This window comes from Drosophila elegans, unplaced genomic scaffold, assembly GCF_018152505.1.
Source record: "Drosophila elegans isolate 14027-0461.03 unplaced genomic scaffold, ASM1815250v1 contig_397, whole genome shotgun sequence".
NCBI lineage: Eukaryota > Metazoa > Arthropoda > Insecta > Diptera > Drosophilidae > Drosophila > Drosophila elegans.
Window position 1 is genome coordinate 1,246,511 of NW_024545782.1, and position 144,179 is coordinate 1,390,689.

A 144,179-nucleotide genomic window follows, 5' to 3' on the forward strand; every position below is an offset into this window, starting at 1 on the left:
GCAACAGTTATTAGAGCCCTAATCTTGCGTCCGTAATATTGCTTTTTAATTTAAGGTTTAATACATGTGTCGTTAGTCTCCCTAAGCAGAAGATTCCATAAATAAAATGTAAATGTCAAAAAAAAAAAATAAATAAAACGCTTCCAATATACATAGTTGTAGTATTTTTAAAAAGTTTAAAAATACCTCCAACAGAAACTGAATGGTGAAAAAGTAATGTAATTTTGCCTTTTGGTTATTTGTTATTTTAAAGAAATCACATAACTTTCAACATACCAATCAAATTCACCCATATGCTTTCACTAATGTTTGAGTTGGGTTGCAGCCAGGGCTGCTGGACGTTCTAGCGCATGTCAGTGATTAGAGTTAGGGACTTGCAGTTATGGAGGCACTAGCAAAGCAGGCCGGACTCTTCCTTGTGCACATAAGGATGCACTCCAGTCTGCTCGAAGTTTTGTAGCAGGTGGTTGTGGGACGCCGGGCAAGGTAGGTCTTTAAGTCGACAGGCGGCAAATTCAGATTCAAAACAGGTTCAGGGAGCAGTTGCAGTATTGTAGTAGGTACCGCTGCTGGCACTGAGCCTGACAGTTCTCCAGCATGTACTTCTGGCCTTCCAGAGTCTAAAAGTGCTCACCGTTCTGCTCATAGTCCAATACAACACGCCGAAACAGCAATGACAGTCTTAACGTGCTTTGGTCGAAGTAGTAATATACCGCTCAATTTTTCGATATATGTATACTCTTGCGAAAAATATTTTAGTTTTAGTCAGAAGTTTTCAAAGTTTTTATGAAGACAGTTCTGACCTTATAATATAAAGATTCTTATTCTTAATCAGGATTATCAGCCGAATCGATCTAGATGACCGTCTGTCTGTTTCCACGCAAACTAGTCTCTCCGTTTAAAAGCTTTTTGGATGAAACTTTTTCAAAAGTCTTCTTTCTATTACAAGGTTATTACTTTACAGTTTTTCAGTTTATTTGGTTATTTTTCGAGATATAGTACTAATTCAAAAACATGGCTTAAACTTTTTTAAAATTGTGAGAAGACTGTTAAACGAATCCACTGCTTTCGTATGACAAACTTTGGTCGCTTAGATACTTGTATGTATATCTGCCTTTAACTGGTCTGAACTTTATTCAGCACTTATATGGCTGAGGCCATTAATATCTTTTATAATGCATTGAACTTCGTCTTCCAAAAGTGTTTTCCGTTTTTCTACCCGCCTAACTCCAATAAACCGCCATGTCACGTCTAAGAAATGTTAAGTCCAGATTTTATAATAAATGTAAAGCATATCGTTCGCAAGCCGCTTTTTCTAGATACTTTAGTGCTCTGTCAAATTTAAGCGTGCTTAACGTCCAGTGTTATCATGGCTATTTAAATCGTTGTTGGATCCATTTTTACAAGATCCAAAACAGTTATTTTAATTTTGTTAATACTAAGCGTAAATCAACCTTTTACCCAGCATAATGATAGAGTTATCGTTTGAAAATTCCACGGCAAACACTGATCACGTAATAGCCGATTTTTTTGCAAAGTTTTTCCAAACGACATATTCAGATTTGGCCTGTACACAACAATCATATTCATATGCCATGTCCAAGTCCATCTTAATATTTGGTCCGAATTTAGTAGAAAACTCCATTCTCTGTGATTTGCAAAGGGTTAAGTCAGTCTACTCACCTGACCGGGTCCTGACCGTGTACCAGGCTGTGTGCTTAGATACTGCGCAGAGACCCTGTGCAAACTTCAACATAAAATTATTACCCTATTCCTATTCCCCTTCATAAAAAGGAAAGTAAATCAAATACAAGCAATTATAGAGGTATTTCCAAGTTGTCTCTTTCCCTAAGCTTTGAAAACAATATTACCCTCCACTTGCAACATCTTTGTAGGTCGATGATATCCGGGTGCCAGGTCACGCAGGTCTACGACGACTAACCTATTGGAACTAACGTCTTTCGTTATAAATGGCTTCAGAAATAACCATCAGACAGACGTTGTTTACACTGATTTTAGTTAAGCGTTTGATTCTGTAAATCACTCTCTTTTAGTACGGAAGTTCGACTTATTAGGGGTTTCAAATGATTTTCTGAAATGGACTTTAAGTTATCTTAGTGGTAGGACACAACGAGTCCCCTTAAAAGGCTCTGTCTCTAAAATGATTTACGTAACTTCAGGCGTCCCACAAGGCAGTCACCTCGGCCCACTTCTGCACCCAGAAAAAAGTAGAACGAATAATTTTAGCACGAACGTTCTTGAAAATCGCCCGAATAATTCTTAAAATTTTTAGAACGAACGTGTACAGAATAAGTACGAGCCATACTTGATAATAATATTTTAAAATGTTTTTTTTTAATACATAGAGAAACCGATATTTTTCGCTTTATCCCTGCTTTTAGTGTTTGTAAATAATATCAGAATTATTAAAAACAGTAAACTCTATTAAAAACTATTAATTTAACAAAAAAAACAAGAACTATTAATTTAAAAGAAGAATGTTTCGTTCTTAAAATGATTGGCCTAGGGGGAAAGTGTCTTGGAACTTCAAACATTGGGTAAGCTATTAAGAACCCGAGCTCAAATCCCAGACTAAGTTATCAATTTTTTTTTTTTTGGTTTTTATGTTGTTTTTTCAAACGTTCTGCTTTTGTTTAAATTTTTATCTAGTTGACCTCAAAAGTATAGCAAATAAAAGCTATTTGATTGCAAACAAATTGCTTCGAATTCTTATACGGGCATAGTACACAGTAAATTGTGATGCCAGTGTGGCGCAACCGGCAAATGCGTCTACGAATCTAAAGGCCTCGGTTCGAATTCCGGTTGGGTCGACTTGCAGTAAAATAAATAGGGTTTGCTTTTCTGTTTCCTTTACATATGAATTTATCATTCTAATTTCATATAGAGTCAAAGAGAAAAGAAAAAAAAAGAAAGAGACATAAAAAGACATTTTTTAAAAAAATTTAAGTTAAGAAACTTTCATACTTGCATTTAGAATTTTTCGTACTCAAATTAATATCTTTCGCTCTTTCTTCAAGCACTTTTGAGTACTTGGACTGATGACGTTCATTCTCACATGTAGAACTTCGGGATTGAATAATTCGTTCTTGAATAAAGCCTTTCGTTCTTTTTTTTTTTTTTTTTTTTTTATTAACTTTGCTTTATTTATTTATTGAATCTTCTCTTAGCTTTGAGACTAACAATAAGTTTTCGAATCTTAAAAGTTAAACATTAACTAACAGTGGACTGTAATTTTGATTGCGCGTCCCTCAAGTTGGTCGCTGGGTAGGTAAGTCATTGCGACGAAGACGGGATTGGTTGCACAACCTTGTTAGACCTCTTGCAAGGTGCTTCGGGTGCAAAGATAGCTTGGTGAGGTACTTATCCTTTTGTTCTTCGATAACTGCTTTGACTGGTGGGATGTTCAAGTCACGATGTATGTTTTCGTTGCGAACGTACCACGGTGCCCCGGTCTCTGGATTATGTCGATGTTGCTATTGCTAGCATTCCCCCATAACTGGGAGCCGTACGTCCATATAGGCTTTAGTACTGAGTTGTACAGCAGGACTTTGTAGTCTAAGCTAAGGGAAGATCGAGCGTTGATGAGCCAGTGTAGGCTACTGGCTTTCAACTTTAAGTGTGTTCTTTTGGCTTCAATATGCCGGCGCCATGTGAGTCTTCTGTCGAGATGTACTCCTAGATACGTTACTTCGTTTGATTGCGGAAGCAGGGTGTTATTTAATGTGAGGGGTGGGCAGTTTTGCCTATTCAGGGTGAAGGTAACGTGCTTGCTTTTTTGTTCATTTACTTTAATTCTCCAATCAGATAGCCATTTTTCAACGTCGGCCAAGTGAAGAGCTAGTTGCGCAGTTGCTTGTATTGGACATTTTGAACGACTGAGTATAGCTGTATCATCAGCGAAAGTAGATGTTGTCAGTCGACTGCTTGTCGGGATGTCTGCTTTGTAGAGGACATATAATGTTGGCCCGAGCACGCTACCTTGGGGGACTCCAGCCAAAATAGAAAAATCGTCAGATATGGCAGTGTTACATCTCACAGCAAATTTTCTGTCGTGTAGATAAGACTCTAAAAGTTTGTGAGTGTTGCTGGGAAGCATTGTCTTGATCTTGTACATTAGGCCTTCTAGCCAAACTCTATCAAGCGCTTGAGAGTAGAGGTGGAGAACTATCGATGGCACTATCGCCACTATCGATGGTTTAGCACTATCGAGCCACCATCGATGGCAGCAGACACCTTCGATAGTGGCCCATCCACTATCGATGGTGCCATCGATAGTGCGCTTCTTACAAGTGCCGAGTTATAAATTGCATATAATTGAGTATATTACTTTTTTCCAGGTGAATCAAACTGATTTCCCTGCCATTGGGAGCCTTTTCGCCAAATATCTTTGCATTCCGGCTACGTCCGTGGAGTCTGAAAGAACATTCAGCAAGGCGGGCCAAATAATATCGGAGAGGCGAACCCGACTCAAAGAAAAAAATGTTAACATTCTTTTGTTTTTAAATCGCAACTCTTGGCTGAAATAAAGCATATTTTATTGTATTCGTTTCATTCTTTTTTTTTTAAATCGTAACTTAGTTAAAATAAAGCATAATATTTTTATATTTGCTTAATCAAATTTTTTTTGTTGGGCTACACTATCGAGCCACTATCGATGGCACTATCGACACTATCGATGGTTTAAAATAAAATATCGTCGACCATCGATGGCGCTCACTATCGATAGTTCTCCACCTCTACTTGAGAGACGTCTAGAAATATGGCGGTGCAGTACTCACGTTTTTCGAACGCGTTTCGAATTTCTGATGTTATTCGGTTGACCTGCTCAATCGTTCCGTGTTTTTCTCGAAATCCGAATTGGTGTGATGGAATTCCATTCTGGATTCGTAGATATGTGTTTATCCGAGTCAATATGCATTTTTCAAAGAGTTTAGATAAGCATGATAGTAGGCTTATAGGTCTGTACGATGTGGGGATTGTGGGGTCTTTTCCTGGCTTCGAAATCATTATAATAATTGACTTTTTCCATCTTTTTGGAAAGTGGCCATGTTTAGCGATGGCATTGAAGAGATGTGTAATGGTGCGAACGGCACAATATGGAAGCTCCGTGATCATTTTAGGGGTAATGAGGTCGCAGCCTGGAGATTTTTTCGGGTTCATATGATTTTTGATGATGCTAACGATTTCCAATGGGCGAAACTCGATTGGCTCATGGTGAAGCTGGGTGTCATATGCAAAAGTCGGCAGAGTGAATGCATTGGTGGCAGGATTTGGTTGAAAGACATTTTTAAGGTGGTCGGCGAATGTGCTGGCTCTATCTTTATCGCTGCGCGCCCAGCCGCCTGAGGGGTTTCTAATAGGCATCACGGTTTCTTTCGGTGAGCTAAGAGATGGGTGGGCTCTCCATAGTGAGTGTTTTGAGCAAGTTGATGACAGTTGCTCTATATAACGGCGCTGGGCATATGATTCTTCTTGTTTTAGAGCTTTAGTTAGTTGCCGTGAGGCGTATTTCAAGTTCTGCCTAGCAGATGGCGATCTATAGAATTGCCACTCCCGACGTAAGCGCCGCTTTTCTAGGACAATCTGTTCGATTTGTAGATTTGTCTTCTTTTGCTTGCATTGGATATTTGAGGTTTGGGGTGTGGAAACTTGAGCCGCAGTGACGAGTACGGACTCCAGTGTAGTTACAAAGCAGTCTATGTCAGCTTCGTCGTTGAGGCGAGGACATAGCTCAATATGTGAGCTAATATATTTTCTAAACTTGAGCCAGTTGATTTTTTGTGAGGTCAGGTTAAACTGGTGTTCTAATGTTCCTGGTTGTTGGAGAAGATGAAATAAGACCGGCGAGTGATCAGATGAAAGATCCGAAAGGCATTCGGCGCTTATAAGATTTTTGGGAATATTTTTGGTTATCGCGAAGTCAATAAGATCGGGTAGTTTCTTTGGGTCTGTCGGCCAGTATGTTGGTCTACCAGAAGAGACATAGTCAAGCTTGTTGTTGGATTTTATGATTGCATTGTAAAGCTGCTTCCCTTTTGGAGTCACGAGGCGAGATCTCCAGTGTGTGTGTTTGGCATTGTAGTCTCCTGCTGCTATAAAATGGTCACCTAATGTGTTGAAGAACTGCAAAAACTCATATTCGGTTATATTGAAACGAGGGGGGCAGTATACGGCGGTTAGAGTTAGTTGGTTGCCGGTAATCAGTTGTATGCTTATAGATGTGGCCTGTAGATAGTTTTTAGCAGTTTTGTTATAATAGTGGTGCTTAATACGACTTCTGATTAGAATGCCAGTCCCACCATGTGCTTTACCGTCCGGATGATTTGTTCCATAGAATGAGTAGCCTCTTATTTGAAAATTGTATCTGTTTGTAAGCTGTGTTTCTGAAAGTAGCATTACATCGATGTGATTGTCGAGTAGAAATTGAGTTAACTCAAGTTTGTGCTGTGAGACGCCGTTAGCGTTCCACGTAGAAATTCGTAGGGACGTCATTATTTTGATTGTTGTGAGACCAGCATTTGAATCAGAAGATTTTGGTTTCGCATTAAATCTTGCATAGTTGTGCGCATAAACGACATAAACTCCATTAGGCTTTGTTGCAGGCTAACTATCATTGCTTCAAAGTTGCTTTGTGTCTGCTCCGTTGGTTGACGTTGTTGAGTCATACACACACTGGGCGTAGTGTGCAGTATGACTTTGTATGGCCATATTCTTGGCAGTTCGTACATTGTACCGGCCCATTGCGCTTATGTGGTTGCTCTACTGTGATTCTACGGTGGAGAAGGAACTGAAGTTTGTATATGGGGTGCACTTCGTTTCTATTAAGGGGCTTAGTTTCCGATTCGAGCTCTATCTTGAAGAGTGGTTGCGGTTTCCTATCCCTGTTCAAGATATTGAAGACTGTCTTAGTGTTAAAAGCTTTGTCTTGTAGTGCATTTTTTACTTCTTCAGGTGTTACATCGGATTCAATTCCTTTAAGTACAACTTGCAGACCCTTGCTGCTTTTAAGTTGGTACGTGTAGAAGTTCTTTTTCTTGTCATTAAGATATTTAGACAACACTCGGTAATTGTCTTCGTTCTTCGTTTGATCTTTTGTTTCGTGTATGCTGCCCTTCACAAGGGGAATTATATGGAAGTTATCTTTTCCAATAAGCTCAATTATTTTGTTAACAAGTGCATTGCAGCTTTTCTCCCGGATGTATATTGGGGGGGGCTTCGGTTTCTTCTTCTCAGCTTCGGTAGCTTCGTCAACCTCTTCGTCAGTAGCGTCTTCCAAAATTTTAAATCTGTTTGTATTAATGGGCGTTTCAGTCTCAGCTGAATTATAATTGGCACGGGTTATTTTTCGCTTAGAATTTAGGGGGCTCAGCTTTCTTTTGATTTGGATGTAGCGATCCATACCAGTCTGCACAGCCGGCCTTTTATTTTCATTGCTTATTGTGTATTCTTCGGGCAGCGCAGCGAACGCCGTTTTTGTGTTGGATACGGGTTTGTTTATCGATGGCGAAGTTGCTGATGATGATATTAACGGTTGGTCGATACCGTTGCTGCTGTTGTTGTTGTTGTTGTTGTTGTTACCGTTGCAGTGGTTAAAGACACTGCTGTGCTACTTATTGTTGATAAGCGTAGGTCAGTGCATACATGCATTGGAGTACACTCGGCACTTTTTGGCTTTAGAGACATCGATGGTAGCGCGGGAGAACAAGACCGCGCTCTCTCGCTCGTTACGTTCAAGAGGTCAGTCGAACTGGGGGTGATTGACCGCGTATTGTCTGGGTTTGCATAATTTTCGGTTGCAGTAAACGAGAAATATGCATTATTTCTGATCGATGAGAGCCGTCACTCGTCTCGCGCTGACGTTGCATGCGGATATCGTTTTGACTCATTGTCTTCACTTTAATTATAGTCTGCGTATATTAATTATTTAATTAATTAATATGTGTGTTTGCGATTACATCGCAAGAAGCGTCTTTTCGCGTTGTAGTAAGTTGGTTAGAAACCAATCTACCTATTGGTGCCCGAGGGTCTTTGCGGAATTTGATTATTTTCGATTTGCACTTTTCCAATTATCACTTTTTGAAAGCTTGCACAAACTAAGCACGGTCCGACAACACGTCCGATCGCGGCGACAGTCTGTGTTTTTTTTTTTTTTTTTTTTTTCGTTCTTGAATTAAAAAAATTCGAATTTACCCTAGTTTTGACATCGTTCGATCTTGAATTGACATCGAAATTCTTGATTTTTTCTATGAGTGTGTTTACCTTATTTTTTAACGATCTACCTTTTGTTTTGACAAAGTCGCTTGTCCTCATGTACGCAGATGTCGTTAAGTTATGTCTGCAACATAGCGGTATTTCCCTCAGTTCAGATTTACAAACGGACCTTAATGCTTTTCAAACCTGGCGCTCTGTAAATCTATTCGACTTAAATAACACCAAATGCAAAGTAAGAACATTTTATTAGGTCAACCCGCAATATGCAACGAATACGTTAGGTGGCTGTGAGTTGAATAAAATTAGACGTATTGATGACCTTGGCGACCGTTTGGACCCAAAACTTATGTTTTCTGATCATATTACTTCAATGGTAAATAAAGCCTGGGGAGTGCCTTTATTGGGATGCAACCTTATCTTACCATCTGACCCTAGCAGACTTCTTCTAATTAATTTACCAATTTTAGCTAATCGTAGAACGATGCTTGGTATAGTTTTTATTCGTAAGTTTATTCACGGAGTTACTGGGTCGCCTACATTTCTCTGTGCCTATTAGAACTACCAGGAATATAGATTCCTCTTATTTTAAACCATTGTCGATCAAACCTTCATGAACCTTCTAGCGTACTATTTAATGACTACAACAAACATTATTTCTACTAACGACTCTTTACCGATTTTGAAAGCATTAATCTTATTTTACTTATCACGAGTAGTATAGTTCTATATATGTAGTATGTTTCGTACGTATTTTGAATTAGACCGCCCGCCCATTCCTTTATTGTTCTCATTCTTTCACCTCACGCGATCTCGTTTTGAACACTCCTGGGGCTCGCGCGTAACAAGCCACGTGTTTGTACTGACCATAGTGCACCAACGCCCAACAAATCGGACAACGATATCGTATAGCTGCCATAGGAACACCCGAAAAATTAATCGGAAAAATAGACATAGCTTTATTGTTTTTGACATAAGCAAATGCAATTTTTTAACTTTGGAAATTAATCGGAAAATCGACATAGTCTTATTGTTTTTAAACATAGACAAATTAGAATATTTAACTTTGGAAATAGCTGCAAAGGGTATATAAACTTCGGATTGCCCAAGTTAAAGGATATAAAACTATAAAAATAATAAAATATCCGTTTTACCCTGCAATGATCTACTACCCACCAAGAAGCCTTTTGATCCTGGATTATCCGGAGGATGATGTGCTTCTTGCAGTAAAAGTTTCAGAAGCAGCCGTTTGTTATTGGTTGTCCCTGTACCTCTTCGCTGATTCAGCTCGTTGAATGCCAGACAACGTAGGTATATGAGTCGAAAAATCTTACAGCAATTACAAGGTGCTGTCACAGTCACCGAGAACTTCGTCACATCTCTAGGACATCTCAGTATCAATTTGCGTAAAATCTCTCTCGAATACTTTGAATTTATCAAAACTTAAACAGTCGTTGGAGGGTAAAACACGATCAAAAAGGGTCTCTGTAGTTGAATATATCTTTCTGTTTTCAGGCAGTCGAGAACAGTTTAGTCGGTTCTTGTTGGAAATGATGACCACTGGAAAGGAGATATAATGAATGGCTATAGTTGGCTTAAGCCGCTTTTTTTAATAATAAATAGCTAACGTTTAAAGGCGATGAACCACCGCAGGAATTGAGCAGGACCGTCCAAGCACCTTTACTGCTTGATATTAAACTGTTTGACGTGAAAGCGCTTCGACTCTCCCTCCGTGCGCCAACTGGCAAGACTTGCTTGTTTTTTCCGTTTGGACGCGAAAACATTTTATGGTTAGTTCTATGCAGTAAAGGTGGTAAAACAATCGATAGCACTTTCGATACTACCGATGGTCGAACAACTTAGCAAACATTGATAGATAGGGCAAACCATCTTTATTATCGCTCTATAAAAAAAATGTTATGGTATATTTGCAGAATATTTGGAAAATATGGCGGTATATTTCTAAGAGCTTGGCGGAATTTTAACTTTCAGGTCACACTGCATTTCCAAATAGTTGTACAAGAATCAAGTTAGGCTAAGAAGACACAAGAAACGTAGTGCGATAGTGGGCTTGTCTTTCAAAGCGTTATATGACAATAATCAAAACTATCGATACTGCACACAGCACACTGGTTGGGTTTGTATGGAGCCGCGGCCATGAATATTTCCCGTTGAGATATCGTTATGAAATTTTCTTCAAAAATCGGCTACATCGGAGGACTCTATCTTATCCCATAGTACCTTTGTATGGCTTATATGGCGATGGTGCGCAAAGATACTTACAGTGCTAAAATTTTTAGCATCCAAGATATGTATATTGATATTATCTTCAGTATAAATTTTTGAAAGTGTTACTCCTCTCCCCCTCTCCACAAGCTTTTCGAAATGTAAAGAAATAAGGTTCTCTAGTTCTTTCAATGTATTTAAATCATAAAAAACAAAATCAAGGTTTTAATTTCAGTACAAAAAACAACAAAAAAACAAAATTTAACAAATATCTTCAAATAAATCATATGTAGAGAAAAAACAATCTTGGTTTGTTTTCATTTCTTTATTTCTTTGTTGTTCGACTTTTAAGAGCTCTTCAATTGACAGCGACTGAGCTCTAAAGTGCTCGATTACTATCGCACCATGAATTAAAAATTTATGCACTGTTGGTGGAAGATAGGACCATGGATATATTTTTATCAACTTCTTAGCAGTATCCAACGCATAGCTTTAAAATTTTGTAGCATTAATGGAGTATACTGATGCTAAGGCTTGCAATATCGTTGTGCATCAAGATATTACTTCTTCATCAATGCCTGTAATATCAGATGCCACACTCGTATTACCAAAAAATGTCCTGGCTGTATTTCCATCGTTGGAAGTTCCTCTGCCTCCGTCTCTTGGCTTATCCACAATTATTCCCATTTTATTGCGAAACTCCGCGAGGACTCGCTCTTTTCTTTGCTGTACATTAAACTTTTTTTCTGCTGATCTTTTTTGCCACATTTTTTACTTTACTTTTTACTTTTACTTTATATTAAATTTTTTTTAGAGACATTTTTCCAAAACGTTCATTTCGGTGGGTTTCGCACCGCAAATAAAGCATTTCATAGACGACGTGTTGCTTAACGCGATGCACACTTTACCATCCACCATAGTAAGGTGCAGGTCATGATTTATTAATAATTTTTTATCGGGAATTTGAAATTCGGTTGGCATTAAGATGTGTATTTTTTTGTTGAAGTAGACTTCTTCTTCAACGGATAGTATGGCTGTTTCCTTTTTAAATTGAAGTCTGATTGGCCTACAATAGCGTGTAGATTTTGGAGTTACTTTCAGTTATTAGCTGAAGTGGGACGTACGATGTTAAAAATAGACTTCTATCATCGTCATTACAGTTAAAAAACTTTTGCTTGTATTCACTGTGCCCAGTACTGCCATCAAATCCCTATTTTCCAATTAATTTTAATGTGTCCTCTGTGTCATCAAGGCAATTTTCAATTACATTTTTTTGGAGCTGCAAAATACTTAAAGCTATGTTGTCTAGTAGACTCTGCAGCTCGACTTCTGCATATTTTTCAGCTATTGTTATGTCTTTCGGATATCTTGAATTCTTAAATTTTAGACTAAAAAGCTTTTTATCTGCAACATAAAATTAAAAACTGAGTTCATGTGTTTTAAAGAGCGGCAGAGAGAAAAACCACTGACTGAAAAGAACAAGCGGATGTGCTGCTCGCTTTCAGATTGTAGTGTCAACAATGCAGTTCGCGGGATGGAAAAAAAAATCTATTTAAATCTTGTTTTATGATAACATAAGTTCGATTCCCATCGATTTTTGATTTGTTAATATTTTGATCGAAAAACCTAATTTATTTTTTTACAAAATTTCTCAAACTAAAGCGTTTAAAAAAGTAAATAGTGTTTTCAATAGCGTTTCAAAATAAATAGAGGTTTAGCGGGCGCCATCTGCGGAACTGCATTGACAAACCTACAAGCAAAGAGCGAGCAGCACCCCAAACACCTATAACAGCGGCCCTATGTATGTATTGCTGTGACTGAGAGACGGCAGAGCACGACACGAGGAGTATGAAACCGCTGTCGGCACACACATTGACAAGTTTTCCCGTGTCCTATAGACCAATCTGGCTGCTGGACACCATAGAAAATGTCAAGGAGCAGTAGATCGGGCTGGAAACAGTTTTCTATTTACATTTTGAATTGCGATTCAAATTTAAGAAAACTTAGTATTAAACTTAATATTTTGCAGCTTAACGTTGTAAAATGGAAAGAAACGATTGCGATTTAAAGAGTTATGTCGGAAGTTGTCGGAGTTGCACTTGGGTACGACTGGATTGAACGCGAAATTAACACAGAGATTACTGACCAACTTCGGAATAAGCACGAGGGTGAGTCAGAGACGAATGATAATAGTGAAGATGGTGAATCAATGGTGTCCGCAGACTGGCATATAGGAATGGGATTCGAACGGCAGGGAAGATAGTGGCTTACTTTGAAAGATGTAAACCAATTGTTATGAGAGTTAGAAGATTGCGCAGCTACAGTTGATTGGAACCAATTACGGGTTTTTGTGTATGCAAAACAATTGCTGAGTGGAGCAGCGAAGATGTTGGTGCGCAACCAGAGGAACGTTAAGGACTGGAAAAGCTTGAAGTTGGCCTTGCTAGAGGACTTCGGTGTAAAACTGTCCTCAGCAGAAGTCCATCGCAGGTAGGAAAAACGACAGCTGCATAAGGGTAAATCCTTGCACGAATTCTTGTACGCGCTGATGGAGATTTCAAACCCATTCATTTGGAAGAAAAAAGCATAATCGAATATTTCGTAGAGGGAGTCCCGGACGCCAGGTCCAACAAGGCCATGTTGTTAAAGCTACGAATTAACAAATGTCTCGTGGTTCATCCAAGGAAACAAGTATGGCTCGCAGGGCGTCAATGTTGTGAGCGACATGAACGAAGAAACGGTTAGAAAGTGTGTTCATAAAACTAGGTGTTGGAGTTGGTAGTTTGATGGGTCGACAGAGAGTCTTAACAGGAATTGGTGCAAGTTAGGTTGTAACGTTTGTCAGTTTTATTAAAAAGGTCAAGATTGACATGTCGGTCGAGTTTCATGTTATTCCTGTTGAGGACATGAAGTTTGGGGGTTGAATTGATCGGGGTTCGGAGGACCGTATGGCAGATTCTGGGGTTGAATTGATCGGAGAAGGTGAAGGACCGTATAAAACAAGTACAGGTTTGGAGTTCATGAAGCCATTCGGTGTAAATCCCAAGTCAGGAGGGCCGATTGTGGGATGCGGTAGTGGTGTAACAAGGACAACCAGAAGTGGTCTCGCAGTCTGATTCATTATATATCTCTTTCTGTTCTCGATAGTATTAAGAAGTTATCGATACCCAGGTGCAACCTAAGAAAAGAGTGGCAGCGAGTTGACACTACACACTCGTCGCCAGAATCATGTACAGAACAGTAAAGAGAAGCACGCGTATATTTTGTTAAGTTTAAGCAAGCCCGTCGAATGTTCATTACAGGCAATTATTAAATATTATATCAAAGTCAGCATATGTATGTAAAACAAGCAATAAAATTGAAAGAAAATGTTATTTACGTTTTCGTAAATTTTCAAATACTTGAAAAATTACTTATGTACTCAATTTGAGTTTTTTCGTTCTTAAAATGTTTACTTAAACTGAGTAAATTCAACTTAAACTGAGAATTTTTGATCTTGGATTTTTTTGGGTATAAAAATTCTGCGATTGATTAATTTTCTCTGTGTGGGAGTCACCCTGGACACTCGGCAATCCTTCCACAAGACGGCAAGCGAGAAAACCAGTGCGCTAAGCAAATCCTACTGAATGCAAGAGGACCGATACTAAGACTTATGCGAGTAGTCACTTCGAAATCGAAAAAAATCAAACAGTCGAAACACATTAACTTACCTGACTGCTTCTTCCGACGTATGCCGCTGCTCCGACATACGCTGATAGCTGAAAGCAACAGCATAACGGCAAGCAATAAAAAAAAAGCTGCTTTCCGATTTGTTTCGCTTTTTGTTTTTTGTATTTGCTTCGACTGCGACTTCTACTCTTCTAGGAACAGAAGCAGGAGCAAAATCATTTGACATTAAACTGCAGTTTTTTAAACACTGATTTTATTAAACCACAAATTCAGATATTTATTACGGGGCTCTTCATAAAATAGGTTAAACACGTTTTAAGTAAAGAGTTGTATTCTTAAAAGCTAATAAATAAATAAAATGTTATGCATTTCTGTGAGATTGAATTCACAGTCTTTTGCGATTTTTTCTTGGCCTTACAAATTTTTTCCAGTATTTTAGCATCACGCAGTGTAAATAGATCTTAAAAGCACGTTATATATAAGATTTATATATATAAGATTTTATGGTTTAAGAGCTGAATTTCTTGTTTGAAGAAAGGAATCGTCATTAATTTAAGAAAGAAATTTTCTTTAAATGAAGGCGACTCGCCTTAGGCGAAAATTCAAAGGCGATTTTATTAGATTTTAATAAGAAATTTATATGAGAGTACCATAACATACCGAGTATAAACAACTACTAACTAAATAAAATAGGGAATATTTGTGAGTACTATTAAGTGATACATTTCATTTTTCGTAAGGTTTTGTAGACTATTGTCACTAATTTAGTACCCGGTTATTATCAGAATATTACTATTTTTAATTATTACCACTTTTTAATAGCGACTCATATTTTTACTTTTGGTGTACGTAAATTAAGAGTCAGTCACTGAATCGGAAAGACTGATCAATTCTTTCATTGAGGGCAAAAATTCAAGGATATTTATTTAAAAACCACAAAAGCTTACTTCCGCAAGATAATAATAATATACTTTAATTTTTAGGAAAAAATTACTTATGTTTCATGAATTTTTCTAACATGGATATTTATAAAATAGAGTGAGCTTTTTCACTAGCACTGTTGGCCCAAGACGGCGATCAAAAAGTCAGGTATTAAACTAACAAAAATAGAAACAAATTGCCCGAATTAACAAAATATAAGTACTTCGCAGTTTATTGGCAACTTGTTTATGTTTATGAGTTAATTTCAAATGCTTATGTGGAATGCAAAGGCGGCAAGCCAAATGCTTGTCGTTTGCATGCAATACGAAAGTGTATTGTTTTACAAGTAAATTTTTCCAAGTAGTAATTTCACGGTTGCCATGTATTGATTAATTTTTGTAATCCCAATTAATTTAAGAAAAAGACTATTATTAAGTTTAATTGATTTTCGGTTTATTTAACTGGAGCGGCTGTAGTTACCGCTTCCAGCTCTCAGGAGTCTCTTCTGTTTTATAAATTTACTAAGAAGCTAAAGAGCTCTGAGTCTCGTTTATTCTTAAATATAAAGCTATGCTGACTCGTAATACAGTTATGCTGGCACTTGCACTTTCTGTGTGCGGCCCAATCATAGCGATCGTATTTCGGCCACTTGGGTTTATGACCAGGACTTTGAATTATGTAAATACTGCAACAAAGTGTTACAGTGTGTTCCCTTTTAGTACTCTTGGTACAGTGGGTGCTCGATACATGTGCATACTACAAAGGAGAGTACTTGAAAAACTAAAACTAGAGAACGTCGGATAGGCGATAGGCTGCAGCAGCCCAAAGTCACAGCCCAGGTAGAGCTGTTATGCTACGCTCCTTTTCTCACTATCCAAAAGCTCAGCTGATAAGTCCTTAGCTGAACAAACGAGGTCACTGTAATTTAAGATTTCAATAAACACGCTCGGTTTTTATGAACTGGAAAATATAACTATCAATGAGATAAAATTTTCTTTTATACTCCGAAACTTAATTTGCGAGAGTTTAAAAAAAAAGAACAAATAAAAACAATTTTAATAAAACTTAAATACATTTCAAAATTAAGTTCGAAATTACTGGGCTGTAATTTTAAGTTAAGTGACTAGTTTTTAGTTTGGTGTCTTACTAAATATTGTTAAAATTTTATGAAAATATTAGAGCCACAGCTGCAATAGGAACGATTGCTTAATTTATCGAAAAACCGCTTTGAACATAACATATTTGTTTTTGACTGAAAGAATGTATAAATTTCGCCTTGAAGAAGTTTTTCTTTCTCATTTGGGTATCGTCGATTTTCTCGAAAGTGGTTTTGTCCTATAAGACCAAGCGGTGATCCGATTGGCTTAAACGAAATCGATTGTTTTACCAACCCTATTATGTAGATATTATCGTAATTATTTTTTTTAACATGTTTTTAATTCATGTTCATAAAACGCTTCCAATATAGTTCTGGTACCCTGAAAAGTACAAAGAACATAAACTCGATGAGACTAATAATAGAGCATCCCAAGCAAAGCTGAAAAATTCCTCCAAAAGAAACTGAAAAGTTAAAGGGTAACGTACTTTAGACTTTTAGACATTTTAAGGAAATCACATAACTTCTAACATACCAATCAGGTCCACCCAGGTGTAAATTAAGTTTGTTTTGTAGATTAGCATGGAGGGTTTCTTGAAGAACACGTTAAGCCACATGCTTTCGCTAATGTTTGAGTTGGGTTTCAGCCAGGGCTGCTGGACGTCCTTGCGCAAATCAGTAATCAGGGTCAGGGACTTGCAGTTATACAGGCATTCGCAAAGCAGGCCGGACTCTTCCCTGTGCACATAAGAATGCTCTCCAGGCTGCTCGAAGTTTTGTAGCAGACGGCTGTGGGACGCCAGGCACGGTAGGTCTTTCAGTTGACAGGCGGCAAATTCAGATGGTGGATAAAACAGGTCCAGGGAGCAGTTGCAGTATTGTAGTAGGTACCGCTGCTGGCACTGAGCCTGACAGTTCTCCAGCATGTACTTCTGGCCTTCCAGAGTCTGAAAGTGCTCGCTGTCCTGCTCATAGTCCATTACACAACGCCGCCACCGGGACGGCAGTCTTAATGTGCTTTCGTCATAGTAGTGATATACCGCTGTAACGGCAACATTGGTGCGGGTGTGAGGCACCAGATCGATTGGGAACCCGAACCACACCGAGGCCTCCACCACTGTCAACTGTGAAATTACGATTTTCTTTAGGGGCTAAAAGCGCAGGCAACTTTTAATATTTGTGATTTAATATATTGTGATTTCGATATATGTATACTCTTGCAGAAAATATTTCAGTTTTAGTCAAAAGTCTCCAAAGTTTTTATTGAGACAGTTCCAACCTAATTATAAATAGGTTCCTAATCAGGATAATCAGCCAAATCTACCTAGGCAGTCCGTCTATCCGTTTCTACGCGAAATTGTCTCTTTTGTAAAGCTATTTGGATGAAACTTAAAGAAATGTGTGTATTGCAGGTAGATTTTAAGAAGTACTGCGAAGGGTCGACTTATTCTCAAATCTACCACAGAATCGATGGCAACATTAATTGAAAAATATCCATTACTTCTCACTATTCCCCGAAATATACAACAGAAAATAAAAGAAAGTGATTCAGACCCTATTAAATATATATATGTAATAAATCAGGACCAATTGCGGAGTCGATCTAGCCAAATATGTCAGCCTGTCTGTATGAAACTCGACTAGGCTATTGTTCCTGATAAAGATTGTTTACACATTATGGGTTCTTTTTTCGTTTTTGAATCACCTGGAATATAGTAATTTTATACAATTTTGTAACTTGTTTTAAACTTAAAAGAACATGACTACTATAACTAAAAGTTGCCATAGGAACGACCAGTATATGAATATATTTAGTTGATATAGTCAGTATATTCATGATACATTTTTGGGATAGCAGTATAAAAACTTCGGCTTCCCTTTTTTTTATATCTTCGCAGAGAGTGTTACAATTTCAATATAGATAAAAAGATATTTCTGACCTTAAAAATTATCTATATGGCACTTATTTTAAAAGAGAGTATTAATCTAAATTCCCCTTTGCTGTTTTCGACTCCACAAAGTATACAATAGGTACATCCAAAAAAAAACTGAAAGCTTAGAATAAATAAAAGTGTCTTGAAAATGAACTACAGGCAGTATTAAAGTATAAATTAGAGTCCTCCCTGACTCTACTTGAATGAGCAAACAAGTACATTTTTATACCCTTGCAGAGGGTATTATAATTTCAGTCAGAAGTTTGCAACGCAGTGAAGGAGACATCTCCGACCCTATAGAGTATATATATATTCTTGATCAGCATCACTAGTAGAGTCGATCTAGCCATGTCCGTCTGTCCGTCCGTCTGTTCGTCCGTCTGTCCGTCTGTCCGTCTGTCAGTCTGTCCGTCTGTCCGTCCGTTTATATGCAAACTAGTCTCTCAGTTTTAAAGCTATCTGCATGAAACTTTCCCAAAAGTTGTCTTTCTATTGCAGGTAATATATAAGTCGGAACGAGCCGGATCGGACGACTATAGCATATAGCTCCCATAGGAACAATCGGAAAAATAAATGAAAAAAATTATAACTTTGCTGTTTTTTAATTTTTTTTGGTAGTTCTTCGACGTTTAGTAATGGTTAAATATTTCCGATTTACGGTTTAAATTTAATCAAAATCGGACGACTATAGCATATAGCTCCCATAGGAACAATCGGAAAAATAAATGAAAAAAATTATAACTTTTCTGTTTTTTAATTTTTTTTCAGTTCTTCGACATATAGCAATTATTAAATATTTCAGAATTATGGTTTAGATTTTATCAAAATCGGACGTCTATATCATATAGCTCCCATAGAAATAATAAAAATATATAAAATAACTATCAAATAATTGAGCTGCTAATCATCATAGCTTCAATGTTTTTAAACATATACGCAGTAAATCATAATTTTAATGTTTTCAAACATGTTAAATTCTTGCAATAGCTGCAAGGGTATATGAACTTCGGCTTGCCGAAGTTTGCTTTCTTTCTTGTTTAAAATAGAGATAGAGTTCGAGTCTACTCACTTACAAGTTGCTAGCATTTTCAAGTCAAGTAAGTGAGTGATTCCTACTTGTTAAAGGAATTATTAAAAGTGCTTTCAGCAACTTCCTCGGAAATTTTAAAGCTTTGCCAAAAATATTATGATAATCTTGTGTAGGGCTTAACCCTTAAAATCGCGAAAAATGGATTCGCGCGCTCTTAATAACGTATGAAATAGTCAATATTGCTTCGGTACCGCAACTAGGCGACTTTCCAAAACTTGCGGTCTATCGTGGACATTTCTGGTGGAGAACACTAAAAATCGACTCTGTAGAAATTTTTTCCCGCTACATTAAGGCTCTACCTCCAGTGAATTTGCGGTCCATCGAGGGATATTTTCTTCACGATTATTGGTGTTAATCCCTTTAGAAATATAAATATAAACATTAATGTTCTGGAAACTGAAAGTGCTCAGTTGACTTATAAGACATAGTGTCTACTTTTCGAATTCCAAGTAATGGGAGTAACTTGAAATAACTCGTAAGTGGTACAACTCGGACTCAATTGTTTCAAGTAATAGAGTGTTGTTTGACTTAAAATTCGATGGCTTACTCGACTTGAATTTTTTTTCAAGTTGAAGTGAGTGAACATTTTAGTAAACTTATAAGTTCTCACTTAGAAGTTCACTTGTGCAGGTCTCTTGTATAAGTAGTAAGTCAATACTAATAAAATAATATAACCCCTATACTTTTTAGTTTTATTTCTATACCAAAGAGTCTAAAACTGTAGTCTAAGGCCATATTTTTTAGCCTCATAAGTTTTTTTTAACACTCATTTAATACTCATCTTATTGACAATTGTTATATAACCAATAGTTTAAAATTTATGTTACAATAGTTTATTTTCTGTTTTTCAGCATCTACTAATGAGCAATCTTTCCATGTCCGTCTGCCTGTTTCGCTTCGTTTAAAAGCTATTTGGATGCAACTTTTTTGAAAAGTCTTCTTTTTCACTATTTTTTAGTTCAGATGGGTATTTTTCTACTATTTTAAAAGTATGGTTTAAATTTGATTAAAATCGGACAATGATACTATATATCTGTTGTTTTTAAACATATACAAACAAGTATATATATTTAATTTTGGAAATAGCTGCAAAGGGAATATAAACATCGAATTGCCGAAGTTAAAGGCTTTTAAAAAGATCAGTTTGAACCTGCAAAGATCTACTACCCACCAAAAAGCCCTTTGATCCAGGATTATCCGGTGCATGATGAGCTTCTTGAAGTAACAGCCTCAGAAGCAGCCCCGTGTTAATGCCAGTTTCTGTACCCCTTCGCTGCTCTAGCTCGTTGAATGCCAGACAATACCCAAGGGGTAGGCGTCGGGGACGAAAAAGCTTACAGCAGTTTCGAGGCGCTGTCTGCCAGACACAGTCAGCGAGGATTTCGTCACATCTCCAGGACATCTCAGTAACAATTTGTGTGAAGTTCAAGTGGTTGAGATCGTCCAGGGGTTCTCCATGCAAGGAATCGAATACGTTGAATTTATCAAAACTTAAACCGTCGTAGGCGGTAAGAATTCGATCAAAAAGTCTTTCCTGGGGCTTTGTAATGTTATATCTCTTTCTGATTTCAGGCAGTCGAGACCAGTTAAGTCGGTTCTTGTTGCAGATGATAACAACTGGAAAGGAGATATGAAGAATGGAGGCATGCGAATGGGCTACAATTGTCATAAACTGCTTGTTTTGGTAACGCTCCGCGAGCAAATAGCTAACGTAGAGTAGTACACTGCAGGCGCAGATCATAGCTATGGACCACAGAATCCTATAAAAAACAATAAAATGATTCAGAGCTTAGTCTTAATCAGTAAGTCTCACCGCATACGTTTCCGCATCCTCGGCAAAAGGAGCAAATACAATCCGTGTATGTGTGATCTGGTTATGTAGGAGTTGAGCAGGACCGTCCAACCGGTTTCATTGCTTGATTTTAAATTGTTTAACTTTAAAGCGCTCCGGCTCTCCCTCCGTGCACCAACTGGCACAACTCGCTTGACTTTACCATTTGAACGCGAAAACATTTTATGATTAATTCTGTGCAGCAGGAGCATAGCTTTTATAGCCAGGCTTGAGGAATTAATGGTTGTATTGGTTAATACACCGAGAAAAAATCGGCAATAGAACTCTCTTTTTTGACATGATTTGGTTTGATTAAAGATACTTTGTATGTTGCAAATATTTTGTATTTGCACCACATAAACTTGTTTTGTAAGGGAAATACTTAGTTTGCAATTTGTTGGCTGAATAACGGGTATCTAATAGTCGGGAATTGTCTCAATTTTTTGATTTTTTTTTCCTAGATAACTGTTTTTATATAAAACTTTATAAAATTTAACATAATTACTCATTTCAGTTTATCACAAGAGGCTGCAGACTTGGAGCCGATGTTTCGCGTGCAAAGGTCGACGTGAACCGCCATTTTCAATTGCGGCATGCGGCATGCGGCATGGAGATATTAAACACATATGATAATCAAAACTGGAATTTTCTGTCATATTATTATCCCACAAAAAAATTCGAGCGTGACCAAATCGATTAACCTCCCCTTAAAACTCACAATCTAGCTAACATCTATTATTTTCTTTTTTTTTGGCTTTACAAAATTTTTCCAGTATTTTCTACAAAAGGGCCTTGTATGATACCGAATATATAAAACGATATTTATATTAAAATAACATTGAGAATGTAAGTGAGTATTATTAAGATATACTTATCATTTTCAGGGATTTGTTTAACTATTGACAATAATTTAGTAACCGAATTTTATCACTTATTAATAGCGACTCACATGTTTTCTTTTGGTGTACGTAAATAAACAGTCATTAATTGAATCGGAAAGACTAATCAATTCTATCATTGGGGGCAACTTCAACCAGAGGATATTTATTTAAAAAGACTAATTTCAGCATGCCGTTAAAAATATTCCCTAAATTTTATGAAAAAATTGTTTATATTCAAGAGTTTCTTAAATATGGATATTTATTGAACAGCAACGAGGTCACGCTAATTTTAGATTGTCATAAACTCGCTCTGCTTTTATGAACTTGACAATTGGGGCTGGCAACATAACATTTTGATTGCTGTTTTGGCTAAAATTTTGTGTTTCGATAAGATACAAATTTTTATTTATACTCCGGAATTTTATTTGTAATAGTTTTTATATAGAGGCATACATAAAAAAACTATTAATAAAAATAAATGTTGTATTGTATTAAGCATTTTGATGACTAAAAACTTTGATACATTACAAAATTAAGTTTGAAATTACTGGGCTGTAATTTTAATAACAAATACTGTTGAAACAGCTGCCATAGAAACGGTTGCTTAATGTATCGAAAAACAAAAACCGCTTTGAACATAACATGTTTGATTTGGCTGAAAGGGTGTATAAATTTCGCCTTGACGAAGTTTTTCTTTCTTATTTGGGTGTTGCTCAGGGGATTCTCTGGCCGCGTACCCACAACCTTTCTTGATTCTAATCCATTGTGAGTAATTTTTAATCACTGTGTGCAAATCAATTGCGATTGATTGCATTCAATTGAATTGCTTGATTGATGCTAGTCAGCTTTATAACTTAAGGGTAAGTTTCCGTTCAGCCAAAAAAAAAAACTGTTTATTTTTATACCCTTGCAGAGGGTATTATAATTTCAGTCAGAAGTTTGCAACGCAGTGAAGGAGACGTTTCCGACCCTATAAAGTATATATATTCTTGATCAGCATCACTAGTAGAGTCGATCTAGCCATGTCCGTCTGTCCGTCCGTCTGTCCGTCTGTCCGTCCGTCTGTCCGTCTGTCCGTCTGTCCGTCCGTTTATATGCAAACTAGTCTCTCAGTTTTAAAGCTATCTGCTTGAAACTTTCCCAAAAGTTGTCTTTCTATTGCAGGTAGTATATAAGTCGGAACGAGCCGGATCGGACGACTATAGCATATAGCTCCTATAGGAACAATCGGAAAAATAAATAGAAAAAAATTATAACTTTGCTGTTTTTTAATTTTTTGTTTAGTTCTTTGACATATAGTAATGGTAAAATATTTCTGATTTACGGTTTAAATTTCATCAAAATCGGACGACTATAGCATATAGCTCCCATAGGAACAATCCGAAAAATAAATGAAAAAAAATTATAACTTTTCTGTTTTTTAATTTTTTGTTTAGTTCTTCGAGATATAGTAATAGTTAAGTATTTCAGAATTAAGTTTTAAATTTCATCAAAATCGGACGACTATAGCATATAGCTCCCATAGGAACAATCGGAAAAATAAATGAAAAAAATTATAACTTTTCTGTTTTTTAATTTTTTGTTTAGTTCTTCGACGTATAGCAATGTTTAATTATTTCAGAATTATGGTTTAAATTTTATCAAAATCGAACGTCTATATCATATAGCTCCCATAGAAATAATAAAAATATATAAAATAACTATCTAATAATTGAGCTGCAAATCATCATAGTTTCAATGTTTTTCAGCATATACTCACGTAAATCATAATTTAAATATTTTCAAAAGTATTTAATTCATGCAATAGCTGCAAGGGTATATGAACTTCGGCTTGCCGAAGTTTGCTTTCTTTCTTGTTTATGTTTAATTTTTATTTATGATATTGAGACGCTTTCGGATACAGGATTAAAAGGTCCTGTAAAATTACTTACCTACTACTTACTCTGCTTTACACAAATTTAAAATCGATTTTCTCGAAACCACTAACTTCCAATAGAACCTAGCAGTGATCAGTGATCTAGTTGGCTTAAACGAAAGCGAATTAAATTAAAAAGTTTCTTTTAACCTATACTCGAAAACACCAAAAAATCAAGAAAGGAAGCAAACTTCTGCAAGCCGAAGTTCATATTCCTTGCAGCTATTGCAAAAATTAAATATTCTTGAAATCATTAAAATTATGGTTTACTTGCACATATGTTTAAAAACATTGAAGCTATGATGATTTGCAGATCAATTAATCGATAGTTCCTATTGCTTATATTTCAGAAAAATTTCTTAAAATGTAAGGCGAAAGAAAACAATTATTATTTTCTTCATTTAAGAAAAAAAAGAGTAGCGTAAAAATTTCAATTAATTTATTACCCATCATACCCTCTTTATCTATTTTACTTTCGGTTATAGGGGTATAGTAATCAATTTTTTCATGTGACGCATTTCGTTGCAACCTCTTTAAACTCTCCGTCATTAGAATGAAAGGAAAACAAAATTTCGATAAACTTTAATGGAAGAGAAAACAAAATTACTTTTTTTTGTCCGACCAAGGCGACCCAACATTGATTCGAGCCGAGGATCTTTGGATTCGAAGCCCCATAAGCAGGTTGCGCCAATCAATTCGACACTAGTATACGGGCACAAATTAAAAGGAAAATGTTTACAATCAAATAGCTTTATTTAACAAGTCTCTTAAAATCAGCTCCGTAAAAATTTAAAATAAAAAGAGAAAATAAATTGGTAATCTTGTCATAGATTTGAGCCCGGAACTTTAATAAATACGCAATGTTTGATGTTTCAAAACATTTACCCCCTAGACTATCCTTTAAGAAAATTAACTTCCTAATTAAAAAGAGTGAAAGCGATATTTCTTGTAAAAATGAAAAATTATAGAGAATGATTAGAAAAAAAAGTATATATAAAAGTATTTTCTAAAAATTCTTTTTTTAGAAAACTTTCTTTTAATAAAATATATTTGTTATTAGATATAGAAAAAAAATGTTTATATTTTAGAAAAATATTATTTTAGTGTATCTGACACATTTTCTTTAATTTCCGATTAAAAAAGTCGTGCTACTTTACTTGCTCCTTTAATTGAATCTGCTTTTGGAATCTTTTTAAATTGTGGAACATTGTTAATATTTGGGAATTCCCCCTTCAGCTGGTTATCAGCCGCAAATCACGTTAAATCTTTTGGGAATAAGCAATCGATTTACTTGACCTTTTGTTGACAGTTTGGCTAATAGGGGGCAACACGTCAACCGCGTTTTGTGACACTTAAAGGCGTAAACGGCCCCTAGTTACCATTGCATTTCAGCACGCACACGTTTGAAGTGGTATAAAATCGTGGCCTGTTTTCCGTCCAGGCTCAGTGACTCCTATGCCGACATGACACTCGCTTACTTTAATCCGCCAAAGCCACAGCCATCGCTTCCCAGTAGCCTTGCACAGTCCGCTTGGCAGTTGGCTATGCGATTCGGCAAACGCACTACCATACATGGACTAGATCGGCTTCTCAGTGCCAGAGCAAGTAGGTGGGAGCGCTTAGTCTGGCTTTGCACCTTTGTAATGGCGTTCTTGGGGGCGGTTTACGTGTGCCTGATACTCTCGGCCCGCTACAACGCTGCCCACTTTCAGACGGTGGTGGACAGCACTCGGTACCCGGTGTACCGCATACCCTTTCCGGTGATTACGATCTGCAACCGCAACCGCCTCAACTGGCATCGTCTGTCTCAGGCGAAGTCAAGGTTCATGTCGAACGTCAGCGACATTGTGCAACTGTCCCTCTTTGAACGAATCGTTGGCACCTACGACGATGCCTACTTTGGCCACTTTCAGTCCTTTGAACGGTTGCGCAACCAACCAACGGAGCTGCTAAACTACATCAATTTTAGTCAAGTGGTGGATTTTATGACCTGGCGGTGCGATGAATTGTTCACAGACTGCCTGTGGCGGCACTACGCATACAACTGCTGCGATATCTTTTCGAAGCGGCGCAGCAAGAACGGACTGTGCTGGGCGTTCAACTCCGTAGAGACGGACGAGGGGAGGAGAATGCAGCTCATCGATCCCATGTGGCCTTGGCGCACAGGATCGGCGGGACCCATGAGCGCACTATCAGTGAGGGTCGTTCTTCATGCCTCTAAGTACTGGCCAGGAAAAAACGATAAGGACTCATTGAAGGGCATCGATGTCATGGTAACCGAGCCGTTTGTGTGGCACAGCAATCCATTTTACATTCCCGCTAATACGGAAACGACCCTGGAGATCGAGCCCGTCATCTACTTCTATGATAATGATACACGGGGAGTTCGCTCCGACCAGCGCCAGTGTGTGTTCGATGTGAGTTAAAGGCAACTGTTACTTGATCAAGTCAGTCTCTATAAGCAGTTATTTTTTCCCTTTTTTCGAATACTCAAAGGATGAGCGCCACAGCAAAGACTTCAAGTCCCTGCAGGGCTACGTATACATGATTGAGAATTGCCAAGCCGAGTGCCATCAGGAGTACCTTGTCCGTTACTGTAATTGCACAATGGACTTGCTTTTTCCACCGGGTGAGCACGTTTCGCTGACAACTATACAGATTTTCCGACCATTTCTATATTTGATATTTCTGTCTAGGCCAATATCGGTCGTGCCGGGCGCAGGATTTGCTTTGCTTGGCGGAGCACAACCGTAAGTACAAACCGGATGTTATCCTCCAAGCCCCTTCTTCTGACCCAGAGTCTTCACCCAAAGACCTGCTTCTTTACTCCCACCAGCCTGGTGAAAAGGACTTTGTGCGCAACCACTTCGAGGGTATGTCCTGCATGTGCTTTCGCAACTGCTACTCTCTCAACTACATCAACGATGTCCGCCCCGCATTTTTACCACCGGACGTTTATGCTAATTCCTCATATGTGGATTTGGATGTGCATTACCGCTTCGAGACCCTCATGGTATATCGCACAAGCCTTGTCTTTGGCTGGGTAGACTTAATGGGTTAGTATACCAAACAAAAATTTTTATTGTTTTAGTCCAATAGAAAGTACATTTCTTAATTCTAAAAGCACTAACTGATAACCTAGCCCTAATCTTCAAAGTCATGTTGTGGTTTTGACTTTTGTTCACAAATTCTTATTCCTAGTCAATGAATTTGTTCATGTGCACCGTTTTTAAAAGACGGTTTTCAAAAGTATAAGCTAATAATGTAAAAAGAAATTAAGTCATTTGGATCAATATGATATAATTTGATATGCAAATTCTAGTTATGCCTGCGCAGTGCAAGCTTATTGCAAAAGTTTGCTCGATCTTAGCTTATAGTTTTGGCACAGCCAAATTTCTAGTGTATTTTTAATTTGAAATAGGTTAGCGGCGTAATGGATACTGAGTTGGGAAACTCGGCTTTAGCTTTTCTTTTTATACCCTTGCAGAGGGTATTATAGTTTCAGTCAGAAGTTTGCAACGCAGTGAAGGAGACATCTCCGATTCTATAAAGTATATACATTCTTGATCAGCATCACTAGGCGAGTCGATCTAGCCATGTCCGTCTGTCCGTCCGTTTATATGCAAACTAGTCTCTCAGTTTTAAAGCTATCTGCATGAAACTTTCCCAAAAGTTGTCTTTCTATTGCAGGTAGTATATAAGTCGGAACGAACCGGATCGGAGGACTATAGCATATAGCTCCCATAGGAACAATCGGAAAAATAAATGAAAAAAATTATAACTTTTCTGTTTTTTAATTTTTTGTTCAGTTCTTCGACATATAGCAATGGTTAAATATTTCAGAATTATGGTTTAGATTTTATCAAAATCGGACGTCTATATCATATAGCTCCCATAGAAATAATAAAAATATATAAAATAACTATCAAATAATTGAGCTGCAAATCATCATAGCTTCAATGTATTTAAACATATACGAAAGTAAATCATAATTTTAATGTTTTCAAAAATGTTTAATTCTTGCAATAGCTGCAAGGGTATATGAACTTCGGCTTGCCGAAGTTTGCTTTCTTTCTTGTTATTTGTGTTCTTAATTAGAGCCACTCCAAAAATTTTACAAATGTCTTGGTAGGGCCTTGGCATCTATACTAAACAGAGCTGGCAGATAAAAAACTAATGTTCTGATCGCGGGTTTCGGTACGAGAGTTCGGCGCTCATAGCAAAACTGTGTTTTTTGTAGTGCTCAGTGGTAGGCCGAGAGCGAATTTACCGAAATCAAGAAGAAGTTTTCTCAGATCGAGAACGCTTTTTATACCCTTGCAGAGTGTATTATAATTTCAGTCAGAAGTTTGCAACGCAGTGAAGGAGACGTTTCCGACCCTATAAAGTATATATATTCTTGATCAGCATCACTAGGAGAGTCGATCTAGCCATGTCCGTCTGTTCGTCCATCTGTCGGTCTGTCCGTCCGTTTCTACGCAAACTAGTCTCTCAGTTTTAAAGCTATCTGCATGAAACTTTCCCAAAAGTTGTCTTTCTATTGCAGGTAGTATATAAGTCGGATCGAGCCGAATCGGACGACTATAGCATATAGCTCCCATAGGAACAATCGGAAAAATAAATGAAAAAAAATTATAACTTTGCTGTTTTTTAATTATTTGTTTAGTTCTTCGGCATATAGTAATGGTTAATTATTTCAGAATTACGGTTTACATTTTATCAAAATCGGACGACTATATCATATAGCTCCCATGGGAAAAATCGGAGAAATAAATATAAAAAAATTATAACTTTGCTATAATTAATATAATTTGCTATTTTAAATTTTTTTTTTTATTTCTTTGACATTTAGTAATGGTAAAATATTTTAGAATTACGGTTTACATATTATAAAAATCGGGCGAGTATATAATATAGCTCCCATGGAAACAATAAAAAAATATAAGAAATAATTTTTTTTAAATGTAACTTCTCTTTTTATCATAGCCTTAATAGCCTTTTAATCTATACTTAAGTTAATCATAATTTTAATGTTTTCAAGAATATTAATATTTTAATATTAATTTTTGCAATAGCTGCAAGGGTATATGTAAGTTTGCTTCCTTTCTTGTTTAATTTTTTTTTTAGTTCTTCGAGATATAGTAATGATTAAATATTTTAGAACTAAATTTCATCAAATCGGACGACTATATCATATAGCTCCCATGATAACAATAAAAATATATCAAACATTTTTTTTGTTTAATTTAACTTTTCTATTTTGTAAATTTTTTTAAAAATTCATTTGACAGTTTAGAATTACGCTTTTAGTTTTATTAAATTCGGAAGACGATATCATATAGCTGCCCTAGGAACTATCGAATAATTAAGCTGCAAATCATCACATCTTCAACGCTTTTAAAAGTATACGCTAATAAATGATAATTTTAATGTTTTCAAGAATATTTAATTTTTCCAATAGCTGCAAGGGTATATAAATTTCGGCTTGCCGAAGTTTGCTTCCTTTCTTGTTTTTTTTAATTCCACTTCGTTAATGGCGAGTGAAATTAACATTCTCTTCAATGAAAATATTAAGACTGTCAGATGGCATCCGATCCAAATCTTTTACTACATCATCGAACATCGAAGTGGCAGCAAAATGAGGTACCTAGATGCCTTAAGTCGTGTTTCATTTCTGATTTTGGAATCCACACTGTGCCATAAGCTGCGGAAAACTTAGTCTCAAGATGAGTGTTGATTTAAATTAAAATTTTTTTTTTTTTGTATAATTTACATTGAATTTATTTCTTAGTAAGCTGTATTACATTCAAGACAAGAAAGAAAGCAAACTTCGGCAAGCCGAAGTTCATATACCCTTGCAGCTATTGCAAGAATTTAACATTTTTGAAAACATTAAAATTATGATTTACTGCGTATATGTTTAAAAACATTGAAGCTATGATGATTAGCAGCTCAATTTTTTGATAGTTATTTTATATATTTTTATTATTTCTATTATTTCTATTGGAGCTATATGATATAGACGTCCGATTTTGATAAAATCTAAACCATAATTCTGAAATATTTAACCATTGCTATATGTCGAAGAACTGAACAAAAAATTAAAAAACAGAAAAGTTATAATTTTTTTCATTTATTTTTCCGATTCTTCCTATGGGAGCTATATGCTATAATCGTCCGATTTTGATATAATTTAAACCGAAAATCGGAAATATTTAACCATTACCAAATGTCGAAGGACTAAACAAAAAATTAAAAAACAGAAAAGTTATAATTTTTTTCATTTATTTTTCCGATTGTTCCTATGGGAGCTATATGCTATAATCGTCCGATTTTGATATAATTTAAACCGTAAATCGGAAATATTTAACCATTACTAAACGTCGAAGAACTAAACAAAAAATTAAAAAACAGCAAAGTTATAATTTTTTTCATTTATTTTTCCGATTGTTCCTATGGGAGCTATATGCTATAGTCGTCCGATCCGGCTCGTTCCGACTTATATACTACCTGCAATAGAAAGACAACTTTTGGGAAAGTTTCATGCAGATAGTTTAAAAACTGAGAGACTAGTTTGCATATAAACGGACGGACAGACTGACAGACGGACAGACGGACGGACAGACGGACATGGCTAGATCGACTCTACTAGTGATGCTGATCAAGAATATATATACTTTATAGGGTCGGAGATGTCTCCTTCACTGCGTTGCAAACTTCTGACTGAAATTATAATACCCTCTGCAAGGGTATAATGACGGACGCAAGATTATAAGGGGCTCTGATATCTTTTGCTGAGCTGCACCTTGTAGTCCTGGCAGAGGGGAGAACGGGCATTTATCATCCAGTAGAGGCTATTTTTTTTTATTTTTAGTTTTAGATGTATTTTATCAGCTTCGATGTGCCTCCGCCATGTAAGACACCTGTCAAGGTGGAAGCTTGTGGAAACTGCGTATTATTCAGGAATGGTGGGGGACGCGTTTGTCTATTGAGAGTGAACGTTATATGTTTGCACTTTTGCACATTAATTTTTATGCGCAAGTCTGACAACCACTGCTCCCATACCACGAAGTGGTATTGTTGCTTGAATTGGGTATCTGGACCGAGCAATGCTCGCGGTATCGTGCGAATATCCACTGTGTATAGAATGAACAGAATTGGACTAAGGGAGCTCCCTTGAGGAACTACATCGTCTATAACGTTGTCGTCTGATAGTGTATCTCCCTGAGAAGACTCTATTGTAGAGGTACGACTTAAGTAACTTGCGAGTGTATTTAGACAAGATCGTTTTAATTTTTTCATTACACAATCAATCCAAGCCCGTTCGAAAGCCTGTGCAACGTCAAGGCTTGCCCTGCTGTATTCCCGAAACTGCTATATTTCGTATCGTATTTCTGATGTTATTCTGCTGACTAGTGGTTTCATGACTTTAAAATAAAATTGTGCGCTTTCAGAGTTGAAATTATGCGCTTCGAATAATTTTGAATGACACGAGAGTAAGCTAATTGGTCTGTACAAAGCTTTAGGCTTTACTAGGCTTCGGTATCATTGAGAAAACGGATTTTTTCCACTTTTTTAGGAAGTTTCCAAGTCTTGGGTGAGTTGAGGAGATCAATTGCTCTTTGATAACCTTAGCAACTTTGGCTGAAACATAATTATCTCCGTATCTGTTTCAGTACGAAGTGGAAGTGATTGAGATCAAGACAATCATACTTTGTTGCAAGTAAATCATCACAGTTTCGATACTGCTCTGTGGCTGTCCCAAGGCCTGCTGGATGTTTTCAAATCTCGGCTCAGCGTGCGTTGTTATAAGAGCATTGGCATAGAAGATGCCGTTGGTGGTGATTGAAGGGTTTGCTCTGCCGAAGATACTGCTGTCAGTCTCCAGCTCGACTTTGAAAAGTGGTTGTGGCCTTATATTTTTGTTCATCATATTCATCACATTTTTGGCAAGGAATTCATTATCCTGTTAAGTATCTGTGATTTTGGGGGGCCACATCGGGTACTATTTTCTTGAGGGCTTTCTTTTTCTTGAAGTTAATTCTACAGGTTCCATCAGGTTTGTTTCAGATTCCGCATAGAGCAAAAATCTGTTGTTATTAAATAAATGACTCGGATAATTCGGTGCCTTTGTTGGTACGGTTTATCTTAGGTTTATTGCTTTCCATTTTATTTTTGAGGGAAAAGCTCGCGCTTAGTTATTTCGTCTAAAGCTTTGTTTTTGGCACTGATGACATTTCTTTACATTTCTCAGTAAAAAGAACTCAAGAGGCAGTTGAGAAGTCATTTTATATACATACTTCACTTATCAAGGAAAGTAGTAGGTGTAGAAAAGGCAAAAAAACGGTTTCTTACACACAAAGCTGAGAAGCTTTTAGAAACATGAGTTAGATCAGCTTGAACTACAATTACATGTATTGGAAGTCGAAACGAAGAGTGGTTGTTGCCGCCGTAATCTGTTATAAAGGACAGATCCAGAGAGCCCGCTTTGCCTTAGATGGTTTACGTTTAGATCAGCAAATGATTGGCTGGAGTTGTACATTTAAGCTTAAAAGTATAAAACTTAAAACAGTTATTGGGTACGCGAGCGCTCGCATCGCCCAGGCAGTACAGCATTAGCTACCGACTGCAACGATTATTTTTAAAGCGATTCCCTTATTTCATATCTCACGGCTATATGTAACGCCATACAGCCAGCATTAATATACGGAGTTAATAACTGAAGTCAAATGCCAACGTAAATCGAGGACAGTCGAGTAGAGCGTTCGTATTTTTAATCGCTCCGCCAAGTTCAGGAAAAAGGGCCAGTCAAAATAAAACATAATCACAAATAATTAGTTACGCGAAAAAAAGCTTATGGGCGCTCATAAGCTTGGTTATGCCTAACATATATTAAAATTGACCACGATGTCAACGTGGAAAAATCAATTGGATGTGCCAACATACAATTAAATACAAGCGGCATCCCACCAAAACGATCGAAAAGTGCACCAAATTGGGTTCGCCGTACCCAGAAGTCTCCGAAGCCAAACGTAGGCTCCCAACCGATCGACGAATCGCATTTTTCTTTTTCTACTTTCCGAAAAGCACCAAAGAGTACGAAAAATCGGTTCCTCCCGCACCCTCGGCTTGCAGAACACACTTTGGTGCTCTCAGACGCCAATTACTCCGCAAGAAATTGCCAAAACAATGCAAGTAAGCATAAACACGTCAACTGGGTCATTATCAACCTGCACTGTTACAACGGTAAGTTCCGCCCTCACAACAACAACTGCAACAACAAGCTCGGCAAGAGCTTCGGTTTCACATTGAAGCCCACCTACAAATGCCGACTTAAGCTTATTGGTACTGTCATTACAAACTGAAAATGCATCAAACCGCCCTATGCTACAAACTGGCATGGATAGGTATGTAAATGTAAAGCGTTAGCTCAGTACGCAACCCAAAATAAACCAAAACGTTTCTAAATTGGTCAAGATCAAAAACCCTCTTAACGAAAATAAGTTCGTACTGGACAATGACGACGAAATAGAGCCCCAACAAGTACCCATACCACCAAGCCGCGTCCCATTTACTTACGTGAAAGAGTAAGCATTGATAATGTCACTGCCAAGGGCACCCTGCGCTCAGTGTGAGTTTTATGTGGAGACCTACATGCCACAGCATCCTGCAAAGCCAATAATGACGACGCAAAAGTGAGGAAATGCGGAAACTGCGGTGGTAACCATACTGCCAACTATAGAGGATGCCCGGTGTACAAGACCTTAAAAGAACTTTTGCAATTCCAGAATAAAAACAAGAAAGAAAGCAAACTTCGGCAAGCCGAAGTTCATATACCCTTGCAGCTATTGCAAGAATTTAACACTTTTGAAAACATTAAAAACATTTAAAAACATTGAAGCTATGATGATTAGCAGCTCAATTATTTGATAGTTATTTTATATATTTTTATTATTTCTATTGGAGCTATATGATATAGACGTCCGATTTTGATAAAATCTAAACCATAATTCTGAAATATTTAACCATTGCTATATGTCGAAGAACTGAACAAAAAATTAAAAAACAGAAAAGTTATAATTTTTTTCATTTATTTTTCCGATTCTTCCTATGGGAGCTATATGCTATAGTCGTCCGATTTTGATATAATTTAAACCGTAAATCGGAAATATTTAACCATTACTAAATGTCGAAGGACCTAACAAAAAATTAAAAAACAGAAAAGTTATAACTTTTTTCATTTATTTTTCCGATTGTTCCTATGGGAGCTATATGCTATAGTCGTCCGATTTTGATGGAATTTAAACCGTAAATCGGAAATATTTAACTATTACTAAACGTCGAAGAACTAAACAAAAAATTAAAATACAGCAAAATTATAATTTTTTTTCATTTATTTTTGCGATTGTTCCTATGGGAGCTATATGCTATAGTCGTCCGATCCGGCTCGTTCCGACTTATATACTACCTGCAATAGAAAGAAAAAAGTTTCATGAAGATAGCTTTAAAACTGAGAGACTAGTTTGCATATAAACGGACGGACAGACAGACAGACGGACAGACTGACGGACAGACCGACAGACGGACGGACAGACGGACATGGCTAGACTCTACTAGTGATGCTGATCAAGAATATATATACTTTATAGGGTCGGAGATGTCTCCTTTACTGCGTTGCAAACTTCTGACTGAAATTATAATACCCTCTGCAAGGGTATAATAATCGGCCTTTGATTTCTAACACAACAATTCACTACTTCGGTCGCGTGTACACGTGTTTTCTTAACGCTCCGGAAAAACAATAAGCCACTAAGTCGTAAGCGTTCGAAAAAATTTATAAACGCGAGGTTTTGCGATTCGAGATGCTCATTCGCATATCGTAAACTAAAGTTTTAGTTAATTAATTAATTAATATTACGCTCTATCAATAAATGAGTAAGAACGTGGATCAGCGCACTCAACGCCAAAACAACAAGACGAAGCCCGTGAAAAAATTCAGAGTGAGCAAGACAAACGTCGTCTCTCTTTGGCCCGAAACAATGCTTATTTCTCGTTCACAAGTAATACTCTAGAACCGAAAGTGCAAGAAAGTGCAAGTTTACTGACCGCCGAAAACCAGAGAGCTAGTTCTTGCTCTCCCGCCCTGCTTTTCACCGCACAAACAACATGGTGTGAGCAATGCAAAACTCCAACCGAGCTTCTGCCACCTAGTGCAACAACAACAGCAACTACTACGTCAACTACAACGGTCTCTGTCGCCAACAATGCAATAACGACTCCACTCTCTTCTTCTGCAGCGGTTAAAGCAACAACTCAACCAAGTGCAAAAATCGGGTCAAACTGCAAAAACAAAGCTACGGTAGAAAAAATTACAATTCCGCAAGCGGGTTCGACCATGCAGACAGGCATGAATCGCTATATTAATATTTCCAAGCGCAAGCTAACCCCCCCAAAAAAATCTGACGGCAATATGCCCAAAATAAACCGTACCAACAAAGGCCCTGAAAATCTCGGGCCATTAAATGAAAATAGATTTTTCATTCTGGGGGAGCCTGAAACAGAGTACGAAGAATTAGCCCCAAAGAAACTTAAGCCCCCAGCTATCTTTATTCGGGAGAAGATCTCCAACGTCCTAGTCAATAAAATAGTTGAGCTTGTCGGGAAGGATAACTTTCATGTTATTCCGCTTATGAAAGGGAATATAAGCGAAACCAAACTTCAAACCAAAACCGAAGATGATTTCCGAGTAGTGTCGAGGTACCTAAACAATGCCAAAAAGAATTACTACACGTACCAGCTGAAAAGTTGCAAGGGCTTTCAAGTTGTCCTCAAGGGAATAGAACCCGATGTGACCCCCTCTGAAATTATAGAGGCTTTAAAAGAAAACGGTTTTTGCGCCAAAAATGTTATAAACATTATGAACAAAAACAAGAAGCCGCAACCCCTTTTCAAAGTCGAGCTGGAGCCAGACAGCAGAACTTTGAAAAAAAACGCAGTGCACCCGATCTACAAGTTGCAGTACCTTCTGCACCGTAGGATCACAGTTGAAGAGCCGCACAAACGGAACGGGCCAGTGCAATGTACAAACTGCCAGGAATACGGACACACCAGGGCTTACTGCACCCTCAGGTCAGTTTGTGTAGCTTGTGGTAACTGCCACGGCTCCGAACCCTGCCCTGCCAACAAGGGAGACTCTCTCACTAAAAAGTGTGTAAACTGCCAAGGAAACCACACAGCAAACTACCGAGGCTGTCCAGTCTACAAGGAGATGAAAAGTCGGATGCAAAGAGCGACAACGGCACGCCAGAACATTTACATGAAATCACAAACGACACCGGAAGTTTTCTTCGCAAAAGCAGCCATTTGGCCCTTCAATTACCACCAACAGCATTTCCTACGCCAGTGCTCTAAGATCAGGCACAGCTCACATAGAGCCGAAAACTGATAACATACAGCAGGCCATGGGACAGCCACAAAGTAACATGGAAACTATGATGATAACTTTGCAACAAAATGTATGTCCTTCATGAAAACCACCATGCAAACTCTAATGCAAAACCAAAATATCTTGTTACAAATGCTTGCAGCTCAGCAGTCCTAATAAATTATGCCTAGCCTCCGAATAACTCTGTGGAACGCCAACGGTGTTTCAGGGCATAAACCTGAGATAACTCAATTTCTGAACGAAAATCACATCGACGTTATGTTGCTGGCAGAAACGCATCTCACCAGCAAATATAACTTTCAAATACGAGGATACACGTTCTACGGCACCGATCATCCAGATGGTAAAGCACATGGCGGAGCCGGCATCTTAATAAGAGACCGTATCAAACACCACTTTCACCAACGGTTTGCAAAAAATTATCTGCAAGCTACATCAATAAAATTACAGTTGGGCACCAGCAACCTTGCCATTGCCGCTGTCTACTGCCCACCCCGCTTTACAGTCTCAGAAGACCAATTCATGGACTTCTACAATTCACTTGGAGAGCGATTCATAGCAGCAGGTGACTACAACGCCAAGCACACACACTGGGGATCCCGCCTTGTTACCCCCAAAGGAAGGCAACTGTATAATGCACTCATCAAAACATGCAACAAACTGGATTACGTTTCACCAGGCAGTCCTACATACTGGCCAACAGATCCTAGAAAACTACCTGATTTAATTGATTTTGCTGTGACAAAAAATATTTCTCGCAATCTAATATCTGCAAAATCGCTTTTGGATCTATCATCGGACCACTCACCAGTGCTAATAACTCTTCTTCAAAGCCCGGAATTAATCGAGCACCCTTGCAGGCTGAGGTCGCTTCGAACCAACTGGCTGAAGTTCAAAAATTACGTAAGTTTCCACATCGAACTAAGTCCACAGCTCAACTTCAAGGAGGACATCGATTGCTATGCCAATGCACTGGAGTCTGTACTCGTCGCAGCAGCCAAAGTCTCTACACCGCAAGGGAGGGATGGGCACACACACCAACACAAAACTAACCTTGAAATCGAACAGCTTGTCTTGGAGAAAAGACGTTTGAGGCGTGCTTGGCAAACCAGCAGATTGCCATCCTCAAAACATAGTCTTAAAGAAGCTGGTCGCAGACTTACCAGGGCTCTAAGGGACGAAGAAGAAAAAGCACAACGCCAGTACATTGAGAAACTTTCACCCACCAGCACCAAGCATCCCCTGTGGAGGGCCCACCCAAATCTAAGTGCGCCGGCCGAAACAGTAATTCCCGTAAGAGACTCTTCAGGCAGCTGGGCCAGAAGCGACAAAGACAGAGCCTGTACATTTGCTTTACACCTTCGAAATGTTTTTCAGCCAAGCCCTGCAAATAATTCATTCACACTACCGTCGCCGTCAATTCGAGGTGGAACTGAGACGGCGCCAATTCTGTTCCAAACAAACGAAGTTGTAAAAGTCATCAGCGAGCAACTAAAAACAAAAAAGGCCCCAGGCGGTGATCTAATAACTCCTAAGATGCTAATTGAACTCCCAAACTGTGCAGTTGAGGTAATTTGTAAACTATTTAACGGGATTACACGACTTGGCTACTTCCCAAAAAAAATGGAAAAAGTCGGTAATCATAATGATCCCAAAGCCAGGAAAAGATCACACAATACCAGCCTCACATAGACCGATAAGTTTACTTTCGTGTCTGTCAAAACAGCTCGAAAAATGCTATGATGATAACTTTGCAACAAAATATGATGGAATTTATGTCCTTCATGAAAACCACCATGCAAACTCTAATGCAAAACCAAAATATCTTGTTACAAATGCTTGCAGCTCAGCAGTCCTAATAAATTATGCCTAGCCTCCGAATAACTCTGTGGAACGCCAACGGTGTTTCAGGGCATAAACCTGAGATAACTCAATTTCTGAACGAAAATCACATCGACGTTATGTTGCTGGCAGAAACGCATCTCACCAGCAAATATAACTTTCAAATACGAGGATACACGTTCTACGGCACCGATCATCCAGATGGTAAAGCACATGGCGGAGCCGGCATCTTAATAAGAGACCGTATCAAACACCACTTTCACCAACGGTTTGCAAAAAATTATCTGCAAGCTACATCAATAAAATTACAGTTGGGCACCAGCAACCTTGCCATTGCCGCTGTCTACTGCCCACCCCGCTTTACAGTCTCAGAAGACCAATTCATGGACTTCTACAATTCACTTGGAGAGCGATTCATAGCAGCAGGTGACTACAACGCCAAGCACACACACTGGGGATCCCGCCTTGTTACCCCCAAAGGAAGGCAACTGTATAATGCACTCATCAAAACATGCAACAAACTGGATTACGTTTCACCAGGCAGTCCTACATACTGGCCAACAGATCCTAGAAAACTACCTGATTTAATTGATTTTGCTGTGACAAAAAATATTTCTCGCAATCTAATATCTGCAAAATCGCTTTTGGATCTATCATCGGACCACTCACCAGTGCTAATAACTCTTCTTCAAAGCCCGGAATTAATCGAGCACCCTTGCAGGCTGAGGTCGCTTCGAACCAACTGGCTGAAGTTCAAAAATTACGTAAGTTTCCACATCGAACTAAGTCCACAGCTCAACTTCAAGGAGGACATCGATTGCTATGCCAATGCACTGGAGTCTGTACTCGTCGCAGCTGCCAAAGTCTCTACACCGCAAGGGAGGGATGGGCACACACACCAACACAAAACTAACCTTGAAATCGAACAGCTTGTCTTGGAGAAAAGACGTTTGAGGCGTGCTTGGCAAACCAGCAGATTGCCATCCTCAAAACATAGTCTTAAAGAAGCTGGTCGCAGACTTACCAGGGCTCTAAGGGACGAAGAAGAAAAAGCACAACGCCAGTACATTGAGAAACTTTCACCCACCAGCACCAAGCATCCCCTGTGGAGGGCCCACCCAAATCTAAGTGCGCCGGCCGAAACAGTAATTCCCGTAAGAGACTCTTCAGGCAGCTGGGCCAGAAGCGACAAAGACAGAGCCTGTACATTTGCTTTACACCTTCGAAATGTTTTTCAGCCAAGCCCTGCAAATAATTCATTCACACTACCGTCGCCGTCAATTCGAGGTGGAACTGAGACGGCGCCAATTCTGTTCCAAACAAACGAAGTTGTAAAAGTCATCAGCGAGCAACTAAAAACAAAAAAGGCCCCAGGCGGTGATCTAATAACTCCTAAGATGCTAATTGAACTCCCAAACTGTGCAGTTGAGGTAATTTGTAAACTATTTAACGGGATTACACGACTTGGCTACTTCCCAAAAAAAATGGAAAAAGTCGGTAATCATAATGATCCCAAAGCCAGGAAAAGATCACACAATACCAGCCTCATATAGACCGATAAGTTTACTTTCGTGTCTGTCAAAACAGCTCGAAAAATGCCTTTTGACACGCATAATCCCATATCTGAAAGAGCACAACATTATTCCGGCGCATCAATTTGGCTTTCGAGAAAGCCATGGAACAATAGAGCAAGTTAACAGATTAACAACAGAAATACGAACTGCATTCGAGTCTCGGGAATACTGCAGTGCGGTATTCCTTGACGTTGCGCAGGCTTTCGACCGAGTCTGGCTCGATGGCCTTATGCATAAAATCAGAACGTTACTACCGGAAAACACTCACAGGATACTTGAATCGTATCTTTACAACAGAGCCTTCGCCGTGAGATGCAACACTACAATATCCGACGATTACACGATAGAGGCTGGAGTTCCTCAAGGTAGCGCCCTTGGTCCAACTCTATTTCTCCATTACACCGCAGATATTCCCACGAACGAGCGGCTAACTACTTCTACATTCGCAGACGATACCGCGATCTTAAGTCGGTCCAAATGCCCAACTCAGGCAACAGCACAACTAGATGATCATCTCGTGGTAGTGGAGAGGTGGTTATCAGACTGGCGTATAAAAATAAATGCGCAAAAGTGTAAACACATAACGTTTTCTTTTAACAGACAAACGTGTCCCCCGCTAACTCTGAATAACACGCCACTTCCACAAGCTGACGATGTAACGTACCTTGGCGTCCACCTTGACAGAAGACTTACATGGCGGAGACATATCGAAGCTAAGAAAATTCATCTAAAACTAAAATCCAATAACCTCCATTGGCTCATAAACGCTCGCTACCCCTCTGCCTGGACTTCAAGGTTCTGCTCTACAATTCAACGCTTAAGCCAGTCTGGACTTACGGCTCCCAATTGTGGAGAAACGCGAGCAGCAGTAACATCGACATTATCCAGCGAGCACAATCAAAAATCCTGAGAACTATCACTGGGGCACCTTGGTATGTTCGGAACGACAACATCCACAGAGATCTTGGCGTTCTACCCGTAAAAGATGAAATTTCAAAACAAAAGGCGTCCTACCACACCAAGCTAACTTCTCATCCAAACCAGCTCGCCAGGGGCCTAGCCAGGGTTTCCAACCGGACCCGATTGCAACGAAATGACCTTCCAGCTCAGCAATAGTTATTAGAGCCCTTACATCCCGCGTCAGTCAACTTGACTGTCAGATATAGCTTTTTAATTTAAGATTTTATATACTTATTGTTAGTCTCATTTCAGAGAAGATTCAATAAATAAAATGCATAAATAAAAAAAAAAATCCTAACACTGCCCCAGCGGTCTCACCTGTACCCTCCATTAAGGGCACCCAGACACGCAAACGCAGGTAACACTCTTTGGTATCCAGGTATGGTTCCAATCACAACAAAATATCCAGTACCAGAAACAAATACTTCAAGAACGTCCAATGACATAGAAATACTGATTGCCTCTGTGCCACAAAGCCTCATGAACTTCTTGACATTCATGCAGACAACAATCTCTGGGCTAATGAGGAAACAAAATCCAAATACTTACCAACCTACATAATTCTATCGGTATGGACATTACGTCAATCTCAGAAACGCATCTAACAAGCAAAACCAATTTCTACACTAATAATAATATATTCTATGGCACGAATAAAGTTGGTATAAAACGTATAAAACTCAATTAGCTTCCAGCGTACAAAAGAACCTACAGGCTACAACAATAAGCATAAATACAAACTGTGGTATGACCTCACTAGCCGTTTACCGTTCTCCTCGACTTCCTGTCACCGAAAACCAATTTTTGCACTTATTTAATTCACTAGGAGACCTGTTCCTAGTATCAGGTGACTTGTAGAGCACACTCATTGGGACCTGGCTTTCTAAACACGAAGGGCAGACAACCTTGCAATAAACAACAAAGCAATGAACTGGAATTAGTCTCGCCAGTAAGACAAACTTACTGGACATCAGACCCAAATAAACAGTCAATTTAATTGATTATCACCTACAAACACAAGATTCCCGATCTGGAAAGCTCATCCTAATATAAGCCCACCGATTCCAGCTGAAACACCGTTGCGAGATCAAGATGGCTCTTGGAATACGAACTTTTTCGCAAAACACCCTTACAACGTTTTTAAGCCAACTGAAGCTGCAGACACGTTCACAATACCTGTCTATATGTCTGTTTTTAGAATCCTGGAATCCTGGAGCATCTAAAGTCAAATAAATCTCCTGTGCTTGAAAAAATCACACCCAAAATGGTAACACAACTCCCAGCTTGCGTAATAGATTACATCAGAAAACTTTTTAATGCTATAAAAAAATTGGGTCACTTTCCGCACAGTGGAAAAAAATGTATTATAATTATGATTCCGAAGTCAGGAAAAGATAAGCCTCCTCTCATGCTAATCCAAGCTCTTGTAAACACTAATTCTTCAACACATGATGCAACATTTGACAGAACGCAGCTCCTACTTCGGCAAAACTTTCACAAGTTGCTTGAATCGTACCTTTAAAGCCGAGTCTTCATAGTAAGACACAAAAGTTAACTAAAGAGGTTGACGTCCCGGAAGGAGTTGCATTGTCATAGAACTGCCTCTAACATTCTATTGCTATTGCTGACTACTAACATAGATTTGTACGGCATCAGCGAATAAATGCACTTCACATTCGGACAGGGCACTGGGTAAATCGTTTACATATGTAGATTGCGAACAACAGAGGCCCTAGTACGGATCACTGTGCAATTTCTTTTGACACATGCTTAAAATTGGAAATATTATTTCCCGCGGCTTGAAGTCTGTTGGACAAATAGGACCTAATCAACCTGACTGCAGAGATTGAAAAATTAAAAAGATTTCTTAGTTTAGTACTAAGAGTGTTCTGATTCACAGAATCGAAGGCCTTGCTATGATCTAGAAGAGTCAGGAAGATTTGCTGGCGGATATCCTCTACAATGTCATTTATGGCCGTGATACAACTTCTTCTTTTACGAAACCCTGACTTTTTATTGTGCATTAAAAAGTTGCTTTCTAGGAAACATTGTATCTGTACAGATACAAGGTTTTCAATAACTTTGGAAAGAAAAGGTGGGATGGAAATTGGTCTATAGTCATTGTTGACCTTTGAAATCGGAATTATTTTTGGTCTTTTCCATACCGTCGGAAAGGAAAAAGTAGTTAAAGAAGTGTTAAAGATGAAGGTTATATACGGCAAAATAAACGGTAATAATATTTTTAAAAACTTTGAGCTAATATTGTCTAGACCTTTAGCACTGGACTTTACTTTAAGAACACAAGCAAGGACATCACATTGACTAATGCACATAAAGCTTAAACTATTGTCACAGTGTGTTCTGGAATTCAGGTATATGTTACACGAAGCTTTAGGTACATCGATGGATGAAAACTTGGGGTTAAGTTCTTCAACATTGACAGTTTGATCAGTTTTTTGTGTTGCTTTACCTATTCTTAAGCTATTCATTTCTTTCCATTTATGTTTAATGGAGGGACAGTTTAACTGAGTGTATCTTCTTGGCTACCGTTTCTCTAGCCATCTTAAGCTGTTTATGAAAATCGTCAGTAAAGTATCGCTTCCATTTAACATAAGCCGTAACCCGCTGATAAATAATGTTTTTAATTAGATGATTAAACCACGGGTTATTCCTCGGCCTTGTGTCTTTAGTTTTAAATGGCATAAACTTCTCAAATAGGTACTTTATGTTACTTTTCAAAACATTTAATTGACAATAAACATTGTTATTACGATAAATAGTAAACCAGTCACATACATTTAATTCTAGTTCCAGAAATCGATAGTCAATATTTTTATAGTCCCTATACTTAAAAGAATGAGTTGTATAGTCTAAATTAAGGTCATAAATATTACGTTAACAGGAAAAGGTCCTATAATCACCAAGTAAATAATTTTCCTTTAAGAGGTTGCAATTGAAGTCACCTGCTAGGATAATGTCAGCTAATAAATCCGCAATGGAAGCAAGGACGAATTCGTATGGTATTATACTGTTCGTTCGACAGATGCAGTCAATCAGTGTTTTCGTATTACATATGCCAGATATTTCCACTATTAAAAATTCTATTGAACTATCATTTGAATTTTCCTACTTTATTTTACATTTAAGTTTGTTATTAACATAGATCGCGACACCACCAGCAAGTCTAGCACGCTCAGCACGATAAACATCGTAGCCATCACACATAACTGACAAGTCGCACATATCATATATCACATATCCTCATTTGACTGAATAAAAATTGACCTAAACTCATCAATTTTTTGTAATAAGCTTTGTGCATTGATATGAGCAACTTTTAATCCATTTTCGAAATTGCGAATTACCTTTATCAAGCTACCAGTTATGTTTCATTCGACATGTTGATATTTAAGGTTTATTAGTGGCGCAAGCTCAATTTTAGATTTTTAAAATGTTTTGAAAGAACAGAAAAAGAATAATAAAAATATCTTAACTAGAGATTCGAAGAGAGTGTATTCAAAGTAATTAAGAGCGAATGCAGAAAAGGTGGTCTCTCTACCCACCAAAGCGCAAGTACTAGCAGCATTTAAAGAGGTGGTGAGAGGATTGGCGTGCATCAAAGAAAGCTCTTCTATCCTCTCGATGCAGTAAACGCGCTCTTTGCCAGTGCAACGAACATGCACAAGACCGCGACAGGTAATAACAGCGGAGAGCAGTCGACGCTTGTTCTTTTTATTGCCTTTTTAAATTTTTTTTTAATTCTCTTTATAGAGCTGCGTATTTATGTATACTGCAGCGCTTGATTCGATACCCAAAAGCTGCAAGCTTAGTTGACAATTTCTCTCGCGCTTTGGTTGTGTGATAAATTCTCCCGGACGTTTCCTCTCGCACGTTTTTTCAGCTGGAGATTAAAGCACAGCTTGTGGTACAGAGCTCGTAAGTTTTCCCCGTCCACATATGGCACACAATGCATATGCTCATCGCAAGAGCGGACAGAGTTATGTACATTAGCTCTGAAAAGTGTACTGTACGTTCCAAAAATGCATGTTGAAAAGCAGGTGCTTGGTGAAGTTCGGAGTGAAGAATGCCAAGGTACTGCAAAAAGGCGAATGCATTGCACAAGAGATATGGTCACCTTAATTTCTCTGAAAGCTCAGAAAGATCCACTTACAGCTGTTTTTAGCAGCCACCTCAAACAGAGCCAAGGAGTTGTTGGAGCTGATGATCCATTTCCCACACAATCGCTGGTGGAATCAAAGTCTTCCCTAACTCTCCTTGACGACAAGTTCAGGACGATTTTCGTTTACTTCCTGCGCAGGAAGGATGAAGTGCTATCGAAATTCGAGGAGTTCAAGAGTTTGGTTGAGCGGCAAACTGATAGGAAGCTGAATGTCTTCGTAGCGACAACGGAGGACAATTCGTCAACAAAGAATTTTATGACTTTCTGAGTCACAACGGGATCGCTAGGCAGCTTACTGTAGCATACACTTCCCAGCAGAACGGAGTTGCTGAAAGGGCCTTCTCGCAGAGTCAGGATTAGCTAAATCCTTTTAAGCTGAGGCTCTTAACACAGCTTTTTACTTGCGAAATCGGTCTACAAAAAGCAATGACCGGTAAAAAGCCATATATTAACCATTTAAAGGTTTTTGATTCAATTACTGTTGCCCTGAATAAGGGTTCACTTAAAGGCAGCAAATTTCAACATAAAGGCAATGAGTATACCATGGTTGGATAACCGACAGCAGCCAAGGCCTACTGTCTTTATGATTTAACTGCAAGGATAGTGGATGAGAAACGCGAAGTCGATATCTGACGATAATAATGCCATTTTCGATCTTTTTCCGGGGACAGATATGATTGCTTCGAGCAAAACGAGGATGACAGCTCTAATGAGAGTTCCGACAAATATGGGAAATATATCTGAAAAAAGAATGTCAGAACATCAAGGGTTATGACGAAAAGGATGAGGACGAGAACATAGAGGATGAGGGTGAGGACGTATAGTGTTGGGCCAGGTCGGCCAAAGTTTATCCGGACTGGAAAACCTGGTCGCCCCAAAAATCAATTTAATATCCTAGGGTCGAATGCGTCAGAGTGACGCGAAGTCATGCAAAGAAAATATGATTCGCTTCAGGCAAACCACACCTGGCAGGTCGCAGACTTACCATGAAATCAGCGAGCGGTTGGATGAAAGTTCAATGTAAAGCGGGACAAAGATGGCCAAATAGAGAGTTTCAAGGCGCGACTGGTTGCAAAGGGATGCTCTCAGTAGTATGGTGTTAATTACCAGAAATCTTACTTCCAAGTTTGCAGACTGCAGAGTGTGCGCTTTATTACTTCAAATGTACTTCAAATGTACGCTTGTACGGCGCATTTAAACTGCGACCTCAACAAGACGGTATACATCAGGCATCCGGAGGGTTAAGCCGATTAGAGACGTCCAAAGAAGAGTTTGTTTCTCAAGAAGGCGATAAATGGTTTGAAGCAGTCAGGAAGAGCATGAAACTCAAACCTCGAAAGTGTCCTAGTTAAGCTCGGCTTCGTTGCTTGTGAGAACGAACCCTGCCTGCAAAGTGGAAAAGGTAATCTATCGCTAAGCCTTGTTAATGTAGACGACATTCTTTTAGCCTGTCAATCAAAAGAGGACCTGGTTAGGATTAAATCCATCATCTCAAAGTCCTTTGCAGGATTCCAGTTGATTTGCAACCTTATATCAATCTGCTGTGGGGGAGCTATGTGGCTTGCTCTTACAACACGCCCAGACATTTTGCAGTTTGTTTCCAAACTGGCTCAGCGAAACCAGGATCCGCTGGCATCAAGCCTGTATTAAGGTATCTCGCATCAACTCTTTCTGGGTTGCGTAGACGCGGGTTGGGTCGGTGAATTCGCTACTTGTGTTTGTGAACTTTTTTAGATGTGTAGATAAATGCACTGCCATAACGCAGTTTTGAGCACTCTTGGTGTAGAGTCAAGGAAAGAATTAAAACAAATTGGCGATCCAAAAAAAAAGTTGTTGCCTAACAGTAAGAAAATGATACGCAAGGAATCAAAAAATTGTTAGTGTATGGCGAAGCAAGCTTACCAATACTGCCGGCATCTTCCTATACGGTGTGCAATTACAATTACAAAACAAATGTGCTCATTATGAATATATGAGCGTGAGCACCACTGTTATACAGGGTCGGAAATTAATGCGACTGACTGACTGAAGCTATAATGCTCTTTGGGTATAAAAAAAAATAATAATAATATTGTAGATTCAAATTAGAAAAAGGAACAAAAAAATTTTAAAAACACTACGCCCTTCTTTAAAACCATAGTTCAAATTAGTATGTTGAGTTCAAATTGTAATAAATTATAAAAGCTTATCATGAAGGCATGTTTAGTTTTATATGGAAAGGACCATTCGATCATATTGTGAAATATTTTATTTACAGTATTTTTTCTAAAAAATAAACTTAACATTTTTATTTCAGTTAGCTTTGGTGGGATTGCCGGCTTGTTTCTTGGCTGCTCCTTAATAAGTGGCATGGAGTTGGCCTACTTTTTGTGTATTGAGGTACCGGCCTTTGCAATCGATGGCCTGCATCGGTACTGGCAGACCCGACGGCAGATGAATATGGAAACAACCGTCCCCTCTTCGAGGTTAAACATTCAACAAAATACCCCTAGTCAGATATTAGAGAACTACATATTGCAACTAAAGGCGGAGCAGGCACAACAAGAGGAGCTCAAACAGAGGGCAAACTTTCAAAATTGGCAACGATTAACATTTGCAAAAAAGTATGGTATTACAAAATGAATAATGTGAGCTAATAAAAAATATATATGCAAGAACTTATTGCTAAGCGAACAGTGGTTTAATAAAAAACTGTCCCAATAACTTAACGAACCATTCAACCCATTTTTTACATTCACAATTCACGCAGGCCTTGCCGTACGTTGACATCTTCATTGTGAAACGTTGTTAATCAAAATTGAGGTCATGCTCCCAAAGTCGCTTGCTCCTGATAAAAGAAATTTGGCGAGTCCATTAAACACAAACTCGAGTTCACCGCACTTTATCGATAACGAACTTAAAGCAATAACTAAAAAGGATCGTTTACAATAAGCAGGCTCGAGTCAGAAAATATCGGTTTTTGGTTATACCCGTTTCTCGAAGAGTAAAAGGTTTACTGTGTTTGTTGAAAAGTCTGTAACATGTAAAAGGAAGCGTGTCCTACCTATCCTACCCTATAAAGAATAAATATTCTTGATCAGGATTAATAGCCGAGTCTAACTGTCTGTCCGTAACGGCGAGATCGGGGACATAAGATGAAGATTCTACTTGTGCCTACGAAGTGCAATTTTTTTTTCAATATATGGCCAAGCCCACTCAAACGGCCACAAATGGCGAAACTCTCCAAAGTCACTCTGAGTCTCCAATGTTATTGTGCTGTGTATCAGAGTACAAGTGAAATTACTTAAAATGCGGTGCTGGTGTTACTTACTTTTTATTTTTGCTCTATTCTTATACCGCGAAGCCAAATACAAAACCCTAGAATCGGCAAGACGAATTTCACATAGAAGAATGACAATATGCTAGAAAAAGTTTGAAAAACAGTTGTTTTTGCTTATTTCCAAAAATAAGGGTTTTTTTTTGCTTACAAGGTGTAAGCGGTGGCCGGTCACAAGTCTAAAAAGTCTACCATAGCAATAGGTGCAGCTAATTTTTTACCACAGAAACAACGCAGAAAAGAAACGAGTAAAAAATACTGCATCATTTTTTGTTTTGATTTTGATTTGATTTGATTTGATTTTTTCCCGTTAAATATTCCTTTTATGTTTTTAAGCTTTATCCCGTTTTTTTCCGATACCTATAGAAATCCCCTTATATAGATATTAGCAATTTTTTAAAAACCCCTCTAATTTCAACAATAGTGTGTCGTAACAAAAACCTAATTGGTTTCTTTCTTTTAGTATTTTAACAAGGAAAGTTCGAATAGTTTTTCGTTTACTCTTCCTCTTATGATCTAATAGCCTGATTTTTTTAATTGTGCCTGATTCCATTGGCGCATTAGCATTTAGCTAATGTTACTCCGACATGTGAGTGGCACGAACAGCTGATCTGGGTGTGTTTACTTTTGAATTGTCGCAAATCAAAAGGAAATGAATTAAAAATTATGAATATGAGCAAGTTTACGGATATCTTTAGTGCTCAGCGGGTCATTCATAATCGTTCGGAGCGAATGGTTTTAATCGCATTTAATTATCGCATTTATTTCAAATGCGGCATTTAGCCCTATGGGATTCCCTTTGTAAATAAATGCGCATTAGGCTAAATGCGTTTTAATGCGCCAATGGAATCAGGCTATAAGTTCCTGATGGGCTTATGACACTACATTGTTGAGCTCAATAGTTCATTTATTTTTTTAGCTATACGATTTTATGTAAGTGCGAGCAAGACAAGCGTATGACGTTTCCAATAAGCAATAAATAAAGAAAATTGACAGAACCCGATAGTAAAATACTAGACGGAATAAGGTAAAAATAAATATCATTCGATAAAATACCACGGGGCCGTTACATCAATTTACAATATTTTGCTCATTCATTGAAGTTGACGACAAAACGGAATAAGAAAGCAAGGCTTAAATATATACAAAATATTTTGTACCATTTCAACCTTTAATAACAAAACAATAAAATTTGAATTTAACGTTAAAAAGGCAGTGTGACCGTGAACTTATTACCAAAAATATCTCAAGCAGTATCCATATAGTTGTCTCTTTCTATGAGCTTCAATGAATCCGTAAATGAATGTGGCGACCAATGAGTTTCGTACCGTATGAATAGTGATCAATTAATATTGCTTAAATTTAAATTTTGAATTGGATGGAAACAATTATATTTGGATTCGGAATATACACACGGATTTAAATTATATACACGAACGCGTGGAAATTTTAATAGGGCCCCGCCCAAGTCTGGAAACTGAATCGATATACATTGAATAATATGAAAAATAAATAATAAGGTCCGAGAAAGAGCATTTCTGAGTGAAACCGACGTTGTTAAAGCAGGCCTAGCAAATAACAGTTTACTGTTTTTCTATCTCCAAGAATAAGTCTCACCTTAGGACCCTTTGACTAAAATGTCAGAACTGAACCGTTCACATAGCTCAGTGAGCCAAACGATCTTTGCTCATTGAACAACCGATTTTTTCGTTTCAGTTCTGTTTCAGTTGCATATTGACCGTTTGACAAGATTAAAAAATAAAAAAGCCTTTTTAGTTTTTCATTGTTGTTTTCTACTAATTATTGTGATGCATGCCAAAATGTGTATGTAAGCAACATTTATATCCCGGATCATCAGAGGGTGATTTCTGCATTCTTCTATAGCGTAGATACACTTTACAAGGCCGAATACCCCGTTATTGCGAACCTGATTAACATTTATTTGATCGTCCAATACATCAATCTGACCACCGATCTTTACTTCTTAATGCAAACATTTTACAGTGACATGAAGCAATGTCGACACACTCAGAATAGATAGTATATATCCAAAAAAATTTGGATTGATACAAGTAGTGTTTCCGGTGGTCTTGGAAAATATTTTGTATAACAAAAAACCATAAAACTTGTAACTTTCATTATTTCTTAATTTTTTTTTCAAACGAGATGACAAAATTGTTGATAAGACAAGGGAAAGACCCTTTGAGCTGAGTTTTATTTTTATTGTCCAAGCGCTCTGTTCAAGTTGTTATTGAAAAACATTAAACTAGTGGTTATGTTCTGTCATTAACCTTAAAGGAGAAACGGTCAAGAGTTATGCGAGCTCTGCATTATTGTCATTGACAATACTTGTGGTGAAAATGTAGTAGAGCAGAATAAATTAGAAAAAAGTTCGATTAGCATAGTTATATAATATTTATCCGATTCTTTCCTCAGCTTTGCAACTAGAAAACCTTGTGGATAGTAATTATTACAGAAAAAGCACTTTCGGCTCATCTTTAACTAATCTAGTCTCAACCAATACAATGTATTCAATCAATGCAAGAAAACTCCTTATGAAATGTGGCATAATAAAAAGCCATGTCTCACGCTTGTATTGAGAATTTTCAACTGTATACATCCACAAGATAATTAGAAAAAGAAAGTTCGATGACACAACAAAACCTTTTTGACTTTTAAAGCGAACTGTCGTTTTTTTTTTTGTTTCAATTAAAAACCCATGGTTTAACATAAATACTATAATTACGTTCGTTTCGCGAGTGAAAACTATCTGATTAGTTATAAATACTTACAAAACTTCAAATAATCAAGAACCACAACAATAAATAGAACCGGCACAAAACCAGTTGCCTGCATTGTTCCCTAAATTCCAACCCATGCATAGGCAACCCTTTTAAAGGGGAGGAAAGTGACATATTCACATATTCCGTTATGCACCAAGAAAAAAGAATTTGCAGTGAAGGCGATCCCACGCTCAACCAATGTCTTGCAATCACTAAGTGCTCCACCCTGAGAGGCACTCTTACTCTCAAATTATTGTATACAATTAATAATCGAAGCGGGCGATTCCGCTCTCAAACTTATGTACAATTACAATTTGTAAGCAAAGGGTAGCACAAGTAAGATTTTTGTCACAAGAATATAGTCTTAAGCTGAGATCAATCAAATAAAGACATGAAACTAATTTTTCGTTTTCTTATTCCTCTTATCGTTGTCCTTAATCAATTGACAGGACATTAGTTCGACTCAATTAATAAATAATAATAAACACTTTACCATATACCCTTTTACTCTACGAGTATCGGGTATAATTATCAGGGAAAGTTGGGGGAACTTTGACTTGGTTTCTTATTGTCGGATAATTTCCGGCCGAGTGAACACCGCCAGTTGTATTTTTCCCAAGACGTTCTGGAGTAAGCTCTGTTACGGGCTAATGCTTAAATATTTCTAAATGAAAAAATTACCCTTTATTGTCAAAAGTGTGCTCCCCCAAGGAGGTCATCTGGGGCTACTACTTTTCGTTCTTTTTATTAATGATCTTCCAAAAGTAGTGTCATTTGCCTCTACTCTAATGTATGCGGACGACGTAAAAATTTGCCTATCATTCTCTGACCAAATGTCATACCTTCGCCCACAGTCGGACATTGATCAATTACAATTATGGTGTTCCAACAATTTGTTGCTTCTTAATCACACTAAATGCAAATGTATGTCCTTTTACCGGACTACAGCCCACATACACTCTTACCATCTTGGAAACTCTACTTTAGAACGTATTGCGCAAGCAACTGATCTTGGTGTCCTATTTGATAGCAAGTTATGTTTCAAAAACCATATTTCTGTCATCATTGGTAAAGCTAAGGGTGTTTTAGCCTTCATAAAACGTTGGGTCAAGGAGTTTGACGACCCGTATACAACAAAGACTCTTTACATTTCCATGGTTCGCCCCATTTTGGAATACTGCTTGGAGCCCTCAATATATTGATCAACAAAAATTAATCGAGGCAGTCCAGAAGCAGTTTTTATTATTTGCTCTCCGACAGCTGAATTGGGACCCGGTGAGGCGCCGGTGAGGCGTTTGCCACCTTACTCTTCAAGGTTAATAGTAATTGATCTAGAGTCTTTAAAACATCGTAGAATACGTAAAGGAGTAATTTTTTTGTATAAGCTTCTCATAGGTGAGGTGAATTCTGGCCTCCTCCTAAGCTATATTAACATCACTTACCAATTTGTAGATCCAACTTTGCCCTTCATGAGCCCTTTCAGGTGCTTTGTTCCAATTATAATGCAGTATACCCTGCAATATCTTTGGAAAATGCTATTTTCTTGAATCATATAATATTTAGTTAGTTTAAGTTATATTTATTGTTAGCATATATGTGTTAGTTAGCAGTTCATTGTTAACTATAAGTCAATAAATAATGTACAGAAGGTCAGATTAAAATTATACACCCTTGCAGTTATTGCAAAAATTAAATATTCTTTGAAATCTTTAATATATGTTTAAAAACATTGAAGCTATAATGATTTCCACCTCAATTATTGGATCGTTCCTATGGCGCTATATGATATCGTTTTCCGGTTTGATTAAAATTTAAAGCGTAAATCTAAACTATAAAATTATTTCTAAGTCTACAAGAATTTAAAAAAAAATTCGAAAACAAGAAAGAAGGCAAACTTCGGCAAGCCGAAGTTCATATGCCCTTGCAGCTATTGCAAAAACTAAATTTTCTTAAAAACATTAAAATTATGATTTACTTGCGTATATGTTTAAAAACGTTGATGATTAATTATTCGATTGTTCCTGTGGCAGCTATATGATATCGTTTTCCGATTTTAATAAAATTAAAAGCGTAATTCTGAACTGTCAAATTATTAATAAGTCAAAAAAAAATTTTGTAAATAATTACAAAATAGAACAGTTACATATAAAAAAAATTTTTTGTTATAAACAATAAAAATGTTTTTGATGAAATCTAAACCATTACTATATGTCGAAGTACTGAAAACAAGAAAGGGAGAAAACTTCGGCAAGCCGAAGTTCATATACCCTTGCTGCTATTGCAAAAATTAAATATTCTTGAAAACATTACAATTAAGATTTCCTTACATTGAAACTGTGATGATTTGCAGCTCAATTATTTGATAGTTCCTATGGCAGCTATATGATATCGTTTTCCCATTTTAATAAAATTAAAAGCGTAATTCTGAACTGGCAAATTATTAATTAATCAAAAAGAATTTAAAAAAAAATTACACAATAAAAAAGATAAATTAAAAAAAAAAAATTAATATTTTTATTGTTCCTATCGGAGCTTTATGTTATTGTCGTCCGATTTTAATGAAATTTCAACCGTAATTCTGAAATATTTAACCATTACTATTTGACGAAGAACAAAAAAAAAATTTAAAAACACCAAAGTTATAATTTTTTTTATTATATTTTCCTTCCTTATTTAGTTATAAGAGTGTTTTCTCATTTATCAAAAAACTGATTAAACATAATAAAAATAATTAAAGTTGTCAACTTTAACATATATTTGAGTAACACGTGTCTTTCGGTGCGCGCACGGCGATTTCCCATACAAAAGTTGAAAAAGCCGCTCAAGCAAGACGGCACACAACTTTGTTTGTTGTTGTGAACCTTTTAGTTTAAGTCGAAAGTCAAGAAATAGTTAAGTGAAAGTGATATTTTGATTTTGAAAGTATATATGAGTACTGGGTCTTAACAAGGTTAAAAAGTCGTGACGATCGCACCATCAACATACAAAATATCTGATGTCAAATTGTGCTACGAAAAATGTGTAAGCATTCGACTTAATAAATAATAAGATAACTTTTTAACGGAGCATCTTGAATCCGATCCGAAGAAAGGTGTCATTCGTAGCGTATTTTCAAGAAAGTTTTTACTGTTCTAAACAATTTGAGTAATTTTTTTTTAGTCCAAGCCTAAGAAGAAAGTTTTTACTGTTCTAAACAATTTGAGTAATTTTTTTTTAGTCCAAGCCTAAGAAGAACGTTTTTACTGTTCTAAACAATTTGAGTAATTTTTTTTTAGTCCAAGCCTAAGAGATCATCCTGAAGTTTACTTGAACCAAATAATTTTCCAAAAGTCTGCAATTCCTTTTCTCTTAGCGATACTCTTTACGATCGGATTAACACTATATAGTAGTCTCCTATGTACATGTTTTGGTTTAATTATTTTCATAATTGACATTAGGCTTAAATATGTTTTCTATTTAAATAAATGATTTTTACAATAACTTACGAATATATTATGTGATATGAGTTAGACAAATTTTTAATTTCAGTATGCGTGTTTTTAACAGGGTACTGCTAAAATAAAATTTAAAAACAACATTTTTATCATAAACAAATCGAGCGACTATACCATAATCGCTGAATAGCTTAATAGCTAAATAGCATAAAATCGAACAAAATTTATTGTTATTAAACATATGTGTAGAAGCTTTTAGCTGAAATAAAAACTTTGGTAAAGGGTGTTTACCAGTGTAACTTTTTTTTTTAAATCGATTTTTTACAATGTCAAAACAAGAAATAACGCTGAGTCCAGTTCCCCGACTATTAGACACCCTTTACTCAACAAAACAAATACCAGAAAACCATTGTTTTTTAAGTGGCGCCATCTGTCGATCTGCATTGAAAAAACTGTAGGTAAAGAGCAGCACCCCGCCCTCGCTACTGCATTTAATAGTATGCGTACGCACCGCTACTCTCCGCTGCTCTTCATGCTCGACCTCCGTTCTCCAAATACGAGGTGACGTCTTAGCCAAACATAATTGCCAATAACTTATAAACTTAAAGATTGATTTTAAAAATGTTTGTGTCTACCGATAGATATGGCCGACATACACAAAACTAATACCTTCGGTATAATATGTCTAGGAGTAACATACCTTCACGATTTGTGGGCGTTAAAGTAGGCGTGGCTCCGTTTTGAAATAAATAGAATATGCATGCGATCACTATGATATGCTTTAGCTTTTATAGTTTTGAAGATCTCAATGTTCATACAGACGAATAGCCAAACGGACATGCCTAGATCAACTCGGCTGATCAAGAGTATATACTTTATAGGGTCGGAAATGCTTCCTTCTAACTGTTACATACTTTTGAACGAATACAATATATCTTTTTACTCTATGGGTAACGAAAATAAATATCCTTTTAAAGTATTATTAATACTCTCTTTAAAAAATCCAAAAATTTGACTTTTTCGTGGTATGCTGGTACAGCCCTTCAACGAAACAAAGCTACGAAACTGCATTTAATTAGTTCCCTAACTGATTGTGGATTAATAACATTTGTGGATTAATCATCAATCGTCTAGTTGCAAACAAAATACTTCCCGACCGCAGTATAAAGGACATTTAAATTTACCTATACCATATCTCACAAACTACTTAATTTATTTAAAAAAAAAGGCTAATATTAGTAATCAACGACCAGCTTTATTTGTTCTTCAATCGCTAGGCCGCTTACGCTGCGAAAAATTCACTTCTATTAAGGCAATTAAAGAAGGTTCAGTCAGAGATGCGCCCCATGTGCCCTTTTTATTAAGATCAATTAGAAAGCAGATGCGGTATCGACAACCCCTCCTCAAAACTTTTCATAAAACGCCAACAACCGCAGTTGCACATTGAATCATGATGTCAGACTCAGCGGACAAGCCTCCATTCTACCTAACCCCGCAGTTCTTTAGGCGCGCACTGGAGCATGGCTTGCAGCAGCTCAACCTGCAGGTCCTCGGGGTGCAGCTGACGAATCTGACGCGTGGCGGAGAGAACTACTGCAGCAACATCTACCGAGCCCATATTCGGTATCGCAATGCCAATAACAGCGTCCTGGAGACATCGTTGATCGTTAAGTCCATGCCTGACGAGAAACAGGCCATTCTGGCCCGCCTTAACATTTACAACAAGGAAACCGTCTTCTACATGAATATCAAGCCGAAGTTGGAGACCCTCATGTGGATAGCACATGATGTTTCTAATCCCTGGACGTTGGCTGCCAAGTAGGTGTATTTTAATCTATAACTTTGCATTATTAAATATTTTCCTTGTGAAAGGCACTACTACTCTACTACTCAGCCGGAGCAGACCATTGTCTTCGAGGACCTGTGCTCCGAGGGCTACCAGTTGAAATGCCGCCAGTTGGGACTGGATTTCGACCACGCGTCTCTGGTAATGCGGAAGTTGGCCGAGTACCATGCCCTTACTATGGTTATGGCCGAACACGAACCGGAAACGATCGTAGACCGGTATCCTTTCGGCCTGCTGCACATGGACGCCATAAAGTCGGAGCCTTTCAAGCTGCTTTTCGGAACCCAACTTCTAAAGCTGGCCGCTCTAGTGGGTGATTGTGAGGGGTTTGGTGCGATCACCACAAAACTATACCGGTACCATGAGCACTTTACAGAACGCGTCTTAAAGGCAGTGTACCCGCTGCGTGGAAGTTATAATGTGCTCAATCACGGCGACCTTTGGGTGAACAACATATTTTTCAAGTACGATTTACATTACAAGGTGCAGCAGGTAAAACTTGTAAGTATATGTATGTATAAATATTAAAGTGACTGATATATTTTATTTTTTTATTTATAATTCCTTATTCAGATTGACTTTCAGCTTTGTTTCAACGGCAGTCTGGGCTTTGACATCAACTACTTTCTTAACACTAGCTTGGAGCTGGAGGTGTTACGTGACCGGCGGCAAGAGCTTATCGACATATACTACAATATTCTGGTGGACAACCTACAGCAGCTGCCATGGGCCAAGCCGCTGCCCAACTATGACGGCATCATGGACGAAATCCGGAAACGCGAGGCCTACGGTTTCTTTGTGGCCTTTGGCTTTTTTCCGTTGATGAGCATGATCGGAATAGATTCAGAGGACAACTCGTTGAAGAACTTCCACAACGAGACATTCGCCAGGCAGAAAGTTCAGCTCATGTTTGAAGGTAACACACGAACCCTGGAGAGCTTGAAATGCACATTAAAGCGTCTGGACGATTTAAAGCTGTTTGACTAATCACATAATACAAAGTTTGTGTTTCCAAATAAAACATACAGCCATTAATTTCCGTTTAATAAAATATTTTCATCTGTTGCTATCCCGGCAGAACCTGCGTTGTACTTGGGTTAAGGATGGCTAGCTCTCTTTTCACGGCGTTTATTCCCTAACCCTGCCCTGAAGTAGATATACCCATATAAAAACGGTATGTGAGTTATTAAATGAAAGGTATTGCATTATAGCTCACAGATATTTTTTGATTTTTGTAATACACCAATTGGTTCAAACGTTTTTGGTCAAGTTTTATTTTTCAACCTAAAAAAAAAATTGAAATAAAAATTGAAAAATCACACTTCAAATTTTTAATTAAATTAAAGCAGTACAAAGAACACTATAATGTATATATGTTATAGTTATATTGCGAACATAAAACACGAAATGGATCATGTACCTCGAAATTCGTCTTACAAATATCGAAAGCAATAGGTCGAAAGTGACGAGTAGACCTTACAGGGATGGAGAACCGTATTTGACCCAGTAGGTAGCTTGAATGTACGTGTCCAGTTATTAATTTGTGAAGGAACTTGAGGGCAGATTCAGTAGACGCAGTCTATCCACGTAAGATGGTACGTGACGATGTGTATCCCAGTTAAAACCACGTAAGGCAAACAAAAAAAACTGTTTCTGTACCGATTATATAAGGTCCTGATAATTGGTATTTTGAGGAGACCAAACAAACGAGCAGTATTCAAGAATTGGACGAACCAAGGAAATATATAAGTTTTTCGTGGTATAGGGGTCCTCAAATTCCTTAGGCCAACGTTTAATAAAGACAAGAAGCTTAAGTTGTGGTTCAATAATACTCCAAGGTCTGTTACGAAATGTTTGCGTTCAAGATCATTCGACTTATTAGAATATGAAGTGAAATAAAGCCTCTTCCGATGAAAGGACATAACGTTACATTTCGAGTTGTTTGAAAACAGCAAATTCTGGATGCACCAAGAATGCATATTGTTCAGATCGGCTTGCAAAAGTTCATGGGAATTGGAGTTCGATAACGGCAAACAAAGTTTTACGTCGGCAGCATACATCTGACGCTTTAAAGTATAGCTTACAATATTCTACAAAAATCGAATTAAATCAATACAAACAAACGTTTGACAAATAAATTATTCAAATATATTTAAGTTTTCTCATGATTTTTTAAATTGGAAATATCACTACTATTTTTTTGACCGGGCAAACTCAGTCCGCAATACAGAAAATGGTTGATTTCAATAAAAACAAGAAAGGAAACAAACTTCGGCAAGCCGAAGTTCATATACCCTTGAAGCTATTGCAAAAATTAAATACACTCATAGAAAAAATTAAGAATTTCGATGTCAATTCAAGAACGAACGATGTCAAAAGTAGGGTAAATTCGATTTTTTTTGATTGAAGAACGAAAGGCCATATTCAGAACGAATTATTCAATCCCGAAGTTCTACATTTGAGAATGAACGTCATCAGTCCAAGTACTCAAAAGTGCTTGAAGAAAGTGCGAAAGATATTAATTTGGGTACGAAAAATTCTTAAATGCAAGTATGAAAGTTTCTTAACTTAAATTTTTTTACAAAATGTTTTTTTTGTTTCTCTCTCTTTTTTTCTTTTCTCTTTGACTCCATATGAAATTAGAATGAAAGGGAATATGATAAATTGATATTTAAATGAAACAGAAAAGCAAACCCTTAATTATTTTACTGCAAGTCGACCCATCCGGGATTCGAACCGAGGCCTTTGGATTCGTAGACGCATTTGCCGGTTGCGCCACACTGGCATCTCAATTTACTGTGTACTACGCCCGTATAAGAATTCGAAGCAATTTGTTTGCAATCAAAAAGCTTATATTTGCTATACTTTTGAGGTCAACTAGATAAAAATTTAAATAAAAGCAGAACGTTTGAAAAAAACAACACAAAAACCAAAAACAAAATATAATTGATAACTTAGTCTGGGATTTGAGCTCGGGTTCTTAATAGCTTACCCAATGTTTGATGTTCCAAGACACTTACCCCCTAGGCCAATCATTTTAAGAACGAAACGTTCTTGTTTCAAATTAATAGTTCTTGTTTTTTTGTTAAATTAATAGTTTTTAATAGAGTTTACTGTTTTTAATAATTCTGATATTATTTACAAACACTATAAGCAGGGATAAAGCGAAAAATATCGTTTTCTCTATATATTAAAAAAAAACATTTTAAAATAGTATTATCAAGTATGACTCGTACTTATTCTGTACACGTTCGTTCTAAAAATTTTAAGAATTATTCGGCCGATTTTCAAGAACGTCCGTGCTAAAATTATTCGTTATACTTTTTTCTGGGTGTATTCTTGGAATCATTAAAATTATTATTTACTTGCGTATATGCTTAAAAACTTTGAAGCTATGATAATTTGCAGATGAGCTATTCCATAGTTCCTATGGAAAAAAAAATTTTAAAAAAAATTACAAAATAGAAAAATTACATTTAAAGCAAAAATGTTGTTATATATTTTTATTGTTTAATCATTACTACATGTCGAAGATCTAAAAAAAAAAAATTAAAAAACAGCAAAGTTAGAATTTTTTATTTATTTATTTCTCCGTTTGTTCATATGGGAGCTATACACCCAGAAAAAAGTAGAACGAATAATTTTAGCACGAACGTTCTTGAAAATCGCCCGAATAATTCTTAAAATTTTTAGAACGAACGTGTACAGAATAAGTACGATTCATACTTGATAATAATATTTTAAAATGTTTTTTTTAATACATAGAGAATATTTTTCGCTTTATCCCTGCTTATAGTGTTTGTAAATAATATCAGAATTATTAAAAACAGTAAACTCTATTAAAAACTATTAATTTAACAAAAAAACAAGAACTATAAATTTAAAACAAGAATGTTTCGTTCTTAAAATGATTGACCTAGGAGGTAAGTGTCTTGGAACATCAAACATTGGGGTAAGCTATTAAGAACCCGAGCTCAAATCCCAGACAAAGTTATCAATTTTTTTTTTTTTGGTTTTTATGATTTTTTTTCAAACGTTCAATTTTATTTAAATTTTTATCTAGTTGACCTCAAAAGTATAGCAAATAAAAGCTATTTGATTGCAAACAAATTGCTTCGAATTCTTATACACAGCAAATTGAGATGCCAGTGTGGCGCAACCGGCTAATGCGTCTACGAATCCAAAGGCCTCGGTTCGAATCCCGGTTGGGTCGACTTGCAGTAAAATAAATAAGGTTTGCTTTTCTGTTTCCTTTACATATCAATTTATCGTATTCTCTTTCATTCTAATTTCATATGGAGTCAAAGAGAAAAGAAAAAAAAGAGAAAGAGACAAAAAAAAACATTTTTTAAAAAAATTTAGGTTAAGAAACTATCATACTTGCATTAAGTATTTTTCGTACTCAAATTAATATCTTTCGCTCTTTCTTCAAGCACTTTTGGGTACTTGGACTGATGACGTTCGTTCTCAAATGTAGAACTTCGGGATTGAATAATTCGTTCTTGAATATAGCCTTTCGTTCTTGAATCAAAAAAATTCGAATTTACCCTACTTTTGACATCGTTCGTTCTTGAATTGACATCGAAATTCTTGATTTTTTCTATGAGTGTATGCTATAGGCGTCCAATCCGTCTTTTTTAAAAAAGTATTTCGTAAATAAAAATTGCTTCCATGTTTTTGTTTATACTGTTTTTTATTTATCGAATCTTCTCTCTTAGGGACTAACGACAAGTAGACAAATCTTAATCTAGTATATTTATTGATTTAATTACAATTGATTTTATTTTAAACGTGGCCCTACTATTATTGGTGGGTGGGGAGGTCTTTTCGGCGGTGTCGTGTATGGCTAGAGTTCCAGATTTAAGACCGCGCAAGTCTATTAGGGTGGGCCTAAAGCTTGACTGTGGCTTTCACCTTTTCGATTTCGCCTTTTACAGCTCAACATTTAAATCTTTTTGGATATTTTCATGTAACATGGTGCACCAGTTATAGTTCTCAGAATTTTTTATTGAGTTCTTTGGATTATTTCTAAGTTACTAATGCAAGCGTTTCCCCATAGTTCGCAGCCATACGTCCAAATTGGCTTAAGGACTGCATTGTACAAAAGTACTTTATACTCCGGTTTTATCGGTAAACGGGCGTTTATTATCCGACGTAGACTCTTAGCTTTAAATTTGAGTAGATTTCTTTTAGCTTCGATGTGCTTTAAATTTGAGTAGATTTCTAACCAAGTGGACTCCAAGGTATGTTACTTCAGTAGTTTGTCAAGTTTGTCTGTTTAAAGTAAAGGTGTTTGCACTTTTGCTCGTTTACTTGTATGCGCCAATCTGCAAGCCATTTTTCCAAAAGCACAAGATGAGCTGTTATGTTTTGCGTTTCTCTGGCAGGTGCCCTGCCCACTTAGACCCACTTAGAATTGCAGTATTATCCGCAATTGTTGATTTTGTTGTGAAGTTGGTTGTCGGAAGATCTGCTGTGTAAATGATGTAAGTAGCTGGAATATATGGGAGCGGGGGGTTTTTAACGGTTTTATAATCAGTTGAATTATTTCCAAATGCATACATAATATCATATGGAACCCACTCGTTTTATTTGATTTCTAAAAATTCTCGCCAAATGTTAGATCGTTATCTAATCTCAATCCCCAACCACTTTTAAGTCCTCACGACTGCTTGTGCGTGAAGGTGTGAAATTATAATTTTAATAGGTTTGATCAAAAATAGCAATTTTTAAATAAGAATCGTTAATAGCTTACCATACAAAATTTGGCATCATTCGAAAGCATTTTTCATACCTTTTTTTTGGGTGGGGGTGCATATAATTTTTGCGGTTTTCCTCTGTTTTTGGGTAGTAGTGGAGACTTATGGGGGCGGCGGTCGGGAGCGGCGGCTAGCTAAGACACCCCGAACCCGTGGTGCTTGTCTAGAATAAGCCGGATTCGCTGCTTCCGTAAGTCCCCACTACTACCGGCAATTCCGGCTAAAGCTCCAGAGGACCAACCTACAACTTCGTCTAGTGCCCTAAAACGATTGAGAGCGGAGTAGGGTAAGGAGAAACATCAGTCCAGTCAACCCAGAAAACGTCGTATTGAACAAAGAATATAACTTTTATATCCTAAATGTGGTGAACAGTGTATGTCAACCAAGGAACGTCAACATATGTTGACAGATAAGCATAAAAACGCTTCTACCAGAGAACTAAAAAATAATGTTAATATTATTTTGCTCACAGCAGCGACTACGTTTCCTGTTATATCACATCTTATTGACTGTGCTGTCAAAGATATGATAGACTTAAATAAATTTTATCAACTATGCCAAAAAACTATAATTGAGATTATAAAGCATTGTATGATAGATTATCGAGCCATAAAATTTAACTTGGGTGTATATGGTACATATGTAAAACAAAGAGATGACGGAAAGACAGTTAGCACAAAAAAACATTTTATACATTTATGAAGACATTGGAAATGAGCAGAATTCTGCAACAGAATGTTTACTCAAATTGAGCAGTTAATTCCAAGAAAAAGACTCTAGCTGGGCTATTCAAAATTTTGACTATTTTGAAACCACCATTATAAAACTCGAAATTATTCCTGCTAACGGTTACATACAGGCTCCTAAAAAAATAAGAGCCCGAAATCCGTTTATAAACGTGCAGATTACTGACGTATTTTGTTTTAAATTGTGCTAACAAACATCCTTAACATCCTTAGCAAATAAAGCCCATGAGAATGCTAGTTTCTCAACACCACAACAAAGGAAATATTTAAGAAAAACAAGAAAAAAAGCTAACTTCGGCAAGCCGAAGTTCATATACCCTTGCAGCTATCGCAAAAATTAAATATTTTTGAAAACATTAAAATTATGATTTACTTGCGTATATGTTTAAAAACATTGAAGCTATGACGATTTGCAGCTTAATTATTTGATTGTTATTTTATATATTTTTATTATTTGTATGGGAGCTATATGATATAGTCGTCCGATTTTGATGAAATTTAAACCATAATTCTTAAATATTTAACCATTGCTATATGTCGAAGAACTAAAAAAAAAATTAAAAAGCAGCAAAGTTATAATTTTTTTTAATTATTTTTCCGATTGTTCTTATGGGAGCTATATGCTATAGTCGTCCAATTTTGATGAAATTTTAATCATAATTCTGAAATATTTAACCATTGCTATATGTCGAAGAACTAAACAAAAAATTAAAAAACAGCAAAGTTATAATTTTTTTTTCAATTATTTTTCCGATTGTTCCTATGGGAGCTATATGCTATAGTCGTCCGATTTTGATGAAATTTTAACCATAATTCTGAAATATTTAACCATTGCTTTATGTCGAAGAACAAAACAAAAAATTGAAAAACAGCAAAGTTATAATTTTTTTTCAATTATTTTTCCGATTGTTCCTATGGGAGCTATATGCTATAGTCGTCCGATTTTGATGAAATTTTAACCATAATTCTGAAATATTTAACCATTGCTTTATGTCGAAGAACAAAACAAAAAATTGAAAAACAGCAAAGTTATAATTTTTTTTCAATTATTTTTCCGATTGTTCCTATGGGAGCTATATGCTATAGTCGTCCGATTTTGATGAAATTTAAACCATAATTCTGAAATATTTAACCATTGCTATATGTCGAAGAACTAAACAAAATATTAAAAAACAGAAAAGTTATAATTTTTTTCATTTATTTTTCCGATTGTTCCTATGGGAGCTATATGCTATAGTCGTCGTTCCGACTTATATACTACCTGCAATAGAAAGACAACTTTTGGGAAAGTTTCATGCAGATAGCTTTAAAACTGAGAGACTAGTTTGCATATAAACGGACGGACAGACGGACAGACGGACGGACAGACGGACGGACAGACGGACATGGCTAGATCGACTCTACTAGTGATGCTGATCAAGAATATATATACTTTATAGGGTCGGAAACGTCTCCTTCACTGCGTTGCAAACTTCTGACTGAAATTATAATACCCTCTGCAAGGGTATAAAAATGACAAAACCAAAAAATTATTAAATTAATAATAAAAACGTTGAATTTTTCGAGAATTATATTTCCAATCGACAAACTTGGTGTCCGACATTTTGAGAAAAATAATGTAGACTTCAGCATAATCATTTATGAAATTGATGAAGCTGGCGAAAAAACTGTTTGACCAACAGTTCAAACAAAAGAAAGAAGACCAAACCACATAAATATATATTGGGTATCGATAATATAGACCAAAATATGATGCACTACGCCTATATAACAAATGTGTTTACATTATGTTCGTCACAATTTTCCAAAGCCAAATCAGGAGGATACTTTTGTGAAAACTGTCTTTAGTGTTATCACGTTAAAAACACTACTCACAACAAATTTGAACGCAAAAAAGCCGTCGTTTTATTCGGAGCCTAATACTAAAACGTCGTTTAAAGGATACCACAAGAAATTATCTCCTCCGGTGGTGATAAATGGCGATAAAGGCTGTTCTGGAAAGTTACAGAACATGCTTGAATTCGCCATCCTCTTCGTCGAAAACAAAAGTGCAGAAGCATTCTGTCTGTGCAGTATCAAATACACAAATATAATCCAAGTCAAAACGACTTGTGAACATATGATGGTAAATAAAAAAAAGTATATTCCAAAATAATAAACTATTAGATTTTTTAAAATTTTTTATTTATTTAATATTTATCAATATTTCAGGTTATGATTGCATACAAAAATTTTGTACAGCTCTCAAACAAAAAACTTTGAGTCTGTACAACATATATTGGTCAACCTCCAAGAGCCCGAGTGTCAGCCCCATCGATGCTCGCGTCCAAAAAGGTATTTGAACCGCCTGTGAGATGGAAATAAATGCGAACGATCTGGATAAATGCTACAACCAATTTACTGGACAATACGTAGATTCCATTCAAGTACAAGTTAAGTGATCTATTCTTCCCAGTAGTTTTTCACAATTTATCTAAATATGATTTACATTTGTTCATTACAAAACTAAGCCCAATACCTTTTAATAAAGAACTTTATATAGAACTATATTAAATAAATATTAACAGTTCAAGTAGATATAAAATTAGATACATAGATTCAGTTAGATTTTTAAACTCAAGCTTGGAAAAACTAGCGAGATATATGGGAGAGAAAAATTTAAGCAAATGAGGAGAAAGAATGTGTTCCCGTTCTACTATATAGATAGCTCAGAGAAATTTAATGAGACTCAGCTTCCTAGCATTGATAGGTTTATCATTCTCTCAGAGTCCAGAGTAGTATAGACGATTATAATTTTGCCCCATCAATATCATGGGATGCTATGCTTAAATTTGCTAATGTACAATTATAACTAATTAGCGATGGCGATACGTACAATTGCTAAGAAAGAGCAGTACGAGGTGGGTTGACTCAATGTAGCTAATAATAAATATTTAAAAAGCTTTGATCCCATAAAACCAATAAATTTTCTAAGTTATATCGATGCAAATAATTTATATGGATGGGCTATGAGTCAGCCCTTACCGCTCTCAGGGTTTAAGTTTTTAGACAAAGAAGAAGTAGAATCTTTTGACTATAAAAATATATCTGTTGATGGTAATATAGGATATATGCTAGACGTTGATCTAGAGTACCCTTCCGATCGACATGACCTACATAACTACCTGCCTTTCTGTCAAGAAAATAAAGTTCCGCCAGGGGGTAAGCAAGGAAAGTCGATTGCTGACCTAACTGATAAAAGTGCATACATAATTCATTTAAAACAGCTTCAACTTAGCATAGAACAGGGTTTAATTGTAAAAAAAATACATAGAGTTTTGTCTTTTACTCAATAATGCTGGCTGAAGCCTTATATTGATTTGAATACAGAACAGGGAAAAATGGCTGAAAATGATTTTGAGAAAAACTTTTTTAAACTTATGAACAATGCTATTTACGGGAAGACCATGGAAAACGTGGCCAAGCACCGAAAAGTAGTAGTAGTAGTAAGCGCATCGCATAGCAGCGCATAGCTAGGCATGATTTTCATAGCGTTGAAATATTCGACTCAAATTTAGCAGCAATTGAATAAACACCATCAAAAATTATGTATGATAAACCCATATATATAGGAGTAACTGATTTAGAATTATCAAAGTGGTTAATGTTTGAATTTTATTTAAACTTTCTAATAATAAAAAGTCCTTCTACGAAAATAATATATATGGAAACAGATTCATTTATATTATCTTCTAAAGAAGATTTTTACCAAACTATAAGGACAATCCCGACCGCTTTGATACCTCTAACTATAAGCTAGAAAACCAATTCTGGCTTATAATAAAGAACCTGGAATAATGAAGGACGAACATGTCGGTAAGATTATGACTTCTTTTGCTGGGCTTAAGACTAAGGCATACTCTTTCTTAGTTAAGGGAGAAGGAAATGATATAGAATGTATTAAGAAAATTAAAAGTGTAAAAAAATCAGGTTTTAAAAAACTAAATCATGAAGAATTTATCGAATGTGTTAAACAAAAAAAACATTTTATAGAGCACAGCGAGTTTTTCGTAGTAGGTCTCACATTCCTTATACTGAAATTGTAAATAAAATTAGTATTAACTATAAGGATAGAAGAGATATATTTTAACTGATAACGTAAATACACTAGCCCACGGGCATTATAAAATATCTCATATATGTGGGAGTGAGATTGCATTATTCCCATTATTGCGTTATCTCTCTTATAAAACACCAGCCTTCGTATGACATTACGCCCTAGACAACGAGAGAAGCAGCTAAAACTAAGAAGACGAGTAGATGGTCAAAAGACGCATTCCAAAGGAAGACAAGCCGATGGAAAAGAAGACGACGATCACTACAATGAGATGTGACAACGAGGAGAAGAGTAGAGCAACATATCGAGAGGACGAGCGCCAGTTGCTGACGGGATCGAGTTGAGTAAAGACGTGCTCAAGCGAACGACGTGTGACGACAAGACGACGGTTAAATCAAACACAAAGATTTTTTACTATGTTAATTAATATTAATAATCAAACTTTTAAATAATAACCTACTTAATAAATAAAAACCCAACATTTGGGAGCTCGCCGGGACGTATCCGAGGAAAGCTGAAGGAGAAAGTGAAAAGTGTCTAAAGGTGACTATCAAGGGGACAGAAACAATCGCAAACGTTTACGTGAATTTGCTGGCTTTCAGTATGACGAAAATGACGCAATTTAAAAATCCAAATGTGTATACTACATACACGCGAAATTGAAAGAGAAAGATTTGATATCAATAAGCGCAGGTTTGGGAATTAACTACGACGTAGAAAATTTGCAGCTGCACATTTTTCGCAATCTGCAATCTGGCAAACTTCTCTTAATCAACGAAGTAACAAATCAGAGAATGAGGATACCGACGAAGAGAAGAAAAATGAAGAAGACAGCCAAAATTATTATGAAATTAGAAATGCAATTTCAACAGGAGTAAAAATACCTTCTACAGGCGAAAGGAAGAGAAAGTCGAATTCGCAACGAATCAAGGAAGTTGATATGCCGCGTTTTGCTCTAAGTTTTTGAGACATAGAAGAGTCAATTAAACATTTTGATGGGAGTGATGAAATTCCAGTTGAGGTATGGATTAACGACTTTGAAGATCAAGCCTTACTTATGGGTTGGAATGCCATAATTATATTATTATATTGAGCGAAAAGGGATTAAATTCGTGGAATGCGTTAAAGGAGTCTTTGCTAAATGAGTTCAGGCCGAGAGTAAGCAGCAAACAAATACATATGCAACTAGGAGAAAGCAAACGACGTGCAAACGAAAATGTGCAAGAATACTTTTATCGCATGAAAGATATTGCATCCCGAGGACGTCATTATAACAGGCGATTTTAATAGCGATATTTTAAGGGATTCCCACCTTGCAGAAGACATGAAATCGCTGGGGATGTTGGTTAACTTTGTGTCCCCTACGCATTTTACCAAAACCCGCAACTCGCTTTTAGACTTATTTTTTGTGTCTAATACAGACAAAGTAGCCACATATGACCAACTTATTGTCCCATCGTTCTCAAAACATGACCTCATATACTTGACTTACGCACTTGACCTACAATACCTTGACCATTCAATAGTTTTTAGGGACTTTAGAAATATCAACTATGACCTTTTGGACTCCACCTTTAATTTGTGCAATTGGAATGACATATATTCCCTTTCCGAAGTAGACGAACAAGTTAACCTTTTACAAAACAATATTTGTTATTTATATAACTGTGTCGTACCTGTTCGTAGCAAAGTTATTCTGAAAAACCATGGTTCCAAAGAAACATCAAAGACGCAATATTACAGCGTGACGGGGCGTACAATAAGTGGAGAAGGTACAGGACACCTCAAGCTTACGCAGTGTTCAAGTCATTGAGAAAAAAAGTGACCAAACTTACTGACACCGCCAAGGCAAATTTCTATTCCCATAAATTCAACAATGCATCTTCCACTGCTCAGACCTGGAAAATAATTAAAAAGCTGGGAATATGCAAAGTTAAACCAAGACTTGAACAAGACATTAATGTAAATGAACTTAATAAAAAGTTCTTAAGCTGCAAAGTACCTGAAATCACTGAAAATAAATATCTGAACCCACGATTTGTATCCGAAACTGTCTGTGATATTAGATTTAGGTTTTTGTGTGTTAATCAGTGTGATGTCCTACAAAGTATACTAAGAATTAAGAGTGACGCCACTGGGTCTGACAACATAAGCCCTAAATTCATAAAAATTCTGCTGCCAAAAATCCTGCCATACATAACCTATACCTTTAATACTGTACTGACAAAATCTACTTATCCGGACAGTTGGAAAGCGGCAAAAATAATTCCGATTCCTAAATCAAATAATGAGTACAGACCCATCTCCATTTTACCATGCCTATCAAAGGTATTTGAGAATCTCATGGCTGATCAAATTAATAAATTTATGTCCGACAATGCAATGCTTACTAATAATCAGTCTGGTTTTAGGAAAAACAGAAGCTGTACCTCAGCTATTATAAAAATTGCAGACGACATAAGGGAACAAATAGACGAAAACAATGTTACACTCTTAGTTTTACTGGACTATAGTAAGGCCTTCGATACAGTAAACCATAATGTCCTTTGTGCAAAACTACGTAATATGTTTATGTTTTCTAAAACTTCTGTCAAACTTGTGTCTTCGTACCTACAAAATCGTCGTCAATCTGTTGTACTGTCTAGCGTTTCGTCCTCATATGAAAATGTTAATCGTGGTGTACCCCAAGGGTCTGTGCTTGGTCCCTTATTGTTTACCTTATATGTTAATGACCTTCCAAATGCGTTATCTGAATGTAATGTACACTTGTATGCTGATGATGTCCAAATGTATGTGAGTCGTCCTTTAAACAGAATAAATGAATGTATAGATGTTTGTAACAGAGAACTTGAACGTGTAAATGAGTGGGCCGGCAACAATGGACTTGGGATCAACCCATCAAAATCAAAATGTCTTGTCATAAGTAAAAGAAAGATGATTTTTAACAATTTGCAGCCACTGAGTATGAATAGCACGCCACTTGAGTACGTGGATACAGCTGTAAACTTAGGTTTTACATTCAACAGAACTCTTACCTGGAATGATCATATTAAAAAGTCTGTAGGGAAAACATATGGCATAATAAGGACATTATCCGTAACTAAAAATGGCCTGCCCACCCATATACGTTTACTAATAGCTAAAACCTGCATTGTTCCAGCGCTATTTTATGGAGTAGAAGTTTTTTCAAACTGTGACACTACCAATAAGAACAGAATTAAAGTTCTATTTAATTGCATAGCCAGGTATATATTCAACCAACCACATACAGATCACGTATCCGAATTTTCGCTGAAAATATTCGATATCTCGCTAAATGAATGGATAAAGATGCGGAACTTAATTTTTCTGCAAAAAATTATTTTCCAAAAAGAACCTTTGTATCTCTTCGAAAAACTTCAATTTACATCCTCTAGAAGAGCAAACAATCTTACTTGCATAAGACCTAGATCATTGACATCCGAAAGACAATTTTTAATTAATGCTATTCGATCATGGAATCAGCTCCCAAACCATCTTAAAAATATTAGCAGTGCCACGCAATTCAAGATAAAATTATTCACACACCTTAAAAACACTATTACGTAAATTAAAGTAAAAATAGAAGGCGACTTAGGTTAGTTTTTATGAAAATTAGTTTTAAGTATAATGTAACAATTAGATATTTGCAAACTCGTAGTGACTAGCGCATTAACTTATAAGTTCCAAACTTGTAGCGTTAGGATGAAATTTTATAATATATACAAATACAAATACAAAGTAAAACACACTTTAATCTTAAAGTTTTTAATCTATACATTGACAACGGTAGGGAGTATATATCTAACGATATGCGAGAGTTCTGCGTTCAGAAAGGAATAAGTTACCACTTGACTGTACCATATACTCCACAATTAAATGGAGTTTCAGAACGAATGATCAGAACAATTACTGAAAAGGCTCCTGCCATGGTAAATGGTGCCAGACTAGATAAATCTTTTTGGGGTGAAGCGGTGTTGACGGCAACGTATTTAATAAATAGGATTCCAAGCAGAGCATTTGGAGATCGGGAAACAACGCCGTATGAAATGTGGCATAATAGAAAGCCGATTTTGAAATATTTAAAAATATTTGGTTCGACTGTTTATGTGCATAACAAGATTAGGAAACGAAAATTTGACGATAAATCGTTCAAAATTATATTTGTCGGGTACGAACCAAATGGCTTAAAGGTATGGGATATTGAAAATGAGATATTTATGGTTGCCAGAGACGTAGTTGTGGATGAGACAAATATGGTTAACTCTAGAGCTACTAAAAGGGAAATCCTGAATGATAGTAAGGATAATAATAAGAAAATTAAATTCCTGAAGGAGAGTAAGGAAAGTATGCCCCTGAATGAAAGTAAGGAAGGTGTTGATTGTAATTTCCAGAATGAGAGTATGGAATATTTTAAACAAGGTTTCCTGAATAAGAGTAAGAATAAAGTAAATGAAAATTTCCAGAATGAGAGTATGGAACATTTTAAACTAAAGATCCTGAATGAGAGTTAGGATTACGTAAATAAAAATGTTCAAAATGAGAGTTTTGAACAAGAGATCCTGAACGAAAGTAAGGATAGCGATAACAACAGTGTCCTGAATGAGAGTAAGGCAGGAAAGCAGCCTAGAAAATTTTCAACAAATGAAATTGGTAATAAAGCTAACGATATAACTAGAAGAAGCGAAAGATTGAAAAATAGACCACACATACCTTATAGTGAAGACTATCTAAGTCTAAATAATTTATAATGAATGCTCACACTGTTTTTAATGAAGTTTCTTATTCATTTGATGAAGTAGAAAGTAGAAAAGATAAGTTTTTATGGGTCAAAGCTATCAAGGTTGAACTCGTTGCTCATGAATTAAATAAGACATGGACTATTGGTAAAAGGCCTGAAAATTAGAGCATTGTAGAGTGTAAGTGGGTATTTACTTCAAATCATGATGAAACGGGAAATCCAATCGCTCCTGTTGCGAGAATTTCTAGTTTCCGTTTTATTTTATCGATTGCAAATCAATATAATTAATAATATAAACTGCTTTTCTCAATGGTACGCTGAAGGAAGAAGTATATATAAAAGTTCCTCAAGGAATTATTTGTAATCGTGAAAACGTATGCAAATTGAACAATGGGCATTTGTGGGCTCAAACAAGCAGCTAGATGCTGGTTTGAAGTTTTTGAGCAGGCATTAAAAGAATGTAGATTTAAAAATTCACCCGTTGATCGTTGCATATATGTTCAAGATAGAGGCAATATCAAGAGAAATATTTATGTCTTACTATATGTGGATGACTTAGTAATAGGAACATCAGATACAGAAGTATTAAACAATTTTATCCAATACCTAAGGACAAAATTTAGACTGACTGACTTGGGTGATATTCGTTACTTTATTGGAATGAAAATAGAAATTGGCCAAGATTAGATATCTTTAGGCCAATCCGCGTATATTAAAAAGGTTTTAAATAAGTTTAATATGGAAGACTGCAAGTCTGTAAATACTCCGTTTCCGTCTAAACTAGATTATGAAATTTAATTGGTAGTTTAATGTACATAATGCTTTGTACACGTCCTGATAAAGCTACTGCTGTGAAGTAGATATACTAATAAAAATAATATAGAACTAAGGCAATGTTTTAAAAGGGTCTTAAGGTATCTTTAAGGAAACATTGATTTGAAGTTAATTTTCAAGAAAAATATAAATTACGAACACATATTTTTTGGCTATGTCGACTCAGATTGGGGTGGAAATGAGAATGACAGAAAAAGTACATCTGGTTACCTTTTTAAAATGTTAAATTCAAATTTCATTTGTTGGAATACAAAAGACAGAATTCTGTGGCAGCTTCACCCACTGAAACAGAATACATGACATTGTTTGAAGCTGTAAGAGAAGCATTATGGCTTAAGTCCCTCTTAGAAAGCATTTACATTAAATTTGATAAGCCAATAAAGTTGTTTGAAGATACCCAGGGATGTATAAGCATAGCCAGCAATCCGTCTTGTCATAAGAGGTCAAAACATATTGGTATAAAGAATCATTTTTCCAGATTGAGTATATTCCTACAGAGAATCAGCTGACAGACGAAACCATTACCTCATGGAAGATTCTCGTTATTAAGAAGGCAATTGGGACTACATCAAGAAGAATAACCTCAACAAAAGAAGACACGATTAAATCTAATTTCGTTAAACTGAAGTACCTTTCAAAATTTTAATTTGATTTATCTTATATTTTTATTCTTAATCAATGAGGAAACCTTGAAAAACAAACAAAAATAATCTAATTAAGTTTAGTAATCGAAATTCCTTTTTTAATTTTAATTTTGTTAATCTGATGATATTATTGGGTTTTATCTGGGTTTCCCAATCCTTGCAGCAAATGCTGGGTTATACAAGTATTGTAACACTTCCCCTTATACCCACCAGTCACATTGAATGAACACCATTATATTTTGTGACATGAGTAATAATATTTCAATGTCATTTTGAGGGGCGGGTTGAACATAACAAAGCTAAGATCCCATCATTGAATTTTATATGATAGCAAAAATTATCATTTTAGAAATCCCTCAATGATCGAATTTGGGCACATTGTATTTTCTTCTTTTCTCTTCCTTCTGATCTTGACGTGTAAGTGGCGGGTTGTGTGCGTGGTAAATACAATATAAATCTTTCATAAATTAATATAAATCAAGTTTCTTATAACTAAAATGGTTAAAGGGTGAGGCAATTTAAATACTAAAATAGCTCCCATGGAAACAATCGGAAAAAAAAATATTATAACTTTTCTGTTTTTATACCCTTGCAGAGGGTATTATAATTTCAGTCAGAAGTTTGCAACGCAGTGAAGGAGACATCTCCGACCCTATAAAGTATATATATTCTTGATCAGCATCACTAGGAGAGTCGATCTAGCCATGTCCGTCTGTCCGTCTGTATGTCTGTCCGTCCGTTTCTACGCAAACTAGTCTCTCAGTTTTAAAGCTATCTGCATGAAACTTTCCCAAAAGTTATCTTTCTATTGCAGGTAGTATATAAGTCGGAACGAGCCGGATCGGACGACTATAGCATATAGCTCCCATAGGAACAATCGGAAAAATAAATAAAAAAAATTATAACTTTGCTGTTTTTTAATTTTTTTTTTTAGTTTTTCGAGATATAGTTATGGTTAAATATTTCAGAAATACGGTTTAAATTTCATCAAAATCGGACGACTATAGCATATAGCTCCCATAGGAACAATCATAAAAATAAATAAAAAAAATTATAACTTTGTTGTTTTTTTAATTTTTTATTTTAGTTCTTCGAGATATAGTTATGGTTAAATATTTCAGAAATACGGTTTAAATTTCATCAAAATCGGACGACTATAGCATATAGCTCCCATAGGAACAATCATAAAAATAAATAAAAAAAATTATAACTTTGTTGTTTTTTTAATTTTTTATTTTAGTTCTTCGAGATATAGTAATGGTTAAATATTTCAGATTTACGGTTTAAATTTCATCAAAATCGGAGCATATAGTTCCCATAGGAACAATCGTTTAGCTGCCATAGGAACTATCGAATAATTAAGCTGCAAATCATCATTGCTTCAATGTTTTTAAACATACACACAAGTAAATCATAGTTTTAACGTCTTCAAGAGTATTTAGTTTTTAAATATAGCTGCAAGGGTATATGAACTTCGGCTTGCCGAAGATTGCTTCCTTTTCTTGTTTAATTTTTTATTAGTTTTTGAGATATTGTACCGGTTTATTAATTTATTTATTATATAACTGCCATAGGAACGATCAAATATTTGAGCTGAATATTATAAAAAACCTCAATGATTGTAAACTTATAAGCATAAAAATCAAAATTTAGATGTTTTAAAGATTTATAAATTTTTTTTTTTTTAAATTTTGCAATAGCTGCAAAAGTATATAAACTTTGGCTTGGCAATAAATTTGGTATCAGAAGTTTTGTATGTTGAAATCACGATCGTGATGACTTTTATAACTTGTTAAGAGGTGTTTGCTATCAGAAGATTTTGTTTGAGTACTCCAATAGTATTAATATAATTAAATACTTAGTACTAATTTAAGCTTTACTAACAAGAAACTATCAAGAAATACTTTTTCAGATTTTCCAAAAACAAAACAACAATATCTTTATGATATCGTAAATTGAAATCGTAACTAAAAATCGTAATTAAAATTTATTCTGAAAAAATAATTTGTATCGTAGTATATCCAAATTAATAGAAAAACAGCGAAGTTATAATTTTTTCATATATTTTTCAAATTGTTCCCATGGAGAGCAACATGTATACTATAGCCAATTGAACTAAACTATCGTTACAAGAATTTTTAACTATTGGGTATGACAAATTTTTTATTATAATGAGTATTGAATTATAACCGCGAAAGTATCAAAATTAAAATATTGTGGCTTAAAAGTTACCCCTTAAACTACAATTTTAAACTCTTCGGAATAAAAATGAAACTAAAAAGTAAGAGGGTTATATTATTAACTATTATTAATTAATGTAGTTATACCCGTTACTCGTAGAGTAAAAAAGTATATTGTAATCGTTGAAAAGTATGTAACAGGTAAAGGGAAGCGTTTACGACCCTATAAAGTATATATATTCTTGAACAGGATAAATAGCCGAGTCGATCTAGTAATGGACGTCTGCCTGTCTGTGTGTATGAACACACAAAATAGAACTATTGGGAAAGTTTAAGGCAGTGAGCTTTAAAACTGAGAGAAAAGTTTGCCAGGATATGGATTGACAAACAGACGGACATGGCTAAAAGTATATATATTCTTTATGGGGTCGGCAATGATTCCTTCTGACTGATTAAAGAGTAAGTTGTCTGGCTCCCAATTGAACATTAAAATGTTCATAGCTCCGTTGTTTTAAAGATTTTTGCTTACATCTTGCTTACTTATATGATACATAGTACGTTACTTCATATAATTTTGCTTAACTTAAAATTTTTTCCGTTAACTTAAAATTTTTTAATAACGTTTTTTTCATTAAATTGGTGTTGCATACTTTTAAAAGAAAATGCATGCCCGCTAGCTGCTCTGAACTAATAAAAGTTGGCGATTATCGGCTAAGGGGGTCTTCAACTCTCAAGGCGAGACATTTAGTAGTTATTTAGATAATTAATTACGAAAGTTCTACTGCGTAGATTTAAAAAGTTTTTTTTATTATTTAAAGATGTGTTTTGACTTGTAAATTCATTTTGTAGCGTATTTACAGACACATATAAATTTAAATTGTGAAAAACAAAGATTTTTTAAACTGCGAGAGTAGAAGACTCCCTTAATAACATTTAAAAACAAATTTTTAGGACCTGCTATGTATCAAAAAGTGAAGAAATCTCATGAGCTATATTTTTAAAAAGTCAAAAATCGTTTGCGATTTTTCAAAAATTAGCAATAAACTCTAAAAATATAGAACAAACTTTATATTATAATTTCAAAACCTATGTACCAACATTAGACAAACAAAGGCACCGTGATTAGCATTCGACAATATATCTTAAACGAGATATAGCATTTGTTTGTAGACTTACTAGTTTACAAGCTATGGAAGTACAACATTTAGCCGCTTCTAGCTGATTTTCCGCAAAATAGTTTTTCAAAAATTTTTAGGCTAAATTTTATTTTTAACGACCGACCAAGCACTTAAAAATTTAAACGAGGGTTCTAATATAAGCCCTTTACATTTATTGAAACCGACAAACAAGTATTCTTTGTTTTGAAAATATTCACCACCACATTCTAACATAACACAGAACACACAACTACTAAACATTTTTTTATTTTTTATTTCACATGATAGCAAAATGTTTAGCATTGTGTTCGATGCAGAGGATGTGCTTGAGAAGGCCCTTCGAACTACTAGAGTGAAGTGCTGCTTCCCATTCGAATATTAATGGTCAGCAGCACTGGGGAAACTACTGCAGTCAGATCTACCGAGCTAACGTCTCGTTCAAACGTCCCGATCATCCGGAGCTGCACAGGGTATTTATTGTGAAGAGCGTTCCTCACCTAAAGTCAGTGGAGTTCATTGAAGATCTAGAAGTGTATCTGAAAGAGAATATCACTTACCACGAAGTCTTTCTCCGGCTAGATCTCATGATGCAGTGCAAGCGTCGCTTTGGGCCCAAGTAAGTGATAATCAAGTAATAAAAAATAAAATTGGAACAGATCGTGCTCGTTATGATGAGAGTGAGATGCTAATGAGTTAATTGTAAGTAGTGATTAAATATTCGAGTTGATTGCGATCAACAAATAAAATTTAAGGGAGGCTTAAGAGGCCTTACCAATGTAACCCCCGAAACACAAGGCACTCTTTAGAACTTTATTTTATAACTATTTCACATAATAATTAATTAAAATAGCTAATTAATAATTAAAATTTTTTACTGGATTATTGGCTGTTTGCCGATGATCAAAAAATAAATAACAAGAAATGAAGCAAACTTCGGCAAGCAGAAGTTCATATACCCTTGCAACTATTGCATAAACTAAATATTCTTGAAAACATTTAAATTATGATTAACTTGCGTATATGCTTAAAAACATTGAAGCTATGATGATTTGCAGCTCAATTATTCGAGAGTTCCTATGGCAGCTTTATGATATCGTTTTCCGATTTTGAAAAAATTAAAAGCGTAATTCTGAACTGTAACATTATTAATTAATCATAAAGAATTTCTAAAAAAAAAAAATTTCAAAATAAAAAAGTTAAATTAAAAAAAAATTTTTTTTTAAATATTTTTTTTTGTTCTAATGGGAGCTATAAGTTATAGAACTCGAAGAACTAAAAAAAATATTTAAAAACACCAAAGTTATAATAGTTTTTATTTATTTTTCCGACTGTTCCTATGGGAGCTATATGTCTTCCTATTTTTATGAAATTTAAACCGTAATTCTGAAATATTTAACCATTACTATATCTCGGAGAACTAAAAAAAATTATTTAATTATTTTTCCGATTTTTCCTATGGGAGCTTAATGCTATAGTCGCCCGATCCGTCACGTTTCGACTTATGTACTACCAGGAATAGAAAGACAACTTTTGCCAAAGTTTCATGCAACTGAGAGACTAGTTTGCGTAGAAACGGACGGACAGACGGACATGGCTAGATCGACTCTCCTAGTGATGCTGATCAAGAACATATACACTTTATAGGGTCGGAAATGTCTCCTTCATTGCTTTGCACTGTTTGCACTGGTACATAAATTTATATTTATGAATCCATTTTTATACAATCTGTTATTAATCAGCGAGTGTAGAGACGATTGTCTACCGATTAAGCCGAAGGCATACAAAAAATACCGTACGAAAAACCAATCATGGAAATCAAAATATTTCTTCACAAACAGTCTTGTATGGTTTGATCGTTTGATGCCAAACAAAGCAATTGAACTATACCAGGTGTACCAATGATCGAGTGAACCCGAAAATGTATAACTCGTTGCAGATTTCTGGTATGGATGGAGCGGGAATGTGTTGGATAAACTTCAGCACAGCCCACTAAACTCATAAAAATTACGTTTTTGTTTCAAAATTTTTTTCCCAAAATATTAACAAATTAAAAATCAAGAAAATAAGCTAACTTCTTTTATAGTCGAAACGAGCTGGATTTGAGGAATATAGCATATAGTTCCCATAGAAACAATCAAAATACAAAAATTATAACTTTTCAGTTTTTTATTTTTTTTTTAATTTTTGAGATATTGTAATGGTATATAACCTCAGAATTAAGCTTATAACTTTATGAAAATCAGAAATCGATATCATATAGCTGCCATAGGAACGATCGAATAATTTAACTGAAAATTAGCTTCAATGATTGTAAACTTATTAGCATATTAATCAAAATTTAGATGTTTTAAAAATTTAAATATTTTTTTAACTTTGCAGAAGTTGCAACAGTAAGTTAAGCTTGCCTAAAAATTTGGTATCAGAAATTTTGTATGTTGAAATTACGATTGTGACGACTTTTTTAATTCGTTAAGAGGTTAAAACATTTAATTAGATTTTATACTGTGTGTGTGTTTTCATCATATCTATCGATAAACACAACAATTTTCAAAATATAACTATTATTTTATAAGCTAATAAGTCCTCTGTCGTCCCTCTGTCGCCGTTCTGCGGACTCTCTGCCGATTTTCTGACGGTGCTCGGTCGGTGCTCGGTCGCTGTTCGGCCGCTGCTTGCGAGACACAAAACGGAAGAATTTTAAGCGGGAGTGCTGCACGCACTTAGCTTTTTTTGGTGGTTTTGCAGCTCGTCAGATTGTTCTGTGGGATTATATTTAGATTGAAATTTGTTATTATTGGAAAAGTTTTAGGCAGAGATCTTAAAAACTGAGAGACAAGTTTGCCAAGATATGGATGGACAAACAGTAGGACTTAGCTTAAAGAATTTGTATTCTTTATGGGGTCGGCAATGATTCCTTCTGACTGATTAAAGAGTAAGTTGTCTGGCTCCCAATTGAACATTAAAATCTTCAAAGCTCCGTTGATTTTAAGATATTTGCTTACATCTTGCTTGCTTATATGCATAGTACCTGACTTCATATAATTATTTATATAATTAATAGTTTTAAAATGTAATTTGTACTATCTTAAAAATATTTAATAAACAAGTTTTTCCCTTTCACTTAAACGCTTTTTTTTAATATTATTTTCACCAAATTGGTGTTGCATACTTTTAAAAGAAAATGCATGCCTGCTTGCTGCTCTAAACTAATAAAAGTTGGCGATTATCGACTAAGAGGGTCTTCTACTCTCGAGGCGAGAGACTTTAATTTTTTTAAAGCCACAAACAAATATTTTTTATTTTGAAAATATTCACCACCACATTCTGACATAACACAAAACACACAAATACTAAACAAATTTTTTATTCTGAGTGTATCGTAATTAAATAATTAACTTTAAATTGGCACATGCAAATTTGAAATAATATAATTAGCTGTCAATCGAACTAAATATATTAAAAAAAAAACAAGAAAGAAAGCAAACTTCGGCAAGCCGAAGTTCATATACCCTTGCAGCTATTGCATGAATTAAATACTTTTGAAAACATTTAAATTATGATTTACTTGAGTATATGCTGAAAAACATTGAAACTATGATGATTTGCAGCTCAATTATTAGATAGTTATTTTATATATTTTTATTATTTCTATGGGAGCTATATGCTATAGACGTCCGATTTTGATAAAATTTAAAACATAATTCTGAAATAATTAAACATTGCTATATGTCGAAGAACTAAAAAAAAAATTAAAAAACAGAAAAGTTATAATTTTTTTTCATTTATTTTTCCGATTGTTCCTATGGGAGCTATATGCTATAGTCGTCCGATTTTGATGAAATTTTAATCATAATTCTGAAATATTTAACCATTACTATATCTCGAAGAACTAAACAAAAAATTAAAAAACAGCAAAGTTATAATTTTTTTTCATTTATTTTTCCGATTGTTCCTATGGGAGCTATATGCTATAGTCGACCGATTTTGATGAAATTTAAAACGTAAATCGGAAATAGTTAACCATTACTATATGTCGAAGAACTAAACAAAAAATTAAAAAACAGCAAAGTTATAATTTTTTTTCAATTATTTTTCCGATTGTTCCTATGGGAGCTATATGCTATAGTCGTCCGATCCGGCTCGTTCCGACTTATATACTACCTGCAATAGAAAGACAACTTTTGGGAAAGTTTCATGCAGATAGCTTTAAAACTGAGAGACTAGTTTGCATATAAACGGACGGACAGACGGACAGACGGACGGACAGACGGACAGACGGACGGACAGACGGACATGGCTAGATCGACTCTACTAGTGATGCTGATCAAGAATATATATACTTTATAGGGTCGGAAACGTCTCCTTCACTGCGTTGCAAACTTCTGACTGAAATTATAATACCCTCTGCAAGGGTATAATGAGTCAAACACGCAGACTGTAGATAGCAAATACTAATACAGGAAATATACAGTTAAAGAATTACTAGCTTAAAACGCCTTAAAAGGTCGACGTCTCCGTGAGATGCGTGCTTAAATTAAATTATTAGTCAACTCGTTGTCGTCCATTAAAAAGTATATACACACATAATGTTAATAATAGTAGACAGTTGGATATCCATAGCCATATTATTATACCCTTGCAGAGGGTATTATAATTTCAGTCAGAAGTTTGCAACGCAGTGAAGGAGACGTTTCCGACCCTATAAAGTATATATATTCTTGATCAGCATCACTAGTAGAGTCGATCTAGCCATGTCCGTCTGTCCGTCTGTCCGTCCGTCTGTCCGTCCGTCTGTCCGTCTGTCCGTCTGTCCGTCTGTCCGTCCGTTTATATGCAAACTAGTCTCTCAGTTTTAAAGCTATCTGCATGAAACTTTCCCAAAAGTTGTCTTTCTATTGCAGGTAGTATATAAGTCGGAACGAGCCGGATCGGACGACTATAGCATATAGCTCCCATAGGAACAATCGGAGAAATAAATGAAAAAAATTATAACTTTTCTGTTTTTTAATTTTTTGTTTAGTTCTTCCACATATAGCAATGGTTATATATTTCAGAATTATGGTTTAAATTTCATCAAAATCGGACGACTATAGCATATAGCTCCCATAGGAACAATCGGAAAAATAAATGAAAAAAAATTATAACTTTTCTGTTTTTTAATTTTTTGTTCAGTTCTTCGACATTTAGTAATGGTTAAATATTTTCGATTTACGGTTTAAATTTCATCAAAATCGGACGACTATATCATATAGCTCCCATACAAATAATAAAAATATATAAAAGAACAATCAAATAATTAAGCTGCAAATCGTCATAGCTTCAATGTTTTTAAACATATACGCAAGTAAATCATAATTTTAATTAATTTTAATTCTTGCGATAGCTGCAAGGGTATATGAACTTCGGCTTGCCGAAGTTTGCTTTCTTTCTTGTTAAAATTAATTACGCTGCTTGAACTTAGTTAGGAAGTTTATATCCAGCACCTTGGTTACACCTATAAAACGAGCACAGTTCCCTTGATACTTTTCAGATGATAGCAAAATGTGTAGCATTGTGTTCGATGCAGAGGTGGTTTCTCCACCCAGTCACCTGAATGTGGCCTTTTTCGAGGATGTGCTTGAGACAGCCCTTCGAACTACAAGAGTGCAAGTGCTGACCATTCATATTCGAATGGGCAGCAGCACTGGGGAAAACTACTGCAGTCGGATCTACCGAGCTAACGTCTCGTTCAAACGTCCCGATCATCCGGAGCAGCACATGGTATTTATTGTGAAGAGTGTTCCTCACCTAAATTCAGTGGAATTCATTGAAGATCTAGAAGTGTATCTGAAAGAAAAGATCACTTACCACGAAGTTCTTCCCCGGCTAGAGATCATGATGCAGTGCAAGCGTCGCTTTGGACCCAAGTAAGTGACAATCAAGTAATAAAAAATAAAATGAAAAATGTCGCTCAATGACTGGTTGCGGTTTGAGGCTACATTTTGTTAATTAATTTCATTTCCCTTTTAATTATTAACCTTATAATTGTCTTTCGATGTGCTGAGCCTTAAATCTTACATTAAAATATTTTTAACGCTTACGATTATATTATATTTTTTGGTATGGATCAGAGATCTGCAACGAGTATGATTGAGACAACACGATCAGCATCCCAAAAACTTGATCAGTTCCACTCATCTCACTCCGCAGAATAATCATGCTCGTAGTCTAACTCGCAATCATTTCGAACAGATCGTGCTCGTTATGATTGAGAGTGAGATGCTAATGAAGTTAATTGTAAGTAGTGATTAAATACTCGAGTTGATTGCGATCAACAAATAAAATTTAAGGAAGGCCTAAGAGGCCTTACCAGTGTAACCCCCGAAACACATGGCACTCTTTAGAACTTTTTTCTGAAGGAAGTACTAGATAAAATGTTTTAAAACTTATTGCACATAATAATTAATTAACATAGCTAATTAATAATTAAGAATTATTTACTGGATTATTGGCTGTCTGCCGATGATCAAAAAAAAAAAAACAAGAAAGGAAGCAAACTTCGGCAAGCCAAAGTTCATATACCCTTGCAGCTATTGCAAAAACTAAATATTCTTGAAAACTTTTAAAATATGATTAACTTGCGTATATGCTTAAAAACATTTATGATTTGCAGCTCAATTATTCGATAGATACTATGGCAGCTATATGATATCGTTTTCCGATTTTAATAAAATTAAAAGCGTTATTCTGAACTGTCAAATTATTAATAAGTCAAAAAAAAATTTTAAAAAAAATTACAATATAGTTACATTTAAACAACATTTTTTTTCTATTTTTATTGTTCCAATGGGAGCTTTATGTTATAGTCGTCCGATTTTGATGAAATTTAAACCGTAATTCTGAAAAATTTAACGATTACTATATGTCGTAGAAATAAAAAAAAATTAAAAAACAGCAAAGTTTTTTTTTTTTAATTTTCCGATAGTTCGTATGGCTCATATGCTATAGTCGTTCCGACTTATATACTAACTGCAATAGAAAGACAACTTTTGGGAAAGTTTCATGCAGATAGCTTTAAAACTGAGAGACTAGTATGTGTAGAAACGGACAGACGGGCATGGCTAGATCGACTCTCCTAGAGATGCTGATCAAGAATATATATACTTTATAGGGTCGGATACGTCTCCTTCTCTGCGTTGCAAACTTCTGACTGAAATTATAATACCCTCTGCAAGGGTATAAAAATCAGTCAAATGAATCTTTAAACGCGATTATTTCGAATTTAAAAAGTCATTTTTTCACCCCAAAAAATCTTTTTTTTAAACCTACGCCATTTTGTTAATATTCAAAATTTTTATAGATCGAAGGTTATTGTACAGGGTGGGCCCAAATAACTGTCGCACTTAATTTTTGAAATAAAAAACAAACCATGAGATATTTTAAGTAACAAATATTATTTATTTAATATATATTAATATAGCTTACATTACTAAGACTTAAGTTCTAATCTTTCCCCTTTGTATTTTCGGGCGAGCTTCAAACGTTTCTTAAAACTATTGCAAGCGGCACGCACCACATCATCAGGAATTTCATTCCAAATTTTTGTCAAGTGTCGCTTAAACTTTTCCAAATTCATCTTTTTTAAATCCTTTAGTCTATCCAGCATGTAACCCCATATGCAGAAGTCTAAAGGATTTAGATCTGGTGACGATGGAGGCCACTCATCAACAGCCATGAAACATGGAATGTTATCTTTGCACCAGTGCTGAACAGTTTTGGCCTTATGAGCCGGAGCAGAGTCTTGCTGGAAGCAAAATGGCTTATTCCCGAACAGCTTTGATGCATGGGGATAAAAATGGCCCACAAGCACTTCATCCAAATAATATTTGGCATTGATTTTCACGCCTTTATCGATAAAAAGAAGGGGTAACTTACCTTTTTCAGATATGGCCCCCCAAACCATGACAGACGTTGTGTTTTGGAATCTCTCAACAGCAATTTTTTCTGTTGAAATATCCTCCATACTTGCTGCATACACCCGATCATTCTGCGGGTTCAGGCTTTTTTGCAATATGAACAACTTTTCATCAGAAAACACAGTATTGCAACCTGCGTGCCGCCGAAGTAACTGCCCACTTCTTTCCTGTCGCATTTTTTTTTGACGTTCTGTCAGACCATGAATTCTTTTTTTTTTGTAAGGTTTCAGTCCCAAGTCATCTTTTATGATGTTTCTAATTGTTTTGCGGCTCACATTCAGCTCATTGGCTAGTTTTCGAGCTGACCTCGCACAATTTCGCCTAATTCTTTCACGCACATTCTTTATTATTTTAGGGGTTCTAACACTTCTTTTCCGACCAGTTTTTTTGGCTATATCAACACTTCCAGTTGCCTTCAATCGAGCCACAGTGCGCTGAACAAATCGCCTATTCACATTGAGATTTTTTAGCAACTTCACAATTTCACTTGTTTTTTTTCCTTGCAAATGCAAGTTTTGCACTAGCTCCCGTTTTGCTTCCATCGTCGCCAAAATTCTAACTTGCACTGATCTTATCAGCAATAAACCCCGTTAGTTACGAAATAAGATAAAGAAAGAAGAAATGAAAAAACAAAAAGAATAGAAGCACTTGTTTAAGAGTGCCGAAGCTTTGAAAAAGTGCGACAGTTATTTGGGCCCACGCTGTAGATAAAATATTTTTAGCTTTAATAATTTTTTTACCGGAATCATGCCAGCAGTTGGTGTACTTTTTTTTTAGCCTCGGCAGTCCATAGTCCCGTTACTTCTCAAAATATTTGTAAAAAAAAGGTCTTAAAAAAAGTTGAAAACTTACCTTTGTATGTGCAAAAATTTCAAAACATTCTATTTACTACTTTCTTTAAAAAAAAAATCTAATTATTAACTATTTTTTTTGGATTGCACTGGTATATCCACTTAAGCTGTCTGGATGAATCTTCCCCAACAGTCGTATTTGAATTGCATGTAGTATATAATTTTCACGGGAAAGAACAAACGCCATATAATTTCAAAAAAAAATAATTTTAAAATGTATACCCTTGTCATTTTCAAGCATATTAATATATTATTTTCAGAAAAAAATCGGGAAAAGAAATAAATTGACCTAGCTTTGATGTTGTTCAGCATATACGAATTATATTGATGATTTTTAAAATTTCATGTTTTACATGTTTTATTTTGTAAAAAACATTGCTTCAAAAAAAAAAAACGGATCAAGACACGCTTTCCTTTGATTTGGAGTCACAAAATCTTCGTGCTGATAGGAATATTTTTTACATAAAATTACATTACCAAAAAAAGTTAGTCTATCCATTACATTCATTTTCTGAGAAATTGATAAGAAATATAGATTTATTTAAAAAAATACAAATTCAAAACTACATGTTAACATGACTTTTCTTTTAAATGTAATGATTTTTACTATCCCATGTTTCTTATTGTAAATTATTTAAGTACTTAAGGAGATTTTATTACTTACCATTTCACAGACTTTTCCAGTGCATCAAGCGACCGGAAAGCACCCTTGTGTTCGAAGATCTGGGCCAAATGGACTTTGTGATGGCCTCACGGGAGGTAGGTTTGGACGAGGAACACTGTCTGCTGGTCATGGAGCGCTTGGCGGAATTCCACGCCACTTCGATGGTGCTGGCAGTGCTGGTGAGTTAATCGAAATTTAGAACATAATTGAGTCCAGCCAATTCTGAATGTTTAGGATCCGCACATCTTTGACGCCTATGCCGACGGCATGCTCTCGCCAAGGGGACTCGCAAAGGACGACGGCATGCTTATGCGCTTCTTCTCGGGCAATGGCAAGGAACTGCACAACCTGGTGAGCTCGTGGCCCGGGTTCGAGCGCATCGCAGAGAAGATTGAAAAATACCTGCAAAACCAGAGGTCTAATCTGGTACGCAGCCAAGCGCCTCAGGATAATGAGGTTAAGGTTCTCAACCACGGTGACCTGTGGGTAAACAACATGCTATTTAAGTACGACACAGCACATCGGCCGCAGGACCTTATCCTCATCGACTTCCAGCTTAGTGTGTGGGGCAGTCCGGGCATCGACCTCAACTATTTCTTCTATACCAGCCTCACCCTGGACGTACTGCGTCACCGGCGGCCCCAGCTGCTGCGATGCTACCACGCTAGGCTGGCTAAAACACTGCTCAATCTTGACTTGGGGGTTCCCGTGCCCAGCTACGAGCAGATCGAACAGGAGGTTCACCGCCGCGAGGCCTATGGCTTCTTTGCCAGCTACGGCATCTTTCCAACAGTCAGCCAGGACAAGGCCCAGACCGCCGATAACAATCTGGAGAACTTCAAGAACGAAGACTTCGCCAAGCATAAAGTACGTCAGATGTTCGAGTCTCGTCGGTTAACAGAGACACTGCGCTACTCGCTGCCGCACTTCGAACGCGCCGGCGTTTTGGATTGAGTTTCGTGTATTTTAAAAAATACGTGCATTATACAAAATTTATGCACAATTTTTTTTAATTTGGATGTTAAGAAATTTAAGGTGGTTTGCTAAAAAAATAAAATATATTTGTACTTCTATTGGCCCCAACTCTGCTTTTAAGCCAAAGACAAAAATCCGATGAAAAATTGCGAGCTTTCCGCAATATTCGACAGTTTTATACATACTTACAAATGAATTAATATAAAGAATTTTATTCCCAAAAAGAAGGTTCTCTTCACGGCATTTGAATTTCCAGCACACGCCTGCAAAAACAGTCAAACCCATATGTTGTGTAGTAATCAATAATATCTTCGAAGTGACTTGTGATCAGAAGACAATTCAGTTAGTTTGCAAAGGCCGGGACTTTCAATATCTATGATTAATTTATTGAAAAAATTTTGTATCCTTGTAGGAGTTTAAAAAGGGCAAGCGCACAATTATTCCAGCCAGCGGCAAAGCAGCATACAAAAAAATACAAATGAAGATTTAATATTATAGCTAGAAAGAAATTCAAGGCTTATCAAAATAAACTAATACAAAATGACCTAAAAAGTGCTGAGCTATTTAAATTTAAGTTCTCAAAAGGAAAAATAAAAAGTTTTCTGCAAACTGGATCCAAAAAGAGAGAAATACAGATAAGGGGAGGTTTTATCTATGGACAAACACAACGACGCCGCGTCAGCCTGGACAAATTTTGGAACAGGTTATTAGAGTCCCACATGCTTCTGCGAGGTTTTGAAGCTGATTCCGAGAGTTGCTAGCGGTGAAACGCTTTCGGACTATGGATTAGAAGCAACAGTATTGGGACAGGCACAATTTTATTTTACCTAGGTGAAGTAAATGGTAGTAACAAAAGTACCTAGGTAAGGTAAAAGGTGTGCAATTTTTGCCTTACCTTGGTAAAGGTAGCAGTTCTAATTTGCTTAAGTTGACCCCTAGTCCACAGCCCCGTGCCCATCTGCAGAGTGTTGACAGGGCTGTTTCCATTAGGTTGCAGAGTGTTTCAGGGTTTTTACCTTGAATTAGAATACGTCGTCCGCATATGCGACTATCTTAAAGCTCCCTCCTTCTATAAGTTGTAGTAGACGGTCTTGACGAGTGTTGTAGCGAGAGCCGATCCCATAGTAGAGGTCACCACTCTGCTGGTAAGCATTGAGTGTATGATTCTCACCCGGGTTGGTTCAACTTCAAGCCTAGTCAGTGCTCGGATGGTTGCTTCTAGGGTGATGTTGTTGAAAGCCCCTTCTATGTCTAGAAAGGCCGCCAAGGTGTATTTCTTATGTTGGAATCCTTTTTCAATCTTGGAGACCAGTGTATGGAGTGCAGTTTCAGACGTTTTACGGGTATACTATAATTCTTATATGGGTGTTATCAGCCTTTCCAGGGTTTTGAGTAGAAATGAAGATAGACTTATTGGTCTGAAGTCTTAAGGGGATGTGTGTGACGGTTTCCCAGCTTTTGGGATGAAGATGACTTTAATGTTGTGTCACCTTTAAGGTATATTTTGCAGAAGTTGGCAGTTATAGTAGTTAGCTGTTACCCATTGCATAATAATATGAAGGGTCTTTTGCAGTTGTGCTGGGGACTTAAAGGGCATGAAAGTGCTTGTAGCCCATTTAATGCGCTCTGCGCTTAATAAAAGGTTAAAGGGGAAGCGAGTGTCTAAAAGCAGCTCTAGAGTTTCTGTTCACTGATATGTAGGTTTTTTGAGATATCCTATGATGGTGGGAGATTTAGATAGGATCTTCCTAAGCCGAGCTGATTCGGTGGTAGACTCTTTACTACTAACGAATCAGGCCCATTCTTTCCGTTTCATATTTCATTTTGGTTTATGGGTGTATTTGACCTTTCTACTGGGGCGGGCTTTTTCAAAGTTTCGCCGCAGGTGTCTTTGAGGATGTCGACTATCTTCTCTAGTTCTTCCCGGGTGTTGGGAGTGAAAGGAGGGAGAGTCTTTAGGTTAGTGGTTAGTTTTCCTAAGATTGGTTATATTCGTAGGGTTTGGACATACTATGTCAATGGTGAACTCTAAGTAACGGTGATCCGAGAAGAAGTGGTCACCACAACACTCCAGTCCCCGATTTGTTCAATCAGGGTCTCGGACGATAGGGTGATATCCACACTCCCCTTGACGATTACATCTATTGCGCCTGCCTTAGCGTGGTGGAAGTTTATTTGCAGGAGCTGCAATCACGTGGAGGTTTGGTGGTTGGCTGTTTGGCGTCTATCTCCTCTGGGACGTCCGACAGTCTGCTCTGGGTGTCGGCTAGAGTGTGCAGACATTTGAGGTTCTATGCAGTGTGTGTTGAGTAGGAGCACGTCATTCATTGTGTTCTTCTCGCTCTTTTCAGTTTTTACCACTTTCCACCCATCAGAGGGTAACTTCGGCTTGAAGCGGGTAAAAATCTTGAGTACCTCCACAGGGTCGGAGGGCTCAGCAGGGATCCACGCCCTGGTCTTTGGGACGGAATGTCAGCTGCATTGCTGACGTCTAGGTTGGCTTCGGGATAGACGTCGCCAGTCATGGCGATCACAGCCTTATACAGGTCGCCGATCTTTCGTCCTTGCAGGCGATAAGAAACATTGGTTTCTTTTTCTGAGATATATTAATCATAAGTCTAATTTGTTTTTGTTTCTGAGATACTGAGATTTATTGATAAATTTACGTGTTTTTTAACATAAAAAGTGTTTCAAACATTTCGTTTCCCTCCCGTTTTCTTTTTGGTGTAAGAACTTGACCCTCACAGCTAATTTGCGTTCAACTGAAGCCAAACTCGGCAGTACAGAACTAAACTTTAAACAAGAAAGGAAGCAAACTTCGACAAGCCGAAGTTCATTACCCTTGCAGATATTTAATATTCTGATTTACTTGCGTGTTTGTTTAAAAGCATTGAAGCTATGATGATATGCAGCTCAATTATTTGAGTTCCTATGGCAGCTATATGATAACGTTTTTCGATTTTAATAAAATTAAAAGCGTAATTCTGAACTGTGATATAATAAAAAAATCAAAAAGAAATTCTAAAAAAAATTACAAAAGAAATAAGTTAAAATTTGTAAAAAAAAATTCAAATAGTTTTATTGTTCCCATGGCATATTTATGTTATAGTCGTCCGATTTTAATGAAATTCAAACCGTGATTCTGAAATATTTAATCATTACTATACATATGTCGAAGAACTAAAAAAATAAATTTAAAAACAGCATAGTTATCATTTTTTAAATTTATTTTTCCGATTGTTCCTATGGTAGCAATATGCTATAGTCGTCCGATCCGGTTCGTTCCGATTTATATATACCCGCAATAGAAAGACAACTTTTGGAAAAGTTTCATGCAGATAGCTTCAAAACTGAGCGACTTGATTTATGTAAGAACTGAAGTTGAAGTGTAAAACTCTTCGTTGGTCAAAACATTATTCTTTCGGAAGCCAAGTTAATAATAAATGAAAACAGCTTGTTTTTTTTTGTAAGCGCCAGCTTTAAGGACTGTTCCAATTTGTGTGTAAGCCCAATAAACGTAGGTAACAAATATCCCCAGTAACAACGATTCTCACCTGCAAATGTTCAATTGCTTTTGCAAAGATTTCGGTAACATAATTCATTTCCTGAAATAATTATATTTCTGTGGGTGTAAAGCAAGGCTTATTTAAAGTCATACACAACACACTGGTCCAGTTGATATATACAAGAGATTTTCATTTTTACCATTGAAAAATGTAGAGTTGATGTTGGAAAATGGTATTTTTCCATTTTATTCTCTTTGAAAGTTCTCTGAAGTCAAAAAAGAGAGAAACATACAAGATGGCTTTTTCTTAGCTTGTTTTTCGGGTATTTGACTTTAATGTGAGAAGACGTCGGTAGTGCGTTTTACAAGTGGAGTGCAAGAAAAGGTGAGTAGTGTTTTTAAACTTTACAAATAAGTGAAATGGTGGTGGATGATAAGTTGTGATTGTAGCTAATAAGTTAAACAAGTTACTGTTTTATTATTTAAAATTTCGTAATTCTTTTAAGTTGAGTGTGTGAGTGTCTATATTGGCCGGCAAAAATGTAACAGCCTGCATTATTTTTGCCGGCCGGCATAGACACTCACACACTATAAATATTTAAGGTTTCAAGTTTAAAATCGACTTTTAAATAATCATCAACACAAGAAAACAAGCCCTAATTCCATTTTACTTTAGTATCAGCAGAAACCGCAATACGATTCAGCCAAAACAAATTTTTAGTTATAAATAAATGTATATATATATTTTAAGTTATTTTTATATCCTTGCAGAGGGTATTATAATTTCAGTCAGAAGTTTGCAGCGCAGTGAAGGAGACATTTCCGACCATATTGAGTATATATATTCTTGATCAGCATCACTAGCACAGTCGATCTAGCCATGTCCGTCTGAACGTTTCTACGCAAACTGGTCTCTCAGTATTAAAGCTATCTGCATGAAACTTTCTTTCTATTGCAGGTGGTATATAAGTCGGAACTAGCCGGATCGGACGGCTATAGCATATAGCTCCCATCGGAAAAAAAAAATTATTACTTTGCTGTTTTTCTTTTTTTTAGTTCTTCGACATATAGTATTGATTAATTATTTCAGAATTACGGTTCAAATTTCATCAAAATCGGACGACTATATATATAGAAACATTAAAAACATATAAAAAACATTTTTTAACTTTTCTATTTTGTAATTTTTATTTTTTAATTCCTTTAGACTCATTAATATTTTGCCAGTTTAGAATTACGCTTTTAATTTTATTAAAATCGGAAAACTATATCATAGCTTTAATGCTTTTAAACACACACGCAAGTAAATCATAATTTTAATGTTTTCAAGAATTTTTAGTTTTTGCAATAGCTGCAAGGGTATATGAACTTCGACTTACCGAAGTTTGCTTCCTTCCTTGTAAGAACAGATGTACATAGTTTTAAAACAAATGTACATTCTAGCAAGTGTATATTTTAATAATTTTGTTAACGTTCACGCTTCTGATGCTACATTTATTTTCAATAAAATATTAAATATACAATAATAACAATTTGTTTTTCTTTAATATCAAATATGCAACAATAAAGTTTTGATATTTAAATATGAAATTAACAACAGCATCGGTTCTACATTTAAATATCAACAAAATTTTAAATAATTTGATACTGTTCTTCTTTCGAAGATATTAAAGTGATACATCAAGCATCACGCATAAAATGATACGGAATTTCATCGGAATAATTATCATATCTTATCAATTTGTTTTCAGTGTTCATATAGTTTTATAGTTTTAATGATCCTTTACTTCTAAAATACGGCTAATGCTGTCATGAAAAGAGTTCTAAGTGGTTGCACAAGGGGCTATCAGTTAAAGGTGGCAAATGTTTTAAACTTCGTCTGCTGCAACTGTTGATCGGCTCCTATAAGTTAATCCTTTTTTTTTTGTGACAACTAAGTTAATTGCGTGAGATGCGCATCTATACTGCTTTGGCAGAATGTTTTCATCATATTTACAAATGTCAATATTTACGAGTCCTCTAAAGATCAGCTTTTTTAGCATTTACCCTGCAAATTTATCTGAATGTGGTTTAACAAAAAAAAATTGTAAGCATTTTTCGGTAGACAAGTTAACCCGTTTTTACTATTTACAATGTTGTAAGTAACAAAAAAAAATCTGTTATTAAAATTGTAAAAGATTGTAGGAGAATGACCCACCCAAGAATGTTCATAGAATTATGACCATATGTATGTATCTATGCATATAATAATCCAATTTCATTACAACTTTAAAACATTCATAGCTTGAAACAACACGATTCCCTCCAATTTGTTTTTCTCCAATGCACCTTATTATTTTAACTTGAGGAAAATAATCTTCTGGCGAAAAAATGCATGTGCATAGACTAGCACATGTGCGATCAAACATGCAATCCAATAAGCATTCATAGAACCACGGGTGTGCTGTATGGACTGGATGGTTCTACTAGTCTCAATGTTAGTAGCTCATCTACTTGCTCGTAAAATTACTGTTCTTCTTCATCCCCTCGAATACTTGCCTTTGTGTCTGCAGGAATTTTCGTATTTCCTCCTCGGTCGGTTCCTTCTCCTCCGTGATCTGCTCCATTTCCTCTTCCTGTGGTATCTCGTCCGCTTTCGTGATGTCCCATTCCAGGTTGCCGCATAGGAGTCTTGTCTACGCCTTTGCTAGGAAGTCCGTTCCCAGTAGCATCCCTTCTGTGATCTGGCTTAGAATTTGTAAATTTAGCTCGAATTTTCCCCCTCCGACTTCTGTTTCGTCCCATTTGCCATCGTTATACCCGTTAGTATTTTCCTCCATCTCCTGTTCCCTGAACGCATGATACTTGCTTATCACGCTACGTGACGCTCCCGTATCCACTATCCCTTTGCTGTCCTTTCCCCGATTCCTAATATCTGGAACCCCTCTTAGTTTAGTTTTCCTTCTGTCACTGGCATTTGCTTCTGATCCTTACTTGTCAGCGTTACTTTCTTAGGCATCTGGCGTTTTCCGACCCGGATCTACAACAGTCTGTTGTTCCGTTTCTTTCACACATCCAACAGAAGAGCCTTGGTGGTTTACCAAACGTTCTTGCCGTATGCCCGGTTCTCTTGCATAATTCTATTTTAGAAATTCCGTCAGTGTGTTGAGTCCTGACCTTTATTTTACTCCTACAGTTCTAATGTATCCGGTCTGTATACCTCATGAGTTTTCTCAAACCCGAACGGCATTGTTTTTACAAGTGCATCATACCTCCATTTTACTCAGGAATTCCAACTGGTTGGTTGTTTCCTAGTAGCGAACCAACAGCTTCGTACCCTGTCCAGCTTTTCTAGCTTCACCTTTTTTTTCATTTTGTCCTGCATCTCTGACTTTGGTGCGTTGGTCTTTGATACTTGTGTCTACTGCTTTCTGTGTTTCTACGCGAACTCCACCAATCTCCCTTCGACTGCTTTCGTGTGTTCAGCGCTCCTTGTGTATGCCAATAATATCTGTCTTAATTCCTCTGATCTCCCTTTTGCTCCCACACCGAATTCGTTTGCGTACTCTTCAAGTTCTGCCTTTGTCGCAATGTATGCCCAGCTCGACTACTCAACATTTATCTATGTCAGATGTGGTTGATGTAAGTCAATCCAACCTGGTCCCAAAGTATTAAAAATAAGAGCTTTGGAATTTGCTAATATTTAGGTAGGTATAGGGTCACGGGGCGTCTCTGGACGCGGTCGGGTGACGAAGGGCGGTTTCCTTCGTCGTCGGGCAACGGGCGCAACCTGTTTTAATTTAGAGGTTTGGTAGGTTATTAGCGGGTTTAGAGGCCACTATGGGTCTGCAGGGTTATGAAACGTTCTTCGCCCTCTGACGGTCGGCTCTGGAGGGTTGTAGATCGGCTCTGGAGTGCCGAGGATCAGCTCGGGGATCCGAGGGAGGATCGAGGATCAGTGGTCACAAAGTGACGGTTGACCATTGACAACAGGAGGTGGTACAGGAGAGTTTTCTTACTATAATGTATTTGGTCCCCAAAATGACTCTGCAGTGGACTCCCAGATAAGTGCTAGCCTCATCCAATTGCTGTTGGTCGCAAAGTGAAATCTAGTGTGGCCGCGCGTACATAATAGCAAGCCAGTGTGATTTACGATTACCTTTACTACGAAGAAGAATTGACCACAAGATGAAAGTTTCTTTAATTCATCGGAAAACTCCCCAACAGAGCACCGTTTGCCATCGCTGAAGTTGCCTCAACTCGACGAAAGTACGGTGATTATATAAAGTTTATCACTGCCGCACGGAGTGTCGTGGCTCCCTTTCAAGTGTATGAAATCAATTATCCAATGCCATTAAAGCAGTTTTAGGAGAGCTACGAAAAATGTTTTTGATTTTCTTAGAGCATATTTCAAGTTTGTTTAAAGTTTAAACCTTGAAACTATCAGATCCCGCAACTATTCGGTTTACTTTGGATACCGTATCTGTGCTGCATGAATCGTTTTTGTCATTAGGAAAAGAAGCAGAAGTTATTAACGCAACACCTACTCATTATATTTTATCCAAGGTTGATGCAGATTAAAAATGATCATACGATCGTGTTCACTTTAAAACAATATTTGGAGATCAACGCTATTTTGCGTCCCAGGGTGGTTGTATTAAATGTTCTGCTACTGAACACGTTCTTGTTCATTGTCCATCATTTGTTTTGTTAGACTGGCAAGATAAATTTAATTTCATTAAGCAATTCGAACTCTGCACAAATTGTTTGCGTACCGGCCATTTGGCGAGCAGATGTCCAAGTAGAACTGTTCATTCAGAACAACCAACTGATGTTTGCGAAGAAACTTCATCACGAGTAGGAACCCGCACATGCTGTTTCAAGGCTTTCGCGTCAAAGAATACCTTAATTCCAATGGCAATAGTCCTGGTTATGGATAAGTTTGGAATACGAGGTGGTGCGTTCCAAAGTAAACAGGACTTTTTGAATCTAGCGCTCTCTAGTGGCGCCATCTATATGTCAACTGGTGCGTAGAATCTGCTATCGTTTATCGGCTTCCAGTAAACATTTCATGACATAAAGTGAGGTTATAGCGTTTTAAGTGTCAGTATGTTTTTGTAATCGGTGCGAACAAAGAGCCAACATTAAATTTTGTTTTAAAATTGGTAAAACTTTTACCGAAACGTTTTAATTGATGAAACAAGTTTATGGCGATGATTGCCTATCCCGTAGCAGAGTGCACGAGTGGATTCAACGTTTTCAAAGTGGTCCTGAGGACATAAATGACGATGAACATGTGGGCCAACCAAAATCCGTGATTACCGAAAATTCCATCGAAACTGTGCGAATTCATAAAAAATCAGCCGAAATCATCATTGAAATTAATAAAAATAGAATTGAACATCTCCAAAACATCGATTTATCGCATTTTGACCGAACATTTGGGCTTACAAAAGATGTGTGCACGGTTTGTTCCGCACAAATTGACGTCCAAAAATTGCTCAAAATTCAACATTCGAAGGACATCATTAAAGAGGCAAAAAAAGACCCGAACTTCCTTTACAAGATTGTGACTGGTGACGAAACGTGGTGTTTTCAATATGATCCCGAAACGAATCGCCGAATGGAAGGCGCCGGACGAGCCGAAACCCAAAAAATCGCGCCTGGAGAAGTCAAAAGTTAAGACAATGCTGATTTGTTTTTATGATTCCAAGGGTATTGTCCACAAAGAATTTATTCCACCCGGCCAAAACGTTAATGCGGTATTCTACCTTGCAGTTTTGAAGCGTTTGGTGCGCCGTATTCGACGTGTTCGGCCCGAATATCGCGAAGATGGAAGTTGGCGTTTGTTGCACGATAATGCGCCGTCTTATCGATCGACGGTTGTGTCCGAGTATTTGACCGAAAATCACATTTTAACCATCAACCACTCCCCGTATTCACCTGATATGGCACCGTGCGACTTCTACCTTTTTGGAAAAATGCATATGCCGATGAAAGAAAGCGTTATGCAGACGTAGAGGCCATTCAAAAGGCTAAAACACTCGTTCGACATGCTTTTGGACCGTGCAAAACTCTGTATTGAAGCAGAAGGAGACTATTTTGAATAAATTAAATTGATTTTGCCGAAAAAACTATTTGTTCTGTCTTTTTTTTTAAGTCCTGTTTACTTTGTAACTCACCTTGTATTTCATACAGCCCGAGCTTGGCATGACTCAGGATCTAAAATAAATTGAATTTCTAAGGAGTAGGCAAAATCTCAAGTTCTAAAGTCAAAAGTACGCAATTTTTGGGCCACCCTGTAAATAATGGGACAAGTAAAACATTTATTGAACTATATTTTTTATGAATATTTTTGTTTTGGAGGACTTTTAAATAATAAGAAAGTTAGACTTTTTAAAAATCAATCGGTAGAAATTTAGGTGAAAGTAAAAATTTCAAATTTAGAAAATTTGAGCTTGATACACCGGTGGAAGAAAGCCACAAAATTTTTAATTTGTACATTTATGTAAATAAATTCATAGGGTACTTTCGAAATGAGACATGAAAATGTAGTCTTGTAAATTTTTTTGTCTTGTAAATTTTATGTCACGTTTTTTCATATTGAATTATGCAGCTAAAACCTTAAAAAATTTCTAAGCCCAGCTAGTTTAGGAAGTACTTCTGATTGTAGTAATGAGGTTCATGACAACTAACAGTTGGAAATTCTCAATTTAAAAGTAACGGATATCATACACGACACCTCTGCAAGTAGTGAAAACTAGTGAAGATCTTGAGCCTTCAACTCCCAAAATATGAGACGCAAGGTATATGTTTTTAACTCTAAATGAATAAAAGGTTTTCTAATATTTTCTAATCTTCTTCTTAATAAATACAAGGTTTTATAATATATTTTTTATTGAAATGCTTATATTTTTATCTAGAACGTACCGATTAAGAAATGTTATATTTATTTATAAGTTAACATAACTAAATTTCGGTTAGGAGTAAGATAATCGGCATCATCATAAAACTTATTTGACTTCATGGATTGCATTGAAGACTTTTTTGGGCATACTTTCAGCTAGTCAAGTAAAGAACTACTCCAAGATATCTATTGTACTTAAGGAAAATATGTTTGGCTTGGATTTTTGGGAAATATTAAAACATTTATGCTCACTAGCCTCAATTTCCCTAAACTTAAATTTTCTTTATTCGCCAACAGTACTACAAAATGAATGGACTTTGTTGCTTATAAACCAAGCTCGCGCAAAGCGACTCAAATTGATAATCATTTCCTAACTTTGATTCCGACTAAGATTACCCCATTGCTCTATGGACTAACCAAAGATTTTTTTGAACTTGATGTTAGTTTTCATAGTTGAAAATCTACAGCAAGTTTACTTTTTTTATTTAAAAAAATTCAACTTCAGTGTTGTTATAATTGCACAACATGTTTCGTATTTGTATTAAAATCACCAAGCAAAATACACAATAAAATAATCGTAAAAAACTCAACATAATCTGCGTTCGTACAAAGCTTCTTACATCGAATTTTGTTACTCCGCTCATTTCATTACTTAGATTCCGTCTTAGTTGAACCCATTGAACAGTCCAGGGACAAACTAGAGTCATTTACACTAGATATAAACTTAATGGTTACTCATTCATCGTTTGTTGAACTGCAGCAAGAAGTTCCCAAACCAAAAATACGCTTACATAGCTTAGTAAACTAAAAAACTTTACGCTTATCAGTGTGCATTTGGACCAGATTAGCTCCAGACATCGGCCGAGTAGCGCTTCTGAGCCTCCATCTTCTTGATATACTGCACGGCGTCAGCTTCGCTCATGTTACCCTTGGTGGACAGAATTTTCACTAAAATGTTTCTAACGTCTACGGCCATGTTTTTCGCATCCCTGAATAACAAGAATAGTATATGAAGTGTATGATAAAAGCAATTCAGTCATTGAAAAATTTACCCGCATATGTAGAAGTGTCCTTTGCTCTCACCAATTACGTTCCATATTAGATCTGCGTCCTGTTCAAGCAGATTCTGTACATAGATTTTCTTCGCCTGGTCACGGGAAAAAGCGGCCTTCAGGTTAAGCGTGCCCTTTGCAACCCACCCCTCTAACTCTGATTCGTAGATGTAGTCCTCGTTGCGCTTACGGCAACCGAAGTAAAGAATAGTCTCACCCACGGTCTTGCCCTCGTCGCGCAGGAACTGTCGCTCTTGAATAAAACCACGGAAAGGCGCCAGACCAGTGCCCGGTCCGACCATTATTATAGGTGTCTCCGGCTTTGTAGGCAGTCGGAACTGAGATTTGCGAATAAACACCGGCACCTTAACCTCCTCGCCGCTGTTAGGTTGCTTATTCTTCAGGTAAGTCGTGGCTACGCCCTTGTTAATGCGTCCCGTGGGTGTCTTGTAGTTCACGAGCACGGCAGTCACGTGTACGTCAGTAGGGTGCAGCTTAGCAGACGATGAAATGGAATAATATCGTGGCTGTAAGCGGGGCAGCAACTCGCAAATGTGGTCGATAGGAGGACGACAGGATTTAATGTCTTCCAGTATATGAACCACATTGCGACAGGCGTCTTGAATCCAGCTCTGGTACTTTTCCTTTCCTGTAATACGTAGGACACATGCAAAACGAAGAAATTAAAACAATCATTTAAAAATACCAGAAATTAAGTTTTGAAAGCCAGCATAGTCAAGTTATTGCATCAATATAATAATAATTACGACGGACCCTCGATTTCGTCACGCATTTTACCAAATGGACTTGATCCATCGAGGATAATACTTAAGACGACGCTCACCGCGAAAAAATTATCTAATAGATCGCTGTTTTTAATGAATCGTGTCTGTCCATATTTCTCCTGATATCAAAAACAAAGTAGTATTTTAATGAAATCTTCATTATTGGCTTAATGCATTCGGTCGCGTGTAGACGTGTTTTCTTAACGCTCCGGAAAAACAATAAGTCACTGAGTCGTAAACATTCAGAGTGAGCAAGACAAACGTCGTCTCTCTTTGGCCCGAAACAATGCTTATTTCTCGTTCACGAGTAATACTCTAGAACCGAAAGTGCAAGAAAGTGCAAGTTTACTGACCGCCGAAAACCAGAGAGCTAGTTCTTGCTCTCCCGCCCTGCTTTTCACCGCACAAACAACATGGTGTGAGCAATGCAAAACTCCAACCGAGCTTCTGCCACCTAGTGCAACAACAACAGCAACTACTACGTCAACTACAACGGTCTCTGTCGCCAACAATGCAATAACGACTCCACTCTCTTCTTCTGCAGCGGTTAAAGCAACAACACAACCAAGTGCAAAAATCGGGTCAAACGGCAAAAACAAAGCTACGGTAGGAAAAATTACAATTCCGCAAGCGGGTTCGGCCACGCAGACAGGCATGGATCGCTATATTAATATTTCCAAGCGCAAGCTAACCCCACCAAAAAAATCTGACGGCAATATGCCCAAAATAAACCGTACCAACAAATGCACGGAAAATCTCGGGCCATTAAATGAAAATAGATTTTCCATTCTGGCGGAGCCTGAAACAGAGTACGAAGAATTAGCCCCAAAGAAACTAAAGCCCCCACCTATCTTTATTCGGGAGAAGATCTCTAACGTCCTAGTAAATAAAATAGTTGAGCTTGTCGGGAAGGATAACTTTCATGTTATTCCGCTTATGAAAGGGAACATAAGCGAAACCAAACTTCAAACCAAAACCGAAGATGATTTCCGAGTAGTGTCGAGGTACCTAAACAATGCCAAAAAGAATTACTACACGTACCAGCTGAAAAGTTGCAAGGGCTTTCAAGTTGTCCTCAAGGGAATAGAACCCGATGTGACCCCCTCTGAAATTATAGAGGCTTTAAAAGAAAACGGTTTTTGCGCCAAAAATGTTATAAACATTATGAACAAAAACAAGAAGCCGCAACCCCTTTTCAAAGTCGAGCTGGAGCCAGACAGCAGAACTTTGAAAAAAAACGCAGTGCACCCGATCTACAAGTTGCAGTACCTTCTGCACCGTAGGATCACAGTTGAAGAGCCGCACAAACGGAACGGGCCAGTGCAATGTACAAACTGCCAGGAATACGGACACACCAGGGCTTACTGCACCCTCAGGTCAGTTTGTGTAGCTTGTGGTAACTGCCTCGGCTCCGAACCCTGCCCTGCCAACAATTGAGACTCTCTCACTAGAAAGTGTGTAAACTGCCAAGGAAACCACACAGCAAACTACAGAGGCTGTCCAGTCTACAAGGAGATGAAAAGTCGGATGCAAAGAGCGACAACGGCACGCCAGAACATTTACATGAAATCACAAACGACACCCGAACTTTTCTTCGCAAAAGCAGCCAGGTCATCATTTGGCCCTTCAATTACCACCAACAGCATTTCCTACGCCAGTGCTCTAAGATCAGGCACAGCTCACATAGAGCCGAAAACTGATAACATACAGCAGGCCATGGGACAGCCACAAAGTAACATGGAAACTATGATGATAACTTTGCAACAAAATGTATGTCCTTCATGAAAACCACCATGCAAACTCTAATGCAAAACCAAAATATCTTGTTACAAATGCTTGCAGCTCAGCAGTCCAAATAAATCATGCCTAGCCTCCGAATAACCCTGTGGAACGCCAATGGTGTTTCACGGCATATACCTGAAATAACTAAATTTCTGAACGAAAATCACATCGACGTTATGTTGCTGGCAGAAACGCATCTCACCAGCAAATATAACTTTCAAATACGAGGATACACGTTCTACGGCACCGATCATCCAGACGGTAAAGCACATGGCGGAGCCGGCATCTTAATAAGAGACCGTATCAAACACCACTTTTACCAACGGTTTGCAAAAAATTATCTGCAAGCTACATCGATAAAATTACAGTTGGGCACCAGCAACCTTGCCATTGCCGCTGTCTACTGCCCACCCCGCTTTACAGTCTCAGAAGACCAATTCATGGACTTCTACAATTCACTTGAAGAGCGATTCATAGCAGCAGGTGATTACAACGCCAAGCACACACACTGGGGATCCCGCCTTGTTACCCCCAAAGGAAGGCAACTATATAATGCACTCATCAAAACATGCAACAAACTGGACTACGTTTCACCAGGCAGTCCTACATACTGGCACTAACCATACAACATATAGACTGGTCATTTCATACGACGCATTTGGACACAAAAAAACGGACCGCGGAAGGTCCACCGTTCTCACAGCAGCAGGTCCATGCACTTCGTGTGCGTTCGGGTTTTTTACTCTCTCATTCTTATTCTCATTTTTATGCTCGCGCACTCATTGCACGAGTTCAGTCGTTCAGTCGCAGAGAGGCGCTTTTTGAAGAAGGCTGCCTTGCGCTTGAATTCGTCTTTGTATGTATGCGTGATCATGCATTCTCATACACGGGAGCATGTGTGCGTTTATTTCATTTCGGCGCATCAAGAATATTTTGTCTTTTGCCACTTTTCAAACTTGGTACCCTAAGAATATGGGCGTATTTACTATTGGGTTATGATATAAATATTAATATTATATGTTATAATATATTTTTTTAATATTTCAGCATACATTTTATTTTTGTTTACAAATTCAAATCAGTGGTAGCAGTAAAATGTTTTACATATATGTATGTATTCGAATTTATAGAAATCAGTCCACTGAGATGGGAACAGGGCATATCGCAGTCGTGTCACTTGAAACACCGACTGCTCTTCAGTGGTTGAGAAAACTTCAAACTAAATCAATTCTTGTCGATGTTTTGCGAGCGGTTGGTGCCTGCATACCCTACCGACGATTGCTTTTAAGGGGAGCGGGCTTTTAGGACACTTGTTTTAAATGTTATGTTTAGTGATCTTTGGTTGATTTATTTTTTAATGATTCGCAGTGTTATTTTAATTGTCTTTAAACAAGTAATAAATAATAAAATACTTTTTATATTTTTGAAAATGTAAATGGAACAAATATAAAAATCCACATATTTTTAATGATAATAATTTATTTTAATGATTATAATTTTAGATTTTAATTGTACCAATATCTTGAATTTTAACGAATTGTTTAAAGACAATTAAAATAACACTGCGAATCATTAAAAAATAAATCAACCAAAGATCACTAAACATAACATTTAAAACAAGAAAATAAAACAAGTAATAAATAATAAAATACTTTTTATATTTTTGAAAATGTAAATGGAACAAATATAAAAATCCACATATTTTTAATGATAATAATTTATTTTAATGATTATAATTTTAGATTTTAATTGTACCAATATCTTGAATTTTAACGAATTGTTTAAAGACAATTAAAATAACACTGCGAATCATTAAAAAATAAATCAACCAAAGATCACTAAACATAACATTTAAAACAAGTGTCCTAAAAGCCCGCTCCCCTTAAAAGCAATCGTCGGTAGGGTATGCAGGCACCAACCGCTCGCAAAACATCGACAAGAATTGATTTAGTTTGAAGTTTTCTCAACCACTGAAGAGCAGTCGGTGTTTCAAGTGACACGACTGCGATATGCCCTGTTCCCATCTCAGTGGACTGATTTCTATAAATTCGAATACATACATATATGTAAAACATTTTACTGCTACCACTGATTTGAATTTGTAAACAAAAATAAAATGTATGCTGAAATATTAAAAAAATATATTATAACATATAATATTAATATTTATATCATAACCCAATAGTAAATACGCCCATATTCTTAGGGTACCAAGTTTGAAAAGTGGCAAAAGACAAAATATTCTTGATGCGCCGAAATGAAATAAACGCACACATGCTCCCGTGTATGAGAATGCATGATCACGCATACATACAAAGACGAATTCAAGCGCAAGGCAGCCTTCTTCAAAAAGCGCCTCTCTGCGACTGAACGACTGAACTCGTGCAATGAGTGCGCGAGCATAAAAATGAGAATAAGAATGAGAGAGTAAAAAACCCGAACGCACACGAAGTGCATGGACCTGCTGCTGTGAGAACGGTGGACCTTCCGCGGTCCGTTTTTTTGTGTCCAAATGCGTCGTATGAAATGACCAGTCTATATGTTGTATGGTTAGTGATACTGGCCAACAGATCCTAGAAAACTATCTGATTTAATTGATTTTGCTGTGACAAAAAATATTTCCTGCAATCTAATATCACCAAAATCGCTTTTGGATCTATCATCGGACCACTCACCAGTGCTAATAACTCTTCTTCAAAGCCCGGAATTAATCGAGCACCCTTGCAGGCTGACGTCGCATCGAACCAACTGGCTAAAGTTCAAAAAGTACGTAAGTTCCCACATCGAACTAACTCCACAGCTCAACTTCAAGGAGGACATCGACTGCTATGCCAATGCACTGGAGTCTGTACTCGTCGCAGCAGCCAAAGTCTCTACACCGCAAGGGAGGGATGGGCACACACACCAACACAAAACTAACCTTGAAATCGAACAGCTTGTTTTGGAGAAAAGACGTTTGAGGCGTGCTTGGCAAACCAGCAGATCGCCATCCTCAAAACATAGTCTTAAGGAAGCTGGTCGCAGACTTACCAGGGCTCTAAGGCACGAAGAAGAAAAAGCACAACGCCAGTACATTGAGAAACTTTCACCCACCAGCACCAAGCATCCCCTGTGGAGGGCCCACCCAAATCTAAGTGCGCCGGCTGAAACAGTAATTCCCGTAAGAGACTCTTCAGGCAGCTGGGCCAGAAGCGAGAGTAGTGGAGAGGTGGTTATTAGACTGGCGTATAAAAATAAATGCGCAAAAGTGTAAACACATAACGTTTACTCTTAACAGACAAACGTGTCCCCCGCTAACTCTGAATAACACGCCACTTCCACAAGCTGACGATGTAACGTACCTTGGCGTCCACCTTGACAGAAGACTTACATGGCGAAGACATATCGAAGCTAAGAAAATTCATCTAAAACTAAAATCCAATAACCTCCATTGGCTCATAAACGCTCGCTCCCCCCTCTGCCTGGACTTCAAGGTTCTGCTCTACAATTCAACGCTTAAGCCAGTCTGGACTTACGGCTCCCAATTGTGGGGAAACGCGAGCAGCAGTAACATCGACATTATCCAGCGAGCACAATCAAAAATCCTGAGAACTATCACTGGGGCACCTTGGTATGTTCGGAACGACAACATCCACAGAGATCTGGGCATTCTACCCGTAAAAGATGAAATTTCAAAACAAAAGGCGTCCTACCACACCAAGCTAACTTCTCATCCAAACCAGTTCGCCAGGGGCCTAGCCAGGGTTTCCAACCGGACCCGATTGCAACGAAATGACCTTCCAGCTCAGCAATAGTTATTAGAGCCCTTACATCCCGCGTCAGTCAACTTGACTGTCAGATATAGCTTTTTAATTTAAGATTTTATATACTTATTGTTAGTCTCAATTCAGAGAAGATTCTATAAATAAAATGCATAAGTAAAAAAAAAAAAAAAAAAAAAAAAAAAAATGAAATCTTCAAAAATTATATATGCTTTTTAGATTTATAAAATTAAGGGCTAAAGGTTTCCTGGTAAACCAAAAAAATATTAATTTATGTAAGGGGTAGGTGGGGTTTTAAAGTCGAAAAAAACGCAATTTTTTATGTTTTTTCTTTTGCGGAGACATCTGTAATATTTTTTAAATTTTATTACATATTATTACAAAACTTTTAAAAAATGTAAGAAAATAAGTAAGTAAGTAAGTAGTTTTTTACGATAAATTGAATTAAATATTATTAGACGGACACGGCTAGATCAACTCTCCTAGTAATGCTGATCAAGAATATATATACTTTATAGAGTTGGAAATGTCTCCTTCACTGCGATGCAAACTTCTGACTGAAATTATAATACCCTCCGAAAGGGTATAAAATTAAAAAAAAAAAGAAGTAATGTTCAAATGTTCAAAAGGATCGGTTCAGTAAATTTTGAGTTCTAATGCTTACGAACTTCGTTTCGGGAAAATCGATATATAGTTTTTAATCGGATTAACTTGAAAATTGTACAGAATATCTCAACATAAAGTCAATTCAGAAACAAAATTACGAAAAAAAATGTACTTTCTTGGGACTTATTTTTCGCACGCTTTTTTGGGTAAAATAGGCATTTATTCAAAGTACAATTTAAAAGAGTTTTTGTTATTATTACCGCTTAATTCAATGTTTTATTTGTGCAAAACGTATCTCGTTGGAAACTCTTTCATAGTCTTTGGCAACCCTGGTTCTCAACACTGCGTGTGAAAAGTTCACAGCACTGACACCACCATTTTTTAGAACTGGCTTAACGCGGCACTGGCTTAAGCCGGTTTTTATACCCTTGCAGAGGGTATTATAATTTCAGTCAGAAGTTTGCAACGCAGTGAAGGAGACGTTTCCGACCCTATAAAGTATATATATTCTTGATCAGCGTCACTAGTAGAGTCGATCTAGCCATGTCCGTCTGTCCGTCCGTCTGTCCGTCCGTTTATATGCAAACTAGTTTCTCAGTTTTAAAACTATCTGCATGAAACTTTCCCAAAAGTTGTCTTTCTATTGCAGGTAGTATATAAGTCGGAACGAGCCGGATCGGACGACTATAGCATATAGCTCCCATAGGAACAATCGGAAAAAAAAATGAAAAAAAATTATAGCTTTGCTGTTTTTTAATTTTTTGTTTAGTTCTTCGAGATATAGTAATGGTTTGATATTTCAGAATTACGGTTTAAATTTCATCAAAATCGGACGACTACAGCATATAGCTCCCATAGGAACAATCGGAAAAATAAATGAAAATAATTATTACTTTGCTGTTTATTAATTTTTTGTTTAGTTCTTCGACATATAGCAATGTTTAATTATTTCAGAATTATGGTTTAAATTTCATCAAAATCGGACGACTATAGCATATAGCTCCCATAGGAACAATCGGAAAAATAAATGAAAATAATTATTACTTTGCTGTTTATTAATTTTTTGTTTAGTTCTTCGACATATAGCAATGTTTAATTATTTCAGAATTATGGTTTAAATTTTATCAAAATCGGACGTCTATAGCATATAGCTCCCATAGAAATAATAAAAATATATAAAATAACTATCTAATAATTGAGCTGCAAATCATCATAGTTTCAATGTTTTTCAGCATATACTCAAGTAAATCATAATTTAAATGTTTTCAAAAGTATTTAATTCATGCAATAGCTGCAAGGGTATATGAACTCGGCTTGCCGAAGTTTGCTTTTTTTCTTGTTTTATTTGTAAGTGATCTCAATTAGTTTGTCAGTGTCAGTGTGGACGGCCGTCCAGGTAGTGACGATGAGCACCGGAAAGCGTGCGTGAAAGAATAGTCCGATCTTGTTGGTGCAAACTTAAAAGTTTTAGAAATTCATTTGGTTTCGGAAAAATGGGGTTGGCACTGTTGTATTCTGGTTTTAATTACGCGTCCACTGACAACTGGGTCATCTATATCCGTTAATCCGTTCATAAGATATTAAACAAATACAATTTTTAGAGCATTTTTGAAATTACTACTTTTGTCTTCTTGTTTGTTTTCACGATAACATTTATGATTTAGGTTTTAAAACCGTTTTACTATATTAATTAGCTCACTCTGAAGAAAATTTGTTCTACCACTTTAAAAAACGAGACGATCGCGCCTTCGACGCACAAAATTTCTGATATTACATTTTGGGAAGAAAAATTATTAAGCATTCGACACATTTTAAAATTTTTTTTTCGGCACGCTGCAAAAAAAGTATACCTGTGTAGATAAAAAGTTTTCTTGGAGCGCGACGAATAAAACAATTTAAAAATAAGTATTTATTACGTTGAATGCTTAATAATTTTTCGTCACAAAATTTAATATCAGAAATTTTGTGCGTCGAAGGTGCGATCGTCACGTTTTCTTTTACATCGTTAAGAGTTTTTTTGTTAGATAATTTTTATTCTTAACATGATTTTATATTAGTTTAGTTAAAAGAATGAACATTTTATATGCTTAAGATGTTGTTTAACACTATATTTTTTAGCTACAGATTTTAATATCATATTATTTTCTAGTTTAATGGCTTGCTGGAGTTATTAATTATAATTCAGCTTGATATTTTTGCAGAGTACCTATTAAATTTATGCAGTCTTTCTATCCTGTGTTTAAAAAAAAAAACAATCTTACTTTTTGTTTCTGTCTTAATTGTAAGTAAGCAAGATCCTATAAAGTAAATATTTTCTTGGCCAGGTTCACTTGCCGAGTCGATCTAGCCACGTCCGCCTGTCAGCTTCAACGCCAATTCGTTTCTCATTTAATAGGTAACTAGCTGTAAGTAGTATATATGTCGGTATAAGCGCGGCGTCCGTTTATACGATAAAAGTCAACATCAAAAAAACGTTTCAAATTATTAAGCCCAAGAAAAAAAAATTAAAAATGACGTGTTTTTTTAACGATTAAAGGAGGTTTTCATCCTAAAAGGTGGTTCTTGTTTGATCTGGACATTTTGCAACTGGTTCACCGATAAGTTACATTATATGCAAGATTTCTTACCTTCCGCACTGATGGAGGCCATGCTGCGCAGTAGCTCCTTTTCCTTCTCGTCAGTACAATACTCAGCAAGCTCCTTGAGGATGTGCGTGCGGGGTATGGCTGTAATTTCCAAATAGTGGGTGAGTGCGGTGCGGTACGTGGTAGGGCAGGGGAACGGGTGTTTCTTGCTGCTGTCCGTGTCTGTGTTAATAAGCGAGAAGACTGTGTCCAGGTTTGCGTTGCACAACTGGCCAAGCTTTTCCACCAGGCTCTTGTCGTTGACAGGGTACATGGCCACGTGATCGCCGGCATCGTAGCGCATTTTGGACCCATCGATGCTCAGCTCTATGTGCATGCAGGACCGACCGCCGCCCTTGTGCAGCTCGCGGTTAACCTTGATGGGTGCCAGGAAGGGATTCTTGGCATCGAAGGGTGGCCGCTGGTTCTGCATCGAGTGTAGGCGGGCGATCTCTCCGGTGTAAATGCGGTCAGGCTGCACCTCCGGTTGCTCCAGCAGACGGTACTGGCGAATGAGCACTTCCTCGTCACCGCCCTCAATTCCGAAGTTGTCGCACACAGCGGGCCAGAAACGGTCTTTCCACGTGATAAAGTCATCCTCGATGCTGTCGGAGAAATAAAGTGTGAGCTAGGTTTTTAAAATTTTTGTAAGGCAATCTTACTTAGCATCATCGTCGCCCAAACCCAGTTCAAAGACTCTATTGGCGCCCAGCTCCTCCATCCGCTTATCCACGTAAATGGCCACCTTATTGTAGTGTTCGTATGTCTTGTTGCCCAAGCCAAATACCTATAATCGAAAATGAGTGTATACATTTTTTTTAAATTGGATACGCAATTTGTTTATTCGTGTCAGCTTCTATTCCGTTATTTTTCTTACCCTGGTAGTTTTGTTATGTAAATTTTTAAAAATTACGTGCAAAGTTCGCATTCTTTGAAAGCGTGTTAAGAAGGAGAGCAGTGACGAAAACAGTATTTCAGTATTCAGTATTTTCCGACCAACATTTGCTGGAAATTTGGCAAAAACAGAGAGCGACATCGAGCAAATAGCTTGCAAAAACAAAAATGTTTTTCTGAAAATTTTCGCAAAGAGTGGTATGCAAATGCAGACTGATGCAAAACTGCGAGCCCGAGCAGCGCGATTTTGAGCAAGGCGATCACCCGACAATTCGAATCGACATAAAAAAAATAAAAAAACAATTTTTGGAAATATTTTTCACAAAATGTTTCTAGTTTTATCATACAGCTCCCTTTAAAACAATCGGATCATTAAAAAAAAATGTTAACTTCCCTTATTTTTATTTTTTTTTAATTGTTTTGGACATAATAATGGTTTAATAGTTTATATTTACGCAATTAATTTTACTTAAATCGGAAAACGAGATCATATAACTGTTATACGAACGTTTAAATATTTGAGATAAAAATCATCATAGTTTTTATGTTTTTAAACATATTCGCATATGTTAAAAATGTTTCAGATTTAGATGTTTTAAAAAATGTTCCAAGACTTCTTTTATTTTTGGTGCTAGGATTGAAATTAAGAAATTTTTCGATTTTAAGATAATTACAAAAATCTAAGGTATTCGTAAGCTACCCAGACAGAATTCACAATTTCGAAAATTAATAAGACTAGTTTGTGTAGTAACGAAAAGCCGGACGGACGGACGGACGAACAGACGGACATGGCTAGATCGACTGTCCTAGTAAAGCCCTATCATTGCTATGCAAACTTCTGACGGAAATACCCCTCTGCAAGGGTATAAAAACTCTCAAAATCGAGTCGCTGTTATTAACTACTTTGGTGTCAAAATATATGTTTGGACCCAATAATGGATGAATCGATAACATTTGTTCTTTTTTACTGTCGCACTCTACAGCAGTGTTGTTCACGCGGATGGCTCACGAGTCAGCGAGTTATTTTGCCGGCTCTCTGCCGCGACACCGACACTGTTAACGGTGTGGCTTTGGCAAAGCATTAAAACGTCTCGCACGAAGGTACCCAGTCGGAAGTTAGAGAACGCATTCCAATAAAAAAGCCTCTTTTCATGCATGTTTTGCAAGCGAAAAAGAATGTAAGAAGCTATAAAGAAGCATTTTTTATGCATTCTAAAGAGTTTTTGTGAAATCGTCCCTTCTTCTACAATGCATAAAAAAGCCTTCTTTTGCAAACCCGAACGATGCCGATCGTCCGATATTTTTGAGATCGTGTTTTTCACCGAAAACCTCGCTTACCAAAGAACGCAAAAAGAAGTCTTGTTTTGGAATGGACAAAAAAATGGGAAACAAATTTAATCTATTTTTCTTAATGAACAGCAGCGACGTAAATATATTCACTTTTTATCTTTATAAACAATATCTGAACGCTTTGTTATGTTTGGGGTATATGACTTGTTAAACTTTTCTTAAATCTAATTCTGTAAAAAATATTAATATTTAACTTTATTAATAATAATATTTAATATATTTTATATTGTATTAGAAAATTATTAATTTGACGCAGTTTTTTATATATTTTAATTTTAGGTAATAAAGATTACATGATTCCTTTTTAAAGCGTTTTGAATTATTATTTTACATTTGCCGGCGCTATAGTTTCCTCCGCCACTGTATACACAAGGAGTAACCGAACAAAACGGTACTCTAAAAAGCAAACGACAAGAACAAAAGGGAAAAGGCAAGAAAGCGCGCGGCCTTTTTCGTTTCTTTTGCATTTCTCGCCACTTGCATTTTGATTTTCAATTGAAATAGCTGGTGTTTGATTTGATTTGTGAATTGTGAAATTTATATATTCTTTGCGGTTTTAATTTTCAGGTAAGTATAGTGTTAATATAAACAAACTACATATAAAGGAGTTCCAATACTGTTCATAAAATAACATGAACCAAACACTAGATTAATTAAAACAATATGTGATGTGTACCTGTGCCAAAAAAACATTAAATTTATAAACACTTATTAACAATCTTATATACAGTGTACGGTCAAACAAATTGTTCCTAAAACTGTGTGTGGCTGTTAATCAAACAACTAAAAATAATTATTTATTTGAGCGTACACTGCAATAAGACTTGAGTTTTATTTAATAATAAATACATATCCATAAATTCTGTTAATTTAATTAATGCGTTTTAAATATTATTTTCGTTTAGTTCCAGAAGAACTAGTTCAAAACAAAAGGTAATTTATATATATTTCATAAATTTAAATTTTGTGTTTTTTGAACTCGTTTCGTTTATTTGTGTGCTCTCTTTTTTCTCTCTTCCTTTTACTTCTACCTAGGGTGGACTTACATCTACATAAAAGTTGTGTTTTATTAGGGTGGACCTAAGAACACAAATTAAGTGAACAAAAATTTAAGAAAAATAAACATAAATTTAAATAAATAAACATTACATAAATAAAAAAATTTAATAACTTAATTGAAAAAAATATTATACAAAACAAACATAAATAATATAATTTAAAATGAGGGGAATGTCGCGGTCAAATATTCATCGCTTAACGAAAAAACAAAAGGAAGAGCTTCAGCAATCGGCTGCTAGAGCTCTTACTTTTGATACAGAAAATAATTCTGGAAATGAATGCCTATGTGAACCCGAATCGGATAAAAGTGCATCAAACTATTCTTATGAGTATGATACCTATGAATCTCCGTGAAAAATTATTAGAATGGTACCATAATAATAATGTTACTAGAGTTCATATTGATGCACTTTTAAAAACTTTTGAATTCGGAAAATCTAGATCTTCAATAAGATATTAAGTCCAAGTTTGATAATGGAGCTTAATTATGGCGGTACTAGGGACAGGGAAGGTTTTGCGTCCTACATTCATTTAAATGGAACATTATTCGGTAAGTGTTTTACAAACTTACAATCATATTTTAATAAAATTACATATTTCCTTCTCATTATTATATTTTATATTATATTTTCTCATTATTATATTTTCAGAGTCACAAAGAAGGGACGGTTACCGCTTCACCGACCATATTAAAGACCTTCGACTGGCCTTCTCTAGGGCCAAAAATAAAACTTACAAGGCTAAAAGTTTGGCCAAAAAGATGAGAGAGGACGAAAACGGCCAGGAGTAATACAATAAGTTTTAAAGCATGTTTATATTAAAAAAATTAAATAAATAAAAATTGGAATTGAAAAAAGAAACGGTTCCCAATAGCTTTTTTGGGAAGGATAATATTTGCATTCTTGGGTAAGACAATTAGAAGGCTAGTTTTGGAATCATACTTAATGTGTTCTTGGGGAAGGGATCAATATTCATTCTTTAGATGTGTTACGCAATGCTTGCTTTGGAAGCTATCCGGGAGAGTTCCCGAGGAACGTTTCTATGTTCATTCCAACAGTGCGCTGTAGAATGCTTCCTTCGTAAAGTACAAATGGAAGGGAAACCCGAGCGTTTCCGAAGTTGAAACTACCTTCCAATGGAACGCATTAAGACTCGTTCTTAGATCGGTTCTAAAAGAAGGCTTGCTTTTTGTCCCGTCTCGAACAAAAAGGAAAGGAAGCTTTCAGGGATCTGGAATGCGTTTTTCGCATGCAAAGGAAGCGTAAAAGAACGCATCCTGGAAGCGAGTTTTTTCCGACTGGGTAACTTCGTTTTTCTCTTAAGCACACAAATGCAAGTCAACATGTCATTGTATTTGTGTGGACATCACCGTGCTCCAGTGATAGAAACGGATCAGTTGGCGCTGGCAAATTGTAATTAGCAATCGCATCGTTTCTTTAACATTAATTTAAATTATTAAAATATAAACCGAGATAAAAAAAAAATTTTCAATGCAATTTGACTCTCCTTAAGAAAATTAATCAAAACAAATCATACAAAAGAAATGTTCAAAACAGATCTTTTTCAATTATTCCACTTTGCATTGAAATATTTCAAAATATGTAAAAAAAAAATACTTTTATAGGCCTTGAGAATTACCCGAATTTCTAAAAAAAAAGAAGTTATGTACATTTTTTTTTTCAAACTTAATCATAGTACTTGGATTACAGCTAAGACTGTTGAAAATGTTTGGTCCAGAGAGCTTTAAAACTAAGAGACTTGGCTGCGTAGAAACGGACAGGTGTATTAAGATCGAATCTGCAGATCAAGAATAATTATACATAAAAATGTCGAAAATCAAACATATTTTTGTTTTCGTCTTGGCCAATGTCATTTCAGCTGTATCAAAACACAAAAAAAATGTAAAAGCTCGCATACGTAAATAGACCAAATTGTGATTGGGAGTTAAAAGCCTGCTTATCAATGGGGCACAGTTCGATAAGCGAATTCAATTCACCCGTATTGCAAGGCCAATGAGACTTGTGTAATTCAAGTTTAGATAACGCCGATTTGTTTGATAACGCTGCCACTTACCGCATAATTAAGACCGGTCAAGTCGACATCGCCGTTGCTGATCCACTCGTAGAACTCCATGGCGTTGTCCGTAGGATCACCCTCGCCGTAGGTGGCCAGGCAGAAGACGGCCAGTGAATTGGGTATGTCCTTAAGCTGCAGCAGTTCTTCCATATCGCACTCCTCGGGATCGGCAACCATGCCCTTTAGACGGTAACGAATGCCCTCCTTAGCTAGACGCCCGGCGAATTCCTCACCGGTTCCGGTTTGCGAACCATAAAACACGACAAGGCTGCGTCCGGAGGCTTTGAGCTTCTTAATAAACGAGTTGTCCGCCGCACTAGTGGTGCACACTGTCGTGGGTCTGCAATATAAACATTTGTTTAAGACCGTAGGCAGATATCAAGATCGCAGTTGTAATTTATCTTTGCAATTTAAGAAACAGCAATTTGGCTAGCCAGTCTTCCAAAGTAATAACACACATATTTTGTTTCTGAGTTTGAAACCTTTTGTGACTTTTTAACTTAAAACTTTTTATTTTTTTGTAGGTGCCTTACACTTTTTACGGTTTTTATAACTGCACATTTTTGGATAAATTTACGGCAACAGTAATAATTAAAAATTGTAATTTATTATATTTGGTGCTGTTCAGAGTTTCTATCAGTCACCTACAGTAAGTCAACCAACAACTGCAGATCGTCATATTTTTACTGTAGAATTAGTTGATTTTAGAAAGACTCTTTTTTTTGCACATAGACATAATAGAAGTAATATTCAAAAAAAAATATATATGCACAATTCGTGTACTGAGTATAAGGTACCTTAATCTCTAAAACATATTTTGTTTAAAAATAAGCTTTTCTTATCTTATCTATCTAATTTTGGCATGACATTTAAAAATTTAAAAAAAAGGAAAGAATAAAAACTTCGACAAGCTGAAGTTTATATACCCTTGCAGCTAATTCAAAAATCAAATATTCTTGAAAACATTATAATTAAGATTTACTTGCGTATATATTTAAAAGCATTGAAGCTATGATGATTTGATGATTATTAATAGGTCAAAAGGAATTTTTAAAAAAATTAAAATTATGGGAGCTATATGATATAGTTTAATTTAAACCGTAATTCTGAAATATTTCACCGTTGGTATATGTCGAAAAACTAAAAAAAAAATTAAAAAACCGCAAAGTTATAATTTTTTAAAATTATTTTTCCGATTGTTTCTCTGGGAGCTATATGCTATAGTCGTTCTTATGTACTATCTGCAATAGAAAGACAACTTTTGGGAAAGCTTTAAAACTGAGACTAGAAACGGACGGACAGACGGACATGGCTAGATCGACTCTCCTAGTAATGCTGATCAAGAATATATATACTTTATAGGGTCGGATATGTCTGCTTCACTGCGTTGCAAACTTCTGACTGAAATTATAATACCCTCTGAAAGGGTATAAAAAACAAATAAAAGTAGTTACAAAAACGCTTTTAGCTAAATCATGATGAATCATTATAAAAACATTCAAGCTAATAAAATGTTCTGTTACAATAATAGATTTTTGTTAAACGAACACACGTTTTTCTTATACTTTTATAATTTTGTCCATTTATTCATTCCCTTTAATAAATAAGGATGTCTGATCTAGTTAATTTGACCGTATACTTACTGAATGGAATAACTCCGAGACGGCTCCTCTTCCTTCTTGCGACTGCGCAGAAAGTAAAATGCGGCTCCGCCAATCAGTACCGCCAGTAGAGCAACGTCCAGTAGTCCCAGGAAGGGTTCGTCGGCGCCGATTGCGGCTGCTTCCTCACTCGTTTGCTTGCTGGCCATGGTGGGAAGTGTGTGACTGCAAAAGGGGTACAGAATTCACGGCGCTTTAGTTTTTGTTTTGCATAACATTGGTTTAGCTCAATTTGCATGACGCGCACTTTGGACACGCACTCTAATGTATTCCACGTAAGCCAGAATTTACGAAGCAATGGCTATACGTCTAACGGTAGTCCGGTTCTGCACTTGTTTTAACTGTGCAAGGTACTACCTCTTAATGGATTTTTTGACAAGAGAGGCTGACATTGAAATTATGTATCAAATTGAATTTTAATCGATTGCACCTTGAGTGTCGCTGTTTGTAATGGCTGCTTTACTATTTTAATGATTAACGCACGTAATTGCACTGGCAGATGTTTAATTAAAACTATGAACTAGACTCGCTACTCACCACGTATGGCTTGGCTTACGTAGAACTGCTAACTGAGGGGCGACAGCAACAGGTTTTATGCACTGCGCTTATCGGACGCCGCGGCCAATTGAAAGATATGATGAAAACAAAACAAAATGTTTGAAATCAGTTGTTACCAAGCCATTCTACAAATAAAAATGTTCTACAAATGATTAAATAAACAATAAACATTTTTACTGTAATAATATAATATACTAAATTTAATTAATTTAGGCTGATTTACGGTTATCTGATCAAAAAAGTGAACCAGCTTAACTGGTCAAGATTCTTGAGATTTTGAACACATTTTTTTTTCAAAAAAGATTGGTTTTTGAAACTTATTTAAATTGTCCAAACAATCCATGCACTTATGCACCAAGTTCATTTTTAATTTTGAAATTAGCACTGCTCCCGCATAACAATCAATAAAAGTCGGCACCATAGCCCACCGATTTCCTTAGACTTAAGGGACTGATAAATTATATAAATCTGCCGAGAAAACTTCTTGTGGAACACTAAAACCAAATAACTAAAAATTTGTTTCTGTCACGGCGTGCGCCCAAGCGAACTTATCCCTTGCTTATGATTTTTGTGGAGGGAATTACACATCGAAATTCTTAAAGTGGCACCTTGAATTCGTATTTGACTTAATGCTTTAATGTTGCTAATGCGCTGCGACGTGCGTGTACTTTGTATAGACTTGTTATAGTTATTGTTGCTGTGGTCAGCAAATGGCAGAAAATAAATATTAAACATATGCCCAGGCTAGCGGAGCAAGCATGCGAAGCATATGCAAATCGACGGTAGTGCCGTCGTTCGCGTCTGATTTTAGTTTAAGGAAGGTGTTCTACGCGCCGTGGTCAATCAAGTGAGGCAACGCTCAAGATAGCGACTAGCACTATTTACAATATGAAGCGAACAACAAATTGTTTAATTTTTTTAGATCACCATACCGCTACTATGAGTTATGACCCACATAAATATGTGGTTTACATATCAGATTTTAACACGGGATATTTTCTGCCGGAACTTCTTAAAACTTCTTCTTCAAAACTATCACCTGTTGGGAAAGAAATTGCAATTGCAATTGCGTTGTTTCTTATATTTGGTCAAATTCGGCTACCTTAGAAGTTAATACCAAAAATGCCCCACATACTTGGTTTCTTGATTTTTTCTACGCCTATACGTACGACTAGAACCATTTAGAAAGAAGGCTTTTGGGATTGTTTCATTCATTTGGTTTGGAAACTGAGAAACTTGTTTTCATAGAAATGACCAGACCTAGAATCTATTTTTGAAAAAGTAAATCGTACAATTGAAATTACCAAACTAGTAATGATACAAAATATAAATTTAAAAAAAATGTTTAAGCGTTCCGTAAGGTCTCTTCTTAATTCAAGCCTTTCAGCTATAAAATCAAAGCGTGATTAAAAAAAAAGTGGACTGTTCTGCCTGACCTGATGCATCTCGAAAACTATATTTGATATCGAATTTATTTTACACAAAAAAGATGCGTTTTAAAATGGCTATAAAACAAGAAAAGAAGCAAACTTCAGCCAGCCAAAGTTTATATACCCTTGCAACTATTGTAAAAATTAAATATTTTTAAGAACATTAAAATTATCATTTACTTGCGTATATGGTTAAGAACATTTGCTGCTTAATTTTTCGATAGTTCCTATGGCAGCTATATGATATCGTTTTTCGATTTTTATACAATTTAAAAGCGTAATTCTGAACTGTCAAATTATTAATAAGTCAAAAAGAATTTTTAAAATAAATTACAAAATAGAAAAGTTACATTAAAAAAAAAATTGTATATATTTATTTTGTTTCCATGGGAGCTATATGCTATAGTCGTCCGATTTTGATGAAATTTAAACCGTAAATCTGAAATAGTTTTACCATTACTATATGTTGAAGAACTAAAAAAAAATAAAAACAGCAAAGTTATAATTTTTTTTATTTATTAATGCGGATGTTCCTATGGGAGATATATGCTATAGTCGTCCGATCCGGCTCGTTCCGACTTATGTACTACCTGCAATAGAAAGACAACTTTTGGGAAAGTTTCATGCAGATAGCTTTAAAACTAAGAGACAGACGGACGGAAAGACGGACATGGCTAGATCGACTCTCCTAGTAATGCTGATCAGGAATATATATACTTTATAGGGTCGGAAATGTCTCCTTCACTTCTGACTGAAACTAAAATACCCTCTGCAAGGATATAAAAAGGTGGATATTTTTAAAATATTTTTTTATTGAAAAGCGTTAGCATTGCGGTTTATTTGTGTGCGCTTGATGGAAAGAAGTCTTGTTATCAAAAAAATTATATTTTCAGATGAAGCTTATTTTCCCCTCGGTGGTAAGGTCAATAAGAATTGCCGCATGGGGCTGCGGAAATGAAGTAATTCTTCTCAAATAAAACGCAAAGTTGTGGCTATAAAAAAACAAATGATTTGAAAAATATCAACCCGTTTTAAAACGTTCTTCACCATGAAGTATAGAAAAACAAATTTATTTATTTATTTTTGTTCCCTAAGTTGTCAAACATTTTAAAGTATCCGAAAAAAATTATTCACCTACGAACACTTTGAGAATTAGTCGGAAGCATAAAGCTTTAAAACTGTTTCCGCTCAACAGATGAACCGCACAGAGCAAGACACTTTTTCTGTTGAGCCAATCACTAGGACTGAACTCGCATTCGAAACGAAAAAAGTGTATAATTTTTTTCCGTTTTCTCAATTAATAACCGTAACTTTCCCGTGACTGTCATATCTTTGCATATCTTAACACATTTAACCAAATACATTATCTTAGTTTATTGCGCTCAACCACCAAATCAAACACAGTTTCCTAAGTTATGTCAAAACAAAAGTCTAGCTATGACACATAAAACCATCCCCACACACCCGTATTTAGGCCAATAATACTGAGAATTTATTTTGGTAAAAAATATTTTAAACACCTCTTAGCACGATGACTGTAACGAATTGTACGTTCGGATTACCAGACGAATTAAATAGTAAGCATGACAAAGCAGATTAACTTTGCGCACAAGAAACTTTCCTTATCATAAACAAAGTTTAATAAGCAGGGAATTTAATTTTTATCTCTATTTGCAATGGAGGTGAAAAGTTCTGTTTGTTTTTGATATAATAATTGTAATATTATAATAATTTTGTTTTATTATTGATAAACAATGGTTAAAAATCACAGACAATTATAAATTATCTCAAAACAGGAAAGGAAGCAAGCTTCGGCAAGCTGAAGTTCATATACCCTAGCAGCTATTGCAAAAATTATGTGAAATTTTTTCAATTTATTTTGTTTATTTTTATTGTTCCTATGCGAGCTTTATTTTATAGTCGACCGTTTCTACGCAAACTAGTCTCTCAGTTTTAAAGCTATCTTTCCCAAAAGTTGTCTTTCTATTGCAGGTAGTACTTAATTTCAGAACGATGTAACAGACGCTCATGGCTAGATAGACTCTCCTGGTGATGCTGATCAAGAATATATATTCTTTATAGGGTGGGATATGTCTCCTTCACTGCGTTTCACACTTCTGACTGAAATTTTAATACCCTCTGTAAGGGTATAAAAAAGGGGCATTTTTGTGATTTTAGAAGAATAAATAAAAAATTTTTCAAGGATTAGAACCAAATCAAATAACGGTTTCGGTTACTGTTACGGTTACAACCAATATAATTATTATGAGTACGGCATTCGGTTTGGTAAACATTTTTTTATTTCCAAGTTGTATTGTACTGGTATTGTAGCGTCTCAAACAAAATAATATTTCAAACATTATAACTATTTATTATTGCAAAAAATTAATGACGAGAGCGAATGAGACTTTTGCACGTAGAATGTGCGAAGGTTCTAGACGCTTTGAATTTTTTTACTTGTGCTTATTTACTTATGAAGCAACTTCATAAAAAAAACAAGAAAGAAAGCAAACTTCGGCAAGCCGAAGTTCATATACCCTTGCAGCTATTGCAAGAATTAAACATTTTTGAAAACATTAAAATTATGATTTACTTTCGTATATATTGAAAAACATTAAAGCTATGATGATTTGATAGCTATTTTATATATTTTTATTATTTCTATGGGAGCTATATGATATAGTCGTCCGATTTTGATGAAATTTAAAGAGTAATTTCAAAATATTTAACCAATACTATATGTCAGAACTAAAAAAAAAGTTAAAAACAGCAAAGCTATAATTTTTTTGTATTTTTTTTTTCGATTGTTCCTATGGGAGCTATATGATTAGTCGTCCGATTTTGATGAAATTTAAACCGTAATTCTGAAATATTTAACCATTACTATTTGTCGAAAAACTGAAAAAAAAATTAAAAAACACCAAAGTTATAATTTTTTTTTATTTATTTTTTTTTTTTTGATTGTCCGATCCGGCTAGTTCCGACTTATATATTACCTGCAATAGAAAGACAACTTTTGGGAAAGTTTCATGCAGATAGCTTTAAAACTGAGAGACTAGTTTGCGTAGAAACGAACGGACAGACGGACGGGCAGACGGACGGGCAGACGGGTCGGAGATGTCTCCTTCACTGCGTTGCAGACTTCTGACTGAAATTATAATATCCTCTGCAAAGGTATAATTAATATTATTTACTCATCGACACTTTTTTCACACTAAGTACAACTTAAATTTTTGACTTTGTCGAACGTGTAAAATTTTTGGTAGGGATTTGTTTTGCATCGCAGCATTTTTCTTTGAATGAACATACTATTTTTTTTGTTTTTCTTCTTTTCTTTTCAGTGTTATGTATTGTGAAAAAAGTCCTTTAAAAAAGCACTTGCAGGATTTAACATATTAAATAGTTAACACGTTTTACGACTTATGCATTTTTAAAGAACATATTTTAACACTTTTTTTTAAGAACTGTGTGAATCACTGTGGGCGGCCGTCCACGTAGTGACGATGAGCACCGGAAAGCGTGCGCAAGGAGACTACTTTATATATAGCCGCAACATTCGAAATCAGGAAATACAAGTCCGATCTTAATATATGATAAAGCAATTGAAAGGTATCGGTTTCATAAGAGTTCGTACATACTTAATGGGGGTGAAAGTGCAAAAAAATGTTGTCCTTATATTGGAACTTTCTGGCTTTAATTACGCGTTTTAATTTACACTTTTTTACATTTTTTATTCGGCACACTGCAACAAAAATATGCCTGTGTAGATGAAAAGCTTTGTTGGAGCGCGACGAATAAAAAAAAATGTTAAATGTTTATTAAGCTGAATGCATAATAATTTTTCGTCACAAAGTTTAATATCAGAAATATTTTGCGTCGAAGGTGCGTTGAAACAGACAGGCAGACGGACATGGCTGGATCGACTATCCAGTGATGCTGATCACGAATATGATTAGTTTATAGGGTCGGATATATATCCTTTACTGCGATGCAAACTTCTAACTGAAATAAGAAAACTCTCTATAAGGGTATAAAAACATTTCTCTACTATAAAAAACGTGCGCTGCGCGGTATCAATAGAGACATCATTCTTAATCTAAGGTGTTTCGGCATTCATTTAAACAGAATGAAAATCGAATGAACATCGTTTTAGACATTTACATTTCTAAATTTACAAAATGCATTAACCAAATCGGATTTATTTATGTCTCTCTTATGCGGACCGGAAACGATTTCGGAAGTGAAAGTTCAGAAAGTAAATGTACTAAACGAACTAATCCCTCTTAAGGGAGTTGGTTAAATTTTGTAAAAAAAAACAGAAAAGGAAGTAAACTTCAGCAAGCCGATGTTTATATAACCTTGCAGCTATTGCATAAATAAAACATTTTTAAAACATCTAAATTTCAACTTATACCCATTAAAACCCATTGAAGCTATGATTTTTAACAATTGTTTGAAAATTCGATCGTTCCTATGGCAACTATATGATATCGTTTTCCGATTGAATAAAATGAAGTGGTAATTATAAATTATTTAACTATTTATATGACCAAAAGAATTACAAATCAAGAAAAGAAGCAAACTTCGGCAAGTTGAAATTCATATACCCTATTGTATTGCAAAAATTACCCATTCTTGAAAACCTTAAAATAATGATTTACTTGCGTATATGTTTAAAAACATTGAAACTATGATGATATGCACTCAATTATTCGATAGTTCCTACGACAGCAATATAATATCGTTTTCCGATGTTAATAAAATTAAAAGCGTAATTCTGAACTGTCAAATTATTAATAAGTCAAAAAGAATTTTTGAATTTTGAAAACTTACAAAATAGAAAAGTTACTTTTTTTAGAATTTATTTTTTGTACATAAGTTATAATTTTTTTATTTATTTTTCCGTTTGTTCCTATGGGAGCTATATGCTATAGTCGTCCGATCCGGCTCGTTCTGACTTAATACTACCTGCAATATAAAGACAACTTTTGAGGAAGTTTCATGCAGATAGCTTTAAAACTGAAGACTAGTTTGCGTAGAAACTGACGGACTGACTGACAGACGGAAATGGCGAGATCGACTCTCCTAGTGATGCTGATCAAGAATATGTATATTTTATACGGTCGGAAATGTCTCCATCACTGCGTTGCAAACTTCTGACTGAAATTATAATACCCTCTACAAAGGTATAAAAATAAAAAATTAGGGGTGTTCCAATTTTTTTTTTCTTTTTTTTTTTTTAATATTCTGATTGTTTTTATGGGATCCGTAATTCCAAAATAATAAAACATCACAAAATATCGAAGAACTATAAAAAAATTAAATACAGCAGTTATAATTTGCTTTCATTATTTTCGCATTTGTTTCTATGGGAGCTATATGCTATATTCGCCCGATCCGGCTCGTTCCGACTTATATACTACCCGCAACAGGAAGAAAACTTTTGGGAACTTTCATACAGATAGCTCAATTAGAGTCGCGTTTTTTACTTATGCAATTCAGCTTACTACACAGCCACATACATACGTGGAAGACAGTGATTCAGCGTGCAAAAATAACAATTTAATAATAAGAGGTGAATTATACTAACTAACACGCGTATGGAATAAGCAAGCGAGGAACACAAACAGCAATGAGGCTGTGAAAGAAAGGGACAGAGCGGGCTCAGCAACAGGTACTGAACTTTAAACTCGCTTGCAAGCGCTCATGTGTGCGAGTGCGAGTTTAAATTTGGTGTGTGGTTGCTCCATCTGTCCTTGTCGATGTAACCTTGACCGTCAATACAGAGCTCAGCGCGTATCAATTTTCGAAACATGAATTAATTTATGGATTTCGGCTGAACGTGCCCTTGTGGCTGGGCTGCCAAATAACTCCTTGGAACTCACCGATCTGACTATGACGATTCTTTTTCACTTTTACGTTTAGATGCTGCACCGCTTCCTGTTCGTTCCCTATCTACCCGTTTAGTGCACGACAAATCTCTTAATTCGCTTTATTTAGTTAATTGGGAGGGAGGCCACGACAACACGGTGAGTGCAGCAACAAGTTACTGTATTGTGTTGAACTTACCTTACGTTTAGCGCTAGCATGTAGAGCTGGAACAAAAAAACGATATTTGACCAATGTTATCGAATTTAATGCAACCATCGAACACTCTCACTTGAGCCTAAAAACTTATAGCATCATTACACTCACGTGAGTTTCCTATCGGTATTGGACTAGACGCAATGACGCAGAACTGCCGCTTACACTTGGCACACGAGAGAAGAAAACTTCGTCAAAGTGCATCATTCTACAACATCTGGACTTGTACCGATCTTTACTATAAATTTACTCGATATTTGGCATATCGAAATACCATCGTAGAACAGTATGAACCACAAACAAAAACAACAGCAGCTTTTCCTTCACAAATCAAAACAAAGAACAGTTGCTCAGACCTCAAGTGTAACATGCTAGTCTGCTTTATTGCGTCTATTCCGATATCGATAGAAGACGTGCGTATGTATAACTTGGCTATTAAAGGGCTCAACCATGTATTAGCCATTACCAATAAGTAAAAACACAATTTTAACAATCATTTTCAAATTTTTCCAAACGCATTTATTTTAGGGTCATGATTGCCAATAATTTGGTCAAAGTTGGCGGCAAAAAAAGATTTCTTGAAAAAAACACAAATACTGTTATTTATTTGGTTTTCGTTATAATCTGCAGAACTTGGTCGCATTAAGTTAATAATTTACGAAACAAACTGCACAAAACTGATGGCTTTCTAACTGTAATTTTAAAAATTAGTGCACAATTATTTTAACCGTGTTTTTATAACTCAGCTCTTATCGATGTTTTCCAAATCATCTAATGCCCACTTTCCACACAGTCCATCCGTTCGAAACGGTTGGAATTTTTAACAAATGTGAAACTCCGATTTCCACAAAGCACATCCACTTTACGATTTCAGCTGATCTGAACAGCTGTGGCTCGTCAAAACGTAAGCAAAGTCAACAGGTCAACCATCTTTGTTTATGTTTTGATGAGTTACAGCTGTTAAGATCAGTTGAAATCGGAAGGTTAACGGTTGTTGTGCAATGTGTTAACAGGGGTTTCACTTATTTTCAAAAATCCCCACAATTTTTCAGGGATGGACTGCGTGAAAAGAGGGTTGCACCGCAGAAACATTGGCTAACTATCGCATAAATTAGTCCGTCAAAGTCCGTCAGATTTTAACGGCGGACTAACTGGAAAGTTTTTGGAACGGCAAAACAATATGGGCGATCCTTACAACGGATGGTGGAAGGTGTATGGATCTCTGTGGAAATACGGTATAACTGGGAACGTTTGGAACGGCAAAACCTTGCGGATGGTGGAAGGTGGGTGGATCACTGTGGAAAGGGGCTAAAAAATCGCTGTTGCACTTAGCGTTGCCGATCATGTCTTGAAATACCAACAGTAATCTATATGTTTAAAGAATTTATGTGTTTTTTACTTGCACTTTGAGTTATTTTTTTGGAGAAGTATGTGCGTTTCGGGCAATGTAAGCTGTGTGAATGGTAAATGAACAAGGAAAAGCACTAATATGTATAGGGAAATCCAATAGGAGTTAATGGATCAGCTGGTGGTGGTCAGTATATCATCCAGCATAAGACAACATCAGTGGATAATATATTAGCTGAAAAAAAATCATTCCACTTACTAAGAGTTATATTGTAAATTATGTGAAAGTAATTTTGGGTATTCCCGAAATGCTGAATCTCTGAATTGATGAAATTCTAAAAAAATATACTTAGCAACAAATGGGTTGCTGAGCAGCTGAAATTTCAGCAAGTTGCATTTTGTATAAACAGCTAACCGAATTTCCGTATATTTCTGCTGAGTTTTCAGCAATTCAGACGTCTTGGGAATACTTAAAATTACTTTCACATATTGTAGACGTCGAATTTAATTTACAATTAAATTATATTTCGCGGGTCATGATACAATGCTGAAAATTGTTGTTTCAATTAAAACAAATCAGTAGTATTATACACCTGCAGAGGGTATTATAATTTCAGTCAGATGTTTGCAACGCATTAAAGGAGACATCTCCGACCCTATAAAGTATACAAATTCTTGATCAGCATCACTAGCAGAGTCGATCTAGCCATATCCGTCCGTCCGTCCATCTGTCCGTCCGTTTCTACGCAAACTAGTCTCGCAGTTTTAAGACTATCTGCATGAAACTTTCCCAAAAGTTGTCTTTCTATTGCAGGTAGTATATAAGTCGGAACAAGCCGGATCGGAGCATATAGCTCCCATAGGAACATTCGGATAAAAAAAGAAAAAAAAATTAATTTTGCTGGTTTTTAATTTTCTTTTTTAATTTCTTCGTCTTATAGTATTGGATAATTATTTCAGAATTACGGTTTAAATTTCATCAAAATCGGACGACTATATCATATAGCTCCCATTGGAACAATCGGAAAAAAAAGAAAAAAATTATAACTTTGCTGTTTTTAATAGTTTTTTAGTTCTTCGACATGTAGTAATGGTTAAATATTTTAGAATAACGGTTTAAATTTCATCAAAATCGGTCGACTATATCACATAGCTCCCATAGCAATAATAAAAATATATAAATTAGTTATCTAATAATTGAGCTGCAAATCATCATAGCTTCAATGTTTTTCAACATATGTATACGCAAGTAAATCATAATTTTAAAGTTTTCAAAAGTATTTAATTTTTGCAATAGCTTCAAGGCTATATGATATTCCATATGTCGAAGTTTGCTTTCTTTCTTGTTCTTTAATTAATATAAATATTATTATTTGGTATTTGGAGTTCACGGTGCAAAGCCTTATCGATAGTTGATGTCGCCTATCGATCAATTCGCTGCCAAAGACAAAGGTAGTCACTAACATCAATATCACCACTACGAGCCCACTTCGTTTTAGTTTTTGGTTATTCTTTTGTTAATTCTTTGTTCAGAGCAGCGCTAAGTTTGCTTTGGTCAACCGTTTTGACCACGCAACGTGCGTGCCAAAGTGCCTTAGCCGTCGAATTAATTTGGGATAATTAAAAGCGTGTTTTTTAGCCTCGATGGTGCTGTTGTTTTAGCCAACTAATAAGCTAGCGGAGCCCCACTCGATCAAAAGGCAGCGCGCGGTTTGGAAATGCCACTGAAGTTCTTGAAGAAATGTCGCCAGTACAATGTTACGTCGAAGAGCTTGTTTGTTATATCAGTGCATCACCTGCTGGGTGAGTAAACCCTACCGTGCAAGGGGCGTAGCACCTAAAACAATAACAGTAGACGCAATAGAAACAACCACTCGGTGACAGAGCCAAAACTTGGCAGCTGCCGCTGCCGCCTGTTACACTTGTTGATTTATTTATTCGGACTTAAGGGGACGCCTGTTTTCCACTTAACTGGATTTCAAATTAAGTTGGCAAAAATTTTGCTCACTACCGTGTTTATACCCTCGCAGAGAGTACGACTAAATCTCATAGTTCCCAATTCAACAATAGCAAAAAAGTGAATGAAAGAATTATAAAATCGTTGTTTTTACAAATAAACTTTAGGATATAGTTATGGTTATAAAATTGGACAGCAATAACATAAAGCTGCCATAGAACGTTCGAAAAATACTTGTGGAAAAACGACAAAGCTAGAATAGAATATTAAATTTTTGTAATGACTGTAAAGCAATAAAAACTTCGGCATGCCGAAGTAAGCTTCCTATTTTGTTACTGCTGGTTTCTGTATTTCAAAATTAGTTAAATAAACAAAGGAAAAAAATCCAAACATATTTAAATTTTTGGACAAACTTTTATGAACAACAAAGAGCATTTTCAGTTTTTATTTTATATTTATAAAAGCAATAAAGCTATGTGTAAAAAAAAAATTAAGCTCAAAGAATTTGATAAGCGGAATCGTTTGCCCAATTTTTAACCACTTTTTCCCACCGATTGACGACGGGGCAAAAATAATTTTTTCGAAAAAATAAATTACCCACCTTTTTGAATTTCAGAAGCTAAAGAAATCGTTTGCCCAACTCTTAAAAATGTTAAAAATAGTATATTACAAAAAATTTGGAGGGAGTCCATCTGGACTGGTAAATCAAGGTTTGATCTCTGGAGAATTTAATCAACTTAAGTTTATAAACCAGTGTTATATGCGTATCAGACAAAAACACCTCTGGACTAGGTAAAATTAACGTGACGTCCGCACCTTTAAGTCCAACAACTTCTGATATTACATTTTGTTACGTTTATTTTACCAAAAAAATTACTTTATTTTTATTTAAGTTGTGGGCGTGTGAAATCTAGCTTTTTTAGCCGTTTTTCCGCTAAACAAGTGGGTTTTCCGAAAAATGGAAGAACAAAAGTTTTTCAACTCGATCTGCTTAATACAGTAAAATTGGTTTCAGGGTTACAAACCAAAAACGGAAAAAATTCTGTATTTGTCTTGCTTATTGAATATCTTTTTAACGGAGTATCGGAAAGAGATATTTGTGGTGTCGTTGGACGCGTATATAAAGCTAGAATACAACCATGCCATGTATGGAGCCAGGGCCATAAATACTTCTAAATGTGCTATCGCTATCCTATAACTTCCATATAACTGAGAGATCGAAAATGCCATAACTTTGGTGTTTTTTAAATAAGAATGGATTGTATTTTTTGTCAATTGAACCGAACTACAAAATACATAAGGATCAGCCGACTATATCGTATAGCTGCCAAATAACTAAACGTTCGGAATTGACATAACTTTGGTGTTTTTTAAGTTAGAATGTTATGACTTTCTAAGGATCGGACGACTATATCATATAGCTCCCATGAGAACAATATAAATAAAATAAAAATAAATAAAAAACAAGAAAGGAAGCAAACTTCGGCAAGCCGAAGTTCGTATATGTAGCTATTGCAAAAATTAAATATTCTTGAAAACCTTAAAATTATGATTGACTTGCGTATATGTTTAAAAACATTGAAGCTATGATGATTTGCAGCATAATTATTCGATAGTTCCTATGGCAGCAATATGATATCGTATTCCGATTTTAATAAAATTAAAAATGTTCTATTGAGGTCTGGCTCACAACTTTCTTATTAAAATTTATATCCTTACAAATGGTATTATAATTTCAGTCAAAAGGACACATGCCTGACCCTATCAGGATCACTAGGAGAGTAGACTCGTTTCTACGCAAACTAGCCTATCAGTTTTAATGCTTATTAGTAAGAGTTAAAACGAGACGGATCGGATGAGTAGATCAAACAGCTCCCATGTGAGCAATTGGAAAAATATATGAAAAAATTATAACTTCGCTGTTTTTTAATTGATTTGAATATACTTCGATAAAAATTAAAAGCTTATTGTTTCAGAATTACGGTTCTAATTTTATCAAAATCGGACAACGCAATCATAAAAATCGGAATATTGTTGTTTTAAAATTTTTTGGAATAGCTGCAAGGGTATACAATTTTTGACTTGCCAAAGATAGCTTTATTTCTTGTTAGTTAAGCTTTAAAGTATGTGCATAAAGTTAGCAGTACAACTTTTAAAATCTAAACATTTTTTTTTACCATAATTTGCCGTTAATTATCCGTAAATTATTCGTGAAAGAAAAAAATTTGACGCTCAATTTTTTTAAAAGTTATCCAATGTTGATATCAAGTTAGCAGTACACAAAATTAAACTTTAACTTTTCGAAAAATTTCTTTTGCAGGAATTTGCCGTTAATTATCCGTAAAGTAATTTGCCGCTCGTGTTTTACTATTTTTTTTTTTTAAACAAACCCTGTGTTCTGCTAACTTGATATCAAGTTAGCAGTACACAAAACTAAACTTTAACTTTTAGAAAAATTTCTTTTGCAGGAATTTGCCGTTAATTATCCGTAAATTATTCGTGAAAGAATAAAATTTTCCGCTCGTGTTTTACTATTTTTTTTTTAAAACAAACCCTGTGTTCTGCTAACTTGATATCAAGTTAACAGTACACAAAACTAAACTTTAACTTTTCGAAAAATTTCTTTTGCAGGAATTTGCCGTTAATTATCCGTAAATTATTCGTGAAAGAATAAAATTTGCCGCTCGTGTTTTAATATATTTTTTTTAAAACAAACCCTGTGTTCTGCTAACTTGATATCAAGTTAACAGTACACAAAACTAAACTTTAACTTTTCGAAATATTTCTTTTGCAGGAATTTGCCGGTAATTATCCGTAAATTATTCGTGAAAGAATAAAATTTGCCGCTCGTGTTTTACTATTTTTTTTTAAAACAAACCCTGTGTTCTGCTAACTTGATATCAAGTTAACAGTACACAAAACTTAACTTTAACTTTTCGAAAAATTTCTTTTGCGGGAATTTGCCGTTAGTTATCCGTAAATTATTCGTGAAAGAATAAAATTTGCCGCTCGTGTTTTAATATTTTTTAAAGCAATAACAAACAAAATTTAACACATGCATACAAATACATATAAAACACGCGGCCGCCGACATGGCTCTGCCAACGTCGTCGCCCAAGGCGCAGAATTCTAAACATTGTTCAGAGTGGGGGAACGCAGTTTTTTTTTACATATATGGACATTAGTAAACTAACTATTTAATTAATCAATTAATTAAAAACCATCAATATTAAAATATGCTCCCATCCACTGTAGACAATGTTTTTCTAAGCTGCAGATTTCGCGGGAGTTTTGCGTTTTGACGTCGACGTGAGCAGAGCTCTGTCGGCGTCGACGTTTTAAATCAGCGCGGCGGCAGAACACGACACAGTGGTCGCCACCCACTCAATAACATGCTGCGGGTTAACAATGTACGTGTCGACCTCTGCCGCTGCGCTGCAGCTGCTCAGTCGGAAAGATAATACACACACATATTGATAAGTTTCGCCGTGCAAATTACTAACACAAAGACGTGCGAACAGATCAATGAGTGTGTGTTTGACCGTGTGTGTCATTTAAAACGTCGACGCCGACAGAGCTCTGCTCACGTCGGCGTCAAAACGCAAAACTCCCGCGAAATCTGCAGCTTAGAAAAACATTGTCTACAGTGGATGGGAGCATATTTTAATATTGATGGTTTTTAATTAATTGATTAATTAAATAGTTAGTTTACTAATGTCCATATATGTAAAAAAAACTGCGTTCCCCCACTCTAAACAATGTTTAGAATTCTGCGCCTTGGGCGACGACGTTGGCAGAGCCATGTCGGCGGCCGCGTGTTTTATATGTATTTGTATGCATGTGTTAAATTTTGTTTGTTATTGCTTTAAAAAATATTAAAACACGAGCGGCAAATTTAATTCTTTCACGAATAATTTACGGATAATTAACGGCAAATTCCTGCAAAAGAAATTTTTCGAAAAGTTAAAGTTTAATTTTGTGTACTGCTAACTTGATATCAAGTTAACATTGGATAACTTTTAAATAAATTGAGCGGCAAATTTTTTTCTTTCACGAATAATTTGCGGATAATTAACGGCAAATTATGGTAAAAAAAAAGGTTTAGATTTTGAAAGTTGTACTGCTAACTTTATGCACATCTTTAAAGTCTTGCCAAACGTAGTTTGTTAAAATTAAATTAGTAAAAGTCGTGACGATCGCACCTCCAACATACAAAATATCTGATATCAAGTTATGTGACGAAAAATGAATATGCATTCGCCTAAATAAATAATAAATAAATGCCATTTGGCACGTTGAGACACAAATGTCTGTGAAGGCAAAATACCTGGATGAAGCGGTCCGATTGGGATCATTTAATAAGTGTATTTGTTTTGTCGAATGCTTAAATGTTAAAACGTCCATCCATCTCCACCAAGGGGAGAGAGGGGTATTATGTTCACTTGGAGACACAGTGGTCGCGCATGGCAATTATGCTGAGTCTGAAATGTCACTTTGGGAACTTCTTGGGTCTTAGATTTGTATGTAAGTGCTGTGGCCAAGTGCTACAATGTGTTTGAACTTATATTAATGTATAACACCGAGTACAGTGTGCATTCGATATGTGAACATAGTTCAATACACTTTGTTGTGTGTCCCTCATTGGCTCGCATCTACGTGTCATTCAGTCACCTAAGTCCTGGCAACGTTCAATGGGTATCTGCACCCATGACTCTTAAACAGGTCAATCAAGCCCCACCACGCATTGCTTCGATCGGGTTAATTTCTATTCCAAAATGTCGTGCTAATTTGGTGCTAATTATGGCTCAAAACTGCGAATTCGGTGCTCGACGGGAAAACCATTTTTTAAAACTTCGAAAATGCCCTTTATAACTCTGTTCCTGGTGGACTTAGCAGAAAAAAGTTAGTTCTTAAAAAGTATCTGTATTACTTCGCTAAATTAAAAACAGCGCCCACACTAACATTTGAAAGCCATTGTTCTTTACTGTTTTGACTATATGATTTGACAGATACTTCGTATTTGGTGGTCGAAGGACGTACTTTGTAGAACCTGTTCCACCGAAAAGGACCGGTTGGATTCATTTCTTTAAAAACAGCAAAGTTATATTTTTTTTAAATTTATTTTTCCGATCGTTCCTATGGGAGCTATATGCTATAGTCGTCCGATCCGGCTCGTTCCGACTTATATACTACCTGCAAAAAAAAGACAACTTTTGGAAAAGTTTCATGCATATAGCTCTAAAGCTAAGAAACTAGTTTTCGTAGAAACGGAAAGACAAACCAACAGACGGACGGACAGACGGAAGGATAGAAGGAAATAAAAAGATTAGTTCTTCCCAAAAAGGTGCGACTGACATTTTTAAGTTTTGTTTTTTCGTTTACTTAACATAAAACAATACCAAAAACTCTATTCAGTTTTCAAACAAAATTGATATATGTAGTCTTGAGCTTATGCTAAGCACTTAAAAATAATTCAAAACAAAAAACAACAACACAATGTCGTGATTGTTGCTGTGACTAGCGCTCCGATTCATAAGTAAGCGCTATGATTAAAAAAATATTTACTCAAGCAGAACTTATATATTATCACCTATAAACAGAACACATAACAAATTAGAAGCTACGTCTTTTAGTCGTTTTAACCGATGGTCAGAGTACGTTTTCACTGTCATTTCCATTGCAGACACCTCCAGCACAGTGGATTGCACGATCAGCGCGGAGAGCAAAGGGCTGGAGTGCCTGGACAACGTTTGCCAGCGCCTCTTGATTCAGCAGCCAGAGTTTTTCGGACTGCGCTACTTGGTCAAGGGTAAGGACAAGGAAGACGAGTTTAAATGGATTGACCTTGAGCGCTCGCTCAGCCGGCAGCTGGAAAAGTACGCGGCAGGGCCGAAAATATACTTGCGTGTGCGCCACTACGTGACAACGGGCGTTCGCCACCTGAGCGACGAGGCCACGCGCTTCTACTACTTTTTGCAGCTCAAGAGCGACATCTACGAAGGCCGCATTACCTGCGACATCCGCACGGCCATTCTGCTTGCGCTCTACTGCCGACAGGCGGAGTACGACACCTACCAGGGCGACAAGCAGAGCAAGGACTATTTGAAAAAATCGCTGGTCCTGCCGCGCAACATGCAGGGCTTGGCTAACGACGACAGCATGTTGGAGGGTCTAATCGCGGAGGTGCTGCAGCAGCAGGCAGGTCTGACCCAACGCGGTCAGAGTCAGGCGGAGGAGATGTACATACAATGCTGCCAGCAGCTTGATGGTTATGGGGAGGAACGTTTCGCCGCCAAAGACACGCTCGGCAATGATCTGCTGCTGGGCCTCGCCATCAACGGGATGGTGGTCAATGCGGACAATGGGCGCCAGTATTTTCCGTGGAAGGACTTCCACACGGTGACAATCGACAAGCGCACGATCAAGATCGAGCAAAACAAGTTGGACGGTGGCGGCAGCATTGTGGGCAGCTTTATTTTCGCCGAGGCCGACATGGCGCGCTACTTCTGGAAGCTCACCATCAGCCAACATAAGTTCTTTAAGCGCTACATTGACACCGCCACACCTCCGAGCCTGGGAAGTGGTGCAGATGTGGAGAGCGGTCAGGTGGGGGTGGATACTGTCGGTTACGTGGATTACGACTACGTCGAATCAGCCGAGCAATCACAACAGCATCAGCAGCAACATGTTCAGCAGCAACAACAGGTTCAGAAACAGCATCAGTTGATCTCATCGAACATTTCGCTGGCCGCCAGCGCCAGCCAGCTACTAGGTCAAAGCAGGTCCTGCCTAGACCTAAGCAACAGCAACCTGCACAGCAGCAGTGGCATGCTACACCATGGAAGCAGCAACAACAACAATAACGAGGACCGGGAGCGACTCAAAGCGATGCTTCCCACATACCGTCCTGCACCAGACTATGAGACAGCAGTGCAACTAAAGTACCGCACACCCTCGGCTGAGCTGCACAACGTGACAGTTGCATTGGCCGCTCCTGGGAATGCCTACTATGCGGGGTCCCAGCCGGATGTCCACAATACAGGCTTGCATAACGAAAACTTGCTATATGGTCACCTGACTGCGCATCGTTATCCAGATGTGGCACAGCCGGCTGCTGCCCTGCATCACCACATCAACCTGTATCCTATGCAACATCAGCAACCGCAGTCACATATACAGCCCATGAGTACGGCGCAGGCGTATTTGGAGCTCTCACAGCGTATGCAACTAATGCGTCAAAAGGTGCCGCCGCCGTACGTCAATAGGCTGAGTTCTTCCTCCACGCCTGATTTGGCAGTGGCTACGCCCCGTCCGCTGCAGGGCTACCGGAACTATGTAAGCGGCTCATCTCCGGATCTAGTCTCCAACCGTACACTCTTCAATGGCGGCCAGTACTTGGCTATGGCCGCTGGGGCACATGCCGGAAACATTCCCACCTCCTCCGGAGCCACTATGCTTCACCAGTACCAGCATGTGAGCCACATGGGGCACTCGCAGCCTTACCTGCCTGCGCACGGCACTTTCGAGAACCTCAACATGATTGAGGAGCAACCGTCCATAATGTCACAGCTGCGTCAGTCAGCGATGAGCCAAGCAGCTGCTGCAGCTGCGGCGGTCGTGGACACACAGAGGTAAGCGGAGCTTGCATTAGTCAGAGTAATTTTAATAGAATTGGAAAAGGTTGTACTCGGTTAAATGCTAAGCATAACCCAAAAAGAATCTTACTGTTTTTGTCGATCGACTTTATAACACTTTTGGGCGTGCTATTTAACAGCAAGTCTCAAGAAGTAAGCAGTTTAGGGTCGCTTCCAGAATGCATTGCGATGAACCTGATATAAGCATTGAACTGGGTTGGGAAGATCTGAAGTGGTATCCTTTTATGCAGGGAAAACAAGGAACAAAAACACTGCTCCCTAAGTACTAACATTGTAGTCTTACTAACCTTAAAAAATCTAATTAGAACTCAAAAACAAAGAAAATAACTTCACAGCCTCTTAAGAACTTTTATAAGAGGCTGTGAATACTAAGAGTTTTAAAAAGTCATTTGGTTCCGGAGAGATGGTGAATGTGTTGGGGCCGGTGCGCCCAACGTCACCTCGATCATCTCAATCCGAAATTGAATTTGAATTTTTTTGTTTTTTTTTTAGAAATTCTTTATGATTTCTTTAATAATTTGACAGTTCAGAATTACGCTTTAAATTTTATTAAAATCGGTAAACGATATCATATAGTTGCCATAGGAACTATCAAATAAGCTTCAAATAGCTTCAATGTAAACATACAATCAACCATAATTTTAATGTTTTCAAGAATATTTAATTTTTGCAATAGCTGCAAGGGTATATGAACTTCGGCTTGCCAAAGTTTGCTTCCTTTCTTTTTTTTTTTTTTTTTTTAATATTCCGATTTTTCTTATTGGAGCTTATAATATAGTCCGATTTTAATTAAATATAAACCATTATCTTAAACAAAAAAATTTAAAAACAGGTGGGTTATAATTATTTTTAATTTATTTTTCCGATATGAGCAGCGTATCAATCTGGTATGCTTAATAGCAATTTGATTTTTCGAACATATTAATTTGTTACGTTCGAAAATACTAGTTAAAGACAAATTCTAGTTTTTTTGGATCTAGATAAGGTAAAAGGTATTTGAGAAAATAAGTAAATAGGTAATGTACAACAAAGGTAAAAAACATTTTGTAATAATTTTTTTAATTTTCACGAAGTTGTACATGAATTATAATATTGTGTACACGCTCTGGCAACTTAGTCTTGTTGTACAAACAAGTAAAAATAAGCATCTCATATATTGCATACACGGTGGAATTAACGGTATGGTAATACAAAGTTAATTACACAAAACACAATAACACCCCAACACTTGATATGAAAAAATACCAGATAGATGATAGATATTGTTTTTTTTTTTTGGGTTTTTTTTTATTTTTTTATTTATTTATTTTTTTTTTTTGTATTCTTAAAATGTTAATACAAAACATATAAAAAATTTTATATTAAAAATGTTTTTAAAACCCTTTTTAACTTTCTTGAAAAAAATACCAAAAATTCAGACGTCTAAACCAGAATACCCCCCATAGTTATGTTATATTAATCTATTTTTATTTTGGCCACTCATGTGCCATCTTTGAGCAGTCAAGCTTATTTCTGTATGCCCCTCAAGTATTGACACCTAGTAATATTTCTGATTATCACAGATTTCTTGTAAATATCTTAAGATGCCACTTACCCTTAAATTTATACCTTAATATTGTTGCTCACGACTGTTTAGAGGTTCTTTAGTCATTTCTGTTCTATGTGGACGTTTTAAATTAATATTTTATTTCGACGCTCTATAAATATTGCAGTTCGCCTACCCTGCCTCCAAGTGGATATCGCCCATCCGTCCCACCGCCAGCCAGCAGTCCGCTACCACCGCCGTTGGCAGCTTCTACGCATAAGTCGACCACGCCCGCTCTCCTTCAGCGGAGCTTGCTGAACGGTTCCATCGAGCCCATATACGAGAATGTTCCTCTACCACAGCGAGCCTCTGACGACAGCTCTGGGGCCGTTCATACCGAGACTATGCGCCAGCGAGCTTCGTCCATACAGTCTGCCCCAAGTGTTGTTCCTGTTCCAGTTGCAAGGAACGCCAGCACGAATAACCTGGTCAGTGTTACAGTTAATTCCCAGCCTGATGACGACAACATAAAGAAGTACGGGGCGGACCGGGCGGCAGAGACAGAACTGCTTTTCCTGGAGCCGCAGGCCCCTAAGCGCTCCACCAGAGCCGCCAGTGCTGCTCCGAATATGGGAACCACGACTCCGCCACGTCAAAATTCCTTCACAGCCAGCCTTAATAAGTCGACAGCAGTTGAGGCGAACTGGCCGGGAGAATCACTGCAACAGCAATTATGTGCCATGAATCTTTCTTCTAACACTTCGGCGTCCACCTCTTCCGCTTTTAATTCGACGCTGGACACCACGTCATCGTCAGCGGCCAGCAAGGATTTAAAGCGCAAGAAGCGCTGGAACTTCTTGTCGCGAAGCAAAACACCCGAGAAGCAGAAGTCTGCCACGCTGGGCAGGGAAAAGGCCTTGACAGTAAGTCAGCACGCCAAGCTGGCGGCAAAGTTAAAGCTGGCCCAAGATGACCTCAACCTGCCAAATCGTTGGTCCACGGGCGTTAGCAAGCCGCATCCCATTTCCGGGAGATTTTCTAAGGACAAGCTGGTAGGTCATAACTAACCGAGCACTGGGTTTAGTCATAGGTAAAATATATCCCCTTAAAAATAATTTTCTTTTCTTGTTTAAAAAACACCAAGTAGTTTAGAAATTTTTATCAAGGTTTAGGTATAGCTAAATTCAAAGTTGTGGCGCTGAGAAGTGGTCGCCGCCCCACTGCTTTACAAATGCAATTGACAAAACGTTCCCCAGTTCTTGCAGTTCTTGCTCCATTTTTACTTAGAATTTAATGGAAGCATCAGCGAAGTCGATTTATACACATCCGCCTGTCCACTTCCTCGCAAACTAGTTGTACCGTTCAAGGACTCTATAGTACACTTAGATGGGTAACGTACATACAACACGCGGTTTTCATAGTGTGACAAACAACTTACACTATGATGCTTTTTTTCATTTTGTAAACTAGTGTAATCTGCTTTATTTAAACTTAGATAAAAAATTGTGAGATTTTTGGTCAAGAAATTACATTTCTGGCACAGTGTGCGCTGTCAAACTTTAACGATATAAATAGCAAGCATTATTTACTATGAAATCAGATCGGCAAAACCAAGTTTTTTGGTAATGCCATACCGGTTTTTTTTATTGATCTTTGACGATTATTTTAACAAAGTTAGCATTGTCTGATACCTATATGATACCTAGCTATACGTACCATATTGTTCGATTATTAGAGTTGTCATGCAGGGACAGAATTCCTCTACGATTTACAAGTGCAATCTTCAACCTTTCCACTAGGTAGGTCAGAACTAGTGGTTTGGCCACAGGGCCACTTCATAATGAATGATTCCTTTGCCATCCCACCATTAAATCTATCCTGACTTTGCGACCATTTAAGACGGCTCACCGTGCTTTGACCAAGATCTTTAACGGTTGGTATTTTCACATGTGATTAATGAGTCACTAATCGTTTTTCGAAAAAACATTTTAAAATTGATTGAATTTTAGAGCTTGTAAACTCGATTGTAAATTTTGAGCGGGGAAACTTATATGAGCAAGGAAACTTATTTGACAGATGCTGTCAAGATCCAACCAAACTATAAAACGATATATAGCTTTGCCAGATACGACTCAATTTGTCTTCAGAAACAAATCGAGAAATTTAAAAAAAATCTATTATTTCTTGGTATCTATTTTTCTTTGAAAATGTATTTGAAATAATTATGTCGTTAAAGTTTGAGACCAATTTTTCAAACACAATAGGCATAAATAGAAAACATTATTATTTAAATTTTTATTAAATAATATCAGAGCGGCATTGCCGTTTTCTTTTAGAAAATTTAAAAAACATAAAGAAAACAACAGAGTGCAAAGAATACTAAAATTAATAGACAAACAAAAATTGAATATTACGAGAACGGATTGACATCGGATTGCTGAAATTTTAATACACTTACACTCTAGGGATCAATACGAAACTACATAAAATCAATATTTTAGGCAAAGAGAAAGAGATATACATATATTTCTTATAAAGAACCAAAATTTATAGAATTTTAACCGATATTTCATATGGCAGCTATTGGATTTAGTCGTTCGGGTCGGTAAGATATTTGAAATTGATCAGTGTAAATTGTAGTGTTTATTTTTTGTATGAAAAAATATTAGGTTCTACCTTCACCACTTTATACTTTGCGCTTTGGTGGATTTAAAGCATACAAATACGTAATCGTCATAGAAATATATGGTCAGTATAACAAATATGTGGGAGCTATATGATACAGTCAACCAAATTTGATAAAAATTCAAAGAATAGAATTTAGATAATATAAAAACATTCTTTTAGAGCTAAAACCAAAAACAGATTTCCGATCCGATTTCAAAAGTTTCAAACTGAGCTCGAAATCAGTATAAAAACAAATGGACATGGCTTTATCAACTCGTAAAGTCTTAGTAAATTTTGTTATATATACGGTCAAAATCTATAGACACACATTTTTATACCCTTGCAGAGGGTATTATAAGTTTAGTCGCAAATTTGCAACGCAGTGAAGGAGACATTTCCGACTCTATAAGGTATATATAAGGTCAAGTTAAAAATAATCCATCATATGTACATGAAATTCAAAGCATTTTTTATGGTTAGAATTAAACGATTTATTTCGAATAAGCACCATATTTTTTCTACATTTTTAGTTGCCTGGCTTGCGTTTTCGCCCTTGTCAATTTTTTCTTTGCCGGTCTCCGTATTTATCGAGATCTCAAAGCGTTTGTGTTACCGATCACAAAACTTTTCTAAAAAGCTTTTATAGCACGAAAGCTCAACTTTCTAACGCCACCTTCTTAAATTAAATTGGATTTATACAAGCGAGATATAGATCACTAAAGTTATCTATTGTTCAAATAATGGATTACTTTTTAGTTGACCTTATATATCTTGATTAGCAACATTAGGAGAGTCGATCTAGCCATGTTCGTCCGTCTGTTTCTTCGCAAACTAGTCTCTTAGTTTTAAAGCTATTTGCTGAAGCAATATACATTCCCAAAAGTTGTATTTCTATTGCAGGTAGTACATAAGTCGGAACGGACGACAATAGCATAAAGCTCGCATAGAAACAATCGGAAAAAAATAAATAAAAAAATTAGAACTTTTAATTTTTTTTTACTTCTTCGAGACATAGTAATGGTTAAATATTTTAGAACTACGGTTTAAATTTCATCAAAATCGGACGACTATATCATAGAGCTCCCATAAAAACAATAAAAATATCAAAATATTATTATTATTAAAATATTTATATTTTGTAATTTTTTTTAATTCTTTTTGACTTATTAATAATTTGACAGTTAAGAATTACACTTTTAATTATATTAAAATCGGAAAACGATATCGTATAGCTGTCTTACGAACTATTAATTGAGCTGCAAATCATCATAGCTTCAATGCTTTTAAACATATAGGCAAGTAAATCATAAAAATATTGATTTCAAGAATATTTAATTTTTGAAATGACTGAAAGGTATATGAATTTCGGCTTGCCAAAGCTTTCTTCCTTTCTTGTTTTATTTTATTTATTTTTTTATATTGAGCAAAAGAAGTGTTAGCGTTCGGCATACGGCGCATGATAAAACCTGATTTTTTCTAGTGTCCAGTTTGTTTTGAAATTGGTTAGCCAAGAAGCGGCTATCTTATATTATTCCTTCTTGTTGTACCTGTAAATCGTAGAGTAAGAAGGTATACTGAATTCGTTGAAAATGAAGTAACAGTTAGAAAGAATCATTTCCGACCATATAAAGGATATATATTATTGATCTGGATCAATATCAGAGTTAATCTATCCCTGTCTGTCCGTATTAACGTGAAGATCTCGGAAACTATAAAAGCTAGAGATTGGTGATTTGACATGTGGTATCTTGTGTTTACGCAGACATGTTAGACTTTAGATATTAGGCTTCCCCAGGGTACGCAAATACGATAGTCAAACGAAACTATCGCTTATCAACGCTCTTGATAGCCCAGTGTGTAAATTTCTCGAAACATTAAGCGTTGGGTAGCTATAATCGTCCTAGGTTCTAAGCCCAGCCTATATTTACTTGTTTTGTTTGTTTTTTTGTTAATGGCTGTTTTTATTTTTATAATGTATCAAGCTGACTTAAAAATGTTACCAAACAAAAGCCATTTGATTTCAAAGATTTGTTACTTGTAAAAACAATCAACCAGCAAAAAATTATGCTCTTGTTGCTAATTCCAGTGCCAAATACTAGACGAGAAGCTAACTGACTCGCAGTTATTTATGGAGTTTGAACGCATACCGAAGCGAAGGGAGCACGCACTATACGAGTGCGCCCTGCTGGAAGAGAATGAGCCAAAGAACCACGACCCAAACTTTTTACCCTACGATGACAACAGAGTGCGACTGACGCCATCGATGGAAAATCGTCATGGTTACGTTAATGCATCTTACATATCTGTGCGTTAACTTTTAATGCAAAGTCAAATAATATAACTATGAAGAACTAAACAAAATGCTTTGTATATTTTAGGCCACAGTCGGCACTAAGCAGCGATTTTACATTGTGGGCCAATCCCCGCAAAAACCGCTAAATATGCGCATCTTTTGGCAGTGTGTCTGGGAGGCAGATGTGTATTTGGTGGTCCAACTAACTGAGGATATGAGCTATATTCCCCTCAGCAGTCAGCAGCGTCTGGAGTTTGGACAAGTTTGTGAATTCTAATGATATGCCCAATCTTTTTAGTCAATCTTTCTTATTTTCAGTTCCAAGTGTATCAGGAATTCTCACAAACCACCGATCGCTGCACCACCATAAAGTTACGCCTGTACCATGTACCATCACGTCGGTACCGTTCCGTCTGGTATCTGCAGTATGCAGACTGGGCGGAGCAAAATTGTCCCAGCGATGTAAATCACTTTCTTGACTTTCTCGAAGAGTTAAACTCAGTAAGACTAGCATCATCCCAAGAAGTTCCGCCGGGACATAACACAAACCCACCGGTACTTATACACTGCCTGGAAGGCGGTGGACGTTCGGGCGTAACCCTTACTGCGGATCTTCTGCTTTATACTTTGGATCACAACGAGGTTAGCGGTAAAAAGAATTGAATTGAATTTTTTTTTAAATCTCTTTTCGACCATTGCAGGACTTAGATATACCTCGTGTTATTGGCCAGCTGCGGCATCAGCGGGACAGCATTATACCTTCCTTGGCGCAATACAAGTTTATATACAGTCTTCTCATTACGTATTTAAAACGCACGAGGTTAATTTAAGTTGATTTTGAACAAAAGGTGAATCTTGGCTAATGTGTTCTTTCGTTGTTTAAGCTTAAATTTATTTAACAATTTTATTTTAAACTAACTAACAAAGCTAGTTATACTTTAAGCTTAAGCCACAAAAATATTACCTTTTAAACATGTATTATTTTGTTCAGAAATATTGTTTTTAATTGGCAGCTGTTAATCTTTAATATTGTTACATTTCTATAGTAACTGGTTTTTAAGCTCAGATTTGTTACCTAAACCCCTTAAAGCGGCTACTTCCTAAAAATATATTTAGCGATAAGGTAGATCTTTTGGTAAGCCTATTAAAACGCCAGTTAACTAACCACAGCCACATAAGTGTGCTTTGGCTTAGAGCCTTATATTTTATAAAAATCCTAAACAAAAAATAACAAATTAATAAAAAATAACCATAAATTTGCTACTGTTTTTTTTAACCAAGATAACATGAAATGGAATATTTACTCATTACTCGTTAGAGAGAAATGGTATTTTTTATTCGTTTAAAAGAATTTAACAGGTTGAAGAAAGCGTTTCCAACCTTTTAATGTATATATTCATGATCAGGTCCAAAAACCGAGTTGATCTAGTCTTGTCCATGTGCCCATCTGTCTGACCGATCGTATTGACGTCAAAATTTCGGAACTATAAAAGCCAGAGATTTAGGATGTGGCAATGTCTTCAAATAAAAATATTGAAAAACAAGCCGGTGACCGTGAATTGAGTGGCATTGAAAAAAGTTGGTTTGCGGTGAACATGAACTCGTAATTTCATTTTTAGAAAAAAAATGTGTATGCATTTTAAAGATGATGAATTTTTGAAGGTAATCACGAAACATTTTTTTTTTTTTTTTCTATTTTCTAAGCACTTTAAAGTATACAGCGCGAATTTAGCTTAAAAAATCACGGTAAACTTTTTATTAAAAAATTGTTATATAAAAACAAGTAGGGAAGCTAACTTTGGCAAGCCGATGTTCATATACCCTTGCAGCTTTTGCCAAAATGAAATATTCTTGAAAACATTAAAATTATCATTTACTTGCGTAAAGGCTTAAAAACTTGAAGCTTTGATGATTTGCAGCTCAATTATTCGATAGTTCCTATGGCAACTATTTGATATAGTTTTCCGATTTTAATAAAATTAAAAGCGTCTGACATGTCAATAAATTAAAAAAAAACTTTGTGATTACCTGCTGAATTATGTGAAAAAGTAATTTTGAATTTTTTAAAAAAATCGGTTCAGTTGATTTTAAGTCCTGATGTTCACGAACTTCAAATCAGACGTTTTTCGGGAAAATCGACTTAAGTTTTTCATACCTGAACAATCTGGTAGCGCTTCCGGTCGTTTTAGTCGGTTTGCCATGAAATTTGTACAGAATATTCTCAACATATTTTTGATTCAGAAAAAAAAATGAAAAAAATAATTTAAAACCCTAGATCTACATTTTGAATTATATGCGTATAACTTAAAAAAAAACATTAAAACCATCATAGGCGTTTCAGCTAAATTATTTGACCGTTCCTATGGCTGTAATATGAAATCGTTTCGTAATTCTGAATTAATAAACCATTACTACGTCCAAAAGAAGAATATAAAATGTTAAAATAAATAGTTATATTTTTTTTTGTGTTGTATTTTGGGTTATTTGTCCGTTGTTTTTTTCCGTTAATAGAACTATTTTATTAAGGATTTTCTCCTACGTTTTTCGACAACTTTTTGTCTTCTTCAGGGAGCCTGATTTATCTTAAAAAATAAATACATATGCACATATATATTAAAATATAGGTTTGTTCAAAATTATAACATATAATTTTAAGTATATTAATTTCCTAACAGAGTCGCCATTTCTATCCTAATATTGCACCGCGTCTTCTGTGTGACTATTGTTTCCATTGGCAAGTATATTGTATGAGCTGTCTTCCCCTTTTGTTGTGTTTGTAGGTTTTTCTAGCGTCATTCTCGTTCTCTCTCTTCTCTCGATGTCCAAAATCTTTACATTTCCGAAATCAGCTGTGTGGCCCGTCTCTGCTAAATGCTGCGCAAACGCAGTTGTTATTATACCCTTGCAGAGGGTATTATAATTTCAGTCAGAAGTTTGCAACGCAGTGAAGGAGACATCTCCGACCCTATAAAGTATATATATTCTTGATCAGCATCACTAGGCGAGTCGATCTAGCCATGTCCGTCTGTCCGTCCGTCTGTCCGTCCGTTTATATGCAAACTAGTCTCTCAGTTTTAAAGCTATCTGCATGAAACTTTCCCAAAAGTTGTCTTTCTATTGCAGGTAGTATATAAGTCGGAACGAGCCGGATCGGACGACTATAGCATATAGCTCCCATAGGAACAATCGGAAAAATAAAGGAAAAAAAATTATAACTTTGCTGTTTTTTATTTTTTTGTTTAGTTCTTCGACATTTAGTAATGGTTAAATATTTCCGATTTACGGTTTAAATTTCATTAAAATCGGACGACTATAGCATATAGCTCCCATAGGAACAATCGGAAAAATAAAGGAAAAAAAATTATAACTTTGCTGTTTTTTAATTTTTTGTTTAGTTCTTCGACATTTAGTAATGGTTAAATATTTCCGATTTACGCTTTAAATTTCATCAAAATCGGACGACTATAGCATATAGCTCCCATAGGAACAATCGGAAAAATAAATGAAAAAAAATTATAACTTTTCTGTTTTTCAATGTTTTGTTTAGTTCTTCGACATTTAGTAATGGTTAAATATTTTCGATTTACGGTTTAAATTTCATCAAAGTCGGACGACTATATCATATAGCTCCCATAGGAACAATCGGAGAAATAAATGAAAAAAAATTATAACTTTTCTGTTTTTTAATTTTTTGTTTAGTTCTTCGACATATGGCAATGTTTAATTATTTCAGAATTATGGTTTAAATTTTATCAAAATCGGACGTCTATATCATATAGCTCCCATAGAACTAATAAAAATATATAAAATAACTATCTAATAATTGAGCT

General features: G+C 36.3%; 6 protein-coding genes and 1 pseudogene across 8 annotated transcripts; 4 read left to right on the top strand and 3 right to left on the bottom strand.

Moving 5' to 3' along the window:
• Nucleotides 1-256: 256 nt before the first annotated feature.
• On the bottom strand, nucleotides 257-1,887 carry LOC121467392 (annotated as a pseudogene).
• Nucleotides 1,888-16,460: 14,573 nt separating this feature from the next.
• On the bottom strand, nucleotides 16,461-21,219 carry LOC108141716 (pickpocket protein 19). The gene is made up of 4 exons (XM_017265209.2): nucleotides 20,979-21,219; nucleotides 20,337-20,925; nucleotides 16,677-17,265; nucleotides 16,461-16,605 (listed from the first exon to the last, which is right to left on the bottom strand). The coding sequence occupies exons 1-4, from the start codon at nucleotides 21,206-21,208 to the stop codon at nucleotides 16,481-16,483; spliced, it is 1,533 nt and encodes a 510-aa protein (XP_017120698.2). The 5' UTR covers nucleotides 21,209-21,219; the 3' UTR covers nucleotides 16,461-16,480.
• A 3,743-nt stretch (nucleotides 21,220-24,962) lies between these two features.
• Nucleotides 24,963-47,430, top strand: LOC108141708 (pickpocket protein 19). Its single transcript, XM_041708790.1, has 5 exons — nucleotides 24,963-26,209; nucleotides 26,289-26,421; nucleotides 26,489-26,542; nucleotides 26,606-26,848; nucleotides 47,090-47,430. The coding sequence occupies exons 1-5, from the start codon at nucleotides 25,256-25,258 to the stop codon at nucleotides 47,413-47,415; spliced, it is 1,710 nt and encodes a 569-aa protein (XP_041564724.1). The 5' UTR covers nucleotides 24,963-25,255; the 3' UTR covers nucleotides 47,416-47,430.
• A 6,437-nt stretch (nucleotides 47,431-53,867) lies between these two features.
• On the top strand, nucleotides 53,868-57,249 carry LOC108141686. 3 transcript variants are annotated; one of them, XM_017265184.1, is made up of 4 exons: nucleotides 53,868-53,913; nucleotides 55,833-56,144; nucleotides 56,199-56,673; nucleotides 56,746-57,249. In XM_017265184.1, the coding sequence occupies exons 1-4, from the start codon at nucleotides 53,888-53,890 to the stop codon at nucleotides 57,157-57,159; spliced, it is 1,227 nt and encodes a 408-aa protein (XP_017120673.1). In that variant the 5' UTR covers nucleotides 53,868-53,887; the 3' UTR covers nucleotides 57,160-57,249. The 3 variants fall into 3 exon arrangements, with proteins under 3 accessions (XP_017120673.1, XP_017120657.1, XP_017120666.1); XM_017265168.2 differs by lacking the exon at nucleotides 53,868-53,913 and having other exon boundaries at nucleotides 55,762-56,144; XM_017265177.2 differs by lacking the exon at nucleotides 53,868-53,913 and having other exon boundaries at nucleotides 55,762-56,144; nucleotides 56,758-57,249.
• A 24,560-nt stretch (nucleotides 57,250-81,809) lies between these two features.
• On the top strand, nucleotides 81,810-86,842 carry LOC108138084. The gene is made up of 3 exons (XM_017260074.2): nucleotides 81,810-82,253; nucleotides 85,828-85,996; nucleotides 86,052-86,842. The coding sequence occupies exons 1-3, from the start codon at nucleotides 81,889-81,891 to the stop codon at nucleotides 86,769-86,771; spliced, it is 1,254 nt and encodes a 417-aa protein (XP_017115563.1). The 5' UTR covers nucleotides 81,810-81,888; the 3' UTR covers nucleotides 86,772-86,842.
• Nucleotides 86,843-97,693: 10,851 nt separating this feature from the next.
• Nucleotides 97,694-115,432, bottom strand: LOC108138764 (NADPH--cytochrome P450 reductase). Its single transcript, XM_041708747.1, has 7 exons — nucleotides 115,371-115,432; nucleotides 114,816-114,998; nucleotides 113,170-113,512; nucleotides 108,456-108,580; nucleotides 107,797-108,398; nucleotides 98,236-98,884; nucleotides 97,694-98,172 (listed from the first exon to the last, which is right to left on the bottom strand). The coding sequence occupies exons 2-7, from the start codon at nucleotides 114,980-114,982 to the stop codon at nucleotides 98,028-98,030; spliced, it is 2,031 nt and encodes a 676-aa protein (XP_041564681.1). The 5' UTR covers nucleotides 114,983-114,998; nucleotides 115,371-115,432; the 3' UTR covers nucleotides 97,694-98,027.
• Nucleotides 115,433-125,703: 10,271 nt separating this feature from the next.
• Nucleotides 125,704-141,605, top strand: LOC108146989 (tyrosine-protein phosphatase non-receptor type 21). The gene is made up of 7 exons (XM_041708774.1): nucleotides 125,704-126,055; nucleotides 131,893-133,840; nucleotides 135,577-136,441; nucleotides 140,143-140,361; nucleotides 140,435-140,611; nucleotides 140,668-140,991; nucleotides 141,051-141,605. The coding sequence occupies exons 1-7, from the start codon at nucleotides 125,971-125,973 to the stop codon at nucleotides 141,177-141,179; spliced, it is 3,747 nt and encodes a 1,248-aa protein (XP_041564708.1). The 5' UTR covers nucleotides 125,704-125,970; the 3' UTR covers nucleotides 141,180-141,605.
• The last annotated feature ends 2,574 nt before the right edge of the window (nucleotides 141,606-144,179 follow it).

What these genes read in the sequence shown, in the direction of transcription:
- LOC108138084 (XM_017260074.2), top strand. Translation starts at nt 81,889, where the DNA reads ATGTGTAGCATTGTGTTCGATGCAGAGGTGGTTTCTCCACCCAGTCAC. An exon ending in AAGCGTCGCTTTGGACCCAA is followed by an intron (nt 82,254 to 85,827) that starts GTAAGTGACAAT and finishes ACCATTTCACAG; the next exon opens with ACTTTTCCAGTGCATCAAGC. An exon ending in CGATGGTGCTGGCAGTGCTG is followed by an intron (nt 85,997 to 86,051) that starts GTGAGTTAATCG and finishes CTGAATGTTTAG; the next exon opens with GATCCGCACATCTTTGACGC.
- LOC108141686 (XM_017265168.2), top strand. Translation starts at nt 55,777, where the DNA reads ATGATGTCAGACTCAGCGGACAAGCCTCCATTCTACCTAACCCCGCAG. An exon ending in CCCTGGACGTTGGCTGCCAA is followed by an intron (nt 56,145 to 56,198) that starts GTAGGTGTATTT and finishes TCCTTGTGAAAG; the next exon opens with GCACTACTACTCTACTACTC. An exon ending in AGGTGCAGCAGGTAAAACTT is followed by an intron (nt 56,674 to 56,745) that starts GTAAGTATATGT and finishes TTCCTTATTCAG; the next exon opens with ATTGACTTTCAGCTTTGTTT.
- LOC108146989 (XM_041708774.1), top strand. Translation starts at nt 125,971, where the DNA reads ATGCCACTGAAGTTCTTGAAGAAATGTCGCCAGTACAATGTTACGTCG. An exon ending in GCGGTCGTGGACACACAGAG is followed by an intron (nt 133,841 to 135,576) that starts GTAAGCGGAGCT and finishes TAAATATTGCAG; the next exon opens with TTCGCCTACCCTGCCTCCAA. An exon ending in ATACTTTGGATCACAACGAG is followed by an intron (nt 140,992 to 141,050) that starts GTTAGCGGTAAA and finishes CGACCATTGCAG; the next exon opens with GACTTAGATATACCTCGTGT.
- LOC108141708 (XM_041708790.1), top strand. Translation starts at nt 25,256, where the DNA reads ATGACACTCGCTTACTTTAATCCGCCAAAGCCACAGCCATCGCTTCCC. An exon ending in AGCGCCAGTGTGTGTTCGAT is followed by an intron (nt 26,210 to 26,288) that starts GTGAGTTAAAGG and finishes GAATACTCAAAG; the next exon opens with GATGAGCGCCACAGCAAAGA. An exon ending in TTGCTTGGCGGAGCACAACC is followed by an intron (nt 26,543 to 26,605) that starts GTAAGTACAAAC and finishes CTTCACCCAAAG; the next exon opens with ACCTGCTTCTTTACTCCCAC.
- LOC108141716 (XM_017265209.2), bottom strand. Translation starts at nt 21,208, where the DNA reads ATGCTCCTGCTGCACAGAATTAATCATAAAATGTTTTCGCGTTCAAAT. An exon ending in AGGATGCGGAAACGTATGCG is followed by an intron (nt 20,926 to 20,978) that starts GTGAGACTTACT and finishes TGTTTTTTATAG; the next exon opens with GATTCTGTGGTCCATAGCTA. An exon ending in CTGGATCAAAGGGCTTTTTG is followed by an intron (nt 17,266 to 20,336) that starts GTGGGTAGTAGA and finishes GTAATTTCACAG; the next exon opens with TTGACAGTGGTGGAGGCCTC.
- LOC108138764 (XM_041708747.1), bottom strand. Translation starts at nt 114,982, where the DNA reads ATGGCCAGCAAGCAAACGAGTGAGGAAGCAGCCGCAATCGGCGCCGAC. An exon ending in TGACCGGTCTTAATTATGCG is followed by an intron (nt 108,581 to 113,169) that starts GTAAGTGGCAGC and finishes TTTCGATTATAG; the next exon opens with GTATTTGGCTTGGGCAACAA. An exon ending in TTGGGCGACGATGATGCTAA is followed by an intron (nt 108,399 to 108,455) that starts GTAAGATTGCCT and finishes TTTCTCCGACAG; the next exon opens with CATCGAGGATGACTTTATCA.